At 34.5% G+C, this 144,179-nt stretch overlaps 2 non-coding genes and 1 pseudogene across 2 annotated transcripts; all 3 read left to right on the forward strand.

Moving 5' to 3' along the window:
- The first annotated feature begins 14,095 nt into the window (after positions 1-14,095).
- On the forward strand, positions 14,096-100,375 carry LOC132680381 (protein max pseudogene; annotated as a pseudogene).
- LOC132682655 (U12 minor spliceosomal RNA) lies at positions 18,638-18,787 on the forward strand. Its single transcript, XR_009611807.2, has one exon. It is a non-coding gene; the product is annotated as a U12 minor spliceosomal RNA (small nuclear RNA).
- LOC132682524 (U6 spliceosomal RNA) lies at positions 39,689-39,795 on the forward strand. The gene has a single exon (XR_009611711.1). It is a non-coding gene; the product is annotated as a U6 spliceosomal RNA (small nuclear RNA).
- Positions 100,376-144,179: the final 43,804 nt, after the last annotated feature.

Below are 144,179 nucleotides of genomic sequence, written 5' to 3' on the forward strand. Positions count from 1 at the left end.
ATTCTAGTTTATAGTTACTTTTCACTAAATGTATTGATTTTATACCATTTCTTATCAATTTAATTCAGAAATCATTTATGTGGCATCAGGATTTCTTTTCTATTTACTACCTCAAAAACCATGATTTTGCAGCTGGACTTTAAACATGTATCTTCTCTTTTTCTGGTGTCCGAACTGACCCGTTAGAAGTGGCTCTGCCTATATTAAAATCACAGTGTATTTTACTTTTAGCTTGGAACAAAGTCTTGAGTAAAGGTTTTAATCTTACTAAATATACCAATCAGCTATTTCCATGTAAGAGCTTCTACTTGGGGAAATAAAAATACAACTTGTCTACATAAATTCAACATTTGAGTATATATTATCCTAAACTATCCAGTAGATTGTGAATCTACTTCACTGAATGGAGACATCAAAAATTAGGTAGTCATCAGATTAGTTAGCTCAGTGATTCTCAATTTTAGTGGAACATCACATGCATGGTAATTGACTTAATTTTGAAGCATTTCACTCCATTACTGTTATGGTAATTCATGAGATTGTGGATTTTGTTTTGTTTTGTTCATGTCTTATCTCCAGCACAGAGAATAGCAGCTGGCACACAGGTGTTCAGTAAACAAAGTCTTTAAAGTAAAGTCTTATTAGGTAAATGCAAGGTTGGTAATTTGTTTACATATTTTTGTACAAATTTTTAAAATTCAGAGTAAGATTTTTTTTAATTATTATGAAGAGTTATGATGTGTCATACCTAAAATTTTAAGGCAGAACTAGAGATAGCCCAAGAAAAAGTACAAGCCTGGGATAGAAATTGAGAACAAGGAAATAGTGTTGGCAATACTCAGATTCCAGGAAAAGGGCAGAACAGTATCATTTTAGTCTTAGCAATTTAGAGCTATAGCTTCTCCCTTTGAAGACATAACCTGATAACATAGTAAAAAAAAAAAAAAAAAAAAAAAAAAAAACAAAACTTCCACTGGATATATTATCCTCCTTCTAATTCAGTGTTGACCAAAGGGAGGTATCATTATGGGTGACATGTGAGACAGTATTATGGATGACATTGCCAGAACAGACTCTTGTGGCTTACTGTTAATTTCAGGTGGGGTCTTCCAGCCTGCACAAAAGAAGAAAAACCTTTATGGAACTGGTTTCATCTCTGGGTTCCACAAATTTATAAAGGTCTCTAAGTGATATAGGAACCAAGAATTTCTTGCATTTACTTTTATGGTTATCCACTATGGACAGTTAACGGGAATAACTGTCTATTCTGCTTCTTAAACCAAGGAAAGACATATTTTAAAGGTTGCGTCAACTTATACCATAATAAAAAAAAAAACAAAAAACAGAAACCCAAACTGTTTAACATATATAACAAGAATAACATTATTATTGCATTTTTACTTTTTTGTTCTTTGGAGAGCAATTAAATTCTTCTCAGGAAAATGGAAACTATGTGAGGTATTTAAACAGGGAGCTTAATTTAGATAATTGGTTGAAGAGTATTGATTATAAGACCAGAAAAAGCAAATAGGAACATTACTATAACATAGCAATCACAAATTCTGGAAGCAGCTAAAACCCATGTGGTTAGATGAACAAGGTTTGGGGATTATCCAAATTTAAGAGACATGGGGGAAGAGCACCTGGGAGCTTACTCAGGTCTGTAAGAAGAGGCCAGTGACCAGTTATGTCCAGCACCCCAGGAACTGAGACAAGAATAATGACAAAGCTAGAGATTTAGGCCTCTAGGAAGAGACTGCCATTAAGCTGGTGCAGGTGGTTGAAGATTAAAACCAACTGCTTTTTCTGAGAATGAAGTCCTGTTGATGAAAGCAAAGCCAAATGGAAACAAGGAAACAGGAAGAAGTAAGTATCTTCATTCCACTTCTGACTGTAAGTCAACCTCCAGTATCCCTCATTGGAAGAATCTAATAGGAAGCCAGCTAATTCAAAGAAAATTAGATTAGAGTTACAGCAACAACACAACATCACAAAACAGACTGTAGATGAATGAATTTGGGGCTTAAAGACACTAGCTTAATAACTGGTACAACGTTGGAAACATACACCTAGCATTTTCTTCTACTTGTCTTGGGAACAAGCCTAAAAAAAGGAGAACAAAATAACCCCATTTGCAAAGAAATAACAAGTAAACAAATAACCACATAGATGGAAAGTTTTCCCAAATCTGTGATTTCAGTAGAAAAGGAGAGATTTTGATTTTATTTGAAGTTCCCGGAAATACTGACAAGGTAAGATGAAGGATGACCAAAACATTTATTTGCAACATTGGCAAATTCCCTAGAACTGAAAAAATAGGCATGGAGGAATTGAATGAGGAAATTACTCAGACCACGTTTACATTAATCAAAACAACCAGGTGTCTAGAAGAGTAGTGTGAGTGATGAGGTGAGACTTGAATCATGAATACTGCTGTACATCTGCCTCTATCTATCGAGGGGAGTAGTAAATACTTAACAAAAACAAACAAACAAAAAACACATGCTCTCCCTGGGAATGAGGATATGGTCTTGCCCTTATGGATTGGATACAAATGGATCCCTCTTGGAAAAGGTTCACCTGATTCAGATGAGCAACCAAAAAGGAACCAGCACAGGATATTTACCAAAAATGGGGGGGGGGACAGAAGAGAAATGCATGGAACATGAATATTTTCATAAGAAAAAGTGATTTCATTAAACAAACAGAACTTGTGATCACTTATATTAATATGAAGATAAAATAAGATTTGAAGCAATATAATTTATAAAAAGGTCATCAAGCAAAGATATAGGACTCAGAAAGTTCAGGAAAAAAGGAGAGGAAAAAAATAATACTGTTTTAGAAATGCAGGTATATTTGAAGTTCCTGGATAAAATCAAATGGCTGAAAATGAAGTAAGAGATTTAGATGATAGACAACAGAAAAGAAGAGAGCAAAATAAAATAGAAATGCATGAGGTCAAAAGTATTAGACTGGGGTGCCTCGGTGACTCAGTTGGTTAAGTGTTGAGCCATGGATTTTGGCTCAGGTCATTATCTCACGGTTCATCAGATGGAGCCCCTCATCAGGATCTGTGCTGAGTGTGGAGCCTGTTTGGGATTCTCTTTCTCCCTCTCTACTGAATACAGTCAAAATTCCAAAATGCACATCATTGGTTTGTCAAAAGAAGCTAAACTAATTGAGCAGAAGTTAATGAATGTAATTCCAATATTTTTTGTAATTCCAATGTAATTCCAACTAGAAATATTTCCAAAAGAAAAAGATGATTTAGATTCACAGATTGAAAAGGCATACTATGGCCTGAGTAAATTAAGCTCAGATGGTCAGTACTAGCATACATACGCACAAAGTTACTTATTTTCAAAGAATTCTGCTTGTTTGGTTAAAAAGACAAGAAAATCACGTTACATAAGAGTAAAAGAACAAGATGGCTTATGTTATTTTAGAGCAACATTCAATGATACAATATAGTGGAGCAATTCCAAGTAAATATCCAAAAAAGAAAGCATATGCCAAGTACTGTATGCCCAGTTATCTTTAGTTCTAATATAGTATCAACAAGTCTTTGTGAAAATACTAGAATTCAGAAATAGTTGTTACTATGAGCTCATCTCAAAGAATTTAAATCATCATTTTTATAACTTCCAAATAATTTGAGGTAGACATGGTTTGTATTTTATTCAAAAATTAAGGCTTAATGCGGGTTATAATTTCTTATCTAGCTAGGTTAGAAGAGGAAGGGGAAATATAAATTAGTAAACTGTTTACATCTTACAGATGAGGGTCATAGATAAATGGATACATAAAATAAAGGGATTTTAAATATACTTAATAATAAAATATTTAAATATTAAAGTAATATCATCTTAAATAGCATGGAGGGGCAGATGGAGAGGAAAGGTGAGGGACAGTAACTTTCATTTTTGTCATTAGAAAGGATTCAGGGGCACCTGGGTGGCTCAGCCGATTAAGTGTCAGACTCTTGATTTCAGCTTGGGTCATGATCTCACAGTGAGTGAGTTCCAGCCTCACATCAGGCTCTGCGCTGACAGCACAGATCCAGCTTGAGATTCTTTCTCTCTTTCCCCCTCTGTCTCCCTCTCTCTCTCTCTCTCTGCCCTTCGCCTGCTTGTGCTCACTCTCTCTTAAAATAAATAAACATTTAATTAAAAAAAGAGAAAGGATTCCATAAATACTGCAAAAAGCAATATAGGAGTCAGGTGTGTGAAGTTATGGCTGTACTTATAAATACAAGAAATAATTACAAACATTCAACTTAGGAGAATATATATGCATGCATGTACTTATAGGAAAACACACTAGTAAAATTTTCTGGGCCATGAAAATATAAAGACATGTGACAGGCCAAAGAACACAGGTAGATGACCTATTAATAAATGCAAATAGGGGGCGCCTGGGTGGCTCAGTTGGTTGAGCGACCAACTTTGGCTCAGGTCATGCATGACCTCACAGTTGTGAGTTCGAGCCCCACGTTGGGCTCTGTGCTGACAGCTCAGAGCCTGGAGCCTGCTTCTGATTCTGTGTCTCCCTCTCTCTCTGCTGCTCCCCCACTCATGCTCTGTCTCTGTCTCAGAAATAAATAAATAAACATTAAAAAAAATTAAAAAAATATATGCAAATAGATTTTAAAATCAGTAAAAGAAAAATTCATCTTAGATAATACTATTCCTACCATACTAAACTACAATAATAAACTTCTATGGTCCTAAAAATGTGACACCTACTGTTTTAAGTGCTATACTTCATCTGATCCTCATTTAAAAAAAAAAAAAAAAAAAAGAATCAGGTGACCAAACAAAAACCAAGCAAAGAAAAACATTTGATGAGGTGTTATGTTACTTCTGTTTTTACAGATGAAGACTGAAGCACAGTGAGGTTACGTGAAAATTGCACAGTCATGTAGCAAATGAGTGGCAGAGAAGAGGCAAATAGGCAGCACCGAGGCAGCATATAAAAGTCTTTCTTTCTATAAATTCCAAAGTCTTTTGTTTTTATTTTTAATATTAGAATGCATTAATTCAACTTTTGTCAGTGTTCAGTTTTGTAATTTTACATTAAACACGGATATTTGCATGTACATGAACTTAATATATTACTTTCTGTGTCCACCTTATGGATACCATGGTTTTAATGCAATTACACTGAATTTTTAAGATTTCTAATATATTTTGGATATACAAAGTTGTTTTAACAAAGTAATCTTCTAATACTAGAGATTATGGAAATAAAATTGTGCAAGCTTGAGTTTGATCTAAATCAAAACATATTTTGGAAATATGTGATAATAATATATTTATAATAGAGTACATTTTCTTAACCAATAAGCTACATTATCTTTCATAACATAAAATCCCAATCTGGCCTTTGTGCATGTCACACCTATAAGCAATTCATTTTTTTTTAATAAATTAAAAAAACATACTATGTTTTATGGGATACATGCAGGGAAAATAATGCTAGAAGTCATGATCTTACTCAATTGAAGACAAGACTGAGTTTAGAAAAGAAATTACATGAGATAAAGAATTATACATTAATGTACTTATTTAAATGCTGATTTTCATTAATTGTGTTCACCAGTTTTAAATGTAGCGGCTATTAAGTTGTATAAACTTATGATGAAATCATTACATTGAAGACAAAGGGAAGTGCTGGCCACATCAGGGTGGGTGCAGATGTACTGCAGGTATCTCTGTGACCCAGAGATGCTCACCCTTTCATGTTGTGAAGCATCCTGGTCCCGCTAGGCTTCTGAGGCCCGGCCAGGGCCCGGCATTGCCCCTCCTTTCCCCAGGAACATAAGAGCCTGGGCTTAGGAAAAAATTCTCTATTTGTGAACTTACTTCCTGACTAATATTATTTGTAACCCCCAAATCAATATATGCTGTGCAGTCTCAGATATGCACATCAGAGCAGTAACATTTTGAGTCCCCTGACACTTTCCCAGCTGACATCCAATTAGGCAACACTCTGCCTTCTTTCAACTCATAGTGTAAACAAATGTCCTTTTTTGAAGTCTATTTAGTGCCATGCTTTTCACATTTTTTAGCTGGTGATTTTGCCGTTTAGAATGTTCCCAAGCATCGTTTTCAAATACTATCTAGGGCTTATAAACTGAAGAAGGCTACCATGTGCCTTATGGAGAAAATGAGCGTATTAGATAAACATCATTCAGGTATGAGTTTTAGTGCTGTTGGCAGTGAGTTCAATGTCGATGAATCAACAGTATATTAAATAAGATGTTCTAAAACAGAAGCAAATGTATAACAATAGTATATATTGATCAACTGAAAAAATGTTGTGACCAGAGGTTTACAAGAACCTGACCCTATATCTCCCTTAAGAGTAACTGCTAAGTATTCATCAGCATAGTGGACTTTATAGAACAAAACTACCACAGATAACAAGAATCAATTGTATATCAATGGGGCAGAATAGAGACCAGAAATAGTCATTATTTTCACAGTCAATTGATTTTTTTTAATTTTTTTAGTTAATGTATTTATTTTGGGAGAGAGAGAGAGAAGGAGAACATGAGCAGGGGAGGGGCAGATAGAGAGAGACAGAATCTCTCTGCTATTCATGCAGAGCCTAAAAAGGGCTCAATTTCATGAACCTTCTGTCCAATATTCACATCATGTTATATAAAAAGGAAAGTCACTGAACTTACCATTGCTGCTCCCCCTCGGTTATACATTACATTATCAATGTTCTTTATTACATTTCTGACCTAATTCATCTACCCAGGCAAAAAAAAAAAAAAAAAAAAAAAAAAGAAAGAAAGAAAGAAAAAATATATATATACCATCTATTAGATAAAACATAAATATCAGGAACAAATATTGGCCTTTTCCTCTTCCTTTATGAGGAAAATTCATCCTCCGACCTTAAATATACACTGATCACTCCCAGATTTGTATCTCTAGTCTGACACTTTCTATGAGCTATCGACTCATATTGAACTGACTTTTTGACACCTAGAATAGCAGGTGTCTCAAATTTTGCATATGAAAACAAAATCTTACTTTCTGAGCACTCCTGCAAAACCCACTTCTCACACAGGATTCCCCATTCTAATAAAGCACACCATTTACCCAGTCTTCAGTGGCAAAATATAGGAGTCATGGTGAATCCCTTGCTTTGCCTATACCTCACATGAAATCCATCTTCAAGGCCTACTGGCTCAAGTTTCAAAATCAGAATCAAACAACTTATCACTAAATCTACCACTATTTCCTTAGACCAAGCCAGCTACTATCTTCTTTAGCAGAGACCATAGCAGTACTCTGGCTCCCATACCCCGAAACTTGCCAACACCCACCAAACCCAAAGACATTTCATTCTTTGGCAGAAGGTGATGTAACCTTTGTAAAATATAAATCATATTTTATCCTTTCTGTGCTCAATACCATCAGGTGATCAACAAGACCTTACATAATCTACTCTCTGCTTAGTGTTCTGATTTACTTTTTTCCAACTCCTGACCCAGCTCATTCCTCAAAAACACACAGGTTTTATAACTGCAACTTAACTATGCCATTGTAAATTCCATCTGGACATTTTTGCATAGCTCTTTTTCACTTTATTACAGTTTTTGTTGAAATGTCATCTCCTCAGAAAAAATACTCTCTGTGTACTCTATCTGAAACAACTCCTCTCAAGCTTAATTTTTTAAACACTCTTATCAAAAATAAAATTATATGATTTGCTTTATTTGCTTTATGGTGTATTTCATGCTCTCAATCTAGATTGTAGATCCAAGGCGAATCCCTTCACCCCCTAAGCTTTCCTGGATATCTAGTGTTAGAGCAGAGCCTTGTTTAGGAGAAGGTCAGTAACTGAACTTTCTTATTACTTTGGTCCAATCTGACCCCAGTAATGTATATTTCTTCAGATATTTTTTGATTATATTATATTTCTTGTCTATATAGAAAATCACTGGGATAACTTTTACACAATTACCTATTATAGAAGTTAATAAAAAAAATCATCAAAAGACAAACCCTGTAAGAAACTCAATTATTTAAAAATACTTCTACAAGATTTCAAACCATATTATATTAATGCCAATATAAACAATGGAGTACTGTTTCCTACACATATTAAAAAATAAAAATTCACTAGAAAACATGTTAAAATTGAATCTAAAATGAAGGTTAAATAGATACTAAAAGCAAGGGTTTTGGAAACCCTAGCTCTAACATTTGTCTTCTTCAGAGTCTAGAGAACATTTTCCCTCAAATAAATGTTAATAATAGTTTGCTTTAAATATATTTCCATATGCTTTTTTCATAAATAGTCTTCATGGGGCACCTGTGTGGCTCAGGTGGTTAAGTGTCCCATTCTTGATTTCAGCTCAGGTCATGATCTCATGGTTCGTGTGTTCAAGCCCCACATCAGGCTCTGTGCTGACAGCATGGAGCCTGCTTGGGATTCTCTCTCTCCCTTTCTCTCTGCCCCTCCCTTGCTCACCCTATCTCTTTCTCAAAAATAAAAAGAATGAAACATTAAAAAAATATTCTTCATATATGAGAACTAGCATGCATTTATTTATTTATCTTTATACAAGGAGGGTATGTACAAATAACACATACTCTTTTCACTATTTCTTTTTAAATATCCACATTTTTCAGATTCTTCATATCCTGAGTATTGATCCACCTTACTCTTCGAAGGAAATAAATTTATGTACTATCTTGGCTAATTTTATTAGGATATTACAGATTATGTTTAGAAAGTGTTTGCCTATTCCTAACAATAAAGGTATATATGCCTATGTTTTCTTCTAACACTTTTGCAGTTTCATTTTTAACTTCTGAATTATTATCCACCTTGAATTTTACATTGTGTAAGTAATGAAGTGGGCATCTGTCTATATTTTTTGTTTGTATGTCTATCATGAGCCAGAAGGCTGAACCTCATGTATTAAAACAACTCATTCCCTTCTCCTCCCCAATTTGAAGTGGGACCAGACATTCACCTACCAAATCCATGTAGGTATTGGGATTTATCTCATGACTCTGTGTTCTATTTCAATGATCTTGCTGTAAAATCACAGGGTGATAGAAAATGCTTTAAGGTTTAACTGCATTTCTGACACAAGGAAATCCAAATCTCTATTAACTTTTCTTCTACAAAATTGTTCTTAGATTGTTTTTACATGTTTATTTTTTGATATATTCCTTAGAATACACTTTGTCTAGTTTAAAAATGTAGTTTCAAGTTAATTTAGGGAGAGACTATAGCTTCATAAAACCATCACTGTTGTCAAGTTTTAATTTATTATAATCAACAAAGCTAAACACTGCTCTATAAATACACTCAAAACTATATGTTTAGTAGTTGCAACAGAAAGACCCTGAACTGCAGTAAGCATTTAACTATGTGAATAAAAATCTCTGGTAAATAAATATACCTGAATACCTGAATGCTTACATAAGCATACCATGGATGTCATCCAAAAGTTTTTTTTACACATTCTCTAAGATGTTTCTTCTCAAACTGATTAGTATCAACTTCTAGATTTTTGAAATATCAGTGTTAAGTCAATACTTGATTTAAGATGTACAACATCAAGCACTAATGGACTATTTTCCTTAGTACTGTCATCTTTAGTTTTGTAAGTATTCATATTTCATGAATCATTTTCATATTCAGTATTGCATTCAATTTTAAAAGTATTCTTCTGATATTCTTACAGCAGGAATCACTATTTCTATCTTTAGGCAAAATACTGAGGTTCATAGATTTCAAATGTCTTGCTCAAAGGCAAAAGCTAATAGTAGCTAAAGTGGAATATTACTCTAGCCTTTAGATTCCTGGTTCAATATATTTATGAACTAAATACAATATTCAGTATTATATCACATATTTTAAAGTCTGCACCTCAAAACAATTTTCATTATACTCAATTGCTCTCGGGGTGTGTGTGTGTGTGTGTGTGTTTTGGCTTGGTTTGGGAGATACTTGCTTGTTGGTAAGAAAACAAGAAAAATCTGTATTAGTGAGGAAATATGACCTTGAAAAAGTCAAGAAACCAAAATACTATTTATGGTGATATATCCTCAAATTTCATTGGTTCTCTTTAATCCATCAATAAGGTCCACTTTTCTTTTTAGTCTAGGGGAGGGGTCTAAGAAGTTTTCTTCCACTTAAGCTTAAAAGTTATAAGCACTATAAGAATAAAAGACTTCCCCATCCCAGAGGAAACAGAATAAGATAAATAAAGTGTGTTTGCCCAATAACAGAAATTGGAAGAGGGAGGGGGGCTGAGCGAGCTGTGTTTTTAACCTGTGAATTTCACTACAATATCCATGTGTCCTGTGATTCCTCTTTTAAGAATTCTCCATCCCTTCAAAATGTTTGCTGAACAGTTTACCCAAACTTAAGAACTTTCATTTGCCTTGTGGAGGGAGAATTCTGGGAATTTTCTGGTAACCATCCTTTGGGAGGAATAAAGACAGTAAAAGTAATTATCCTTGAAATCTACTACAACAAATCACAGAAAATTGTCTCAGTGAGTTTATGAAGAAATGGAATGTTATTTAGGGCAGCTCTAGAGAAAGGATAACTTGCCACCTCAAAAGCAAGGACCCATTTCTCCCTTCCTAATCAAATTTCTTTTTGATTTGGACTTTCTTGGTCATATAGTCTTAGTTATTCCTATTCTCTGCCAATAGTGCATGAATTTAGTGTGGCCTTGGCATCTTTTTCTTTATGGATTCTACCATAAACAGCATTATTTAAGGAAGAAGGAGAGGAAAGAGTGAGAGTATTGGAGCAAAAACTGTCCCAGATAAGGTTAAGCAGGCAGTGAGGACTTTCTTCAAGATTACTGCAATTGGGAAAGAGACTAGACCTCAGACTGAGCTCAACTCGACCGAGAGAGAGAGAAAAAAAAAAGGATTAGGGAATTTGTAAGAACTGGGATGGTAGTAATCATAGGCTACCCTGTTGGCCAAATGGCCTTACTCATAGGGTAAGTAAACTTTCTTCCATTTTCATAGTGGAAGGTAATTTTATAAATTGCAGCAGGGTCAAGACAGAGTGAAGCTCCTATCTCCCCACAGAAGGTGAGAGACTGGGGCCCGTCTTTGATAATTAGATTTCAAAGGGATGGTTCCTGATACTTCAGAAAGACATTCCTGGGTTAAACCTTACAAGGACCTTTTGAAAGATTTACAACTCAAAGAGGAAGAGAAAAAAATTACAATTAACCAGTTTTCTAAAGCAAATGTTCTAAGAAAAGGGAGGTCTGGGGTCTAAAGTCTAGAGTCTAAAGAAGCCTCTAAAATTTAATCAGTCAAAAGGCATAATCTCTAATGGAGGTAACTCTTTCTACTTGTGTTAGTTTTTTGATAATTTTTTAAAACTTTGGTTTGGAGCAAAAGTATAATTTCCCTACCTTGATTCATGAAACTTATTTTATGTACTATTCTTTCCTTCATTTTTTGTACTATTATCTTCTTAATCTAACACATATGTAAGAATTATATTTATTTTCCTCTGAATATAAGATTATAAACATGGAATCTCATGGTGGAAAAGGTAAAGAAGTTTTCAATTAGGAGATAGCATATAGCAATATGAGAGGCTTGTGCATTTTGAACACTGGAAATGCAAATGCTGAAACCTGTTGCTTCATTATTTCTAGTTCGTATCTGCCTATATCTCTTGGCATCTGTGCCACTCCTGAGATTGCATTGGTTAGTAACTGACTAATTGTACCTGTCATTATTAAGTAGAGATTTTATATTAACCCCTGTATAGAATGCTGGACTTTTCTGTGTCTAGGTTAACTAAAAATGATAGCTTTGGAATCAAGTCAGAAAGCCTAGTCCAATCTACACTAAGCATTATTGCTGTTAGTGTAAGCACTTACTTATTTGGAAGGGATTATGGTTTAGGCAGCCTTTCAGAATAGTAGTTAATTATCTCAAATGCAGTTTAAAGAGAAGGATATTCAACACCTACTGAGAAGAATGAAATTTCTTGAAATAAAGCACTAATCCTGGCAGCTAAAAATACAAGAGTGCAGAAGGGAAAGTAGTTGTGGAGTCTCCAAGAAAAAGCAGAAAGTAAGACATAGGGATAGAGAGGGATATATATTCAACTTGTGACCACTGGTGTTAAGTGGCCTAGAAGATTTACATTCTTCCAGAATATATTTCTAATACTATCACTCTTATATGTTAGTAAAACAACCAGCCTGAAAAAAAAAAAAAAAAAACAAACTATTATGCCATCACTAAGATATATTGATTATTTGGCTTATTGGCCTGACTCCTAAAGTATCAAACATATAAGAGAATTTATATTATATGAACATCTATACATGTCCAGCTTAGCTGGAATATAAATATATGTCCCAAGTATGAGCATTGTATGCCTATAATTCAGGAGTTATATCAGGGCTATGTATAGAAATGACCTGGATAATATTACCACTTACATACAGCTGAGTGCCATTCCTAGTCTATATAAGAATTTTCCAGTGGAGTCCATATTTTCAAAAAGCTCCTTAGGCTATGATAATTCATCCTTCTTATTAAGAATGACTAGTTTAAGGGGCGCCTGGGTGGCTTGGTCGGTTAAGCGTCCGACTTCGGCTCAGGTCATGATCTCGCAGTCTGTGAGTTCTAGCCCCGCGTCGGGCTCTGTGCTGACCGCTCAGAGCCTGGACCCTGTTTCGGATTCTGTGTCTCCCTCTCTCTCTGCCCCTCCCCTGCTCATGCTCTGTCTCTCTCTGTCTCAAAAATGAATAAATGTTAAAAAAAAAAATTTAAAGAATGACTAGTTTAAGTTGGTATTGTACATAAATGCTGAAGTATGAATTTGCCAAAGAGACATTATTCAGAGTACTATGGCAAGAAACGATATGAAAGTCTTTTCCTCCCTATATATTCCTCATTATTTATGCACTGTATATTGACACAAGATATATTTATCCAAAATGTCATCAAGTTATCATAAGAACATATCAACATTCAAAAAATCTCCCCCAAGAGGTTGCTGGGAAGATGGCAGAGTAGGAGGATTCTAAGCTCATCTCTTCCCACAGACACATCTAGATAAGAGCCACATCAGCGCACCCAGAAAATGACCCAAAGAATGTCAGAACAGATTTTCCATACTTGATCAAAGAGAGGAGGCCACATCAAAAAAGGGTAGGAGGGGCAGAGAAAGCAGTCAGAAATCAAACTCCTATTGAGACTAACCACAGGGGAGGGACACCACAAGCACAGAGAAGGGAGAGAAGCAGACCCCACACCAGGCACACCAGACACCCCAGGGACCCCAGGCATAGGAAACCTACACCAGGAAGGCAAATCCCTATAACATATGGCTTTGAAAACCAGTGGGCTTAACTTTGTGAGTTCTTCAAGGGTTTTGCTTACCCTTGTGTACTTTAAAAATCAGTAGGGTCAGTTCTAGGAGAGCCAGAGGTTGACAGGAAACTGAGTGCCCCCTGTTTGTTATGTGAGACCACATAAAAAACAACCCCACAGAGATATAGTATAGAAGCAGCAGTATGAAAGTCACCTGGGGTAAACATGAAGATTCATGCTGGAAGGGTAGGGATCTTTAAAAGACATCTCCAAGAACAACCAAGATATCTGGTTTCTCTGGAGGCCCCACCCACCAATGAAAGCTTCTCAGGGACAATGCAGAGAGCAGCCGGCACATCAGTGGAACTGCAGCCCCAGAAAATGGGCCGAGGGCAAACATCTGGTCTGGCTGCTGAGACCACCTAATTAGAAGAACAGAGCTGTCCCAAACTGGCCCCTTGCCAATACAGGGACCAAACCCTTGCCATAACAGGCAAAGTGTGTCATGGTAGATGACTAAACTGAAGGTAAATTAGACTAAGTTAAAATAGTAGGTGTATGCAACCAAATAGGAGATAGCCCTGTAGTGCCAGGTTCTGGTGTAAAGGAGACAGTGTGCTACAAGACACTACAGGACCTCTTTTTTTCATAAGGCGACTACCTTCAAATTAGGAGATGTAAATTACTTTTCTAATACATAGAAAACAAACACAGAGTTAGACAAAATAAGAAGCTAGCCGAATATGTCCCAAATGAATGATCAGAACAAAAACACAGCAAAAGAGCTAAATGAAATGGAGATAAACAGTATGCCTGATAGAGGATTCAAAGTAATCATCATAAAAATACTTAATGAACTTGATAAAAGAAAGGAGGATTCCAGTTAGACGTTCAACAAAGAGATAGAGAACATAAAAAAGAACAAATCAGGGGCATCTGGGAGTCAGTCAGTTGGGCGTCCAACTTCAGCTTGAGTCATGATCTCATGACCTGAGCTCATAGGTTTGAGCCCTGCATCAGGCTCTGTGCTGACAGCTCATAGTCTGGATCCTGCTTATGATTCTATGTCTTCCTCTCTCTCTGCCCCTCTCCTGCTTGTGCTCTGTCTCAAAAATAAATAAATACTAAAAAAAAGAACAAATCAGATATGAAGAACTCAATAACTGAAATTAAAAATATACTAGAGGGAATCAATGGTAGATTTGAGGAAGTAGAAAGATTAGCAAACTGGAAGACAGAATGACCAAGCTGACCAGCAAAAAGAAAAAAGAATAACAAAAAATGAGAATAGGTTAAGGGAGCTCAGCAACACCATCAAGTGTAATAACATTCATATTATAGGGATTCCAAAAAATGAAGAAAGAGAAAAGAAGGCAGAAATCTTATTTGAAGAATAGCTAAAAACTTCCCTAATCTAGGGGAAAAAACAGACATCCAGATCCAGGAGACATTAAGAGCCACCCCCCACTGCCCCTTGCCGCCCAAATAAACCCAAAGAGGTCCACACCAAGATACATAATGATTAAAATGACAAAAAAATAGAGATAAAGAGAGAATTTTAAAAAGCAACAAGAAAAAAGAAGACAGTTACATACAAGGGAAACTCCATAAGGCTACAGCTAATTTTTCAGCAGAAACTTTTCAGGCCAGAATGTAGAGACATGATATATTCAAAGCGCTGAAAGGGAAAAAGCTACAGTTAGAAATACTCTACCCAACAAGACTATTATTCACCTTAGAAGAAGAGATAGTTTTCCAGACAAACACAAGTTGTAGGAGTTCATCACCACAAAACCAGACTTACAAGAAATGTTAAAGGGAATACTTTGAGGGGAAAGGAAAGACCATAGTCAGGAGAAAGAAAATTATGAAAGGAAAATATTTATAGGTAAATATAAAGATAATAAAAACACTAGATTAATCATTTATAAAACCAGTATAGAGGTTAAGGCACAAAAGCAGTAAAATCAACTATATGTATAAAAGTCAAGGCATTCACAAAAGGATGTAAAGTATAGTATCATATACATAAAGAAGGGAGGGGTGATAAATTAGTGCTTTTAGAATGGATACAAACTTAAGTGACCATCAACTTAATACAGACTGCTATTTGAATAAGATGTTATATATGCGCCTAATGGTAACCACAAAAAATCTCTTCCACACCAACTTGGAATCATAAATTAAATTGAAACTGTTGTATTTTCTTTAAAGAAATAAATGTAGAAATTGCTAATCAAGATCTGAATGAATGTCATTATAAATCAATCACAGCTCTTCACAAGAATTTTGTAATGCACTCCATAATGGATTACCTAGGAAAACATATTTAACAATAATTATACAAAACCATCCATTTACTTAAATGTGGAAGAATTTTAAACTGGATTTCATTTTTTTAAGTCCAGAGATAGCTATATATTCATTTAAATTAGGTACCTAAAGATTTATGTCCCTATGTTAAACAAACTCCAAAGTAACAAACCAAAAAAATTAGTAACATAAAAAATTCATGCATTCACTTATCAATGAATTTATTAAGCACTTAGTAAAACTTTACTTTTAAGAGTTCATACTTTGCTAAAGGAAACAGTCATATTGTCAAATTATAACATCATACGATTTATATTGTAAAGTAGATGAGGTCTGTAAGTATAAAAACAATAGATATTTATCATAGGAGTTTTGTGATTAAAAAAACTTTTTACATATACTTTTGGCTGAAAAAATAATATAAGACTCCTGCAAAGAATGAAATGTATTTTATTTCTTATTAGAAAAAAAGAAAAATTATATATAATTTAAAAAATACAGAATGCATATTAACTTATATTAAGTTATATTAATTATAATTTGTATTTAAATAATTGATACATTTAGTTGAAAAAATTGATACAGCTAAAATTTAGTTAATAGCATTTATTTTGAAAATATGGTACCATTAAATCACTTACAGTAATTCTAACAAGGATAATACATTCATAGTGCAAAATTACTAATATTTTTTTTAATGTTGATTTATTTATTTCGAGAGAGACAGTGCAAGTGGGGGAGGAGAAGAGAGAGAGGGAAGAGAGAGAATCCAAGCAGGCTCTGCACCATCAGCATACAGTCCAATGTGGAACTCAAACCCACAAGCTGCAAGATTGTGACCTGAGCCAAACTTAAGAGTCAGACGCTTAAGTGACTGAGCCACACAGGTACCCCAGTGCAAAATTACTATTCTAAGAATTTAAGTTTCAAAATGCAATACAGGTTGCCACATAACTATTTAGGCTGGTTTTGCAGCAGCAGGTGGAGATTTTAAAAGGAATGATGCTCAGTTGACTCTGATTCAAAGAATTATCAGAATTTCATATCCTAAAACACAATAGTTCTGAAATGTTTTTAGTCGTAGAATATGTTTTGAATAATCTCCAGTCATCTATTTTCCTGAATACTTATCAATTTGTTTTTCATTCTGTGAACATTAGTGACTCTCAAATGAACATATGTGGGATATTCAATGTCATTCATTTCAACTCTCCTTGTTTCTTTTCCTGGGGCTAAATCTGCATAAAGAGCTCAAAGGATTGTCCATTAGAAATATATGTTTTATGGAAAAAAGTATGTTTTACATTCAAAAAATGAAAATACCCACAAAAAAAATTTTAAATGTATATAATGGATTTTTTAGTGTTGGTACTCAAAAACAGGTCATATAATACTGATGATACTGCAATTTGAAGGATGTCTCAAATTACTTACATAAATTTCTATTTAAATAGAAGTATCAGGCCACAGTCCTCAAAATCAATTACGACATAAAAAGTACCCTTGAAATATGTAAATAAAGAGGTTCCATTTTCTAAAAGGACAAGGAAGGTAAAATTCAAAGAAAAAACATCTACCTATTTCAGACACATGTGCTAGCTAGAGTAGTCTCAAGAAAAGAGACAATAATGAGATGGAAATGAAGGTTCTACAGGCAGCAAAATTAACACAGCTTGGAAATTAAAGATAACATAGTTGAAAATTTCAGACTTGGCATTGTCAATATTGAGCTTAATAGTGAGCATTATAAACACACTCATACATGTTAAGTGCTTTTAAAAATTAAAGTTTATTCAAAGTCTTTCAAGGTTAAACAAAAATATTTCATTATCAGTGAAAAGGTCCCTAAGATAAATGCCAATGGCTCAAATCCAATCAAGATGAAAAAGAGAAATTAAATAGTTACAGAGAAATCAGAGTCTGAAGAAAAACTCGGAAAACTTAGCTGATGCTCTTAGTCAGTAGCATTTATTTAGGCCTCTGACACCACAGGTCTGGATTCTTTCATTAGTTTTCTAAAAGAGCTCTCAGGCTCTTTTCTCTTGACTCTTTTCTGTGACTCTTTTTTCTTTCTCTGACTCTAATTTATCTTCCACACTATCTCTGGATTAATCTCCCTTAGGTCCTTTCATTATGTTAGTGTTCAAAAGCTCTACAACAACTCCCAATTCCTTCCTAAACAGATTTAACGGCTCCTGTTTTTTTTTTTTTTCTTCTCCAGATTCCCTGCAATTTTTCTGCCTCCCACTTAGACAAGCCTATTTTCCACTAACCCCAACCACAGAACTTTCTCTAGAGTTGGTATCATCATTTATTTGCACTATGCATTGAACTATCATCCAAGCATTGCTCAACTTGCTTCCTTCCTGAAATACCATCCTCTTTCTTCACCAGCTGAAACCCTTTCTACCCCCCTCCTTAAACTTCAGCTTAGGTCCTGATTTATCAACACTTTGCATGTTTATTATTTACTTTGCCCTCTACTGATTAATCCCAACTCTAAATTCTTATAGAGGTATTGTTTGTTGTATGAAAATTACAATGTGGGTGTCTATTATTTTGTGTATTTCATTAACTTTCAGAGGCATGCAATCTTAAGACATCCATAAGATAGTAAGCTATTTGGAGGCTTGGATCACATCTTAAATTTTTATATTACAGGATGGATGCTGAATGGATAGAAAGGAATTCTGCCTCATTTCATTAAAAAAAAAAAAAAGAGTCGGGGCGCCTGAGTGGCTCAGTTGGTTAAGTGTCCGACTTCGCTCAGGTCATGATCTCACTGTTCGTGAGTTCGTGCCCTGCATTGGGCTCTGTGCTGACAGCTTGGAGCCTGGAGCCTACTTTGGATTCTGTGTCTCCCTCTCTCTCTGTCCCTCCCCCTCTCACACTCTGTCTCTCTCTTTCAAACATAAATAAACATTAAAAAAATAAAAAAATGATTCAAGGAGTCATATTAAAATATGTATTGTAGGCCTTAAACTTATGAGTAAAGAAACTTATGATTCAGGGTGATGCCCAAATCCTCACTGCTAATGTAAGATGAATTTTTGAGCTGGTAGAGGTTTTCCCTAAGGCGACCCACCTACATTTCGGGATTCCTGGGAATCGCAATCTGCCCATCCCCCTTTAACACTGAAAGAGCAGACTGGCGTGGAGGTAATAAACAAGGTTGAGCAGGTGCTTGTTTCCTATAAGTAGTAAATTGGATTAGCCCCAAGGGTTAAAAAAATACATGTTATATAAAAATGGATGCAGGGAAGAGGGAGATACAGGCTTCCAGTTCTAGAATTAGTATGTCAGGGGAATAAAAGGCACCGCATAAGGAATACAGTCAATGACATTGTAATAGTTATATAATGGGACAGATGGTAGGTATACTTGGGATGAACGTAAGATATAAACTTGTCAAATCACTAAGTTGTACACCTGAAACTAATGTAACATTGTGTCAACTATTCTCAAATTTTTAAAAATTTGGGTGGCTGGGTGGTTCAGTCGGTTAAGCGTGGAGCTTTTGATTTTGACTCAGGTCATGATCTCACAGTTTCCTGAGTTTGAGTCCCACATCATGCTCTGCACACTGACTGGGGGAGCCTGCTTGGGATTCTCTCTTTCTCTCTGCCTCTTTCTCTGTGCCTCTCTCTCCTTTTTTTTTCTCTCTCTCTCTCAAAATAAACTTTAAAAAAATAAAAAAATAAAAACCCTATGTATAAGTACAATGAAAAACAAAATAAAAATAAGTGAAGGGATTGAGTATAAAGGCAACATATTAATTTCCTAGGGCTACGATAACAAAGTACCACAAAGTGGGTAGCTTAAAACAACAGAAATTTATGCTTTCATAGTTTTGAAGTCAAGATATCAACAGGAGCATGCTCCCTCTAAGTATAAAATCCCTCTGTGCTTCTTCCTAGTTCCTGGTGGAAGCTATCAATTTTTGGCATTCCTCAGCTTATAGCTGCATCATGCCAATCTCTGCCTCCGTTGTACATGGCACACTCCCTATGTATCTGCATCTACGCTTTGTCTTCCCTCTTTGCAAAAAAGCACTAGTCATATTGGATTATGGGCCCACTCTACTTTAGTATGACTTCATCTTAACTAATTACACATGCAACAACCCTTTATCCAGATAAGGTCACATTCTGAGGTACTCCTGTTTAGAGCTTGAACATATGTTTTTGGAGGACACAAATTGACCCATATGAAGCAGTTAAAACTACGATTCAAATTAACTCTGAATTTAATGCATAGAATATATGCTGAGAAGTTCAGCCTGCTTGCAAGAAATAGGCAACATATTTACCTCTAAAAATAATGAGAAAACATGATCAATCACTTCATCCAGAATTTGTAAGAGTTAAGCCAACAAATTATAAAGGGAAACACAGAAATTGTGCATTGATCCTGAAGGAAATTTATCCTAAGAGAGTTGATGAAATAGAATAGTGGGTGATTTAGAAAACAATATTACCAATAAAATTATACATGATATACATGACTTTTTTATAAGAGCTTAATTAGATTTGCTTTTTCAAATTTATACAGTTCAGTAAAATTAACCATGGGAAGAATGGGAGTAATACTTTTGGGTAATATGACAGCATCAATGTATGTAGTTTCTGATGCTATACTTTAATCAAGGAATATTCCTTGATTCTAGAATATCTATTATAAATTAGAATGTCAAAAATATTTTTGTAAATTTTAAAACTTTCCTTAATTTTAACCTTGAAGTTTTTGAGTATTTGATCTGAGATACTTCTTTTGTTATGTTATTCTTAGAAGATATCACATATTGTGTGTGAATTCTAGGAATTTCCTCTGTAATCTAAATTTGCATATCCAACTTCTTACTTGAAAACACCACTGAGATATGTCACCAAAGCCTGATGTTGACTATGTCCCTAAGGATATATGCCAATATTCTTATTTCCCACAGTACAGATATTTTTTGTTCTCCCATACATTTCCTGAACTTTCCTTGACCTGCTCCATAAGGGATGAGGGACAAGAGGGTAGCTATCCAGAAAACTATATTTGCCAATCTTCCTGTATTAATGAGACTTAGTTTAGGTATATTTCTATTTTTTTCCTGACTTCTACTTTTTATTAACATCTTAGCTATGAGTTATATATTTTTCCTATTAAATGTCATACAGTGTTTTCTCCTTGTAGCTGTTTTGAATATTACCATTTGGTCTTTAGTTTTTAACAATTTGATTATAATACACCTAGGTATGTTTCTCCCTGTATTTATCCCACTTCAATTCAGTGGCAATGTCTTCCAAATGCTATGGGAAATTATCAGCCATTATTTTTTCAAGTATAGAATATATCTCAACTCTCTGTCTTCTCCCGCTGGGACTTTTTTTTTGACAAATTTCCACATGTACTTTATGCTTTGTTTTATTTTGTTATGTTTGCCTTCTTTGTTTTTCTTTATTTCAGTTTACATATCCTTTCTAATAATGTATTTCTGAGTTCAATATATAGCCTATCCTGTGTTGGTCTGCTTTTAATCACCTCCATGAGATCCAGTGATTTTTCTTTATATAAATACATAAACATTTTACCAATATTTTCCATCCCTTTATTCACATTATTTTTCTTTTCTGTCTTTTCTATAACATAGGTATCAAGAGTATGTTAAAGTCCTTACTAATTACAATATATGTATCATCTCTGGGCCTGCTCTTACAATAGACTATTGTATTTCTTTACTGTTTATTACTTGTTGCTGGTTATTCATATGATTAGTAATTTTATATCTCATATATTGAAGGTGATACACTGTAAAGATGTGGATTATCTTGACTTCTAATTCCCCTAAGCATTTCTTTTACTCTTAGAGCATGTATCTTAATTCTAGGACGTGGTCCATATATCTAGACCAGGGCCTTTCTGGTTTCTTAACTCAAAGTCCTGGCCGCTCACCATGGTATTTCTAACTGAGTCTGGCCACAGATAGTTTTATTGATCTAGGTATCTACTCAAATCTCTCCTGATTCCTTGTGGTTATTCTCTGCTACACATCCTGGAGTTTTACTCCTTGAGTGCATAGCTAAACACTAAACCAAAGACACGAATAATTTTATATACTTTCTCGTGGCCCATTCTCTGCCATGCCTTTCTTTTTAAATCTTTGCTCCTGAAACCCAAGCCACCACAGCAGCAATGAACTATAATTTTGTTTTTACCACACAGCGATACCACTACCTCCTTTTTGAATTCAACTTACCTGCACTGTGATTTGAGAAGTTCTATCTAGTGCAATATGACAAAAAAAGAAAATAAAAGGCATATAGATTGGGACAGAAGAAATAAACTTCGTTTACAGATGTTGTGGTTATCTGTGTAGAAAATCTGAAAGAATCAACAAAAATTCCTGAAACTAATTAAGTTATTATAGCAAAGTTACAGGATACAAGTTTAATATACAAAAGTCAATCCATATCTTCTGCTTAATATTGCTATGAACCTAAGTTGCTCTTACAAGTAAAGATCATTTAAAATAAATATGCTGTTACTGGAATAGCAAAGTATTTAAGTCTTCTTGAACCTCTTAACAAAACAGACATAACAATAAATGCAGTAAAGTACTAAATATGTAAATTAATAGAACACTGAAAGCATTTTAACCCCAAGAAGTGAAGTGGTATCCTCACAAACCACAAAATTCCACTGAGCTGTGCCTAACTACAACATGTATATAATTAACTGTGTGAGAGGAAGGAGAAAGACAAAGATATATAATAGCCCTGATGCTAGTAAACTACCAACAACAATTCATTCAGAAAGCAAGAGAAGACTCTGGAAGAGAAGTCAGGTGAAGGTATCTGAGAAAATCATCAGGAGAGGAGACTTTCTGTTTCCACTGTAAGGATGAGTTTAGGAGACTTCAGGAATGTTAGACTATGCTGAGGATATAGAGGTGTCATGAATGCTTGAAACCAACCAAATGAAGAAGTTTCCTTCAAGGACAAAACCTATGCAAAAGAGAAACTGATGGGAATAAAACACACGTTAAGCAGGAGAAAGATACTATGGGACAAAAAGAAAAAGAGTTGGGGCACTCAGTGTGGAAAAGAAAGAGAGAAAGGAAATATTCTGATGATGGTAAAAAAAAAAAAAAAAAAAAAAAAAAAAAAAAAAAAAAGGAAGAGAGGAGAGAGTTCTCAAAGTACCTGAACTAACTTTGTGATGCTTCACAGTAAAGCCTGAAGCCATGAAGCTATGAAAGCTACCTTAGAATATCCCCCTATCTGGAAAGATATTTTTTAAAATTCAAGAAAATTTATTTCATATAAATATTCATAACACAATAGAATTGTAGTTAATTCCATATCAACTCATTCTAGGTCAAAAAAATATGAGCCAAATAAAGATCTTTAAGATACTGAAGATATACCAAAAGAACATGCCCTCCTAAAAAAGATTTTAAACAGTGAAGCTTAGTATTTCAAAATAAACCAAATATAATTAAAATATGAAAAAAATCATAAGAACTAGAAAAAAAAGAGAAAAATAAAATTACAAAAATAAGAGAGGTTGAAAATAAGACCTCACTGAGTTCTAGAATGATTTAGAAATAAATTTAAAATAATTTCATAAATAAAAGCAAAGCTAAGTAGACAATGGAAATGAACAGGTATCATACATGATACAGTAAAAGGAATAGACAATGAAAAGTAGAATAGTAAATTTTAAAATCAAGCAAAAATTAATAGAGGCATAAAATGAGGAGGAAGTAGTAGAAAAAGTGGAGAAAGTACACACACACACACACACACACACACACACACACTCCAAGTGAAAACAAAAGAACAAAGAATACATATTAAAAACCATAATATCATATAACTTTTCTGAAATAAATTAAGAATTACATCTTCATATTGAAAGAGAATATTATTTCTCAGAGAAAAGTTTTCACAAGCAGCCAAAACCAATACATATTATGGTAAAAGTATTTGATTTAAGCTCCAAATGCTTTCAGAAGGCAATTGCTTTAAGTGACTGTAAAGATAATCCAAGTACTAAACTATTTGAAAACATAAACAAAGGAACAAAAAACCCTTTAAATTCTTTTTTAAGGTAAATGTTATATTGATTATAAAACCTGATAAAAATTGCTCCAAAAATGAAATCTACAAACCAACCATACATGTGAATATTAACAAAAATATTTGATTTATAAATTTAATATTATTGCCATAAAAAAACAGATCTTTTTTTCCCCTTGAGATAGAAAATTATAAGGTTCATCTGAAAGGACAAACAAAAATAGAGAAAGCACAGAAACCATGAGAAGGATATTCTAGTTCACTCTAGATGAGATGTATTTTATGTCCTGTATGTATAAGAGAATAAGGCATTAGAAAATGAATGGACTAAGATAGAAAATCTGGAAATAGATAAATCTGCAAATAAAAATTTAGTATATCACAAACATAGCATTAGAAATCAATGAGAAAAATATTCTTTATAATTAGTGTTGGAATAGTGGCATAGCAATATGAAGAAAAAGCAAAATTATCTCCACATAGTATTAAAAGAAATATATTTAAATTCACCTACAAACTTGAAAGTAGAGAAAATAGTGTTAACTATGATTCACAAAACATAATCAATAAAGGATAAAATTAATAATTTTAGTTTGTTACTTGTCCAAAAAGTTATGACAAATAAACATTATAATCAATAAATAACAAATGACAAAACAGTGAAATATATTTGCAATGAAAAATGTTTAAAGGCCATTGGATCTATTCATTAGTAGGACTTTAAGCTACAGTAATTTGGAATATAGACCAAGTCAGATATTCAGATATATCCTAAAGATAAAAACAAATTCAAGTTGTTGCTCAGTAGCATGCATATACTAAACTCATAATGGCAAAGAGAAGATTAGCATGGACCTGTGAAATACTAACATGTAAATTCATGAAGCATTCCATATTTTTCTATACACTTTAAAGTGGCTAAAATGGTAACCTCATATTATGTATATTTTACCATAATAAAAATAAATAAACGGAAAAAGAGATATGAAATAATAAATGAAGCAAACTTTTAATTAAAATCATGTAGAAGGTAAAACAATAGTGCAAGACATTTTAAATGTTTTTCATAAGCTTAATTTTCGTAAAAATATTGGCATTGGGATCATTCTGAGTTTGTGTTGATACTAAAAAAAAAAAAAACAAGAAAAAGCTAGTTGGTTAGATCAATCTCAATAAGAATAAGAATGAAAACTAGACATAATATCACTTGATGTGATACAATAGGAAGCTTACAACTCCTGCTGTGAAGTATTATTAAAAAAATAGAACAAATTTGATCAGCCTTCTAAATGTAACTACTTTTTTTATTACAGGAAATAAAAAAAGTATGCAGACCACCTTAACTGATACAAAGGGAGGCAATGAGCAAATCCAGAATGTCCCAAGTTATAGAGGATCAATTTCCTTGGTTTCTGTATCAAATAATTTATAAGGGAAAAGAAGGAGGGGAAGCTTATAAGTCAAAAATAATTTAAACTATATCAATGAAACATATCATATGTATTTTGTTTCCTGATTCAAACAAACCGTAAATTTAAAATACTATGAAATATTGAAATAAATGTGAATATTTTGTTTTTATAACATTAAAGAATTATACTTAATTACTTCAGAAAAGATATAAAAACTGGAATTAGGATTTTTAAAGTATCTTTTGATACATATTGGAGGATCTATGGATGAAATAAAGTGATATCTAGGATTTAACTGAAAAAAATAACTAAGATGGGGTGTGGATGGAGAATAGGTATAGACTTAGAGAAACATATATTGACTACATTGAAACTGGATATTGGATCAATAGAGGTTTATTATTTTACTTTTCCTTTTGTATATTTATACTTTTCCATAATTTTTTAAGGTAGTACTCACATTAAAATCACAAACAAAATAATAATGGAGGAGGAAAAATTATCATCTCAAGTGATTTATAAGCTGTGAATGAGAAGAAATCATAAAAAATAATCTAAGCTTATGCATACTTTATCTTTTAAAATACCTATTTATTTGCTTCAACTCATTCTCCAATATTCTCATACTTTTTTATTTTAAATGTATATGACTAGACATATAGAAAATTACTAATCAGAAAAATGTTGGTCAAATCCTTTTGTGAGAAAGTAAGCATTTCTTGGTTTTATTTATTTATTTTTAACATCAACTAATCTTAAGGATTAGGCATGAAATGCCAGGTACTTTTTAAAGTACATTTGCTATTTACTCTCCACTAGGGAGAAATGTGACCTCATTCCATGTTCTGAATAACACAACTGTGCCCTAGTGATTAGTGCATCAGGTCTGATGGGAGAAAAACACAAGGCTCTGCATTTTTAACAAACTGCTCAGCCTTAAACTGATTATCAAAGGATTTAAAGGCAAATCATTTTTTAAAAGTCAATTGATTACACATGATTGGGTAATAAATAAAACAAATTCTATATTTATGTTACTGATGTAGAAGTAACAGTCTGCTGACAATGTATATATTTTACATTCTATTCAGGTATAATAAACAGCTAAAAGTTTCCTTCCTTTTAAGCTTGCAGTTCCATATATTGGGGGACTACTGTCATTTTAACTGCTACAGTGTCAGGCTTTGAAATACTCGCATAACCACACAAAGCTCCCTTATACCTGTACGCAATCAATTCCCACTCCCACCCTTGCTTCTAATCACTGATCTGCCAGAAGCAAACTGATTTTGCCTTTTCTAGAATTTCATATAAATGTCACACAAAGCCAAAGAATATGCAGTCTTCAGTGAGTGGCTTCTTTTATATAGCTCCTGACTATCAATACTGGAACAGTTTGCTGCATCGTTGCAGAGTGACTTGATATAGTAGACATAGCACTGAAGAACAGGGCAGAAGGCCTCAATCCTGTTTCTGCCACTCCAATCTGTGAACTAGGATATATATTGTAACTTGTCTTCTCCAGCAGTGGTAGGTTAAGGAGAATATACTATTTCTCCTCCTCAAGGCTGTTGTGTGGGGCTAACTAGAGAGAATGGATACAGTGCTTTCTAAAGTACACCACACACACGCAAACACACACACACAAACACACACAAACACACACACACACTAAATAATATAAATAAATAAAGCACAACACACATGATCAATTCAGCAGAAAAGGCTATCAGAAATAAGAGAAATGATAGTTTCAAAAAGTATTTCATGAAAGATGAATAAATGTATATTAAAATATAAATTTTAAATATTCTGCTTTTTCACTATGGAGATGGTAATAAAATGGAGGAAGACAATAAATTGTATGAAGTTCAAATAAAATAAGAAACAAAATCTAAAATTAGAATTATAAGAAGGAACAATGTTCTATCAAAGTCTAACAAAGTCCATCTAAATAAAAACAGATAGCTAGCTTTACAAATATACTTCATTCTCGGGGCACCTGGTGGTTCAGTCGGTTGAGCATGTGACTTCAGTTCTGGTCATGATCTCACGGTTCGTGAGTTCGAGCCCTGCGTCGGGCTCTGTGCTGACAGCTCAGAGCTTAGAGCCTATTTCGGATTCTGTGTCTCCCTCTCTCTCTCTCTGCCCCTCCTCCACTCATGCTCTGTCTCTCTCTCAAAAATAAACAAACATTAAAAAAAAGAGAAATATACTTCATTCTTTTAATTTTAATCACTATCTAGAATTTACATAGGACAAATTATTTGACAAATTTATAGTTATAAAATAGGACATATAACACTTGTCTTCAAGTTTCTTCTACTTTCCCTGTCAACAAGGAAAACAGGCAAATAAAAACGGCTTTTAAATAAAATTTAAGGACAAATAAAGAACTCTTCCAGCAAAATAAGACCATAAACATTATATGAAGGTTGACATTTTTAACTTAATGAGAAAAAACAGTAGTGTTTTTTTCTATTAGTTTTATTTGTTTATTTTACCTGATGTCAAGAAAGAAGGTAAGATATTTACTGTCCCTACATCTACATCACTATGATGGATCTCCTTTCCTGATCCATCTTTGAAGCCTAAATTTTCCCTCTGCCTCCCTACACCCTACAGAAAAGGGAGCAACATAACTGCAGTGCTACAGGCTTGAAAATTTCTGACACAAAGAGGAAACTGAGGAAAATTTATGATTTTCAAGATGTAAAAGACCATGACACTTGGAAAGGAGTAAAGAATAGATTATATGAAAAGATAGTTGGTTTGGGTAGGTTGAATTCTGCCAGTTGAAGGGAAATCCAATTGGAATACTTGAAAGATCTAGTCAGTGTGGGAATTTCAGAAGGACTAAAAAGACAAAACACTTGATTTTTTGGCTTTCTGTCCTTGTAAGTTAGAAAAATTATACAGACCTGAAATAAAGACTTAAGTGGAAGGTTTCCAAGCATTTATATGCTTTTATCCAGTAAAGAAAAGGGAGAATCCTCAATCCATGCCTATAAAATGTCAGATCTCAATCAGACGTGTGAAGGATTTTCATTAATCATGGTTGTAGGATAAAAAAAGTTGATCCATTAAATTCATTTGGCTAATTAAAAAATAAGATTCATTTCCTCTTATTTTGGTCACTCTTTTCAAGAAAAAAGACAAATGTAAGAAAGTTAAATACATTTCAAATTACTGTTTAGTATAATGAGTATAGAAGTATGCAGCATACTGAACAACAGCTTTATTAGTAATGCAGAAGAAAGAGTAATCACTGAAGGCTGGAACACTGAAACATTTCAGGCAGAAGGAATTAATGTATATGACAGCAGAGTTGGACATTTAAATTAAGAAACTGAAAAAAATGAAAACTCAGAAAAATTATATAATGTGCTCAAATTTAATAGCAGGATCACAGAATGAAAGCCAAATTCTCTGATTCTATGAGTATGCTACTTGTTCTAAAAAATTAGAGCTCCTAAAATAATGGACACTTCTTTATTTATTTGTTCAATAATATTTATTACATGCCTATGATATGCTAAATTCTGTTCTAGCCAGTGCAGATAAGCAATAAGGGAAACAAAGCAGTGAACAAATAAAGTCCCTCCTTCTGTGGAGTTTGCATACTAAAGTGAGTTGAAAGACAGAACATAAATAAATATATGGTATATTGTCATATAATGCTATGAGAAAATTAAAAAGGGTAAGCAGGTAAAACAGGAAAGAATTATAATTTTAATCATGATGCCTAAGGAATGTCCTTTTGGGGAACTAACATTTAAGGATTAATATAAATGAGATATTTCAGGTACAGAAACCTGGGATTACAAAGGCTTCAAGGTGGGAATATGTGAAGCATGATATATAACCAGTAAAGATATCAGTGTAGCTAGAGTAGGATTAGCCAGAGAAAGTAATAAGATTTGTTGAAGTCTGAACATTTTATGAATTTGTAGTACAAAAATGATTAAAAATGTTCTTATTGTTTGAACAGTGCTACTTACTTACAGATTAGTACATAGGAAGCACTGCATAGCACTACATAGTAAATAACACTTGATACAAAAGTAACAAGTTTTCTTTCATAGTAAAAACCTAATAAACCTCTTTGAGATAGTCGTTGTCATGCTAGGCTTCACATATTGTAGAATTATTTACAGAATACAATAGATTCTTATTTCTTACAGTTCAGTTTTGTCATCATACCCAGGGTATATAACAGAACCTAAAAAATATTATTGATGTTTTAAGTTTACAATTGACTCTTAAACTCACTTTATTGAGTGAGTTGAACTCACTTTATTGTAGGAATACAGTATATAATATATATGTGGATTTTCAACTGCACAAGAGGGTGGCACCTCTATCCCCTGAATTGTTCAAGGGTCAACTATATATTGCAAGTACATCGTTGAGTTAATGAATCATATATGAATGACTATATCAGTTAGCTGTTTTTTGCTAAATATTTGCTAAACCATTCTAAAATTTATTGGCATCAGCCAATAAGTTAATAACATAATGAAAAGAAAATGTTAAAAACACAAATGAACAAAACTCACTCAAGAAGAAATAAAGAGTGCAATTAGTCCTATATCTATTAAGACACTGTGTTTATAGTTAACTTTCCAAAAAGGGGAAAAAATATTCATATGGATTTATTAATGAGTTATATAAAAGATTAATGGAAGAAATTATAATTCTAAAAACAAATAAAACAAAACAAAAATCCAGAAAATAGAAAAGAGCATACCTCCTAACTCTTTTTAATGAGGCCAGCATTGCAATGATACCAAAACAGATAATGATATTGTAAGAAAAGAAAATTACAAAATATTATTCCTCATGAACATGGAAAAAAATTCTTAATTTTTTTAAAATTTTTATTTACTTTTGAGAGAGAGAGAGAGAGAGGGAGAGGGAGAGGGAGAGAGAGAGAGAGAGAGAGAGAGAGAGAGAGAGAGAGAGACATGAGCAGGGGAGGTGCACAGAGAGGGAGACACAGAATCCGAAGCAGCCTCCAGGCTCTGAGCTGTCAGCAAGAGCCCAATGCAGGGCTTGAACTCACAGACCACGAGATCATGACCTGAGCTGACATCAGACACCCAACTGACTGAGCCACCCAGGCGCCCCAAAAAATTATTTATAAATATTGGCAAACTAAGCCTAGCATATATAAGTAGAATGGAATATTATAAGTAAGTGACATCTATCCTGGGAACGGGAGGGTATTTCCAGATGAGATTAGCATTGAAATCAGTAGACAGAGTAAAGCAGATTGACCTCAGCAATGTGGGAGGGAATCATCAAATCCACTGACAAACTTCATAGAACAAAAAGGTGATCGGAGGGAAGATTTAGTTTTTATGATGAACTAACTGCTGAACTAGAATATGAGTCCTCTCCTGCCCTGTGGCTAGGAATTATAACATTAGCTTCCCTGGTTCTCAGGCTTTCAGACTCAGATTGAACTGCACAACTAGTTTTCCTGTTTATAGACAGCAGACTGTGGGACATCTCAGCTTCCATAATTTTGTAGCCATTGAGCCAATTTCTTATAGTAAATCAATATCTATCTTTATTACTATCTATCTCTATCTCCTACTAGTTCAGTTTCTCTGAAGAAGCCTGACTACTACAGTAATTCATTTATACCAATATTTTAAAACAGAAAAAAAAATCTGTTCAAAAGATACCTGAATAACATTTGACAAATTTCAATATCTGTTTATGACAAAATTTCTTCACAACCTATTAATATAAGCTAAATTTTTCAACCTTATAAAAGATATCTGTTAACTAGAATTAACATCACATCTTATTGCTAAAGACTAAATGGCTCCATTCTGTGATTAGGACCAAAATAAGAATTGCTACTTATACCATTTCTATTCTACAACATGCAAGTTAGTGCAGTAAGACAAGAAAAAGAAATATAAGACATATAGATTTGAAAGTAAGAAATAAAACTGTCTTTATTCTTAGAGGCCATGATTGTCTATAGAGAAAATGTGGAAGAAGATATTAAAATAAGTGAGTTTAGCTAGTTACAGGGGGGAAAAAAGCCAGCATGTTAAAATCAATTATCTTTAAACATAGCAGCAATAAACAATTAGATAAGAAATCTTATAAAGATACCATTTACAATACCAGTAAAAATATAACAGAAGAATAAATCTCAAAAAGAAAACACATGGGTATACTTTGTATAATAAACAAACATACCACATTGTTGATAAATATCAAAGAAGAGCTAAGTAAATGGAGAGATATCTCATGTTCATTAATTGGAAGACTTAAAATTGTCAAAATGCAAATTTTTCCCAAATTGATCTACAAACTGAACACAATCTCAGAGAAATCTATGAGGCTACTTTTTAAAAATTTTTTAACGTTTATTTATTTTTGAGACAGAGAGAGACAGAGCATGAATGGGGGAGGGTCAGAGAGAGGGAGACACAAAATCTGAAACAGGCTCTAGGCTCTGAGCTGTCAGCACAGAGCCCGACATGGGGCTCAAACTCACGGACCACGAAATCATGACCTGAGCCAAAGTCGGCCCCTTAACTGACTGAGCTACCCAGGTGCCCCGAGGCTACTTTTAATCTACAAGCTGAGCTAAACTTTATATGGAAAAGCAAGAAATCAAAAGTTGCCAAAACTATTTTGAAAAATGAAAACAAAGTTGTAAGCCTCACACTACCAGATTTGAAGATTTTCTATAAAGCTACAGTAATCATATAGTATGGTATTAGGAAAATGCTAGTCAAATATCAATGGGACACAATGAAAGGTACAGAAATAGACCCACATGCATATAAACAAATTGTTTTGACAAAGTGAGCACTGTTATTCAATAGAGAAGTACTTTGAAACAATTATACATTCTTGTGCAAGGAAAATAACAATGTAAATATAAAAGTAAAAGCTAAAATTGAAAACTTCTACCTAGAAGAAAACAGGAGAAAATCTGATATTGATTTTTTAGATAGAACATATACAAAACCTGTTTTTTGCAAAACATCATTTTTGTTCTTTCTTTTTCTTTTTTCTTTCTTCTTCTTCTTCTTCTTTTTTATTTTATTGCATTTTTTTTATTTTTTTATTTTTATTTTTTTTTTGATTACAAATGGATGATAGAAATAGTCTATATTCTTTGGGATGGCAGAAATAGTAGATATCATTGTGGTAGTGTTTATTTAAGTTGGTCAAAATGCACATACCTGTACACCTAAAACAGGTGAGGTTTATTTTTTGCTATTATACCTCAACATGAGTTGGGGAGGGGAGAAAGGAGAGAGAACCTTAAACAGGCTTTACACTGAGCACAGAGCCTGACAAGGGGCTCAGTCCCACAACACTGCGAACATGACCTGAGGCAAAACCGAGAGTCAGGCACTCAACTGAATGAGGCACCTAGGTACCCCAAAACAACATTTTAAAAGAAAAGAGAAGAAAAGCAATAGTGTCAGAAAATAATGTTTGCAAAACACATTTAATAAAGTCCTGGTAACCAGAATACACAAAGAAATTTGAAAAATCACTAATAAGAAACAAAATAATAAAAGTGGGTAAAATACATGAAAAGATAATTGACTACAGAAGAGATTTGGATTACAATAAACACATGTAAAGATGCTCACTATCATCAGTCATTAGGCACATGCAAATTAAAACCACAGTGAGATACCACATATCTAATCAAATGCTGAAAAGAAGAAGGAGAAGAAGAAAAAGAAAGAATGAAGCAAGTAATGAAAGACTTGACAAAAACAAGTCCTGGCAAGTGGACAAAGCTATAAATTCATATGCTAGATACAAAAGAAATTAAGATGTAGATCTATACAAATGCCTGTACACAAATGTTTATGGTCCTTTTATTCACAATTTTCAAAACCTGGAAATAACACAAAAAGTCATCAACTACCTAATGGATAAACACATCACTGTATATCTACACTACACTCAGCATAAAAAAGGAATGTGTGTAATTCATGCATGACATGAATGAGTCCCAAAAGGAGTATCCTGAATGAACTCAGGAACAGACTCAAAAGGAAATATGTCTTATGACTCCATTTATAAGACATTTAAATTTTTTTATGTTATTTACTTATTTTGAGAGACACGGAAACAGTGTGAGCAGAGGAGGGACAAAGAGAGAAGGAGAGAGAGAAAATTCCAAGTAGTCTCCACACTGTCAGTGCAGAGCACAATGTGGGACTTAAACTCATGAAACTGTGAGATCATGACCTGAGCCAAAACTGAGTTGGATACTTAACTGACTGAACCACCCAGGTGCCCCTATAAGACATTTCAGGAAAGGTCAAACTATGGGGACAGAAATTAGATCACCATTTACCAAGGACTAAAGCAGTGGTGGTGGTGGGTTATTTGATTACAAATGGATGATAGAAATAGTCTATATTCTTTGGGATGGCAGAAATAGTAGATATCATTGTGGTAGTGTTTATTTAAGTTGGTCAAAATGCACATACCTGTACACCTAAAACAGGTGAGGTTTATTTTTTGCTATTATACCTCAATAAACCTGAAAAATTACATAATTGCTTTAAGACCATAATATTTAATTATTTCTCCTGTTCCTACCTGTTTTCTGGAATGTACTGTTTGAATTTACTGGATTAGGTTGATCTTGGCTGGACCATCTAATATGTCTGAGGACAGGCTGGTGGAGCCTACAGAACTGACTGGTCTGATGAACTTGCTTAGTATGGCTCTTCATGTATTTTCTCTCTTGTAGAAATATGTTCCACATGATATCCTCAGAGTTTCCAGAGAAAGTGGAAACGTCTTGAATATCTTGAGGTTTAGACTTGGACCTAGTACACCATCAGTACTGCTCCATTTTAGGGCCCACAGTAAATTTTAAGGTTGAGTACAAATTCAAGGGTGGTGATATCCTCTACCTCTTTATTAGAAATTGAATAATTTTTACTCTCTACCACAATAAGTGGATAAATAGGTCATTAAGGTAAATTCTATCACACAAACTTTTTTTAATATTTTAGTTTATTTATTTATTTTGAGAGAGAGGGAGAGAGAGAGAGAGAGAGAGAGAGAGAGAAACACAAATGGGGAATGGACAGAGAGAAAGGGAGAGAGAGAGAATCCCAAGCAGGCTCTGCATCGTCAGCACAAAGCCTGATGTGGGGCTTAGACCTACAGACGCTGAGATCATGACCTGAGCCAAAGTCAGATGCTTAACTGACTGAACCACCCAGGCACCCTTCCCTTCCTTCACTCAGACTTTTAATGTTTCCTATAATTTTCTTCATATAAGAATATTTTTAAATCCACAGTCTTGACAAGCTATAATTAAATGCTGCATAATAAACCCTAGAACTTTGATTATGTAGTAAATTTAATGAGAATCATAACTTGTACAATTTAGTTCAAATTAAAAGCTTTGACAAATTGCATTTTTGGAGAATTCAAGACAAATAAGACTTTTGTACAAAATACATTATTATTAATAAATTGGGTTAGCAGAGATCTTTCAAAGGGAAGAAGAGGGAAAATCAGATAATAACTAAATTTTAATAAAAGTAAGCTTTTTTTTATGAAAGACAGTGAGCCTAGAGTATATAGAATAGCATTTATATTAATATATATATTAATAAAGTCATTACATATTCTGACACATATAATTTGTGTGACTTTGTAAAATTCATAAAATGGTTACTTTTAAATTAGATAACGTATATGGGACAAAATAAAATCACGAGGGGCACATGGACGGCTCAGTTCATTAACAGTCCAACTCTTGGTTTCAGGTCCAGTCATGATCTCACAGTTCATGAGATCAAGCCCTGTGAGGGACAGCATGGAGTTTGTTTGGGATTCTCTCTCTTCCTCTTTCTATCTCCCTTTCCCACTCACAGACACATTGTTTCTCTCAAAATAAATAAACTTTAAAAAAAGTCCAAATTCTTAAAAAAAATACAATCACATGCTTCTATAGTGCTCACTAAAAGCAAAACCTATCCTAAATAATTTGCACATATTATGTAAATTTAATCCTTATAATATTACTTGAGGTATGTATAATCCGTATTTTACATATGAAAAAAATGGGAAGCTCAGGGAAATTATTAGCACTTTAAGGTAACAATTGCTATAAGAGTCAGGATTTTACTTGAGGCAAACTATGCCAGATTAAAAACTTATTTTAACAGAGTCTGAGACGAAGGTTTGTTTTGGATTGTTTTGAGATGTTGAGGGGTGAGACACAAAGCACTGCGGAACATAAAAGGAGGAAAGCCAATATTGTGCATTATTGGGTTAGTTACCTATATAGATGCCCCATGTTGATATGGCAGTACCTTCTGATCTGCCTTCCCCTTGGACAAAAAAAGAAGGCATTTTATGCATTGTTTTCCTGTTCTCGTTGGTCAAGGATGGTGCCAAGGGTGTTAATGCCCCTGAAGTTTGAGTGGCTCATGAATGAGTCCCAGTAATTAGCTACAGACTTCACAAATTGCAGAGGTACATGAACTAGGCCCTAGAGAAGACAAAGTAAGATTGCATTTAAGCAAAACTAGTCTTTGCTAATCTAGTTGACTTTACAGGGGCTGAGGTAGACAATAGGGTCTGGAAGTGGGGCATAGGCAGAAACAAGTATCTATATTTACATTTAGAATATAAAAAGGTGATCTAAAATGGTAGCTATCCTGCCAATATATTTCCACAAAATTCATTTTAAAAAAGAGCTATGATAAAAATATGTGTTGAATGCAAAAATCATATTGATTATTAAATGTAAATAAAGGTATATAGTTACTTTCTCAGTCTTTTCTGAATCTCTTATTCAATATGCAAATGATTTGGAGCTAAAATTAATCATGAAATATATTACCTTCCTTATGAGAACTATAAATCAAAGAGAAGTGACTCCTTCTTATCAGAAAGAAATGAAAAAAAAATATGTATTACCTTCAGGCTAAGTGGTTCCATTCTAGAAATATAGTAGGCCATATCTTATCTCCAGTTAGAGATAAGAAGTATTTTAATATCCAAAGGCTTATATTGTTTATTAGTTTCCAAAATTCATATTGATAACGATTATCATTAAATAAAAGAAAATTTGATGCTTCCTCCTCTTCTATATAGAAGGAGGACCTTTAGAGGACAAGGTATAGAGACTAATGAGACACACACACAGGGAAACTCCTTCACCCAGTATCCAGAGATGTATTTGATGTAGTAGAAATATACTCTATCAAAGAAAAGAATTCAGACTTCATGTCCTTTAGTTTGCACTAAGGTGTTCTGAGGAACAGACCTGAACAGACCTTAGCAATAGCAAAGGTTTACAATCTTCTTTAATAACTCAAACTAGTTCCAGAGTAGATTAAAAGTGCCTTCAACCACAAGGGACATAAAAATTTCCCTGGGTGCAAACAGCCTGCTTTAGAAAAGGCAGGATTCTTTTAACTGTAGTTTAGCTTACTCTCAAGCAAATCTAGTGAATCTTAGAATAAGAATATAATATCATGCTTTTTTCCTAGTCCAAACGAGTCTCTAGAAGGTTAGTATCCATGCTTCAAAAATGCTATCTTTCTGCTTAATATTGCCCGGAAAATAACAGATAGAAGAAATTGAAAAATATCAAAAAGATAAGCCATTTCAGGAAAACCACTTTTGTTTTAAAAAGGACAACTAACAATATATGAGGATGGTTTCATTAAATATATCAATAACAAGCTAAAAGCCCCAGCTATGGTCCTTGTACTGCATGCCAAAAGGCATTCAGAAGTAGCAAATGACATAATGTCTTTAATATTAGTGTAATCTGGACTTGGTCCTAGCTACATTCATTTGGGAAAATGTTCAACATACATTCCACATCTTTTTCTCCCCCACCCCAATTATCTTCCTATATTGTTCATTCAAAGAGGATATATTCCTTTGAAAATTAGTTTCCAACAATAAAATATTCTTTGCATTTTTCAAATGTCACACGGAGAAACCTACTACAAAAGAAAAAAAAGGCCTTAGAAGTTGGCTGTTTTGTCTCCAAATTAAGCCTCTGTTAGAACCATCGCTCCAAGTGTATGTCATTAACAATAAATGGAATTGATAATAAGGCCCTGTTGCGTAATGAGGTTCCTGCTTAGGGTTTATTAGCTTTTCAATAGATTTGTTTTCTATTTAGATTCAATTTTGAAATTTTCTGCTTTAAATAGCACAACTTTACCAATAAATAGTGAGTTTAGATTTTTAAATGCAAATTACGTATCTTTAATTGTAGTAAACGAATTCATGGAAATGCCATAATTTTACGATTGCTTAAAAAGTTATATTTGAAAAAACATTTTTAATGAAAAATTTTTATCCTTTAAAAGGTAGAGAGAATAGTATAATATACCCCTGTGTAGCTATCATCCAGGTGCAAAACTGGCCAAGTCATACACAATCTTTTAAAACCAATAATCCACTAACTTCTATATTATATTGAAACAAAATATATTATCCATAAATATTATAGCCTATTTAAATGTAATCTCTTTCAAGACTTTTTAAAATCCTAACAGAATTCATAGAATTTTTCAGAAATATAGAAGGGCATATACATAATTTAATGACTAGGGGAGGGTTTATGATGGCACTACAGGAAGACTTGGAATTTACCTCTTCCATGAAACACCAAATGTAAACCTACATATAGAGCAATTCATACTGAAGAAGAACTGAGGACTTACTGAACATCATCTGTACCCCAAAAGATAGAGAACCATGTGGGAACAGCAAGATATAGAGACAGGGTAATCACAGGAACCCGAGCTCCAGAGAAGGTAACTGAATTGATGGGAGAAACACTACTGAGGGACTAGAAGCTGAATCCCCTGCCCTGGGACATAGGGAAAAAGAAAAAAAAAAGCTATGATTTTAAAAAGGCAACTAGAATTTAAAGGAACCAGCCCTTGACTGTCTGCAGTCCTGGAGAATGCTCTATGTGGTCAGAGGGGCTTGTGAGCCACATTATTTATGCTCCCCTTGGACACCTAGGATAATTTCTGGTAGAGAGCAAAATATTAAAATATTAAAATACAACAATTTCAGAATCATAAACAAGAGTTTCATTTCATGTATCACTAATACAACATATCAAACTACCTACATAATCAAAGAAAATCATATTTGGTTGGTTATCCAACAGAATTCACAGATGTAAGTTACTTTGACAAGGAGGAGAGATCATATTCATATAACAATTTCTGCTCAAGATGTCATATCAAAGCTACATGACAAGACTTCCTTCTTCATTCTAGTACACAAATACTGCATTAAATATATTGGAGATGGGCATACAATTTGAGTTTAGGCACCTATTATAGGAGTGAACTTAAGGCAGTCATATCTGTTCTTGATAAAGAACAGATTGATAAATAACAAATTTCGATAACTAACAGATTGTTTACATATCAGAGAGCATGGACAAAAGAGAGATATGGACATAGGAACGGACATCAAAATAGGACATCATATGGACATCAAAACTAGGAACAAAACTTTGTGCCTACTGGCATGGACACAAACTGGGCACTGCCAAAAGCAAGCTACCAGTCCCAAATCTTGACTGGAATTTAAAAAAAGTAATTTTTTAAAAGCATTAAAGGATATTAGAAAACTAGGCATTATACATACAGAAGTACCAGGCCTCAAATCAAATCAATCATACAGAAAATTAAACTCAAACTGAGAAACTAATATAAATCTGGTCTTTAACCAGTCCACATGACCCTGGCTAAAACAAACTCAAAATATTGTACAAGGACAACTTATTTCGCTTAACCTAAGACACAGGTATAACTGAGATTTTCACAGAGGAAAACACCTATTGATTTGACATCCAAAGGCAAAATTCACAAAACACAGGAGAATCCACTAATATGAGATAATACAAACAAGAGAATAGCTGAATATTTAAAGATGATGAGGACTTAATGATAAAAACTTGTAAAGAAAAAGAGGGCACCTCAGTGGCTCAGTCAGTTAAGCATGTTACTTTGGCTCAGGTCATGATCCCACAGTTTGTGAGTTCGTGAGTCCCTCATGGGGTGAACTTGAGCCCCACTTCTGGTGAACACAAGCCCCGCTTTGGGTGAGCCTTACATCGCTCTCTTTTTCTCTTTCTTTCTCTTTCTCTCTCTCCTTCTCTCTCCAACCTTGCTCACTTGCGCCCATTCTCTCTCTCTCTCAATTAAAAAAGTGTAAAGAAAAAAATACAATCTTTAAAATAACAAAGATACTTTAAAGGAAATGGCAAGAATAAAACAAAAACAGTACACTTGAAAATGTGGCCTTTAAAGAAAACACTAGATAGACTGGAAGGATGACCAGACGGATTTACCAAACTGGAAGATAAAGTTACAAAAAAAAAAAAATTAGAACATGCCATAGGAAGAAAAATGGTGATAACTTAGACATTTAAAAAATTAGGATTACGGAGACTTGAGACTATCACTTCCAACTATGATGAAGTACCTGGGCCTCTTACAAATAAAGAATGAGAAAATAGGTGCTCGCTTTGGCAGCATATATAATAATATTGGAATGATACAGAGAAGATTAGCGTGTCCCCAGCCCAAGGATGACATACAAATCCTTGAAGTGTTCCATTAAAAAAAAAAAAGAAAAAAAAAGAATGAGAAAATAGGTCAAAATATATGAAATATGTGTTTTCAAACACTGGAACAAAGACAGCACGGGACTGTGATTCCTAAGAGAAGGAGGATAACTGGAGTATTACAATCTGTCCAGCTTTCTTCTGGAAGCACCTTCCATATTGTTATGCAGGAAGAACTAGACAATAAGAAACAGACAATAGCAGCCTTTCAGTGTTCAGTCAGACATATAAAGGGGGCTGGAATTTGAGGAGCGAAGTACAAGATAGTAGATGGCTAACCCCAAGAGTTCCATAAATTTTCATAAAACTTCCTTTGACTCTGTCATTAAACATTAAGCATGAAATGGCTAGAATAAAACTCTTAGGGTCTAGGTAGAGAACCAGTACTGGGTTTGGTGGGGAGAGAGTGGTACTGAATAATTCCTAAATGATCACATGTTGGGATAAGAGACATTTAAATTCTGATCATGCAGAGTGCAAAGAAATTCCTAAATACCTGGGGCATTCAAGAGAGACCTCTGAAGGTTTATAACTTAATCCACAAATAAATAAACTGCTACTCAAAACAAAATTCAAGAGTCTTCAAAGAATAAAAAAGAAAAAATAAAACTCAAAAATAAAACTTACAATGTCCAATACCCAACCAAAAACTTATTAAGTACACAAGGAAGTAGAAAAATAGACTCATAATCCAGAGAATAATCAGTTAATAAAAACTGATGCAGATAACAGAAATGATGAAACATGAACTAGGCATTAAAATAGCTATAAATATGCTCAAGGAAACTAAAAAAAAAACAACACAAACATGATGAGAGAAATAGAATATAAATAAAAGAATCAAAACTTGAGAAATAAGACCCAATACCCAATAAATCTGAAATAAAAATTTAACTGGTTAAGGGTTCTTGTTAACAACCCTTTAACTGGTTAAGGGTTCTTGTTATGCAGATGTTTTACATCTGCATAAAAAAATTACTCAAACTTAGTGGTCTAAAATTACCCCAAAATCTTTTCTTATTTCCCAGTTTCTGTGCATCAAGAATTCAGAAAGGGCTCGATTCACAGTTCTGGTTGAGATAATTCATGAGGTCATAACCAGATAGTGGCTGGTAATAAAATAGGAGCAGGTAGGTTGGAGGTTTGCAGAAGCAATTGAGGAATGGCTGACATCTCATTCTTTGGAGGTAGTCCTAGTATCTCTCCATGTAGTCTCCCTGTCTGAACTAGACTGGGTGTCCTTACAACATGGAAGCCTTTTGAAACACTGGATAGTGTATAAAGCAGCTTAGGATTCCAACACAATTGTTCCAGTGTGCAAGGCCAAAGTTGCACCGCTGTGATTACCAAACCTAGAAAGACACATGTAATCATTTCCATCATTGCCTCCAGTCTTCTCAGACTCAAGGGCAGGGGATATAAGATATAAATCCCACCACTTGAAGGGAAGAATGTCAAAGTCATGATATAAGAAGTGAGATATTTATGACCATCTTTAAAATATATAATCTGCCAATCTTTCTTTTCATCATGACATCATTTCACATGAAAATATAGTCACCATCACCTATCCTAAGACTTCTAAATCTTCTCTCATTACAGAATCAGTATGACGTTTGATGTCTCCATAGCTAAATCATGTTCCAGTTCATATGAGCACCCTCAGATGCAATTCCTTGGATATAATTCCCTAGACATCATTTCTCTCAACCTGAACTAAAGAGATAACATATATGCCTTCCACCACTACCTCCAAAATTCAATGGGAAGGAGACAGGAATAGGAAAACCATATATTCCCCATCCATACACAGAAGGAGAAAAGAACACATAGGAGACACCTGTCCATAGCAATTCTGAAATCCAGCTGGAAATATGTGCCAGTTCCTTTATATGTTATTCTCAATGACTCTTGGTTATGCATTTTTGGCTATTTATTTTGCCCCATGAATTATTTTTTTTCATAGTGTTTTCAACTGTGTAGTTTTCTCAGCTTGCTTTCTTTCTATAGTAATTTGAAGATCCAAGGGCTTCTTTTCACTTTTCACTTTATCACTCTGTCACTTTCAATCATGTTGGCCTAATCCTTTTTAAAACTTTGTGGGTTTCCCATGTTTTGATGTACAATGCACACTATTAGAAAATGGCACATATACAAGTATATTCAAATATGCTGTTCTCTACTTGGGGCTCTCAGAAAGTCTGCTGTAGGATAACTGACACTTGGAGTGTTAAAAATACCTGTTGTACAACACAAGGGATCGTTAAAGCATTCTTAAATCATTTGTCTATTTCAAAACGATTTATAAGACATTATTTTAAATCTTCATGAGGACTTAGTAAAGGATCTTAGAGGCATGAACTGTACTTAAAGATTTCCCCTGAAGCATTTATTAATGCAAGAATGTTTTGTATTTATGTTGTTGTCACTGGTACTGTCGTTTTTCTAGCTAGACAGATAGGGATTGAGAAAGTTTTATTTTCAAATACAGAAGATAATGGCTCTCTTTTATCTAAAAGTTTATTTATTCTGTAGTTCATCTCTTTCCTCTTGAATTTTACCATACGGAATGAGAAGAAGCTAGGTAGAATTTTTCACATTCTGCCTGGAAGTCTGTTTAACCAAATCAAGCTTCCATGCACTTTCTAATTTCTACATTTACTGCAGTTGACAGTGTTGTCAAATTTCCACTACTACACACTTACATCGACTCCAGTATTTTCTCTGTATTCCTTTAAGCTCTCCCTGAAAATCTTCTTCAGGTACATTAGGTGTCCACTAACACTCTCCTTGAGATCCTTTATTCTTTCATTTTGAGTCTCACAGGGCCACTCCTGGCTTTTCCTTCTTCTCAACCCCAGAACTTATGCCAAAATTTTTAGGTATTGGTAAGACAGCATTCCACTTCCAGGCATAACTTTTTGGTTCTGCTTAGCTATTAGTATGTAAAAAAAACATCTCAAAACTCAGTCACTCAAAACAATGATATTTTATTATCTTTCACAATTTCTCTGAATCAATAATTCAGAAAGATCTTGGATAGACATTTTTGTCTCAGTCATTCATTTGGTTGCAATAAGATGGTTTATGAAACAAAACAGTGTGGAGGAAGCGAAGTAGCTGAGGGAATGCCTGGCCCTCACTCTACCTTTCTGTAGTCCTCTCTACTTGTGCTCAGTATTGTACTATAACATGGAAATAAATGAAATATAAGTCCTTTGGAAAGTGCGTGGTATTTATTTGCAGACAACATGATTATATAGAAAATTTAATGAATCTACCAAAAAAAAAAAAAAAGTAAAAATTCAAGTTTGGGAAATTATATTATTGAGATATCAGTTCTCCCCAAACTTATCTATATAGATTTAATACAATCTATGAAAATCCTAGGAGGCATGTTTTAGAGATTGCCAAGCTACTGCTAAAGTTTATGTGGAAAAAGTGAAAAAAAAAATAGGTAATAGCCTAAACAAATTCAACAAAGTTGGAGGTCTTATATCACCTGATTACCAAAGCTTAATATAAAGTTATAAAACCATAAGATATAATGTAGAAAAATAGAACAGAAGACATAGTAAAAAAGCAGACATAATCAATTAATTTTCAACACACATGTCAAAATAATTTATGGGTATAAGATAGTTTTTCAACAAATGGTACAGTAACATTTGTACCATTTGTGGATGCCTATGCACAAAAGTGAAATGGAACATATATGCCACTGTAAAATAATAAAATTTCCTTGAAAAAAGGCTTAGGAGAAAATATTCATAAATACACCAAGATATCTTAGATAGGAAACAAAGTACACTGGCTGTAGTTAAAAAAAAAACACCTAGAATATAGAAATAATATTACTAAACAAAAGAACAGATTTAATCCAACAACACATAAAATGGACAAAGAATTATGTCTAGCAGGGATTCATCCCAAGAATGAAAGTTTGGTTTAATGTTCAAATTCTATCAATTAGTTCTCTATATTAATAAGATAAAGCAACACAAATCATATCTCAAACAATGCAGGGAAAAACAAGATTTACAGCATTTCAACACTTATTGATTAAAAAAAAGATCAAGAAACCGGAATTGAAGAAAACTTTCTCATTATGAACGGGGGAATATAAACATATATTTAATGGTTAAAGACTGAATGCTTTCTTGTCAAGATTTGGAATAAGTCAGTAAGGAATAGAAATGACCTCAAACTCACTGACAATGCATCCCTGATCAAGACTGCTATGCCTGATTTAGCGTCTTGCTTAGAGAAGAGTAATGTGCACTTGGGTACCAGGTATTCAGTGCTCTGGTGAATGTATTCTTTTCTAACCTTATCACAAAACAAAAATAGTATTCATTCAAACAGAATGACAAAATACATACATTTGTAGTTTTGCCCAGACCTATGTTAATTCTCATGCCCTTTGTCATAATATAATACAAAAAGACCTGGGCCATCTAGACATACCAGAGGACAACATATTGATCCATCTATCTGACCATGTTCATGCTGATTGGATAGGATAAGCAAGAAGAGAAAGGAAAATATACATACATAAAATGTGAACCATAATTTTCTTTTTTTAATTAAAAATTTTTTAATGTGTATTTATTTTTGAGAGAGAGAGAGACAGAGCATGAGCAGGGGAGGGGCAGAGAGAAAGGGAGACAGAACCTGAAGCAGGGTTCAGGTTCTGAGCTGTCAGCACAAAACCAGCCCAATGCGGGGCTTGAACCCACAAACCCACAAACCACGAGATCGTGACCTAAGCTGAAGTAGGATGCTTAGCAGACTGAGCCACCCAGGCTCCCAATAATTTTCATAGCAGGTGTATTTACAGTAGTTAAGAACTGTGAACCAAAATTTATATCTATACCAAAATGGGTAAAAATATAAATATTCAATGTAGTAATTCTCAGCAATAAAAAGGAATAAACTACTGATGCACACAACATGAGTGAATCTCAAAAAAACTAAGGCCAGGGAGCCTGGGTGGCTCAGTCAGTTAAGCATCCAATTCTTGATTTCAGCTCAGATCATGATCTCATCTTCCTGAGATGGAGCCCAGGGGCCTTCGACTCTGCACTGGGTGTGGAGCCTGCTTGAGATTCTACCTCTCCCCTTCCCTCTGCCCCTCCCTTGCTGCTCTGTCTCTGTCTCTGTCTCTCTCTTTCTCTCTCAAAACAAAACAAAAACACAAACTAATGCAAATTGAAAGAAGCCAGACTGAAAAGAGTGCATAGTATATTATCCAATTTATATGATGTTCTACAACAAGCGAAGCTACTTGACGGTAAATGAAACTAGAAGGGCACTTGCCTGGGGATGGTGGGTATAAATTGACTAGGAAGTGACATAAGGGATCTTGCTAGTGAAAATGCTCTACACCTACACAGATGTTTGGGGTATATTAGTGTATGGAATTGGGAAAACTCACAAAACTTTACATTTAACATATGTACCTTTTACTTTATGCAAATTACACATACCTCACTAAAAAGTGTCATTACTAAGTGTTATCTTCAAGAATAATATGTCAAGTGCAGTATAAATATGAATTTCTGAAAAGTGAGATACAAATTATATAATAATTCATTCTTCTTCCTTCATGTAGCATATGAGAATATTGACTTTTTAAAATAAACTATTAAAAATGAATAATTCCTTTGAAAATAAATACAATATAAAACAAGTTACCTTAACAATATTGCAATACTTTAATTGTTGTCTATTGTTAAGTAATTATCTTGCCAAAATGCAAATTTTCATAGTTCTTTTTCAGTGTTCCTGGAGGCTCCCCTTCACTTTAAATGTCTAATTGAGGTAATAAAGAAGACAGTATTTTTTGATGCAATTTGCAGAGGCATTCCAATAAAATCCACAAGCACTCACAATCAATACGGTTAAAGGCTAATTTATGAGTTCTCAATTGTTTCTATACAAACATTGCTGCTCCTCCCCTCTGATTTAAAACAAATTCATGCCAAACATTGTGAGCAAGAGAAAATAGTTATTAGGGCTTCCTTCTTCTCTCTGTTTTTAATGAAATATTGAGGAATTCCAAAGAATGTCCTTATTCCTTTGGTATATGTTCATTCTCTGAAAGTCTGCTTCTCCTCCCTTTATTAGGTTGCCATTTTGACAAACTTTCCTCATTTACTCCCTCTTACTCAGAGCTGCATTCATACTTTTCTCTTAATTTACTTGGTACTTAGGAAAATAAGGAAATGTTTGTATTGTAAAGGAAAAACTGTTTTGAAATCATCCACTAGAGTGGAAGCTGCAAGATACTTAACATCTAACAAATGTCCAAATATAAACAGAAAGAAGAGTAGATTTCAAAATGGCATTTCCATCACTCTTGTTTAAATCATTTATCCTGGCAGTGCTGACTACATCTTGCTGAATGGCATATGATAGACATTTTAGATACACTGGGAGGCTGACAAAACATTTAAGAAGAATATTTAGCTACTCCATCATTCTTAGTAAAATAGACATTATATTGTCCATATGAAAACTTAATGGATTTTTAAAAATCTTTCCATCAGAATAATAATACAAAAAATTGCACTCTGTTTATCAAAAGATTTAAGTTTAAAATCTGGATAATTTCTTTTAAAAATACCTTGGGGTAGGGGCACCTGAGTGGGTCACTTGGTTAAGCCTCCAACTCTTGATTTCAGCTCAGGTCATGATCTCAGGGTTTGTGGGTTTGAGCCTTACATTGCACTTTTGCATTGAGAGTGAGGAGTCTGCTTGGGATTCTCCCTCTCTCTCTCTCTCTCTCTCTCTCTCTCTCTGTCCTTTTCCCTCTGCCCCTTCCACACACTCTCTCTCACTTTCTTTCTAAATAAACAAATAAATACATAAATAAACTTTAAAAAATAGGATAGACAGTTTCATTATTTTATGCTCACTTACTTTGCTTTTGAAGTGCAGATGTTACATCAGCTTGGTGAAACAGAACAAAATATATAATTCAAGAGCCAGAAAAGATGCTAGCTCAGCACAGCATGGAGTTTCACCTAAATGTCCACAGGAATGTTTGTCAAAAGTTAAGTCTGCATTTCTTTGTAATTAAAAGAGGATGTTTAATTGAGTAATTTAATCCCTTGGGTTAGTCTGCATTATCCAAAAACAAAAACAAAAAACAAAGGAAATTTGGAATTATTGTGACAATATCTTTAGCAATTATATAGAAAATACATATAAAAATATAACTTCTTAAACTTACACATTATTGGGTACAAAATACATAAAATCTTTAGAAAGTGTGTATTCTGTGTGCACAGTGATCTCATGAATGTTACTTAGTCCATTGCAGTGAAACCTCTATGTAGAGAGGTATATAAACTAATGAGTTGCATATCAGCTACTCAACATTAATTTGATTAAATGACTATAATGGAGAACTAACAGAAAAAATATACTGTTAATGGTAGCCATAAAAATGATAGGTTTACAATTCTGTAGAATTTATGAGTATGCTCTCTATGCAATGTGAAAGAGAGGGCATGAACCCAAATAGCATATATAACTAGGAGACAGGAACTCTGCCAAGTGTATACAATCTTTCAGGATGCTTCTTGTTTATCCACTCACAAGATAAGAAAATCCTTTTTTGTTTGGTTGGGTTTTGGTTTTTGTTGTTGTTTTTTTAAAGAGAGAGAGAGAGCAAGTGTGAGCAGGGGAGGGGGAGAGAGAAGAGAGAGAGAAGGAGAGAAAGAGTCTTAAGCAGGCTCCACACTCAGCATGTAGCCCAACACAGGGCTCAATCTCAGGACCATGAGATCATGACCAGAACCGAAATGAAGAGTCAGATGCTTGTCCTGACTGAGCCATCCAGGTGCCCCAAGATAAGCAAATGATGAGTTAAGTATACACATTGCAGCAGTACTATGCAATGGCAGTGATTAAGAATCACATTGTAGTTTATATAAGAAAATAACAATTTCAAACTCAAGATAAATCATAAAATAGAGCAAGCAGAGTTACTATAGTCCTATAGAAAAGGGTGTAATTAAATGAGGCTGAGGGGAATGAACAAGCCTTCACGGAAATGTTAGTGATATCCACCTAAGTTGTTATTACTAACAAAAGGATACATAAAATCATAAGATACATAGACCATAAGATCACATAATAGTAAATATCATAAATCATAAAGTATTAGAAGATCATTATGTCAATCAATTCATCAATTGATAAACTGAGCATTTATTATGAACATATATGCTTCTTACTCTGGAAGGTGTGCAGGGTAATGTTATAAAAGCAGTTTAGCAGTAATCACTATGCTGAGGAAGACAGGACAAAAAACATGTTCAAAAAACATTTTTAAAGTAGTATTAAAATTTTTTTCAACCCCAACTGAAGCCCATTCTGCAAGTGCTACCAACCACACAACAGAATGATAATGTAGTATACACATTATTTGGCAAGTGAGTTAAACTCCGTTAAACCCAAATATCTGCATCTATTTGTGAATAAATCTGTTTTTTTTCCTCTAAAAAAATTTGGCATACAGTCAACACATTTAGACCTAGAAGGAATACATGGTTCTTTAAAGAGAAAAGAAGAATAGAGAAGACAATGACTGCCCATTTATAGCAAGCAAAACTAGTTTTATCTGTATGCTAACAGTTTATAATGTTGAAATAAATGAAATAACTAGCACTGAATAAATTTAGTAAAGAAAATAGTCATTTGGTGTGATCTTTTGAGAAATTTTGTAGAAATATCAAAAAGAAGCCACACTGGTTAGCTTTGGAAAAGAGCAATAGAGAGCCCTTCTTACTAGGGAAAAAAATTGCAAATTTGTTGAATTGGATGAAACGTCCCAGAAAGATAATAAGAAATATGCTATTTTTGCTGAAATAGAGAATACAAAGTATAGAAACAATGGGAAGAGATGAGTAAATAGAAGTGAAGAATACAGACACAGAAAGGCAATCTCTAATTGAAATAAAATTAAGATATCGGGGTGCCTGGTGGCTCAGTTGGTTAAGTGTCTGACTCTTGTTTTTGGCTCGCGTCACGATCTTATGGTTCATGGGATCAAGCCTCACGTTGGCATTGACACCATGGATCCTGATTGGGATTCTCTCTCTCCCCCTCTCTTGCCCCTCCCCCTTTGCCCCTCCTCTGCTTTCAATCTCTCTCAAAATAAATAAATAAACTTTAAAATTAAGATATCATAAGCTTCTGTGAAGTTACACCACCCCAAAATTTTAAGTCCAACGTTTGAAACATCATTCACAGATACAACACATATCTTGGAATGTATCTAGCCAACTTGATATTCACCCCAAATTGGGAGGAGAATAGGCAATTCTATGTTTAAGTGTTGAATATTTTTCTCTTTTAATAAATAATGAAAGGACCACTAGAGAAGAGTCTAGCAATTTTGAAATATCCCTGCAAAGTTTGTATGTAATTACTAATTTATTCCACCATCACCACACACTATGCATTTAACTACCTCACATTAATACTGCATTTATACATAGCAATCTTACAATGTTACCTCCCTCCTTCCTTCCCCAAATAGTGAAAATATGAATCAATAAAATGGTTTCTTTCAGGGAAGGACATCTTCTTTTGACATAAACAGATATGTGCTATTTGGTTATGATAAAGGGGCCTCTGTGAAAAACATGAAGGAACTAAGAATAGACTAATTGTTCATCATAATATAGAATCACAAATTGGATAACACAGTGCAAAATAACAAAGGAAGAAGTCCAGCAATGCGGTGAAGACTGAAATCCAAGTAGAAAACATGCCAAATTCCCTCATGATCACAGGATCAAAGGATAATTATTTGAGGAATATCTACCACTCAGTATACATTGTTTTGTTGATATGCTTGCTTTCTTCTGTTCCTTTTAATTACTCCAAATGATTCCATAAATGAAAGTACCAGAGATTAGTATCTAACTAAGAGTAAGAAAGGAACAACAGAGGTAAAGGACTATAAACAGACTGGGAAATGGACATTCAGTTGAAAGACAACAACAGAGAGATAATTAAACATAAGGGCAAAGGATGCTATTTTCCTTCGAAAATGGATTAATTTTCTATTACTGTATAACAATTTACCAAATTCAGCAATTTAAAACAACACAAATGTATTCTTTCACAATTTCTATGTATCAACAATCTAGCACAAACTTGTTGCTCTGCTTGTGGTTTCACAAGCCTAAAATCAATGTGTAGCCAGGGCCACTATCTCATTTGAGAGTTAGGGTCCTCTTCAGAGCTCATTCAGGTCATTGACAGAGCTCAACTCCTGGAGGTTATAAAACTGATGTCACTCCTTTTTTTGCTGGTTATTCACTGGGGGACATTCTCAACTTCTAAAGACTGCCTCTTATTACTTTGAATCTCTGAATTTCTCATGTGACATCCATACCCATATTTAAATAGCTTATGTAATTGAGTTAGGCACCCAGGGAACCTCCTTTACTTAAAGTCAGCAGTGTCATATAACATAAGCTAGGCAAAAGTGTGAAATCCCATCATTTTCATTGGTCTGGCCCACATTAAAGAACATGGGATTATACAGGACTTGTACAAAAGGGAGTGAAATTTTGGAGGGACATCTTAGAATTCTCCTACCACAGATGTTCAACTCCACCTTTTGCTTCAGTCTTAATATTTAGACAATCCCCAAGAAGTTGAAAGATGATATTTTCCTTGTAGAAGTAAAGAAATGTATTTAATTTTTCAATTACAGGATTTCCATGATGATTCAATTTTTTTTTGGCTATTTCTATTTTTAACATAATTGCGACTAACTCTAATTTGAGATTTACTTTCAAAGAAAATACTTTATATGTACCATAGTTTTAAAAACACAGAATTTTGGAAGAAAGGTTTACCTAACTTTTTTTGTAATTAAGGTTTCTCCAGATAATGCAGGTATGAAAGAATAAATATCTTCAATTTTCTACGAAGTCAAAGAACAATGAACTTATGATAAAGAACTGATGTTGTGGAAGCACCCCAGTCCTAGAAGACATGCTCAAGAACAGAAGTAAACTATTTTTGTAAACAGCCCATAGTAAATATTTTAGATTTGGAAGGTTAAGAGGCAAAATCACGAACAGTAAAATAAGGACTTTTAGAAAAAGAAAGGCAAGCTTCCACACATATTTTTATGGATGAAACTCAAAATTTTATTTGTAAATACTGAAATTTAAATCCCATATAATTTTTATGTGCCATATATTTTATTTATTTATTTTTGCTTTTTAGCAACTAAAAAAGTAAAATCCATCTGTAGCACATGGGCTATACAAAAACAGACAGCAGGCCAAATTTAGTTTGTGAGCCACAATTGGTTGAACACTTCTCTAGAGTTCTTATAGAAGTCACCCTTGGTCCTATTAATAGCTAAACCTTATTTTTTTTCCCTTACTTTCCAAAGAATCTCTCTGTATATATGTGTACACACACACACACACACACACACACACACACACTATTAGACTAATTTTATTTTTTGTTTCTATTTATAATTTAACTCATAAATTCTCCTACTTAATTCCATAGTCATGATTATATACAATTTCATATGACTAGAAATAGATAAAATAAATCCCTATATTTTTGGGTAAGCTATATCCCTGAATGATTTTTTATTTTGGTTCCTATAAGACTCAGTTCTAGGGGCACCTGGGTGGCTCAGTCGGTTAAGTGTCCGACGTGGGTTCAAGCCCCGCAAGGGGCTCTGTGCTGACAGCTCAGAGCCTGGAGCCTGTTTCGGATTCTGTGTCTCCCTCTCTCTCTGCCCCTCCCCCACTCGCACTCTGTCTCTCTCTGTCTCAAAATAAATAAACATTAAAAAAAAAATTTTAAAAAGACTCAGTTCTATTATCTTTTACAAATAAATTTGTTTCACTATGTGACATTAACAATGGCATCTAAAATTTATGGTGTTATTACCTTGTGTCTTTTACAGTGAATGCATAAAAAATTTTTAATGAGAACAATTGTGTTTTGTTCATTTTTCTTAGTACTAGTTCTTGGGCTTTTAACAGAAATGTTCCATGGTTTACAGACACACACAAAAAAAGATGGCTGAAATTTGCATTGTGCATTTGAGATTAGTAGAGAAAATACGTGCTAACGTAGTCCTTGATAGTCTAATTAACCCATAACACTTCAATCATTTTTTGTGCTCTTAAAACTTTTTCACAAGATTATTTATTCACAAATGGTTGCCTCTTGTACAGAAAGGGTATTTTTAAAGGTAAGATTCAGTAATGATTTCAAGAGATTAAATTATGGTCTATTCGCTTTGAACCCATGAGTAGTTAAATACCTTTCTTGGAAAGTAAACACCAATGTTTAATGGAAGCTAGGATATTAAAAACAGATTAAAATCAGATTTATATTTTTTATATCTTACAAAGCAATATTTATGATTTTTTTTTGACAAAGTGGTACCTCATAAATACTTTTTAAATAGCATTTTATAGGTTTCCAGAAACCTTCTTAAGAAAATGTTTTAACCTTGTGGCCCTAGAAAAGTTTTCAAGCTTGAAAATGCCTTACTGTTCTTTCATTTTCCAGGGCAGAACTTAGGTTTTTTGTTTGTTTGTTTGTTTGTTTGTTTTTGTAAATTTCAGCTGAATGGAATAAAGAGATTTCTGAAAGATAAGGAAAGATAACCAAAGCAAAATTCAGCTGTTATCACCTCAGCCTTGGGGCAGAACTACAGGACTTTCAAAAGATTGAATCTCAAGAATGAAACAGGTCAGGAACATCCTTGATTTTGACAAATCCAGAGCAGCACCTCAAGAATAGTACTGAAAGAGGAAATGAGCGAGTGTGGAGGTAACAAGCCAACATTGAGGAAAAATAAAATGACTGATTCTGGCATTTAGAGAAATCTTTTGGGTATGAATACATAAAATCTCTTCTAAGTTAAAACAATTATTAAAGGACCTATGTAGTAACTTGTGTCTTACAGAGTTGTCATAAAAGGAAAAAATGGAACAGATACTGGGATGGAAATCAAGGTAATACAGCACCTTATTTCTATAGTTTCAAAACAGTAAGTCTAAGGTAGATGGCTTCTGTTAAATAATTACCAGTTACCTGGAATATCTTGACTGAATGGACTTTCAAGGGTCTAACTAGCTAAAGGAATGTTGGATAAAATGTTAGGCTCTATGATAACAATCTCACTTTCTGGCTCAAACCAAGTAACTGAGTTGTATGAGGAGAAATAATTGCCATAAATTTCCTATATATTGAAAAATTTGAAAGAACCCAAAGCTTTTGTCCTGATCTGTTCCTTCAGTTAAAAGGTTCTTTTTTTTCTTAAGTTTGAAAAACAGCCACGGTACTTAAAATATTGGCTGAAGCGATGACCTCATGAGATTTTGTAATTTCAATTTTTTACCAAATCTGCTTTATTAAAGCACTTTCATTATTAAAAATTATTTGAAAACCTCCCACTTGGTTTTACAGTAAACCACTGAGACTTAAAAAAGTATTTGTAAAAGATTTTAAATAAATAATTGAGTAGTTTAACAATATTATGTAGAAAGCTAGAAACCAAAAATAAAAGTGCAACAACACTAAAAATTATCTAGTAAAAATGTCCACTAAGCTTCTCCATGTGCATGATAGTTTATATTATAAACTGATTTTTTTTCTCCTAATGGTTGAAAAATGTAGGTTATCAATTACCTGTGGTTCTTTCAAAACAGTATTACATATTTATATAATTAAACAAATGCTCACATCCCCATTTCTAATAGAAGACGAAAGTATTTAATCTTACCATTTTATTTTAGTGTAGCAAGCTATTAAATTTCCTAATTGTTCTTATTCACAATATTATCTGGTATGCTAAACAGAAACATTAGATTAGACATCCTCAAATTATAGCCTGAGGGCCAAATCCAGTTGTGCTTTGTTTCTGTAAATAAAGTTTTATTGAACAGAGTAATACCTTTTTCTTCCTTTCTTTTATTTTCTTTTTCTTTTTTTTTAACCAAACTCTATAGTTGCTTCCCCCCTACCATGGCAGATTTACATAGCTATTATAGGGACTATATGGCCCATGAAGGTCTAAAATACGTAATATTCGGCCCTTTACAGAAGAAGTTTGCTGATTTTTGGCTGTTCCTAATCATCATCAAAGCTATTCCTAAACAAATATGCCCAGTAGTTCAAATGTTGATAACTGGAAAACAAATAGAAACAAAAAAGACATTTAAAGAAAACTTTTTTTCATGTGATGTTCAAAGATTGCCTAACCAAAAAGAACATTTTGTAGCACCTCATAACATTAACAAACTGCTGTCCTAGGTACAATAAGCAGCTGATTTATTGAAAGTGACTTGTATAGTCAATACCTGGAATGAAACAGCTAGTTTCATCTTGTCCAATTTTTACATTACTCTTCATTTTCCCTGAGAACTACAGAGCCGAGACACTTTCAGTGAGGCACTTCCTGTAAAATGATCAGTTGTATCTGTCACCAGGAAGAAATGCATTTTCCGTGCTTTACTACAGCCATCTGCATCCTTCATTTTCTTTTAATTCAGTCACTGGAGCCCTAATGATCGCAGTCATTTCAGGAGATGCCATCAATTATAGCAGGGAGCTCATTCAGAAGTGAAAGATGAGTTCCATTCTCTGTTACTTAGAGGTCAGTGATCATTCCCCAACCTCTTCCCAGTGAACAAATAGTACAGTAACTTTCACAGGCTCCCTTCATTTTTCTCAAGTCTGCTGCTTTACGACTTTTGTAGACCTTGGTTATAATAACTTCATATGTTTGACTCTGGCAGCCTTAAGACAAGCCTGACCCAATCATTTTCTTGCATCCATCATCATAAATTCAAACATATATAATTCTGACTCCCATAAGAGATGTTTAAAAGAATAGGTATTATTAAGATGGCATTTTAAAACTTCTAAAACAAATACAATTGTTAAAATTTACATCAAAAGGATTTTAAAATAGTAATCATTTTCATCTGCAAACTTTCTATTGTTTTCTATAAATATAATCATATTGAAAGATGCAACACAGATTACACATTTGTGTAAGAATTAGCACAGGATTTGATATACTACCCTTACATGCTCTTTCTAAAACCATCTTAAATTTTTTTTAATTTTATTTTTTATTTATTTTGAGAGAGATAGACAGCAAGTGGGGAGGGGCAGAGAGATAGGGGGAGAGAAAGAATCCCAAGCAGACGCCATTCTGTCAGTGCAGAGGCTGATACAGGGCTTGAGCTCACGGACCATGAGATTATGACCTGAGCCGAAACTAAGGGCCGGACGCTTAACCGACTGAGCCACCCAGGTATCCCTATAACTATTTTAATAATTAGGATTAAAATTCAATTTTCAATATTTTGTTTGATAACAAAAGGTTGGATGGCTAATTCATCCACATAAAAGCTTTAACACAAATGTTTATATCAATTTTATATATAAACACTAAAAAGTAGAAGCAATCAAGATATTTATCAATAGGTAAATGGAAAAAATGTAATACATCTTTGCAAAGAATATTATTCAACAATTTTTTTAAATGAGTAATTAAGCCATGAAAAGACATGGAGAAATCTTAAACGTATGTTCCTAAGTGAAAGAGTCAGTGAGAAAAGGCCACACAACGTATCATGCCAATTACATGACATTATGGGAAAGGCAAAACTAAGAGGATGGTAAAACAATCAGTAGTTGTCAAGGGATCAAGGAGAGGGATAGCAAATTGAATAGAGATAGATGATTGCATAGGTGAAGCACAGGGGATTTTTAGGGTTGTGAAATTATTCTAGATGGCACTGCTTTGGCGAATATTTCTATTTCTAACAAAGAAAAGGTAATCTTTTCAATAAGTGGAGCTGAAATGTATTCACATACAAAAAAAATGAATCTAGACACAGACCTTACACCCTTCAAAAAATTAATTCAGAATGGATCACAGGCATACAAGTAAAACACAAAACTATAAAACTCTTAAGAGATAACATGAGAGAAAACCCAGATAACCTTGGGTCTGATGATGACTTTTTAGATACAACACCAAAGGCATAATCTATGTGAGAAATAATATATGAGCTAGACTTCATTAAAACTAAAAACTGATGCTTTGCCAAAAACATTGTTAAAAGAATGAGAAGACAACCTACAGAGTGGGAGACAATGTTTTCAGAAGACACATATGATAAAGGACTGTTATCCAAAAAATACAAAGAACTCTTAGAACTCAACAAGAAAGTGAACAATCCAGTTAAAAAAGAGGCAAAGACCTTAACAGACACCTCACCTAAAGAAGATATATGTATGGCAAATAAGAATATGAGAAGGTGCTCCACATCATATGTCATTGGTGAAATGCACATTAAAACAAAAGATACCACTACACACTATTAGAATGGCCAAAATACAGAACAATGACAACACTAAATGCTGGTGAAGATGTGGAACAATAGGAACTCCCATTCATTGCTTGTAGGAATGTGAAATGTTACAGCACTTTGGAGGGAACCCTGGAAGTTTCTTATAAAACTAAACATACTCTGGGACACCTGGGTGGCTCAGTTGGTTAAGCATTCAACTTTGGCTCAGGTCATTATTTCATGGTTCATGGGATTTTCTCTCTCCCCTCTCTCTCTGTCCCTCCCACACTGGGAGCGCATTCTCTCTCTCAAAATAAATAAATAAATATTAAAAAATATATAGGTGAAAAAAATTAAGATAAAGCATCGTAAAATCAACCATAGAATGTTGAGTACATCATGATATATTGCTAAATCAGTTATATTACTAACTTGGTAATAACTGAAGACTTTAAGATACTTATGGAGAAAAAGAATCCACAATTTTTCATCTGATTTAGTAAAATTTGTAAATAAGGTAATTATTTTATTAATTTAATTGTCTTGGTTTGTTTTTAACTAATCTCTTCATATTCTTCTCCTATCTCTTCCAGCGATTTCAAAATTAATATTAGCTCTATAAATGAATCACAACCTATCTCTAAAGCATAACTGCTGTCTATATTAATTTTCACAAATTCTCAATGATAAGTTAAAAGAATAATTCTGGAAAATCAAACACCATACCCTCATAACAGAATAGCAGATCTCTCTTAGTAGTAAACCCTCCAAATTACAGAAAGTCTATTTTCCTCAAAAAAAAAAAAAAAAAAAAAGGAGCTCTAATCACACTCTTAACTTAGTAAGTTACTAATATCATCCTTCCTTAGTTTTAGGTACAAATAGTATAGAAATGGCTTTCATTTTAGAAGAGAAAAATATAACCTTTGGCTATATGAATTTATTCTCTCTGAATGTTGTTACATTCACCATTGGTGGTAATTTTTCATAACCTTTTAGATTAATAATTTATTTGATATCATTAGTTAATAATTTACTGCAAAATGTCCTACATTCTATAGAAATATATAGGGATAATAAGAACTATAAAAATAGTGACTGTGTCTTAGGATTGGGTTAAAAAAACAAATTTTATTTTTGGTTTAGACAATGAGTCCCCAGATATTCAGCTATTTCCAGAGTGATTGCTAGAAAAGAAACAAATTGGGTTAGAACTCCAGCTAACTAAGTACTATATTCAGCACTTACACAATATAGGCTACATTCATAATAAATGGCTTTAATTTAAATGTGATTTCTAAGAAGAATAATCTCACTACTCTGACCATATATATGTTAGTTCCTTAGGATAATAATTACTTCTAAGAATTAAAAACCTTGAACCTGCTGGCATAAACTTTACTGCCAGCACAATACAAGATGAAACATTAAAATTCAGCAAAGTCAGAGGTATATAAAAGATTATCACTCTCTCAATCTCTCTCCCTTCCCCTCCATTCCTCTCCCCACCCCCCCCCCCAGCCCCCCTGTCACCACTAAAGTTAACCATTGGTTAATATGAAGGTTGGGAAACAAAATTAGATATTTTGGGACATACATTTATATTCTCATTAACTCTTTAAAAAATACTAATTGTCAACTAGAACATAGGAAATATGCAAGTGTCTAACTACTGCATCCTCCCCTCAGAGAGATGATGGTCCAAAAAGGAAGATGATAATACTTATAAATAAGTCCTATATGAGACCTAAAGTAATCTAAGCCCCCAGAAGAGTAGTATTCATAAAAGGGGTGATTCAGAAGACTAAGGGAGTTCATCTAGCTGATAGGATTAGAGAAGGCCACACTGAACAGATGATGCTTCAATGAGTTTTCTAAGGTTTGTTAAGTTAATTAAACTACTAAGCTATTGGACTAGGGCAGTCCTGATGCTGTGATGGCCTATGGAAGGAAACCAAAATCTAAGACTGTATGTTAATGTTTGAAGGTTACAAAATTGAAACTTAAAGACAGTCAGTCATAGTCAACTAGGCTGTAAACTACAGTCAACAGTCAACTACAGTGGTTAGGTAGAACATCCTAACCACTTCTGGTTTGGTGCTTTTGGATTCAAATTAATTTTTGCTCAAATAACTTTTAATTTTTTAAATCCCTCAGTTAATCTTTAACAGTTTAGATATGATTTACAAGACAATTCTGGGGGCGCATGGATGGCTAAGTCAGTTGAGTGGCCAACTCTTGATTTTGGCTCAGATCATGATCCCAGGGTCATGAGATCAAGTCCCGAGTTGGGTTTCATGCTGAGCGTGAAGGCTGCTTGAGATTCTCTCTCTCCCTCTGCCCCTCCCCTCCACTCACACACACACTCTCTCTCTAAAGGAAAAAAAAGGGAAAATAAAAGAAAACTCTGAAGAACAAGAAGGAAACTCTAGACAATGATTTCCTCCTGAGTATAGAACTATGGCAGGTACTTGGGGCACATATGGGAAATACTAAATAATTTAGAGTATATAGAAAATGTATACAATAATATATACATGATATATACATAATATATAAATAAATAATATATAAAAATAACAATAATTTGGAGTATATAGAAAATAATGAATAAAGTTAGAAAAGCAACTCATAGTCCTCTTTTCAGCATTTATTTTATTTATTTGGAGAGAAAGAAAGAGCCCACGTGCAAGCAGGGCAGGGGAAGAGAGAGAGGGAGACAGAATCTCAAGCAGGCTCGACACTGTCAGCGCAGAGCCTGACACAGGGTTCCTTCCTACAGTGAGATCATGACTTGAGCCAAAATCAAGAATCCTACACTTAACCAACTGAGCTACTACCCAGGGGCTCCCGTAGTCTTATTTAGTTACACACATTGGCTATATCATCAAAACAAAACAAGTTTTAATAGAAAAATATAGAGGTATTTTCCTCATTTCTTATAATTTTTGTTGTTGCTGTTTTCTTGCTTCCTTGAGTGATTCCATAAACTGTTATCTCAAATCCTTGGAAACACAGGATTATTACAGAGGCTAAAAAGTATATGGTTTACTTAATGAGAAGAGAAATATAAAAATAAAGTATTTGATGGCAAAATGGCTTTACATTATAAACTCATACATACTTCCTGTTAGCCTATAATTCTTTAAAAATAAAAAACAAAGTTAAGGGCATCTGGGTGGCTCAGTTAAGTGTCCAACTCTTGATTTTGGCTCAGGTCATAATCTTGTGGTGGTGAGATTGAGCTCTGCATTGGGCTCTTCACTGAATGTCTCTCTCTCCCTTTCTCTCAGTCCCTTCCTTGCTCACACATACTCTCTTTCCCAAAACAAATAAATACACATTTTTTAAAACAATAAAAAAAATAAAAAAATTAAACTCCAGAGATATGTATACTTAAGGATTAGGGTCTTAGCCTATATATTTCTAAATAAGAGATCTATAGGTTCTAATGCTCCATCATTATTAAATGCCTGTAGAGAACATTATGCCATTTTAGGGCATCATTAGAATCCTCTGTACTTTGTCTCCTGGCCATGCTGCTTTTATGTAGGTATTTATTTATTTGTTTGTTTCTATATAGAAGGTGTCTACAGGTAGTAATATAGAGAGGAAAGTAGGCTATAGAACTTTCCTGAGAGTGTACTTTTAAAGCAACCTTGGATTTTATGTCTATTGTATGTTTATTTTGGGTAGCCAGGATAGCCATAGGGTTCAATAGGGAATTAAAGCCCACTCAAGTTACCACTTGGGGCCGCCACCATTCATTCATTCAACACATATGTACTTAACGCTAACTGGGATTCAGGGACTATGATAGTATTAAACATAGAGTAACAAATGAGAGAGATAAAGTCTATGACCTCAAGGAGACTTGAAATATGTGGGGAAGAGAGAAAATTCAACAAAAATTGCACTTTTAAATGCAAATAGATGGTATAGTATGAAGGAATGAAAAATATAACATTGGTATGTAGATCCAGAAATATTTTATGAGTCCCAGACCCAAGAGAATTATGTCCACTGCATAGTACTATCATTCTTTTTCCAACTGAATCAAAATTATGAATCTCTAGAGTCGGAAAGTTACCTGAAGTCCAGAAGAATTACTGGTTAGTATGCAGGAGAGAATTTTATATCATCTTAACTTTTAATAATCTGTGAGCTTTCACCTGGAAATTGCTTATCATTCCAGAGTATGTATCAATGACTGGCAATCATAACTGGATACAAGTAAACACTTCTTTACTATCTTAACTATATACAGGAAAATATGTTGAAATGATTGCCAATAGAAATGATAATAATAAGGTGTGTCAAATTGTAAAATAATACTATCATAAGAGTTAATTATATTTATAATATATAGTATAATATATATAACTATATGTTATGGGTAATAATATAAATTATATATAATATATAAATATATATTTCAATATCTATATTATACACAATATATCTGTGTATACAGAGTAACGACAATATAACTATATGTTTGCATGGTATTGTAATATGTATAAAGTTTTTTACACATATCATTGCATAATTAATTTTCATAAAGTTTTATGACATAAGCAAGACAGGAAAGATGAAGTGTTCATGTGGTGAATTAAATGGCTTTCATTTCTTTTCTTCTTTTTTCATCTTTCTATTTATTTGTCCAAGTTTACTATGGCTATTGAGTAGCCGTCACAGTCCTTGAATCCCTGACCAAGATAGTGTGTCCACTGACCCAAAATGATAACATTATTCATTGGTTAAATTGGTGTAATAAGATTATAGACTTAAAACTAAGGGTGACATTGAATCAGAGTATTCATTGTAGGAGTTGGCTGAGGGGGCCGCTATTGCACATTTGGTGTTTTAACAGGACAGTAAGTTTTACAGATGAAGAACAGGCAGAACCAGAGATCAATCCCTCCATTTAAGTTCTTACACTAAGCACAGGTAACCTGTTTTCAGATTTGAAGAGAAGGAGGAATCCTCACTGGAAAATGTAGCAGCTAGTTAAAGAGGCTGGAGCACCCGGGCTCTAAGAAGCAAGAGGTGGGTGTTGTAATTCAAATTGCATGCTAATTCTCATTGATCAGCCTATTTAAATGGTAATGAGGCACAGATAGTGTTTCTGGCCCAAGTGCTAGAAACTCCAAGCAGAGGATATCTGCCAGCAAGAAAAAAATACTGCTGCTTGCTTGAAAAGCTGTGGTTGCTTTAGGGGCTTGTGATTGTAAAAGGGAATTACCTTCCAGTCCTTTGACCTGTGGGGAAGGAGATCCTATCAAGAATTTTCAGGACTGCAGCAACACCCAGCTGCTACCATTCTTCTACTGTCACCTTCAGCTTTCTGGGGCTATATTCTCCTGTAATGAGAAAGAAGAACAGATATAGCTACAGTTGCCACTTGTGGGGAGAAGACAGATGACCAACATCACAAATCATCCTTAGCTGAGTACAGAGGACGCCTGATTGCTTGTCATGTTCTGCAAAAATCTTAATTATGCCATATGGATGTAAAGTATTGATTCAAGCAACAGAGCAAAATTAAAATGCAATTGTTTGGAGAATGAAATGCTCTTGAATAAAGGAGGTTATGGTTCAATAGGGAAGGAAAGATATAAATGCACTTAATACATGGTAGCAAGTGATGCTTACCTTAAGAAAAATATTAAAAGTGCTAGCTACATCAAAAGAGGTAGAAATGCTTTAGGCTGGAGAATAAGGGAGCACTTAATGGAAGCAGCATTTAAAATAGGTGTTCATTGGGGCGCCTGGGTGGCTCAGTCGGTTAAGCGTCCGACTTCGGCTCAGGTCACGATCTCACAGTCCGTGAGTTCCAGCCCCGCGTCGGGCTCTGGGCTGACTGCTCAGAGCCTGGAGCCTGTTTCAGATTCTGTGTCTCCCTCTCTCTCTGACCCTCCCCCGTTCATGCTCTGTCTCTCTCTGTCTCAAAAATAAATAAATGTTAAAAAAAAAAAAATTAAAAAAAATAAAATAAAATAAAATAGGTGTTCATTACATGTTAACTAACTAGAATTTAAATAAAAACTTAAAAAAACAAAATAGGTGTTAAAATAGAATTTGGGAGTTGAGAAACAGTGAAGAAGGCATGGAGGGCATTTCACGTACAACACAGTAGGGATCATTTTAGGAAAAGCGTCTCAGATACTATTGCTCCAGGAAATAAATACTGCCTACTGTACAGGGTGCCCCTGAAACACTTAGAGAAATTTTAAAAATTCTCATCCAATAGCTGTTCATTTAACTTTAGAATTAATGATGAAAGCAAAGATTGTAAGATGTGTATGTATATGTATGTATGCATACATGTGCAATGTTTTTTAAAGTTTTGCTTGGAATTTCAGAATTTTATTGTTGTTTGTATTCATTTAATATCATTCTTAGTACTCCTGTTTGGTTCCTAGGGAAGAACTAAGCCTTTTTTTTCTTTCCTTTTTTCTTTCTTTAATGTGCATTATCAGGAAGTGGACCAGGCATTTTACCTACATTTAACACATACGAAGCCCAGCTAAGTAATCATATTAAAGAATTTTTTTTGTTCCAAACCTGAGAAAAGGCAAATATCATATTAACAATCAATTTTGAAAAAAGTATATCTGAGTGATTTTCTGGAAGGTAATTTGGGGCCAACTTCATTGTTAGATGTGTTGGAGAGAAACTTCCAAAATGTTAGAGTATAACCTAGACAGCTATCATGCTTATAACCAGCCGACTACCTCAAACCAGATGGTTAAATTGGCAAGATACTTTAACCAGTCTAATTACTACCCTAATAATCTTTAGCAAGGTCTTTCCTTCTTATACGTATGTTAACAATGTAATCTAGTTACTTTTTCTCCCTATAAAATACTCTATCAAATGTAAATATTTGAATGGCATTCCCAGAAGCATATTTCCCAAGGAAATTTATAAAACTTTGGATGCATACTCAAATATATTCTGCCTAAGAAGTTGCTTTAACATTTTCAAAGAAATAATAGAAAGTAAAACCCACATAATGTCTCTCTGTGGTTAGTTTTGCATACACACACACACACAAATTTTTTTTAAAGGTATTTTCACTAAGCACAACACAATCCCCTAATAGTGTCTTTTGGCTATTGATATCAATCTTTATAATTTCTGTTTTATCATAACTACGCCGAAGTCTCCTCAATTCCAATATAGAAAGAAATACCCTCTCTCTGGAATGTAGCTGATGAGGCTTTCTATTATCTCACCTGTCAGCTACCTGGCTCTGCTTTTTTAATGTGCATCAATTTATCCCCTCTTGCTTCTTCCAATTTTCCTGTTTGACAATAACCTGGAATCTTCACAATAATGGAGCATCCAGGAGCTGATTAACAAGTAGGAACTCTTTCTCCTTGAATACTCATATGATAAATAGTGTTAGTTCTCTAACATTTGTCTGCTTTGATCTTTTTAGTCCTTTGCCAAGAGGAACATAAAGTGTAATTTTCAAAAAAATAACATTGTAATTGTCATGTGAATACAACATGAACATGTGTATAAGGTTTTATTCAACTCATTAGTAAGAAACCAAGTAAGCAATTAAAAAAGTTCAAAGAACTTTTAAGAAACTGGTTATTTATGGGTGATTTAATAAAGGAATGCTAGTATATAATTGTTGGGTTAAATACAAAACTGCTTAATATCCTACATTTGGGGTTGTCTTTTCTGCCAAAATAAACTATTTGTATCTTTCCCAGACAAAATTCTACATGTTAAACTCTACTTCTACACAGTTGAAAAGTAGCCTAGTCGATATAAAATAAATCAAAGGTTTAACTCAGAGGCATGCTGAAAGAACACCGAGTAATATCTTCTACCTATTTCCAAGCTTCAGACAGTATTTCTAACACAGTCCTTCCTATTCACAGATACATCCTTTTTTTTTTTTTTAATGTTTATTTATTTTTGAACTAGAGAGAGCACGAGTGGGGAAAGGACAGAGAAAATGAGACAGAAGATCAAAGCAGGCTCTGAGCTGACAGCAGAGAGCCCAATGTGGGGCTCAAACCCACAAACCACAAGATCATGACCTGAGCCAAAGTCTGATGCTTAACTGACTGACCCACCCAGGCACCCCCAGACATCTCCTATTCTCATTCATCTACTGAGTTAGAGGTTTCCTTTCTGAACCATGGTGGTGCTATGATGGTTTGATTAACTATTTCTATCAGTTTCTCCTCAGAATTGTGGGAATTGAGAATTGTCAAGATGACTGGTATGGCAGCATTATTTTAATCTCATCCAGTCCCAGGTTCTCTGCCCTTTGTAATCTCAGAAAAAAATCAGCTTTTTTTCTGACAGTCTGACACTTAATATTTTGGTTTATATGAACTGAAATTATTATAGGACCACCTTTTTCTTCCTCTTGATCTGAGAAACACAGGTACTGTATATATGATTAATTACAAAAATCTCATTTGTGAGAAACTATGTCATACTAAAAGCAAATGAAGAGTTAAAACTCCACAAATATAATTTAGTTATATTAAATTAATTGTATTTTGGAGGATGGGTGATGGGAGGTGATGGAAGAAAGCAAATCTGTGACTGGGGGAAGGAAATCTACTAATCCTCTCTCACTAGTATCCTGCTCATTGCAATCCTATTTTAAGAGACTTAAGAATACCCGTTTCACTTTTTTTACCCCCAATATACCCTGACATCTTTGCTGAGCTGAATTATTTATTGTCACTTACTAATTGCAGTCATGAGGTTTCATTTCCCCCCCTAACTTTGGTTAGCTACAAAAAAGAATTAGAATTCAAGGACACTCATGGTTCCTGATAGATTATAATAATGTTAGCTAAATTGTTGCAATAGATCCCTCCAGAGACATGGTCCAGCCATTTCTGACTCTCAAAGCTGAGTTATTTTGTTTCATATTAGATGGCATAAGTGTATATTCAGTAGCAATCATATGCACTCACTGAATCCTTATAACAACTTTTTAAAGTGTTTCCTATTATTATCTACTTTCTAAAGAGATGGAAACTGAAGGTCAAGGAAGTTAAGTAGATTGTCCAATATCACTATCTATGGGAGAATTAAGATTCAAATTTGGGTTTGTCTGCATAGAATAGATAGAGAAGAAAGTTTGTGTTCTGTAACATTCCATTGCCTTATATCTTGAATGGTTTTAAATATTTTAAATATTATATAAAATTGATTATAAAACAAGGTAACAATTCCTGTTTAATATAGGTGAGATCTATAAAATGAACAAAATCATAGGTACAAATTTTATTCCCTAAGCTACTAAATATAATGATAATATATCTGCCAATTTTAAAACTACGGAAAAACCAAATGCATATAATAAATCTATAAATACTCAAGCTGACCTGATTTTATATATTTTTCCTGAAAGGTAACTTCCAATTTTAATTTTTCATGTCTCTCAGTAATTTGATAACATTTTATACTATAATACAAATGTCTTTTATTTAAAAAGAACCTAAATTTTTATTTTTCCATTCTAGGAACAAATCTTTGAGTATTTAGTGCATAGTTGTTAACTATTTCCTAATATTAAAGATACTTTGTTCTTGTTGATACAACTGGTTTGGTTTTGACTTACTTTTTCCAATTCAGAAAAATGCTTTCAAATTTATGATATATATTAGTGATATGATATTCATCTAAACATTATTACCTACTGGCAAAAATACAGGCCTACAGGGTCCAGGTAATTTACAACTGTAGAATAGTGAGATATTCTTAGCCCATATCTACTTTGACGAAAATAAGGTACTGGATTAGATGATCTTGCCACTTGCTTCTAGTTCTAAGATATAATGCTAACCATTTATAACCATTCACATATTGAGTGTAATCCACAGGAAGTGACATTTACCACTTTTGGCCTGTAGTACATGGTTGCCAGTATTTGAATACCCTATCACAATAAGAATTTTTTTTTTATAGTCTTAACCTCAACTCTACATACATTATGCTATATGATTATAATTGTATAACATTATTATATGAAAACATATTTTTGTTGCTTATGTAAATAGACATTCAATTGAATATATACTATATTAAGAGCTATCAACAGTTTGTACTGTAATGGAAAAAAAATAGGGAGATTAAAAGAAGGCATAGGAGAATATTCTCATTCCAAACCTTGGAGATGGATATAGAAAATTTGGTGTGTGCAGACATGTATGCCAACATGTATGCATGATACCTCTTTCTTATATATGCCACTGATACCATACTTATTTTATATTGTGCATTTTATTTATCTGGTGTATTTATTTATACTTATTTTATATGGTTTATATTCCATTATTTGGCTGTTGTTGATATTGCTGCTGTAAACACTGGGGTGCATGTTCCCCTTCAGATCAACATTTTTTGTATCCTTTGGATAAATTCCTAGTGATGCAACTGCTGGGTCGTAGGGTAGTTCTATTTTTAATTTTTTGAGGAACCTCCACACTGTTTTCCAGAGTGGCTGTACCAATTTGCAAAGAACAAAAAGTTAAGCCACTTGAGTATTTCGCCAGATTTTTTCTTGACCCTAATTAAAAATGCGAACTTGAAATTATTCAATGCTAGTTCATTTTACAACTGTAGAGATTAATACCCTCGTGTGTTACTGTGTGTGTGTGTGTGTCTGTGTGTGTATGTTTTTGTTTTTTAGTTTAGTTGTTTTCTGCTGTGTTTCAGAATGGAGTTAAACAAGAATAGTTTTGTATTAGTAAACAACCATATTATTGGTGGACTGTGAATTCCTTGCCTCTTTTTCTTTTTTTTTAAAGTATTTATATATTTATTTATTTTGAGAGAGATAGCGCAAGTAGGGGAGGGCAGAGAAAGAGGGAGATGAAAAGGGGGAAAGAGAGAATCCCAAGCAGGCTTCACATCACCAGCACAGAGCCCAGTGTGGGGGCTCCAACCCATGAAGCCATGAGATCATGACCTGAGCTGAAACCAAGAGTTGGAAACTTAACCAAATGAACCACCCAGATGCCCTCCTTGCCTTTTTCTTATTGGTATCCAACACTTTTATTTTCTGTTAACAAGCTTAGGATACTCTCTGGGAGTGGGGGTGAGGAGAGGATCTGAACAACCCAAAGCAAAGGGCAATTTCACTTCAAAGTGTTTAGAAAATGATAGAATGTGAGATCCCAATCAGAACTTCTGCACACTTCTGCTGCTTTGGGAATCACTGGTGATATTCATTCAACTTTTTTGTAATTTATATGTTGTAATATTGTCAAACTTACTTTTCTCCAAGAAACTAAAAGGCCTACTTCTTGTGCCATGTACATTAATTCTTACTGTCCCCCTTAAGATGAAGATCAAGTAAACTTACGGTGTTATAGAAAAAAAATTCTTTTCATCTATAATATTAGTTATTGGTTCATATAACATACAAGTGACTCTCAAAACAGATAGTAAAAACCACCATCGACAATGACAAAACAGTACTGTGTATTTTAATAGTTTATTTTGAAAGTAATTTCTAATATAAAAGTTAGATGATGATATATATGTCTCTCTCAAAAATAAATTAAAAAAACTGAAATAGTTGAAGAAAGTTCCACTTTATTTTTATTTTTCACTACATAACACAGATGTTACACAGATTCTGGTTTAAGTGAAGCAGTGTTTTTATTAGGAATAGATAATTTCCCAGATATAAGATTGTCCCCCCAAATGTAATCATATGAGTTTTAAACTATGATTATAAATCCTCTGATGCTCTTCCTATAGAATATGCCCTTGTTCTGAATCTGGGTGAGCTTGTGACTGTATCAACCAAGAGATTATAATGGAAGAATACCATGAGAATTTCAATACTGCACTTCAAAAGGCCTTGCAATTTCTCATTTGTTTGTTAATATACTTGCCCTTGGTATCCAGATCCACCATCTAAGAAGTCTGAATTTTTAAGACCACCATGCTAAAGTCTACTGTAGGCAGTTAAGTCAGTAGCACCAGCTGAGACAAGCCCTCCAGCTACATCCCTGCAAACACACCAGACATGTGACTGAGGCCATCATGTACCCTCCAGACTAGCCTACCTGCCAGCTGAGCACCACCAAGTGACTCCTGTTGACACCACGTAGAACAGAAGACTCACTCATCAAGTCCAGCCAGAATTCCTGTCCCACAAATAAGGGAGCTATATTAGTAAGATCATTGTTTTAACTCATTTATCTTCTGAAGTAATCTGTTACATATCAATAAATAATTGGGACACATGTCAAACATGATTTCAGATGATTGCCTATTCTGTCTCCTCAGAGTCAAAAATCCAGAATATACATTCTCTATGAAATGATCACATGAAAATCCAAAAATATTAATAATTAATTAACAATTAACCATAAAAACCACAATAATATGTACTGGTACTTATTGAGTGATTTTGCCAAGCACGGGGCTACACATTATAAATGAATAATTGATGTGGGAGCCAAATTACCTAGGTTACATGTATTGCACACATTAACAAAATCTGGGTATGATATTAAATACAGAAAGTCGAGGGCTGATAGAAAGTAGGGTATTTGTAAGAGTACTCAAGAGTGCAAGACTGAAGTCCTGATTTGTTTAGGGATTTCCGCAATGAGTAATGATGATATCCAGTTTATGTAATACAATCATGTTATCAACTATGAAGGCCCACTGTGAAATATTCTTTAAGATTAAATAACCACACAACTGACACTGTGGAAAGCTGTGTTTGACTATAAAATATGATTACTCTATAGAAAAATGTTTTTTCAGCATTACAAGGAGAAATATAGAGGCATAAAAATCTTTTAGGAATCAGTATGTAATGCATTTTTTTGAAGAAATATGTAAATAGGTTCCTACAAAATGTTTTCTGTGCACTTTGGAGTTGATATGTGAAAACTAATATCATTTGGATTAAAAATATTTCACTAACTCACTTAAAGCTAAGGTGGAATATTTTGCAATAAAGAAAATTACTTAAGCTTTGATCACTTATGTAGTGTTTAAACTCCTTATACATGGGTGAAATATTATACCACCTGTGCCATTACTAAATACTGTTCTTTTTTTTTTTATTTCAAAAGTTCAACTACTGTACTAGGCATCAGAAATTTAAACATAAATGCAACCTTCAAGGATCTCATAGACTAGTTAGAAAGATGGGGATTTTTAAAAAACTTTTTTTAATGTTTATTTTTGACAGAGAGAGAGAGAGACAGAGACACAGCATGAGTGGGGGAGGGGCAGAGAGAGGGAGACACAGAATCCGAAGCAGGCTCCAGGCTCCAGGCTCTGAGCTGTCAGCACAGAGCCTGACACCGGGCTCGAACCCACAAGCTGTGAGATCATGACCTGAGCCGAAGTCAGACACTCAACCAACTGAGCCACCCAGGCATCCCGAAAGATGGGGATTTTAAAACAAGTTATACAGTCTAATAAAATAGTAAGCACATTAAAACAATACACGGGTTGCACAGAGTAGATGACTGAATTTGCTGGGGTGGGCAAAAAAAAGGTGATTATGGATAATCTACTTATTAGTTTTCCATTGCTTCTGTAACAAATTATCACAAACTTAGTGATTTAAAATAATACAAATTTATAGGTCAAAAGTCTGGTTGGCCTGGCTGGTTTCTCTGCTCCTGGTTTAATAAGACTGAAATCAAGATAACAGATGACTGGACTCCCATCAGGAGTCTCATGGAAGAATTTGTTTCCATGCTCACTTCAGAATGTTAGCAGAATCCAGTTCATTGAAGTTGCACAACTGAAGCCCTTGCTTCTCTAGAGGCCTCTGTCTGATTCTTGCACAGAACATTTTCTGCTTTAAAAGGGTCATATGATTAGATTAATCCCATCCAGATAATCCAGGATCACCTCTCTATTTTATAGTTCATAACATCAATTATATCTGCAAATTCCTTTGCCATGTAAAACAACATGGTCACTAGATTCAGGGATTAAAGTATGAACATCTTTGAGAGACCATTCTGCTTGGCACAGTTCATAAATGTAGTTGGTTTTGTTTTTTTCTTTTTAGAAAGAAAGATCAAGTTAAATCTAGAAGCAGAAAATGAGGATATCTACGTTGAGAGTGAACTATCTAGTAAAAAGACCTAAAACATAATTCATGATAATAATATGAGAAACTAATCTGAAAAAGAACTGTGTTCAGGCAGGAAGACAAATGTTATACACTTTATTATGTGAAAAGAAATGAAAATAGCACTAATACATATAGATCATGTTATCTTGAGCCTAACATAGCTTCGGCTTGGTGGCATGGCCTCATATACATGTTCCTTTCATAACCTACTAATGAAAGAGACAAACAATAACAAAGACAAAACAGCATCAACAAAAAAGACTCTCCCTAATTCTCCAATTATTGTCCAATGTTTGCACCATGCCAAATATAGCATACATATGTAATGCTGGAAGAACAGCAATTCCTGGGGGAAAGGACTCTGAAGTCAGTAGCTCATTGAGATGTGAGATGTTAATGTTAAGGTGGCATTATACATAGAAGCTGGTGGGTCCTAAGGAACTTTGGTGAAATATGCATGCTGATTTGTGTTTTCAACGCATCCCCTCCTCCTCATGTGGGAATATTAAGGGATATTCAATCTTATACAAAAGTATAGAGTGTATATGTGTATACATACAGTGAGTTGGAGGAATAGATAATCACAATCAAGGTTATGGGTGTAGGGATGGAAAAAGACTGGTTTGTCATCAGAGAGGAACTTTGAAGCTGGCTCCTCAGGAAATCGTACCCATCAAGTTTTACCAAGTGAATGTGTAAAGAAAAAGTACAGACTTCTATTTATGGAAAGAATATGTCAAGGGAATAAAAGGTAAAGCACAGGGAATATAGTCAGTGGTATTGTAATAGCATTGTGTGGTGAAAGATGGTGACTACACTTGTGATAAGCATAGATAACATATAGAGATGCTGAATCATTATGTTGAATACCTTAAACTAATGTAACATTGGGTGTCAACTCTACTTAAACTAAAAACAAACAAACAAACAAACAAACAAAGAAAACAAGTTATAAAGTCTAATAAAATAAGTTCACTTGAAAAAAGTTCATTTGATATAATTTAAAAGTGTATTTATTAAAGTACTAGTCCAGAAAGACTATGACTACTAGAGAGTTAATTTTGGATAACATCTCAGTTTCATGCTTATTGGAAGAAATATTAGTTCAGGTCCTCAAAGATACAGATGCCAAAATGAAAACAGAAGTACAAGAGATTTATTGGAGGAAATGCTTATGAGCGGAAAAAAGGAGGAAGCTGGCAAAGGCAGGAAGACCTGTCAGAACATAGCAGATTATGACCACTGCGATAGTGAAAGGGAATGAAAAAGTTAGATAGGAAGGATCTCAGATTGCAGCAATTCCTTAAGAAAGTTTTGGACAGGTTGATGGGGAGTCCTTAAACCAACATCATCTGTCAGAGGAGTCCTGAATTTTGCAGAAATTGGTCTTAGTATTGTCTTGTGTTCATTTGTTGGCTGGGAGTAACCAGTGAAAAGCATGGCCTGTGCATGAATGTGGTGATGGATTCAGAGCACAGTAGCTTCAGCTGTCCATCACTTACGGTATCTTAATAGAATAGCAGGTATCTTAATAGAATATTTTTATGCCTGCCACAGTCCACTTGTACTGCAAATATCTATTTCTGAATTCAGCTTTAGGGAGCACATCGTGCTTGGTTTCCATGGGCTCACTTGCTGAGAGGAAAATAGAGAAGGTTACTGGAGTGATCTGTAACCTTCTGTCAAGGTGATAGCTAATGGTGAAAATTGTGGCCTTGACACCAACTGCAGCAATAGGTTCTTCCTCCTTTGGGCCTTCTTAAAAGTTGGCAGCTGTCCATGTCATCTGATGTACAGTCCAGGGAAGCACTCCAAGGTATGGAGTATGTTGCCCCAGATCCCAATGATGCCTACCAGGTATTGTGCTTCCTTCTTCGTGGTAAAGGATGCATGATGCATCAACCTTCCCTTTACTTTGGGGTGGTTTATGACACACTCCTGAATACTAGAGCTTGGAAACTTCATCGAGTGGCTAATTCCTAAATCTTTGCAGAGTTTACTTTTCATCATATGTAACACATATGTCTTACCAAGGCTGCTAATGAACTATCCTCTTCCTCACTCTGTGCAATCAATAGGATGTCATTTATATAAAGAATCAGAGTCATATTCCGTGGGATTCTCAGGCAGTTCGGTTCAGACTATAACAGAGGTTATGACAGAGAGAGAGCATTCAAGTATTCCTGAAGTAAAAATTTAAATGAATACTTCTTACTTTTATACTATATGAATGTGAACTGTTTCTGACTTTCTTTTATTATCAGAATGGAAGGGCACCCATTCTCCAAATCAACAGCTATACACTATGTACTTGATACCTTATTAACCTGTCCCAAAAATGATGCTTCATCCAGCAAGGCAGCCATAACCAGAGCTGTTATGTCTGTTATGTCTGTAGCTCTATAGTCTGTAGCAGTCTATACTCATTCTCTAAATCTGAGTTTCTGCAGACGCAGACTAGTGAATTAAATGGAGACTAAAAAAAAGAAAAAAAGAATGACCTCTACAACCTTTAGATTTTTAATGGTAGTAAGAATCTCTCACATACCTCTGAGAAAGAGATTTCATTTATTGTTTACTATGTTACCTGGAAGAAGGATGGGGTTTTAAGAAGCTACAACTTGGCTTTCCCCAAGTTTCCTAGTTCTTGATCCACAAACCAAGAACCCAATATGAGTATTACTCTAACTGCCAAATGAAGTCTAACTTTACATTTAGAGACTGAGGAAACAATCATTGGTTAGATCTACGGACAGAGTGGTCCCACCATGAGTTAGTTAGACATTAACCATTACATTTAATCATCACTCCCTTTATTTCCTGTCATGCGTAAGCTTCTACTCTCACAGAGGGGCCTGGGTAATGCTTTGGGTCTTCAGTTATCAATATCACCTCACACTCAAACTCTGTATTCAATGGTCTTCAAATGTGTATTAATTCCCCGTTCTTAAATGTACAGTGATATGAGGGGGAATCTCACAGCCTATAATGTTCTGTCCTGTTGCATGGTCCTTCCTCCTAGGGAACTGACCACCTCTTTAGTCAGTATCTTCCATACCTAAAAATTAGCACAGGTCTGGACACTGAAGTTTTATTGAGGTGACTCTCCAAACCCCTGTGTCTCCATTCTTATTTTTTAGGGGAAAAAGTTACAGACGTCAACAAGCACACTTGTTGCCTATGCATCTATTTTGTCCTAGGGGCTCATTGCTCTATTAATCATCTCCACAACTCCATTTGGGTGAAGCTCCGTTGGCTGTCTATTTGACCTTGACAATCTTTGTAGTATAAATGCCCCCCATCTTCTGGATTTCAAGCACTGACACCTAGATTCTATTATTTTGGAGTAACATCACCCCATATATATTATAATGCCCAGCTCTGAGATAACTTTTCCTACTGTCAGCCCTCTTCTATAGAGGAGAGCCACCAAACCTCTTAGTGGTCCTGTGCTCCTCTAAGCAGCACATGCTGATGGCTTTGATGAACCATGTGATCGATCTCTGGGTCCTCCTGTAAAGCACAACTATATGATAGGTCTTCTTACCTCACATAACATATCCATTCCAACATGACCATTGCCTCAGCTTCTTTATTCCTTTCTCTACTTTTTTCCAGGGAAACTCAGGCATTCTATTTTACTTAATATTTTAGCCACAGTTTTTCTGGATTTCTAAAGGCAACCCTAGCATCTCCCCATTGCTGGGGGTCCTTATCAAGGTGTTAAAAACTCAAGTTTGGTTCAAACTCCCCGTTATCAATGAATTCTTGCTTTTGTGGTCTTGTATTTCAACCTTCTGATCAAGTACTCTCAAAATCCAAGCACAGTGGTACATCCTCACTCTTGTATATACATCCTCTTAATTTTTGTAGTTCATTAGTGTACTGTACCTCTTTTCCTTGGTAGGCTTAGCAGGTCCTTACTTAGGGTATGGTGGGATCTAACTCTAGTTATCAGCCTAGCAGTCAGAAGGAGTGGGATTGTCTGTTGAGGGTAGCACGTGTTGCCTTGTGGGAAAGAGGACTGTGCAGTGTCTTAGAGCAGAGAGGAAAAACTAGATCTTACTGGGAATGGATGGGCTCTGCCAATCTGTAGAGTCATTATCTACATGGACATCCTTCCAGATGTCCCTAACCCATGTTTCAGGGCCCCAGAGAAAGACTTTGATCTTAGCACAGCAGATCTACCTTAAAGGGGTTTTCAGATGTCTTAGGAGTTTTGCAACTATAATGATCAAATCTTCAGTTTGCTGCTGTATTTGTTCTTCTATTCCGGGAGATAAGTCTCCTTTTAAGTTACCAAAGAGACCATCTCAAGCTCATATTTAGCCATTAACTATGTGTTTACATCCCTCAGTTTCTCATTATCCCTTTGGAGGGCATCAATATAATGTAGAAGCCTACTGCCTTTTTTGATGCATCCCCTTATATTCATATTTTTTTAAATGCCTGAATCATTTCACTTAAAAAGGCATTTCCTTCCACAGGGACATAGTTCTGGTGGTGAAATCATTATCAATTAGCTTACTGTCTTGTACCAGAGAGTCTCTATACCTTACCTACCACTTAGGACAGCATCTTTTTCACTTGTGAGGTAATGACTAATTCTGTCTTCAATACCAATCTTGCCGTGTGTGTGAGTGTGTGTGTGTGTGTGTGTGTGTGTGTGTGTGTGTGTGTGTGTTTTGGGCCACTTTCAGTAAAATCTGTGTTAGTTAGATCCTCAGAGAAAAGATGCTAAGACAGGATTATTTGTGCAAGACGTTTATTGGGGAAACACATGTAAGGAAGAAAGGGGAAGGAGTCAGAGAAAGCATGATGAAGGTCTGACTTCTGGGAAGGAGAGTAGGAAAGAAGTAGCACTGGGTAGGAAAAGTTTCAGACTGTAGCCTACCTCTAAGGAAGATCTGGTCACAGCAACAGAAAATCCATGAACTAAAGCCAAGTGTCAGGGGCACCTGGGTGGCTCAGTCGGTTGAGTGTCCGGCTTCGGCTCAGGTCATGATCTCATGGTTTGTGAATTTGAGCCCCGCGTCAGGCCCTGTGCTGACAGCTCAGAGCTGGAGCCTGTTTTGGATTCTGTGTCTCCTTCTCTCTCTGTTCCTCCCCAGCTCTGTCTCTCTCTGTCTCTCTCTCTCAAAAATAAATAAACATTAAACAAAATTAAAAAAAAAATAAATAAATAAAGCCAAGTGTCAGAGGAGTCCTAGATTTTGCAGGAATCAACCAACCATTGTACTCATGCCAGGAGTGGCCCATGAGAAGCATGGCCTTATAATAAGCATTGTGGTAGAAATAGCAGGGCCACTCATCAATGCTGCCTTTGGCAAGAGCTCTATCTGGTATATTATCATGGCGTCCATAGAAAATATGAAAATTTATGCTGTGTTTTCAGAAGCTGTATTAGATGAAATGTGGGGTGGGACACTGCTAAAGTTAAGGGCCAACATTTGCAATATGTGGACATGTGAAGCTGGGTTATGACTTGGAAAGTAAAAAGAATAGCAAGTATTGCTGGAAAGTAACTTTTTAAAAAATGTTTATTTATTTTTGAGAGAGAAAGAGATAGAGCACAAGAAGGGGAGGGGCACACAGAGAGGGAGACACAGAATATGAAGCAGGCTCCAGGCTCTGCACTGTCAGAACAGAGCCTGAATTACGGCTTGAACCCATGGACCATGAGGTCATGATCTGAGCCTAAGTCAGATGCTTAACTGACTGAGCCACCCAGGGACCCTTGAAAGTAACTTTTGATGGGGGTGCAAGGTATAGGAGAAAAAGCCAGAAGCTTGGATGAGGCCAAGTCATCACAGAGAATGGAAATATAATGTGAAATAAGCACTTGAGCAAACCTATACCCAAAACTTGCTTCTGGAGCAAAATCTCATACAAGCTGCCTTGTCACGTTCATCAATAAATTATCTTTAACTAAACTGTCATAGGTGTTTAAATCATCAGGCTTCCAGTACTCATATAGCTTTTAAACTGAACAGAGTTGTCTAGCTCAGAGAGTTAGAAAAACTGAAACTTAATGGTATACACCCTGTTGTCCAAGATATGTGTCATGGCACTGGGGTATTTTAATATGGAAGGAGGAATGGTGCACAAAACTGCCATTCATTTACCAAAAGAACTATGCTTGCTCAGAAAGTGTGATTTTTTTCTTTCCTCACTGGAAGGAAAATATTGGGCTAATTATGGATTATTATATCACTTATTAAAGTTATTTCTATAGAAAATTAACTTCAGTTTAGGTTTTTTTATTTATTCCTTTTTATATTAACCCTAAGGCTTTCAAATATGTAAATTTCAGAGTCATGTTCATAGAACATATAGATGACTGACCATCAGAATGACTTCAGATAGATTCTTATAGGATACAGGAGTTTTTGAGTGAAAAAAAATGGGGGAGCGTATCACTTGGTGCCACAAGTTTAGCTGTCACATCAATGCTCCTGGGATTTGGCTCACTGTGGGTACATCATAATGAGGTATAATTTAGGTTTTTCAATGTCAAAATAAGATTTTCAAACCTTCCTGATACTAACACATTTATAGAGTACTTTTTTCCACCTTTACAAAGATAACTGTTATATAGTATTTCACAATGTACTCTTTTAGCAATACTCAGTGGATTTGCTAAGATGGCATGTGCTACTTATGACAAAGTCATAAGTCTTTTATACCAGCATTATCACTTCAAAATAAATATAAACTTCTCTTGCTCATGACTGGTAGAAAAAGACTGACTATAAAATATCACATGACAGACATTACGTCATTTAATTTCCAACAGTTTACCACCAAGGTAGATGTAAATATTATGTATCAAATATTCTAATTTCTTTTTCCATGGTACTCCTCACTGTGGGAAGGCTATATATCCCCACCCTACTGAAATCAGTCTTGCTATCAGACTTGGTGTGTATCAGTTCCAAGCAGAATATTTTTCAATGCCAGATGTTGGTTTGAAATATCTCTGTCCTATGAAACACTAATTGGCAATGTTCCAGAAGGCAACTTCTTCATTAGACTGAGTCCCAGAGTACAAATGTTGTGAAACAGGTTCTCAATTAGCATAGGGCATGAAGAAGAAATATCTAGAGAGAGGATTTAGCTCATATTCAAATTCAAATTTCCTTTAAAAAATTACGTATTTTCAGCATGGGTATAATCACCAAACAAATTCTCCTACTTTTTTTTTTTTTTGGTAAAAAATGACCAAAAAGTATTGCTTAAGATTCCATTTTGATAGAACTGGACCAATGCAATGAAAGTATATCTTGACTATAATGGATTTTACCTCAACATAATGGGAAGTGCTTCTAAATCCAATTCACACTTCAGACTCTAAAATAATAGCTCTGTTGCAGTTATTTGCAACACATGGGTAGCTGACAAGTATTGGTTTTGACAAAGGATTTACATTTACTCCAGCAGTGTTTAAAGAATCTGAGAGCACAACCCTATCAGAACTGTCATAGTTATACCTTATCACCTTCCAGAAAAAAATGCTAGTCCAAAAGGATGGTAATGACTACTAAGGATACCCTGAATGTGATGGTTTGAGAAAATTGCTAACAAGGTTTCTTGTTGCTGAACATGTTATCTCATATTCAAAACCACAAGTGGATTGTACTAATTAATGTGTTGCTGTCTCAAAAATTGTCAGAATGACCTTCACCAGACTTTAGGAGAAAAGAGTATTTCTTTGTTTATTGATTTTTCTGTAGCAACACTGTTGGTTTGTATTTCTTTGGTCTTGAGATGAAATCCTAGAGTGAACCTCGAAATCCTAGGTTCACAAACAGTACGTTAATAATCATGGTCCATACTATAAACAAGTTGGAGCTGCCTTCCCATGCTGCTCATCCCAAAAGTTCTAGCAGAGAAATAAAATACTCAGATATATAGTAGTGCATCAAATTGCATAAGCAATATTTCTCCATAGGGAAAGAAATTTGCAAAATCACTCTTATTGTGAGAGCCTAGAATATTTGTTGGCAAAATAAATGCTTAACAAGTGGTTTTCAAATAAAGAAAATGAATTAGTATTTTGGAGGAATAATTTTACTTCTTTCTCAAGATGGGCATCTTTTCCCACTGCATGCAGACTATTAAGTAATGAGAACGCCACTTCCTCAACAAGAAAGACCTACAGACCAAACTAACAATCATTGGAAGCAGTGATATGAAAACAGATTCCTTCTGGTTAAGATGAATTATAGGTCCGAGTCTCGCTAGAGGTCGACTGTAAGTTAGACGTAAAGATGGCATATTAGGGTATAAACTAAGGTTGCTATATAAAAGAACCTAAATACAATGGCCTAAATAAAATACAAGTCTATTTGCCTCTCAAAAAAAGAAAATAGATTGCTTCATATTTCAATTGTAAAGATATTAGCACTGTATAATTTTTCCCTCAACAGAAAGTCCATTAGCAGTTACTCCTTTAATACCATCTACTGATTATTCATATTACCTTCTGGATGCTCCTCAGTACCATAAATTGAAGAATGCGGTAACATTTCCCTGGCCACAGTAATTGTCAGGGTATAAGCAGCTGTATTTTCTCACCTAAATATTTGACACAGAGACAAAGTCACCCAAGTGAATTCACTTATTAATTAAAATATTCCTGAAAGTGTATTTGTGCGATCCTTTCTGAGAGTTGCTGTGGTTCAATACTGGTTATTTGGATATTTCAGTTTCCTTTAATTGAATGTGAGACTTCAATAAAAGCAAACTAGCTTCATTTTGAAAGCAAAATGTTACCTTTCATTAGAGCCTTGCTTTTTTTCTTATCTTTACTCTTAAAAAATTATTTATATATTCATTTTTCTTGTATCACTACTTAAAACATGGACTGTACTCACCCTTACTATATAAAAGGGAGAGCTTAGAATTAGTAACCTTTAGATGCATTTTTAAATGACCTCTGTCTTTTCTAATACTGAACTCTCACATGAGATCTTTCTGTAAATGAATGACAAGTTAAGCTTACCGATTTAGTCGTAAATTCAGACAAAGTAATTCTTCCATAAATTTCATTATTCTGTGGCACCAAACCAATAAATACAGCCCATACAAGACGTTTTAAGTCACTTTCTAAAAACTAGACTTTTCAACTCTATGGCTTTAAAATTGATGGCCTCAATTCTCCACTTGCCTTGTAACCCTGATGGAGCTGATACAAGCATGATGCTCCTTGAAAGTAGAAGTGCTATGCTTAAATTAAGCCCCGTGATGGTGCAGAACAAGTCATATATTTAGGTGAAACTGTTTCTCGGGTGAATAAGATATCTTGACATGTCAATGGAATATGAAACTCAATTTCACAAGATTTTTCTAGTGCCAAAAGAGATTTAAGTAGAGCTATCATTTTTAGTCTTAACAGAAAGGATAAGTCTTCCTCTATAGACCTCTACATTCCTTGCCTCTAAAATTTAATTTTATCAATTCCTCATAAAGGCTATCATTCTTTAAGCCTTCATGAAACCAAAATTACATTTCATTGTTGGTCCATTTTCTGTTTTCACTTTTAGAAACTTCTTATCATTTCCAATTGTTCCATTGTTCCTCCCTCCACTCCACTTAAGAATATCTGTATTAGCCAGACAGTTTTCACAAAGCTGTATTCACTAGTAGAGTGGATGAAAACTTTCTTTAAACTATATTATCTTAAGAAAGATAATAAATAATTATACAATCGGGGAAATATTTAAGAGCACGGTCAGATGAGTTAAAATTATGACCATTTCCCCCAAAGCGGCATCAAAACACAAAAGGGCCCTAAAACCTGAGAAAGAGAGAGAGCGCAGCCAAAAAGCAGTGAAAAATGTCCTCAATTGGAAATCTGAGTTTATTCAGAAATAAAAAATTTTAAATGAATTATTTTTATTGTAACTATTATGGAATCATTGTTTTATTCTAGAATCATTATTTATTTCCTAAATGTCAGTGTTTTCATGAGGTATCAGATGATACTTCAAATTTTTAAGTAACTTTTATTCCTAATCTTCTGCAATAACTCTTAAGTATGGTTAGCTCTCATTCTTCCACTCATAACACCCAGACATTCGCTCAGTTCCCCAAACCAAACCTCAGATGTTCTCTACATATTTTTAATCAGAACAGGAATCAAACACACTTTCCCCAAAAGTGTTCACTAATGAACTTGCTGGCAATCAAATAAACATGTATGCCAGCTATTACATATTCTTTAAGTAGGAACAAACTAACTAAATGTTACTTGAAGGAAGTACTTTTAAAAGTCTACAATCAATAGAAAATGTACATATCCAATAGAAAAGAGTAGGAAAAAAAAAGAGGAGTCCATTTATAAATCAGCAGATATTAAAGAACGTCACATCACCTTAGAGCTCTATCTAACATTTTGGGCAAGTAGGTTTGGGGCTAATTCCATGCCACTGTGCATCACTGCATTTTATTTTCTCTTTCATTCCTTTGGAAAATGAGTTCTTACAGATTCACAAAAATTTAATTATGGGATGTGAATACTGATAATGTGATAATGACAAAGAATAATAGGGGTTCAAGGGAAATGAAGGCGAGAAAACTTGATGGAGGTGATTCCAGTGGTTGTGTAGGTAAGCATCAGGTAGCAGAGCTGGTACCCCTTCCTACAGTTAAGTTAAAATTTGCTCTCTCATTGCCTTAGATTCTGTTGCCCGTTCCATACTGTGTTTATGCAGGAAGGATATGAGAGAGAAGAAGAAAACATTGAATACTATTCCTCTGGAATCCCATGACTTTTCATTGCTGCTTTTGCATCGTATCACCAAAGCCAGCACTTCCTTTAGGTAAGACTGTCAGGATATCCTTCAGCAGATGACATCTGTGGTTCAGTTTAATATTCAAACTTCACTACTATTTGTGACACATGTTGAAAAAATAGAGCAATACAGAAGAAGATTAGGTTGACTGCACTATTTATTTACACCCTAGTTTCCAGAGAATATGTTTCACAGCAGATCTGAGGTCTACTTCACCCATTTCTCCCCAGGGAGCTTTTGATGTGCTGCATTTGGTTGCGTGTCATTGGTTACAGTGTAGGTCCAGGAACGTCCTCTGGAAATGTATGTTGTGTAAACACAGTGCAGTGCAATTTTGTCGTGCAGTGTTCCCAACTATTGTATGGTTTAGACAGGATAATTGTAAAGGCTTGTTTCCCCCGTTAACATTTTAAACTCCAATCAGAGTCTAGTTCCGTTCTGTTGGAAGGCTGAGCACACAGAGAAACAGATTTCATGATGACAGTGAATATTGTCTTCATGATGAGAAATGATATAATCAAATTACTACTATCAATTTACTGCTCATAGGGACTATGAACCCTTATGTTACCTTCTGATTATCTATTTCGTTTATATATGCTTTCATTTTTATATCATTCCTCAATAGATTATTATGTCATAAGGCTCAGGTACATTTTATGGATTATCTTTATAGCATCTAAAATGTTCAGCTTCCAAGGATAATGTCATATATCTCACGATGTGTATTTGTAAAGGTATAATGCTAAAGGCATATGCTAACACATTGGCCACTACGTATGCTCACACAAACTGCTTCCCCCTCATGCTTTTTCCTGTCTCAGTTATTTATGGCTAGTTCAGCACATCTTTAGTTCTACCATCTGCTTAGTAACCCAGTTACATAGCTCAGATTATTTTAATTAGACTTGTCATAGGTGATTCACTAGTTGTTTCAACAGTCAAAAAGTAATTCCTGAGCTAGACTATAACAGATTTTGCCAACTTTGACCTTCCATGACTGTTGCTTTTTTTTTCTGCTTCTTTTTAAAATAGAACATGTTTCTCCATTACAGATAAAGATGAGCCTACTTTCATTCTTGGCAATATAGTATTCTGTCCTTTGGGTTGGATTATAATCATTATGTTATAAACTGTGCGAAATGACTAATGCTAAATAGCTCTTCCCTGCCAACAATTTACAGCGGAGGATATGCTGAATACAAACTGAAGCGTGTAGGCTTTTCCACAAAAAATGTGCAAACTCAACAGGAACTGCATTCAAATGTAAACCACAGGAGAGCTATAATCTTTACTTTAAATTTATGTGCACTACTTCTTATTTAAAATCAACTAATTAACATGGCCATGCTTAAAAATAAAAGCAGATATTATTGTTGGATAGATCTCTGAGTTACTACTTATATTAGTGGAATTAATATGGAGTAGGAAGAGAAAAGGGGTGAGGGTACAACTAAAAATTAGAGGACTTAAACTAGATTATGCCATCAGTTGCAACAGGAGCTGTGTAAGATGGCAATATTTTGAACTCTGGTATCTTTTTTTTTCTTTTTTTTTTGAGGTAAAATCCACAGAACATAAAATTAACCCTTTTAAAGTACACAATACAGTGGCATTTAGTAATTCACAATGTTGCACCATCATCCCTGTCTCATTCTAAAACATTGTAGTATCCACAATGGAGTCCCCATACCTTTTAAAGCAAGGGTAAAGGATAAAACATGCTTATCTCCCAAAAGCTCCGTGCAACCATGAATCTGTCTTGTGCCTCTTTGAATTTGCCTATTCTGAATACTTCACATAAACGGAATCAGAGTATATGTAATATTTTGTGTCTGGCTTTTTTCATTTAGCATAATGCTTTCAAGGGTCATCTTTATCCACATTGTAATGTGCATGAGTACTTTATTCCATTTGTATGGCTGAATAATATTCCATTGTATAGATATACCTCATTTTGCTTATCCATTCATCTGTTAAGGGACATTTGTTTCTACCTTTTGGCTATGAACATATATGTATAAATACTGCTCTGAATACCTGTTTCCAGATATTTTGTGTATATTCCTAGGACTGGAATTAATGGTTTATATGGTAATTCTATGTTTAACCTTTTGAGGAATCACAATACTTCATTTATTTAAAATTCATTTATAAAACTTGCATTGTAATTCACAAATCACTTTCTCAATTATCTCAATTATTATAAAGATCAAAAGGCAGATACAGTTATCCATATCTTATAAAAACTAAGTCTTAAGTCCTAATTAATTTAAGTAATATACACAGTATTATTTAAAACTTTCAACATGATTATTTCTGAAGCTGACTCCAACTCTATAATTCTGTTACTTTAAAATTCTAGGTGATTCATAAGATATATCTGGCAGTTCTCCTTTTCAATGTGCAGAGTAACATCTCCAACTTGTCTAGTCATGGCACTGTTAGCCCATCTCTTATTGCTTTTTCTTATAATTTGGAAAAGAAAGAAAAGAGCAACTTATGTCGTGAGTCACCAGTGACAGTCTAGCTCACCTTTGGAGGAGAGCTTTTCACTTTGTGAATTTTATTGACTCTTGCCATCCTTTATAAAATTTGTTTAATCTCAACCTATAAATTATGATCTGAAGTTATGATTAAATCAGATGACAGGAGAAAGGAAGGAGGTGGGCAGGCTTAGATTATCCAAATGATAAGAACTAGAAATGGATTAAATCAATGGAAAACTAAAATGTTTAAGCCTTGCTTTTAAGCAAGCTACATTTACACTTTTGAGTATTAAAAAGGCACAAAAATGTGTGGCATGAAAACATGGCTAAATGGAAAATGTGAAGGGACACAGGGCAGATAATTCCTATAGCTGGCATGGTTTCTGTGTTTCTCTTTTTAACTCAAGTTATTTTCTGCTCTAACTGGATTTTTGGTCCATCTCCCTGCTAAACACTTCACATTTCAGTTCCCCTCTGAGCCTTTAGGGGAGATTGAAAGTAGCAGTTAAAGTTGGTTATGCCCAATAGTCAAGGCAAATTTTGTTTACAAGATGCTCCCTGTTACAGTGTTTGCATTGTCTAAATAACAGGTAATAAAATCTATCAGCTGGAAACCTCCCCTTGTTGTAAATGAACAGACTATTTTAATCAGAACCTACTGCTGAACAGCCTTTCAAGGGCAATCCAGTTTTAATATTAAGAAAGCTATCTGAAACCTTCAGATATAACAAATCTGTATTTATTGAATTGGTGGTCATGCACTCAGAACTCTGCTAGGCTCTATAATGGATAAAAAAAAAAAATTAAGTCCATGTTTCTGGGAATTTAAAATCTATTTGTGGTGACAAGCTAACCCCCATTTTTTAAATGGGTAAATATCATTTTATGGTTTTGAGTTTAAATGTAATAAGATCAAAGTTAGAGGAAATCATTTGAGCCTAGACACTGAAATACAGTTTCGATGGAGAACCAGATCTTGAATTGAGCCTCAAAAATTTTTGAAAATGTGAAATCATCAAGAAGATGACAGAGGAGATGGTAAAGACAATGTGGATAACAGAGAAAGAGATGGCTGGGATTCATGTGACTTAACAATTAGAAATAAAAATGTTCGGGAACGTAGGAAACAAGTGTACTGAAGGCTTTGCAAGCTATACAGAGTAGTTTAACTCACTGAGGAAGTCAATGTAGCTTAATGAACTTAGAACAAAACGAGGTTGATTTTGCATATGCTGGTTATGAACACAGTTCAAAACCGTTCAGAGAGATAACCAGGAAGCACAGAGATTATAACTTGCTGTAATCTAAGGGTGAAGAGATGGGAATCTAAATGACCCAGTGGAAATGAAATGGGAAAAAAAGGGGAAGGAAAGACACGGTTGACATTTAATAGGAGTGATATTCCCCTTAGCTCTTTTCTATTCTTGACCTCATTAACTGGTTTGTATGAGGACACATATTTCCATAGCAGAGATGAGGAAACTGAGAGGTTTTATGATCTGCAGAAGTTGGATAAAGATGAGATTTTTACCTTGATCTATTTGACTCCAAATTATATGCTATTTCCTTCTGGGACACTGAAAGTTGCTTTTCTTTCTATAGCTTCCAGGAAGGATAAAACATAAAATGAGTCTTGCATACTGATGATTCCAGTGTTTGTCATTACTCAGGAAAGTACCAACTGTTATGTGTGTGGATCACAAACCATAGCCATAATTCAATTAACACAGTTATATATTTACTTTGAAGTTGATAATGGCATTCCAGGTGATTCTACTTTCCCTCTTCACATGGTGCCATGTCCCCAAACCATGTCCCCAAAAGCCATGTCTTGCTTTTGTTGCCTTAGAGATAGTGGCCCCATTTTTTCACCAAGTTGAATGTGTATCGATGCTCACAGCACCCTCAGCTCCTCTCGTGAGTTTCACACCCCTTCCCTGCTCAACTTCAAATGTTTTCAGTTAGTTTTCAAAATCCAAAGATCTTATGCAAAATCTTCTCTGGTTTTGATAGAACAAGTTTTTTTTTTTTCATTTTTTTGGTATCTCTACCAAGTCTTTCGTGTCTATCAAGTCACCTCTCCTCCATGTTGATATCTCTTCTTCCCATTCAGTCTTCTAAAAATGTCTCCTCCAAGTCAGCCTGTCCTCTGCATATTATTGCACTACAGTTTTTTAACAGTGTTAGTGACTTGTTAAAGGCCTCTGTTCTTAGAATATCCATATACATTTGGTTTTTCTTTTTACAACTTAAAATCTTTGAGGGAAAGACAGTATGCAAATGTCAAATGCTTTATGTAGTAATTTGAGATTAAATGAGAAAAAAAAAGCCTCTAACAGCACTGGAAAAAAAAAAAACCCACACATTTAACGAGCACAAGCAATTTCAGTTTTCTTTAATTTTTGTCTCTTTGAGATCTTTTCTCCTCATATTAAACTATTCTGATAGACTCTGGCAATGAGAAGAAAAGAAAGATGTTAACTGCTATAGCCAATAGAATCTGCCCATTGTGGAAATGATTTTTGCTTTCAAGAATCAATACCAAAAATGTTCTTGTGAAAACCCTATGTTTTAGCTGTCACAAAGATGGTTTTTCTCCATTTTGCATTCTGTTCAGATTTTTTTCAGTGCTGTTCTAGTTGAAAGCTTGATAGTCTAATAGAGTTGCTTGTCATATAAAATGTGAGTATACAACTAGAGAAAAACTAATTTTTGTGGAAAATCATCCTGTAAAGGTATACATTACTTAAATGAATATAGACATACTATAATAAATTATGCCTTTTTATTGGAGCTTTAAATAATATCCAATATATTTTGAAGTTCAGAGTTCATTATCTATAATATTATCACTACTTTCTTTCAGGTTATAATAACATTGGAATATATTACAGTCACAGAATCTCAAGATCCAGAGGCCAATTAAAGTAGAGATATAAAAGAATTTTTTCATAATAGAATTTCAGTGTAATCTTGTGAGACACCTTTAGTCAGAGTGATGCCATTTGAGAATCCTTATTAACTTCACAAAAATTATATAAAAATAAATGAATCATGCCAAATAGAAATGAATAGAAGATTTATATAAATTATTTTGGGCATTATTGCTGTTTTTAGGAATTAAGAGCACTCTTAGTCATTTTCCCCATTGTACAGCCTACCTATATCCTTCCAGCCAAAAAGCTTTGTGCACACTATTTCTTCCATGAGAAATGTTTTTAGTTTGACTTAATATTGCTTCAGGTATCTGCTACTTCCTCCTCAGAGATGCTCTCACTCATTCTCCAGATCAATTATTATTTGTCAATAGATTTGTGCTCTGCTAGACTATTAAGCCTATGAGGACCAAGAGCAAGTCAACTTTCAGTGCCATATCTAACACAAAGTACATCAGCAATAAATATTTGGTAGTGAATTTAGGATATAACCAGCATATAAGCAGCAGCAGCATCATTATTCTCACCACCAGCAGCATTATTTGACTTCATCTCGTCTTTATAAGTATTCATGAATAAAAGGCTGTGGATATCAATGCCCCATTTTTACCAATTTACATTAAGAATGGAGATCTTTTTGTATTTGGCATTTGAAGAGGGCCAAAGGAGGTATCTTCATAGGTACATTTCCCATGACCACCTTAATGTTTATAACTTTTATAAGCACAATAAAACACGTTCTTTTTTTAAAGACAGCTCAAGTATAGAATATTGAATCTTTTAGGGGACACTGTTTCTAGATTGTCTGATCAATTTAATTTGTTTTATTATATTTTCCCATAAAACGAGCCTGCATTTATCCCTTCCCAGTATATATCTGTCTTTCTCATTAGAATATGAGACCAGTGGGGTGCCTGGCTGGAACAGTCAGTGCATATGACTCCTGATCTCAAGGTCCTGAGTTCAAGCCCCACGTTGGGCATAGAGCTTACTTTTAAAAAAAAAAAAAAAGATTATGAGACCAGTGAGATTTTGAACCCATGTCTGTCATTTTTACCAGGGCTTACCATTAGCCTTAAAAAAAGCAGGGCCTCAAAAACCAGGGAAACAATGAGTAGCTTTTATTTCATACAAACAGAGATAATGGAGTCAAACAGACCTGCTGGGAAAATTCTTTAAATATACAGAGGATGCCATTTAGATCAGTCATCAGGCAGACATGCCTGCAAGAGGAAAGGCCAACAATATATTGAAGTGATTTTATGATAGAAGAAATGGCATTAGGTTGCTCTTGAAACCCTACCAAAAGTTGAAAGACTTTGTGCCCTGAGGGTCCAGGAGCCTCCTTAGTGCAGGTTCAATGTAGAGTAGATTATTCATTTGTTCTATCATTCAGCAACTCTGTACTGACCATCTATCATTTGTCAGGTGTGATTCTAGTTGTGGGATACAACTAATCATTACTGCTGTTAATATAGCTTGATCAAATATTCAATGCACAAGTCACTAAATACTATGAATTACAGTCATAAGCAACCCACTTACCTTCCAAAAAAGGTGTCGATGATGTTATGGCTTGAATTCCTCATTTAGCTTGCCTTGCCCTGTTCCATTGAAGAGGACATGAAAACTACATGTTGAGGGTCAAGATGTTCCTCTTATCTAGCTCTCCATTCCCAGAGCCAAATGCAAAGTTTGGCATACTTAGGGAACTCAGTAAATGGGACTTCACAAGAAATGAATTTGTTTAAACCAGCTCAGTTTATTTGGGTGACTTTGAAGAAATCACATCACTCTTTAGCCTCAGTTTCTCTACCTAACAAGCGGGAAGATGTCTATTCCATAGTGGTTTTATTTCTTTTGAGGGATAAATAAATAAGATAATGGAAATCACTTAGTATAATTCTTGGAGTATAGTAAATACACAGAAATAATTAACTATTATTTTATTAGAAATAATTTTATTACTACTTTCATAATTATTAATAGTTTTTATGTCAAAGGATGATTTTGAAGATGAAATTAAACTTTGAAAGTGATTCTTTTTTAACTCTAAATAATGATTGATTAGCCTGAGGCAGGCTGACTCATGAATCACTATTTAAGAACCCTTTCCTTGAAAAATGTTGTTGGTAGTCTAAAGGATATCATTCAATTAAATTCTTCCCATGAAATCTAAAACATCACTAGTAGTGAGTGAGGCCACTGAGCAGGCTCATTAATTCTATCAGATGACTAAGGAACCATCTGGTGCCTGCCACCCATAATTGACATGGCAGCAAAAACAATCCACCATGATGATGGCCTCACAGTAGTTTCCAAGTTGATACATATTGTCTAATTTTAACTTGTATAGTAAAAATTAATCTCACCTTTTATCAATGTGCTTTTACAATTGGAAAAAAACAAAACAAAACAAAACAAAACCAAAGATGGACCAGTGACAGCACATGGCAATTTTTATCATTTGTAAAGAAAAGAGAAGTAATGTTGGCTACATGTTATTTGTAAGTACTTATAGACCCTTTGTGTAAAAATTTGTCAGGATGGAGGCTGATTCAACAACAATTTAATAAAATGTACAAAAATAGTAGTAACTACATTTTATATACTACTTAATGTGTGCCAGGCACACTATAAATCATTTAAACTGTATTATATTGTTTAACTATTTGGATAACATTAGTCACCACAAATTATCATCTTCATTTCACAGATAAGGAAACTAAGAACTGGGTGGGGTGGGGGGGGAATTCCTTAAGATCAAATACATAGTTAGTAAATAGCAGATAGGATATCAAAAATCAAAACAAAAAACAGGTATCAGTGATGTTCAAATCTCAGATCTTAATTATGACCCTGCATTAGCTCAAAATAATAGCTCTACCTAAATATATGTTATTAAAAGACTTTTTATAAGTAATCATTGAGATTTCTACTTTTTTAAAGGAACAATGTTCCTAAAAATCCTGAGTTATTAACCTGCATAACAGCTATATAATCAAAAAAATCCTCTTTAATTTGTGACTTCACTGATTTGTCAGATTTATCTGGTTTTCAATGTATTTCAGTCTTTTATTGTCAAACTTTCTAACAAGATCAAACTCATGAAAACAACACGACAGTTCTGACAGGCATCTGTTTACTTCTCAGTTTGTTTCTTTGTTCTGATTCACTGGTCTGAAGAATTCCGGATTTAAGTAGCAAAGAGGGCAAATGTGAACAGCACACTAAACTCTCCATCTTATTGGAACTCTTAACATTACATACTCTCAGTGGCACTTTCTAGTTGTAAATTAAATTATTCCAGAATAATTGTCTTTAAGACTCATAATGGGGGAGAAGGATTGTTACTGCATGTTGACTACACACAAGAGTTGATGAGCAATCAATGAGTGATCATCAGTGCACGATACTATCTCATTCAACAGTCCAGTGAAATACAGGAAAAAAAAGAAAACAAACACAAAGATAACTCATGGAGAAAAGAGATCAATATCAATTATGAAAAATTATGCATAAATAAAAATATTGCCTTTTACCAATTCAGAAGCTTCTGAAAGGTAATTTTCACCATCACTATTTTTTTTTTTTACATATTCCCAACACAGTGATACACTTTGATTAAAACAGTAAAAATAACTGGATTTAATGTTAAATGATTTTCACTCGACTTTTATGAAGAAAACATGTCATCAGTATTGACTGGTACCATGAATCTTATATAAAGAATGTTGGTGAGCTGTTCTAGAATTAGAGCCCATCCACCATCACTTGCATTTCCTATAACTAAGTGGGTTCTATGTCATGGAAGCTGATGCTTAGAAAGATTAAGACTCAATTTATTTTACTCGACTATATTTATGGAAATTAAAAGCTGGATAAGTCTTCGGAAATTCTCCTTCTATGTATAGACCAGAAAACTGAGGTTCTATAAGGTGAGATGGCTTGCTTAAGTTAATCAAGGCAATACCTCTTCTAAATTCAGGTATTCTACTTCCCATTTCCCAAACAGTGACCCATAAAATATGACCATAACAAGTGCTCTGAAAAGGAAGAATTCTAAGGAAATAAAATAATGGTAAGTATATCAATTAATGACTTCCATTTGAAATTACCATGTACTATATATATATATATATATATATTATATATATAATATATATATATGATATATATATTAACTATATATAATATATATATATCAACTATATATATAATATATATTGACTATACTAGATATATGTACTATATATAATATATATATTAACTATACATATAATATATATATTAACTATATATATAATATATATTAACTATAATATGTATAGTTAATACATTAACTATATATAATATATATTAACTATATATAATATATATTAACTATATATAATATATATATTAACTATATAGATTATTGATTTTTAATAGATAAGCTGTTCCCATAGTGTAAATATCAAAAAAATATACAAAATCATATAACCAAAAACATTTCCCTTTTATTCTTACTCTATCTGCTTAGTTACTGACTTTCCCCTCCATGTCTGACCTCAGGTGGTACTGCCATTAGGTTCTTAGATATTCTCCCAGAATGCTTTTATATAAAAGCAAATGTGAATAACTATTTTTTAAATGTTTATTTATTTTCGAGAAAGAGAGAGACAGAGTGTGAGCAGGGGGTGGGGGACAGAGAGAGAGGGAGACACAAAATCTGAAGCAGGCTACAGAACTGTCAGCACAGAGCACAATGTGGGGCTCGAACCAAAGAACTATGAGATCGTGACTTCAGCCAAAGTCAGACACTCAACTGATTGAGCCACCCAGGCTCATGAATAGTTTTTTTTTATTACAACCCTTTTAGACAATCGGTGGCACATACTTCAGGTATTTCCTTTTTTCATTAAACTATATGTATGGCAGATTATTCTATATCAGGATACAGAGCTTCCTCATTCTTTTGTATAGCTATGTTACTTTTTCTATCACGGACGTACTGGGCAATTATGGTATTTCCAAGCTTTTGCTAGTACATACAATGGACAATAAATAGCTTTGTACACATCACCATTTCGTACATGTGTATGTATAGAATAAACGTGTAGAAGTAGAATATCTGGGTTAAATGTATGTGCACTGGTAATTAGTAAAACACAGAAGTTGTACTAATAATGTGTGAAAGTATCAGTCTTTCCACAGGTACAGAATTGACACAACTTAGAATCTTCTAATCATGTCATTTTTAAAAAAAGGCATTCGAGCATTGTTCCAATATGTTTTTCTCTTATTAGAGTTAAGTTTAAGCAACTTGCCATATGTTTAAGATCATTTTTCTTTCCTTTTCTGTAAACTTACTAGTCAAAGGTTCCACTATTTCCGATTATTTTGTTATAAATTTGTAGGCATTCTTTATATATTAGAGAGAATGGTACTTTGTATTTGATAGTAAATGAAAATATTTTCACAGTTTGTTATTATGTTTTGAATTTGTTTGAACATCTTTGTTATATAAACTTATAAAATGTGGTGATACTTATCATTTTTAAATGGATGTGGGATTTAGAAACATAGAAAGATCTTCCTTATTAGATTAAATCTTTGATCTATTTGTAATTTGCCTTAGCCTATAGTGTGAGTCATATATTAATCTTGATTTTTTTCTGTCCAGCTGTCTGTCCATTTGTCAAAGCACAATATAATAAATAGGTCATCTTTTACTACTGATCTGAGATGCCATGTCAAATCATATGCTAAATTAACTTATGTGACTGAATTTATTTGTGGTCTTTATTTTGTTTCATTGGCCCCTGTAAGCTTATGTGTCAGTACTACACTTATTTATTAGAAACTTATACGAAACATTGAAAAAAGAAATTGAGGAAGACAGCAATAAATAGAAATATATCCATGCTCATGGATTAAAAGAATTAATATTGTCAAAATGTCCATATTACCCAAAGTGACCTACAGATTTGATGCAATCCCTGTTAATATTATAATGGGATTTTTTTTTCATGAAAATAGGATAAACAATCTTAAAATTCATAAGAAATAGTGAAAGACACAAAACAGTCCAACAATGCTGAGCCAAAAGAACAAGCTGGAGGCATCATGTTACCTGGTTTCAAAATATGCTATAAATCTATAACAATCAAAACAGCATGTGCCTGACATAAAAAGAAATACATATACCAATGGAACACAATAGCTCAGAAATAAATCCATGCATTTACAGTTAATTGATCTTTGACTAAGTTTCCAAGAATATGCAATGAGTAAAGGACAGTTTCTTCAATAAATGGTGGTGGGAAAACTGGATATCTATATGCAGAAGACTGAAATTGCACTCTTTTTTCACACTGTACACACAAATCTAGTCAAAATGGATTAAAGACTTAAATATAAGACCAGAAACTGAAAAGATGATGGAAGAAAATATAGGAAAAAGTTTCTTGACATTCATTTAGGCAATGATGTTTTTAATATGACTCTAAAAGCACAGAAACAGAAGCAAAAACAGACAAATGGGATTGTACCAAATTAAAAGGCTTTTGCACAACAAACAAAAACAACCAAGTGAAGAGACAATCTACAAAACAGGAGAAAATATTTGCAAACCATACACCTGACAAGGGATTAATATCCAAGATATATAAAGGAACTCAACCCAAGAGCAAACAAACAAACCAATTAAAAAACAGGCAAAGAGGGGCGCCTGGGTGGCTCAGTTAGTTAAGCATCCAACTTTGGCTCAGGTCATAATTACACAGTTCACGAATTGGAGCCCTGCGACGGGCTCTGTGGTGACAGCTCAGGACCTCGAGCCTGCTTCAGATTCTGTGTCTCCCTTTCTCTCTGCCCCTCCCCCACTCATGTTCTGTCTCTCACTCTCTCAAAAATAAACATTAAAAAATTTAAAAGTAAATAACTAAAAATAAAAACAGGCAAAGGACCTTAATAGACATTTTTCAAAAGAATATAGACAGATGTCCAACAGTTATATGAAAAAATTACTCAAAGTCATTAATCATCTGGAAATGCAAATCAAAACAATGAGATACCACCTCACATCTGTTAGAATAAAAAAGATAAGAAATAACAAGTGTTGGTGAGGATATGAAGAGAGAGGGAACCTTTGTACACTGTTGGGAATATAAACTTGCACAGTCATTATGGACAGGTATAGAGATCCCTCAAAAAATTAAAAATAGAACTGTATGATCCAGCAATCCCACTTCTGGGTACATATCCAAAAGAAGGGAAATCATCTCCTCAAAGATTTATCTGCACTCCATGTTCATCACAACATTATTCACAATAACCAAGATATGAAATCAACCTACTTGTTTATTGACCAGTGAATGGATAAAGAACATATGGCATATTTATGCAATGGAATATGTTCAGCCATAAAAAAGAAAGACGTCCTGTTTGTGACCATAGCAATGAACCTGGAGGACATTATGCCAAATGGAATGAGCCAAGCACACAAAGTCAAACACTGTATCATTTCACTTATACATAAATCTGAAAAAGTCAAACTCAGAAGCAGAAAGTGGAATGGTGATTGCTAGGAGCTGGGGGTGGAGGAAATGAGAAAATGTTGGTCAAATAATATAAACTTTCCGTTATACAGGGTGAACACATTTTGAAGAGGTAAAGTACAGCACGGTAACTATAGTTAATAACACTGTACTATATAACTGAAACTTGTTAAGAGAGTAAATTTTAATTGTTCTTACCACACACCAAAAATGATAACCGTTTGAGATGATGGATATGTTAAGTAGCTTGATGGTGGTAACTATTTTACAATGTACACATATATCACAATATCAGGTTATACACTGTGAATATATGTAACTTTTATTTGCCAATTATATCTCAATAAAACTAGGGGGAAAAAGTAAAAAAGAAAGTAAAAAAAAAAGGGGGGGGGACTTAGGTCCCTGAAAAAGTGAGATTGCACACATTGTTTTCCCCTTATTATTTTTAATTTTTTAGAATTTTCCTAACTATTTTAGTTCTTTTTCCACATAAATTTTAGAATTAGTTCATTTAGTAAAAAAATTAAATAAAATAATAATAATAGTAATAAATAGCCTAAATAGCCTACCGGTGTCTGGTATTTTCATTGGTACTGTATTACCTTATGAATAAACTTAAAAATAACTGTATTTTATTTTTTTAATGTTTATTTATTTTTGAGAGAGAGAGAGAGCGTGAACAGGAAAGGGGCAGAGAGAGAGGGAGACACAGAATTGGAAGCAGGCTCCAGGCTCTGAATTGATAGCACAAACCCGATGCAGGGCTCGAACTCATGAGCTGTGAGATCATGACCTGAGCTGAAGTTGGATGCTTAACTGACTGAGCCACCCAGGCACCCTTACAAAAATAACTGTATTTATTTTAATGTGTCATTCTAGTCAAGAATATATCTTTCCTTCCTTTCAAGACTTCGTGTTGGCAATGATTGTTTAAAAGTTTGTTTCCTAGAAATCCTGTGCATTTCATATTGTGCACATTCCTAGAAACAGCTATTATGTTGGTATTTTGAACGAGATAATTTATTCCAGTATATTGTATATGAAAATTATTAATTTATATATATTGATTTGGCACATCTATGTCCTATAATATTGCTTTATATTTGTGTTAGGTTTTTAGTTAATTCTCTTGGGTTTTCCAGGTATACAATTGTGCCACCTTCAAATTTAATAGATTTGTCCACTACTTTATTTTTTCTTCTAAGTTTTTTAAATTGTATTGACTAGTACCTAAATATTTAATAATAGCAATAAAAGTGGTCACTTGTCATTCTTTTTTTTTTTTTTTTTACGGTAATAGACATGTCTCCAAATGATTCCCCATCAAGCATGATGGTGGATTTGGGGCTGAGATTGATATATTTTATAGAGTGAAAGAAATACCTATAGAACCATGTTATGCTTATTGTTTTTATCCAAAATGTTGTTAAATTCTCAGTTACTATAGAAATGATATGTGATTTTTCTTATAAATTTTGGTAAATTATGTTAATATTGAAACATTCTTCATTTCTTGGGAAAAATAACACTCAAGACAACTACATTTTTAAGAAGCTGTCAGTTTCTGTATATTAATATTACATTAATAATTTTCACACAACTGTACATAAAGTTGCTCTATAATTTTCTTTTTTGATATAGTTATCAGATATTTGTATCCAGGTTATACTTATTTTTACAGGATTTAGAAATATTTCTTCTTTGTGATAGTTTAACTGTGTTTTGAGTAAGCTTTCAGTTCATACAGAAATTAAATTTGCTACAATACTGTATCTTTTTTGTTTTCTAATTAATAGATGTTTACTGTAACTTAATTGGCAATCAGAATGCTTGAGCTTTTCAAAGTTCAAACCTATTGTAAAAGCATGGAATTTATCTTTCTAAGTGATATTATGAGCATATTCATATGAACCAATCCCCTTTTACACATACTGTTAATTACTAAAGAAGGGGATGGGAGAAAAATATGGATTCACTTCCTATTCATCATGATAGACAACAAAAGAAGAGAGAATTCAATAAAGGAATGATAACATAAAAGAAAATAGCTCTGAACTTCACCCCTTAAAACACTGAGTAGATATTTTTATTAAGTTGTTCTATCAATGTGTTGAAAGTTAATTTATCATTAAAAACATCTGAGGTTTTTTTCCTTCAGATTTTAACCAATCAGAGCACATATATGTTCCCTGCAATTTGGGAAAACAGTGAATTATTCCCTTACTTCTTGTGAGAAAATGATGCCATTTGTCACAGGCTGGCTAGCTGCTTTCACTGGGCATTTGGATCAGTCTTCCCTCTATGGTTTGGCCAATGAAGAAATATTTCCTGGTGACACATTTCAGAGACAGCTGGTATGGAATCTTCTTAACAGAACAAGATGAGAGAAGCTGCAAACCATAGTCCATTTCTCTTTAGGCTTCCTGCATCTGAGGGAATTGTGTGGCCTCAATTTCAAGTAAGTTTGAAGATGTGAGTGTTAACTCATTGTGTAGAAATTTTAATTTCTGGGTTGACATTCTATTTTACACATGAATGATCAAAATTTTGGAAACTGCACAAATTATAATCCAAAAAAAGGGGAAGCACTAGTTTCAATTAGCAAATTTAGAGGGAAACTGAGTTTTATGACATTGAAAGGGACAGAGGATTATATGATTATACCCATGGATCCCAAATGCTCAATTTTATGCTTACAATGTCTGAAATCTTGCATAATTTTATCTATTTATTAGAAGCTAGACATTCAAAAACAAAACAGACAATCACTTTGTTTCATACATATGTTATTGGTTTTTTTTATGTCACTGACAGGAATTTTTTCTTACATTAAAAAAGACCATTGCAGTCTGGATTGTCTATTTTCATTCAAGATTTCTTCTAATTAAGAATTTTTTTTCTTGCATCAGAAACAAGACACCTTGGGGCACCTGGATGGCTCAGTCAGTTAAGTGCCCAACTCTTTTTTTTTTAACATTTTTATTTATTTTCGAGAGACAGAGAGAGACAGAACACAAGCAGGGAAGAAGCAGAGAGAGGAAGACACAGAATCAGAAGCAGGCTCCAGGCTCTGAGCTGTCAGCACAGAGCTCAATGTGGGGTTCGAATTCACAAACCACAAGATCATGACCTGAGCTGAAGATGGACGCTTACCCGACCGAGCCACCCAGGCATCCCTAAGTGTCCAATTCTTGATCTTAGCTCAGGTCATGACTCATGGTTTGTGAATTCGAACCCCACATTGGGCTCTGTGCTCATGGCATAGAGGCTGCTTAAGATTCTCTCTCCCTCTCTCTCTCTGCCCCTCCTCTGCGTATGCTCTCTCTCAAAATAAATAAACTTAAAAAAAAAAGAAACAAGGCTCCTATGAAAAGAAAAAAAATCACTCAAGAAAAAAAAATAATAAAGCTCTTTAAAATAATTACATCCCATTTCCATTTGGAAATCCAAAAGGCAGATGTCATCCTTTACATTGACAGATGCCACGGAATGCACTAATCCACACAGGCTTCTCTTTCTACAACATATACAACAAAGTGTTTCAAAACACAGTTTGTTTCAGACAAACTCTTTAATATAAATATATATGTCTGACATCTGTGTTTTACAGGTAGTCCTTCTACAAGCAATTGACTCTAATATTTTCCTAGACAACAATCCTAAATTGCCGAAATATTGGAAGATACTATTGAATAGTGTTTTCTTACCCTGGCAGTAGATTGATTTTTTGAACAAGGTGTGGCAAATTCTAATTTGGGGGCTACAAGGGATTATTGATATCCTATACATATTTAACTTCCTCAAATACAATGTTTAACAAAAAAAGGGATGAAAATAACCATATACTTTATAGGATGTAATGCTTATAAATCAGAATATACCTTAGCTATTTAAAAGCATTCTTTGGTATTGATGAATGAAAATCTCTGCTCTGTATTATTTTATGGAGCTGCTGCTCACCATGCAAGTATCCAAGAATGAGAAAACATATCTAACCCATTGTGTCTTATAGCAAGGAAAAGAGTGACCATTTTGCATGGGGTGGAGAATAGGATAACTCAGCTAGTATAGTCACAAATACCAAACACTTAGATTTTAGCAGGCAACTGATACCAATGAAAATATTATTGTTACAATGCACAGCAAAACACCTATACTGAAAATTTTGTTCATTCGGATTTAGATGGAGCTGTTTCCCAACTTATTTCATTAAAAAAAATCAATAGTTTTGTTGAATCTAACACGGGATAGAGTAGGATATATGGGATTATAGATGAGAGTTTTGAATATTTCAAAACAATGAAGCAAGCAATACTCTTATACATGTTGGCACAGGGTAACCAGTTCCACATATTTGTAAAGCCCTCTCAACATTACTTGTCATCATTTTGATGGACATATTATCTGACTTAGAAAAATGTACTCAGAATATATACTTTAGATGCAATCACATATATTCATGAAAAAAGTAAGCTTAAGAATATCATTGTCTGCATTTTTATAAGAACAAAAGATTAGAAAACCCTAGATGTAGTTTAGTAAAGCTGAATAAATTATGGTAATTGATAAAAGAGAATACTATCATGTAGCCACAGGGAGTAGGGGGAAGAGACAGCTCACTACGCAGTGATACAGGAAAAACTTTAAGATGTGTCATTAAACCAAAATAAGGAGGAGAAAACTGAATTTAATTTAGCACCATTTGTATGAAAATGACAAAATGAGATTGGTATAGACATATTCCTAAGTAAGTTTAGTATAACCTATTTCTTCAAGGAATCCCAAAGAGCTGTTCTCTGGTCAGAGTAACTCAGAGACTGTGAAAGTAGCTGGGAATTAAGGGAGGGACAAGACACAAGAAAGTGTGTGGAACACATTCTGGAGGCAACTTCCTTTCTAGTGAGAACTGAGATGGTGGTTCTGGGCAAACAGCCACAGAAGAGTCTTTAGTCAAGTATCTAGTTTTTGTTTACATCAGCTTTAAACAGGCATATATTATAAACATTGGGGTACACGTGCTCCTATGCATCAGTACTCCTGTATATCCTTGGGTAAATTCCTAGCAGAGCTATTGCTGGGTCATAGGGTAGATCTATTTTGAAATTTTTGAAGAACATCCACACTGTTTTCCAGAGTGGTGGGAGGGAGGGGAGGGTGGGTGATGGGTATTGAGGAGGGCACCTGTTGGGATGAGCACTGGGTGTTGTATGGAAACCAATTTGACAATAAATTTCATATTTAAAAAAAATAAAAATGAAATAAAATAAACAGGCATATATTCAGACTGATTCCTTCTCTTTCAGCAGAGATCTCCTTGAAGTATAAATCTGAACTTTCAGCTATCTTTCATATTAAGGAGAAAAAAAGAAAACTGTCCAAACACAGGTTTTCTTCAACCGTGTTCTTTATCTATGTTCCTTGCAATCTTGTCTTATCTCAATTTGACAGGACACACATCTGGTACCTAGCTGTGGTGCTTATTCACCAAGAGAAGCTAAGAAGAGAATTGGTTTATGGTTGGCACTGACATTTGACCCATCCTAAGGGCTCAACATGACAATTAAAGTTAATGTTCTCTGATTAGTCTTTTGTCTCCTCCCAGTAGACCAGATTTAAAGAAAATTAGTTTCTCAAGGGTGATGCAACAAACATTAGGGTAACTATGATAAATGCAATTATCTAATGTTATTGAATTTGTCACTAGCTTAAGGAGGTGGTTCTAACCCATGTTATGTGTGTTTAGTGAAAGAGTGAGTGAGGAGCAAATGAGTGTGTGTGGGGGGGGGGGGGGGTACGGTGCTTGGCTTGTTGTCCTTGTTGGCTGCTCCCTGGGCCAGGGGAACTGAGCCACAACCATGACATTGAGGTGGAGAGCAAAAAAGAGCAACTGAGGTTTCAATCTGCCTATGACAAACAGGCTCTTCATAACACACTGGAATGAAAACATAGGAACCACATCAAAGATGGCTTTCACGGGTTGTGGGACTTGGTCCTGTCACTCCAAGGACAGCAGGCACTCTGGGCCAAAATCCCAGACAAAGCCACAGAGTATATCCAGCATACGCAAAGGAAAAACCACACACACCAGCAGGATACTGATGACCTCGAGTGGCAGAACGCTCTTTTGGAGCCAGCAAGTCCTTGCGTTGGAAGAGGCGAGGTCGAATGTCCAAATTCAGACCAACTACCCCTGCTCAGACAACCATCTGTACACCAATGCCAAGGGCAGCACTACTCATACCTTTGATAGACGCTCAGACTCCAGCTCGATGTCAGAGTCCAAAGCAGGAAGAAGTATCAGAGGGAGGCCAGTTAAGCTCCGCCAGACAGGCCAGCAATACAAACTGTCTCCTCCAGCATCTCACCCTACTTTCTTTCAGTTTATGCTTAGAATCTTCAGAACTGTATTAGAGACTCTTTTTTTCCTCTTACTCCCTTTTTATTTTTAAGTTACTTTTTACATAGAAGCTCTTAGGCAACAGCTCTCCTTCTCCTTCCCCATTTCCACCTTATTGATTTATTTGTTTTTTAACATTTCCCTTCAGGGATTCCCTGTCCACACTAGGAATTTTTAAGCCCAAACAACGCAACTTGGCAGCTTTTTTTCTCTGTGGAGGACACATGGCCACCTGGACCTCTGAGCACATAGTGCCGTGACTATGGATACAAGCTCCTCCAGCCCTCCAGGGCACCGGCCCAGGGGAATCCTGCCTCTCTGTCTTTCCTCCCAGGCCATTCTCAGCTCTGTTTGATAGACTTTGTGAATCTGTGGACTGCTCTACTTCAAGAAGATGACCACTTTTGGGTGCCTGGGTGGCTTAGACAGTTAAGTGTCTAACTTTGGTTCAGGTCATGATGTCAGAGTTCGTGAGTTTGAGTCCCATGACTGGCTCCGTGGTGACAGCTCAGAGCCTGGAACCTATTTCAGATTCAGTGTCTCCCTCTCTCTCTGCCCCTCCCTGACTCACACTCTGTCTCTCTCTCAAAAATAAATAAACATTAAAAAAATTAAAAGACAAAAAAGAAGAAGATGATCAGTTTGGAGTGATCAGCATTAAACCCCCTTCTTTTAATGATTTTTTTTTTCCTAAAAAGCTATTCATCGCTGGTATTGAAAGACCAGACCCTTGAAGAAGTTTGCAGTATAAGAACAAATGGGGACAGATTTGCAGCACAGAGACTTTGGCTTGTCTCACTCCTGCTTCTCTCAGCTACCTTAGGGAGGGCCACACGTCACATGTAGTATATGTGGGGGACAGCTGGCAGCGGTAAAGTGGAAGCCACGTGGGGTAGAGGGGCGCAGTAGTGGATGGGACAAGGAGGGAGGATCGGGTCAGGTAGAAGTTTTGTACTGACAGCCACTGATGATGTTTTGGTATTTATCTCCTGCTACTGACTGGTATTTGAATCTGAGTGAACTGTCCCTATTTCTGATAATGTAGGTATTGCTAAGTGACAGATTCATAAAGTAATGATCAAATCTTAAAAAAAGAATTTGTTACTAAGCATTGGTTCCATGGATAAGAGCCATTACTGGAAAGCCCCTCTTTTTCAACAGTTGTTTCCTTGCTACACAAAAGTCATTGCATGACTGATCGAAACTTTGAAGAGGTTATTTGCTTCTAATTAGAGGTGGATGGATAGTCTGAATTCTTAGTAGTTCACTCATCAGTATTTTCTTCATTTTCTCCATGGAAAGAACACAAATCGTTTCATTGGCCAGTTTTCTGTTGATCTCCTACACAGTTCTTCTTTGATCTATATCATCCTTATGTTTTTCTAAATCTTGGGAATGACTAAATGGAATGCTTGTTGGATTGGATGCACTGAATTTACCACTAGCATTAAGGATGAAATGCTTATGTTTAGCATACATGTCTTGGCCTATTTTTGTAGGTTTTGGTTCTAATGACAGTTCAACTTTCAGATATTTCATACTGTTACTTTGGTCTGCTAGTTTATATGGTACTGCTGATGTTCTCTCTATTCACTGCTAGTGGTAAGGATGGAGAAAAGATTTCCCCAGTGATGGCCACTTGGTGTATGTTGGTGGAGGAGTGTAGTCTCTGGTTTTCACAGATGAAGATACTTCCCTGGCAGGACACTTGTTATGGCAGGACCACTCCTGTCTTTTGGAAATGGAGACTGATTCCCAGACTACTTGTTGCCTTGTGATGTGATCTCCCTAGAGGTCCTTCCACCCTATACTACTTCTTCCCCATCAGCTTCCCTGATTTCTCTAGACCACGTAAACAAGTCTCAGGTCCAGGGCCAGTGAGGAAAGTGTGTCATTATTGGTGAAACTCCAGATCAATCTCCTTTGCTGGTTCTACCAGGTTTAATCTGGTGTGTTAGGCACAGCTCCCATTCAGTCTAGGAAAGGAATGGGCATACTAGGAATGTTTTCTGTTCCTGGTTTGGGTGTTGTGAAATGACTTGTCTTCTCTTGATAGGAGGATGTAAGACAGCTTGGCACTCTGTTCCTCTAATCCTGGGACTCCAAAGCAGTTTGCTTTCTGGCTAGCAACTTTCAGAGATCTCCTTTGGTTGTCTCTTTCAATATTTCCAGGGTTTTTAGTTATATTTAGCAGTGAGGATAAGGGAGAAATGGGTCTCTGTCATATTGTCCTGCAACTGAGGTTTCAATAAATGTTAAGGCCAACAATGAGTTTCATGGTTTCTTTCTACAGATGCTCCTGAGATTCCTCCCTTGAAATATAATTGCATGGAGCACTAAAAAGAAATTTCCAAAGATATTGGATATTATAGTATTATTGACATTCCTTGTCTATAAAAGGCCATATTCTAGAAAAGTCTAGAAAATTCAAGGTAATAGCCTGGTGAAGGTAAAGAGAGAGAAGTGTGGAACCCCCTCTCTGATTACCATCAAGGGAATGGCTACTGGGTTTCTTAACTCCCATAAATTAAAATCTACCTGTTTATTCGAACTCTTGAGATAGTTTTTTAATCCAGTGAATAGTATTTCCCTAACTATTTACATTACTGTAGTAAAGATAGGTAGAGGCTATTTATATTGGTAATCATACTTAGGTGATCTTTTAACTTTTATCTTTTAATCCTTTAAAAATCATAAATTATTTCCTTAAAATTTTTTTAATGTTTATTCATTTTTTTGAGAGAGTGTTAAGTGGGGGAGGGGTAGAGAGAGAGGGAAACACAGAATATGAAGCAGACTCCAGGCTCTGAGCTGTCAGCACAGAGCCCAACACTGGGCTCCAACCCACGAACCATGAGATCATGACCCGAGCCGATGTCAAACACTTAACCAACTGAGCCACCCAGGAGCTCCATAAATTATTCCTTAATATTTAACTCAAGTTCTCAGTCCCTTAATGAAAGAATCATTCTCCTATCAAGACATTTTTCAATCAAATAGAATAGTCAATTAATTACTAAAAGTGTTAATTTTATCAGGAGCCCTGTTCACAGATCTCAAAGGAAGTTATTCAGTATAAAAATGGGTGAAAGGTAAGCTTTGTTTCAAAATGTTTATCTTTGAGGCAGTGGAAAACATTTTACTATTTTGCAAATGAGCCAGGTTTTTTGTTTGTTTGTTTATGTGTTTCTTTTTTCATAGTCAGCTTTTTATCCTGTCATTTTTATCTACTTCAAGCAGAAGGTGCTGGTATTGTTTCACATAACACACCAGAAAGTTTAAGATAAATGTGATAGATGCAGAGGAGGCTGACATACATAGTTTCTAAAAGAAGAAACTATAAAGAGACTGGCTTCTTTGTGGAGTTCCTGAAATAACAAAAGATACTAAGGGTAATAATAAAAAATACTGCAAACGTGTCAAGAAAATTTTAGTACCTTTTTACACCTGAAACTAGACTACTATAAAACCGAACTTAGGAAACACCAATATTAAAAAAGAATTTTTAAAGTAGCCCTGTAAAATCGTTTAAATCAATTTTGGAAAATTTCAAATTATCTTCATAATTAAATAAGTCAATGCCTACATAGTCTATATTTTCCTTTAACTTCCCTATTTCTAGACAGCTTTAACCTGGCATGTTCCATCATCATGACTAATTCTGTTCAAATGCCGAGCTCACAAGGCTCCAGAAAAGGAGAAGTGAATTCATATTTAATGATCATCTACTATGTACCAGAGAGTGAACTCACCACTTTATTTCTCCTCCTCTTTTATTATTGTTCACATTTTACAGATGATAGCAATGAATGTCAGAGAAGTTAAATAATTACTCTTTGACTTCACAACTAAAATTAGGTAATTTCAGATGAAAATCTAATTTTGCCTATATCCATGATCATGCTTTTTCCATTAAAGCATAGTACTTTCCATTATATTTAATCCCCAAATTACACCATTTACTTTCTTGGTTCTCAAAATTATTTTCTGGCCCCACTGACTATTAAAAAATAAACAATTAAGTATGTGTAGAATTTCCCTTTTTATAAGGATTATGTATTAATGATAGAGTATAAGATTACTACATAGTTGTTCTCCATTTAATTGTTCACTTAATGAACATTTATTAAACACTTTTTATTTTTTTAATGTTTATTTTGAGACAGAGAATGTGTGTGCATGAGGGGGGAAGGGGCAGAGAGAAAGAGAGGGAAAGGGAGAGAGGGAATCCAAGCAGGCTCTGCACTGGCAGCGCAAGGCCAACACGGGGCTCGAACTGATGAGCTGCAAGATCATGACCTGAGTGCAAATCGAGAAGGGGGACACTTAACTAACTGAGCCACCTAGGCACCCCTATTAAATCCCCTTTAAATCACGGAGTCCATGTTGGGGATATAGTAGGAAATACATATTAGCTCCATCCTACCATATTTCATTATGTACTATCAAAGGTAAATTTATCAACAAATAATGCTATTATTGAAAAAAATGCTCTAATTAAGAGATATAAAAAATATTATTTGAGCACCAAGAAAAGACAAAATAATTATTAATTCTCAGTATATAGAGAAGATGTCATGGAGAAGGTGACATATGGGTTGAGCTTTGAAAGATGAGTGTGCATAGAACATAGGGAAAGGGTGATCCAGGCAGATGGGGAAACACAAGCAAAGTCACCAAAAACTATATTACATGATGTATTCCAGGCAGAGCAAGTGACTTACTGCTCCCAGGGCTGGAAAAGCACAAGAGAATGTGAAAGAGGAGACCCTAGGGAGACAAGTCATGAACAGATTATAAAGGGTATCCTGTATCTGATGAATTATGATGACTTTAGATGAAAATGTTGAAGGATTTTAAGCAGAAGAATATTATCATAATTAATATTAATATTAATAATTAATATTATCATAATATTATCATATTTCCCTACTCTTATGCATAGTAGCTCACATCCTAAGTGTTATGATATTTATATCATCACATTGCAATATTTTTGTTCTTACAAAGAGTTAGCGAATGTTTTCTTCACAGAGTGAATTAGTGAGGTGGTAAGGTTATCCCTTAAAGTCCTCTCTTATACACTCAGATGTGATTTCTTGTGTAGGAGAAAAAGAGATCAGAGTTAACTAGTTGTTGCACATGACTAGCAGCATATCTTATAAAATCAACATCTACTATTTGGAATCCTGAACAATATGTCACATATGTACATCACCGTAACACTACTGTGAAGAAAAACAAACAAACAGAAAAACAATACAGTGAATAGTGAAGATGTGAAACAGTAAATCAAAGAGGACTAAAGATTTTCATTAATAAATATGGTTTCCTATTGTCTGTTTATTTGTGCCCCAGTTGTGAAGTTGTTCTCCCTCGCCGAGGCAACAAGTGGAGCCAGTTCTTCAGAACTGGAGCAGGAAACAAAGTTGTCAAGTCCTTAGTTATTGCCACGGGCATAGCAAGTACCATTTGACACTAGCATTGTGGAGCTACTTGGCAGTCACTCAAGCCCACGGAATGTCCAGTCTCCATCTGAAGATTTACCTTGAATACCTTACATTGCCTATGTCCAGAATATGTATAAATTGTGCTTCCAATTACTTCACTGTTAGACAATCCTCTCTACTGTCAGTGGTCAACCACTCAGGATCGGAGATATTCATTGCTCAGTTCCCCCATTTGACCACTTCAGATGAACTGTGTGCCACTCTCTACCATGCCTTCATTCTGGAAATAAAAATAGGATCTTGGACTACTATCAGTGAACTCATGATGTGAGAAGTGTCGCTTGGACCTGTCTGAGGTCATGCTAGACAAAATAGATTCAAAATCTTTTACTGAGCCCAAAGTGAAACACCTCCTTATCACCATTCCTCCAAAACTCTACATTTAATTAAAATGACTTTTTATATGATAGGGAGATCCTTTTTGCCTCTGAGCTTTCAGTTCCACAGCATGCATACAACTGCTTTGTCTGTCACGGCCTGGATCCATTTTACAGCAGAGAGAATGAACCATAGTGGTACTTGAAGGGGTATTTTCCTCTAATTTTACATCCATGTATATTTTGTTAGAATTTTTACAAGTAAATAGATAGTAGTTATCAGGTAAAACTTTGGAGAGAAACTGCAAAGTTCACTGGATCAATTAGAGAAATCAATTTTATGATACAGTAAGTGATTGGCTGGTTATGGCATACTGATCTCTGGAAAGTTTCTTTAAAAAATGTGAAAGTTATCTACATTAGCACTGTTTTAATGATCCTATGAAAATAAAGGTATTCATTTTGGAGCAATGAGGTGGAATTAACTTCTAATGGGTAAGACCTTTTGTACCTTGGTAAACAGAACTACATCATGGATGATTCAACTTGAGAGGGACCAAGGTGATCACATGGGGCAGGCTTCAGCTCATAGGAGTAACCACTGAGGTAGAAAGGACAGTGAAATGCTGAGAAGCATGAACTATGAAACCAGACTATGAGAATATTTTTATTTTTTTCCAAACTAAATATGTGTATAGTACTGAACAAGTGACTTAATACTCAATTTCTTTTCTTTATAATGGGGATTATTAATAATGGTGTATAATTATTAAATCAATTTTGGGGTTGCCAGACAAAATATAGGATACCAAATTACATTTGAATTCAGATAAACAACAAATAATTTAAGTATGTCTCAGATATTGCATGGGATGGGCAAATTACTCTACACCCAGGAACTTTTCTTGACCAGTGATCTGTATGAACCAAGGAAGAATAGAGACATTTTCATATCAAACAGACTAATTATATTAATTAGTCTCTTTAACAGACTAATTAACAGATTAATTAGATAAAAGTGATACAAACCAACACATACTCAAAAATAAGTGTTTCAAATTCTGGAAATGACCACTGGTTTATCTACTTTTCAAAGGTTACTATCTGAGATAATTCATGCCATAGTGTTCACTCTGCATTTGTTAGTGTGAGTAAATAAAACTTGATTACATTAAATGGCTTTCAGAAGCATTTATATCCTATTTTTTTCATTTTAGAAGGTTATTCTCAATGGTAATAGTTCAGCCCTTCCAACATTATTTCATCTAGTAGATCATTTATATAGAGCTAGTATTATGTTGAAATAGTATTTCCTGTGTGGGCTTTAAAGGGCAATCTAGCATGTAATCTTACATAGCAAAAAATTATGAGTGAGGATAACATATGTCAAAATACCTAGGATTGGAAAAGTGTAAGTAGAAACAATGGTAAAAAAAATGTTGAGGGGATGGATAGAGAGAGAGGTGTATGCTCTATCTTCCACAGCCCCCCAACCTTCTAATGGCCATGAAAAAATGGCCTGTGCACATCAAAAAGAAGACTGACTTTCCCAGGAAAACACTGCTCTGTTTGGTCTCACTGTGGCCTGAATGAAAGTTCTGGGAAATCTTGTATCTGGGGAAAGACATGGGATTCCCTGCTTATGAGTCAAGGTCATGAAACTGACTCACATATGTTGGGGTGAGGGTAAAGCTATGCTGTTTTATTTAACTTGATTGATTTAGTTACTCAAAGTGCCCTGAATTAGGCAACAAAATACTAAATTTTGTGCAGTGGCTAGAGCATAACAAGTGGTCATTATATATTAAGTCATGAAGCGGAAACTCATGGAAAACATTGTCCTATTAAATTATATTTGTATAATATTTCATCTAATACTTATTAAACATGAATCATATTCTATACTCTTGGCTTTGTTTTTGTAGATGTTATTTCTCATAACCAAAATAATCCTTTTAATAAATACTGTTTCTCTTATTTCCTGATGAGAAAATCAAGAATTGGTAATATAACTAACCAGGCCAATATCAACCACTTGGTAAAGAATCAGCAAAGGCAGATTCAAACTCAGGACTGGCCCACTTGAAAGCCCATTGCTTTCCACACAACCACCCAGTGTTAACCTTATTTTGGCAAAATGTTTTCAGTTTTCAAAATTTGCTTTAAGAAACCAACATTTGGGGCGCCTGGGTGGCTCAGTCGGTTAAGCGTCCGACTTCAGCTCAGGTCACGATCTCGCGGTCCGTGAGTTGCAGCCCCGCGTCGGGCTCTGGGCTGATGGCTCAGAGCCTGGAGCCTGCTTCCGATTCTGTGTCTCCCTCTCTCTCTGCCCCTCCCCCATTCATGCTCTGTCTCTCTCTGTCTCAAAAAATAAATAAAGGTTAAAAAAAATTAAAAAAAAAAAAAAGAAACCAACATTTGACTCAGAGAGAAGGAAGACTTTAATAAAAGGCAAAACCATAACCCATGGATTTTCAATTACATGGACATATTACTTCCCATGATGTGGGATGTCTTACAGTGTGGATTAGCCTCATAGAAACCCAATGGAAAGATGAAATAATGGCTAATTAACTATTTCAATAACTTATTATATAGAATCAAGCAACTAAGTTACACATTAAATACACAATACCTAAGTACCACAAATTTCATACTAATAGTCATACTGACTATTGTGCATTTCTAAATAAAATCTAGCTACATATATAAAAATAGGAAGAAAAAAGCAAGTGTTTTTATTGGACCACTTATTTGAGGAAGTCCTGGAATTTATATGTAAAAGTTGCTAGTAATTTTTTTTGCCCTTTTTACAAGTTTAATGATTAAAAAAAAACTAGTAATTTTGTTATAATACCAAATATGTGGTTGTTTATTTTAGCAACACTGATAATCTAAATTCATCAACTTAGATTTCTGCATTTATCATTATCATTCATACAATGAATATACAATTTTAATTAGAATTCAAAATATTTAAAGGATAATGCCATCAAATAAATTTAGAGATAGACATATATGAGACTATTTCTGGAGAAACTACTGACAAAATCTTTAAATAATAATAGCAAATGGCCAGTTTTACTGATAACTACTTTTCTATAAAGTTGACTATTTTATTATCCTCAAATAAGGGAATAAGTGTTGTGGTGCAGGTACAATCTTATCTCACTCAACTCTAAAATTGCACAGAATACGGATAATAAAAGATTTGTTATAGGCTAGGAGATACTAATGTGATTTGGTTAATTTACTGATATCAGTTTACTTATATAAGTCTCATATATGAGGAGGGTAAATCTGATACAATATTTGTTCTCCTTTCAAACTGAAATTATTTTTAAAACTACAACTTGGTTTCACCAATGACTGATAAAGATGATCATATCCTAGTCTTTAAAAGGTTTTACTCAATGAGACTTTCTGCAGACACCAATTTGACACTTTAGCATTGCAAGAATACCTGGGCATTTACTGTTAAACCAATAAATTCAGTCCTTCATCGTTGTCACAGCTACCTTATTACTTCAAATCTGGGAGTATGAAATCTGACTGTCTCTTCCTGGGAAATTTTTCCACTGAAAGGTGCATCGGTATAAAAGAAGGCATGGCCGCAATTTTCCAAGGGGGTTAGCTTTATTTCTTCAAAACTAGAAAGAGAGATTCCATGGAGGAAATGTTAACAAGCAAAACAAAGAGGTTATACATATGGTCACAAATCAATAATCCTTCACAACAAAAGGAACAAGCATGAAACATCAAATACGCACACAAGGAATAAAGCATTTGTATTTAAAGATGAAATATATACCAATCTTACTATTTTCACAAAATTTCTGTCCACTAATAGAATAGAGCACATAGACCTTTAAGTGGCTGTCCCCATCCAACTGAGCTGGTGTATGCAGTAGGAGAGCATTCCATTAGTTTCTCTCCAGTACTTAATCTACCATGTGCTTTCCTGATTCATTTTCCCTGTAACTTTAAGTAATTTTAACTTTAAGGGAGTTGTAGGAAATGATTTAGGGAATGGAACAGAATATCTCTGTCCTTCATTTCATTGTTAACATTATACTTGACATATGTCAATGAGAAAAAAGAGCTCAGAGCCTATTTAGCTACGAATAATTCCACTACTGAGGAATTGAAATTATCTGACTCCTTTTCTTCCCTTTTCTTTTCATTCTCTAAACCTTTGGTATTTTTGGAAAATTTTCTTTAAGAATGAATCTACCTGAATAAGCTAGAAGCTGGAAACAACTTAAGCTATAAAATGGTCTTTATGCACTTGATGCCATCTTATTATTTCTTCCAAAAACTAAACACTATTACTGCTATTCCTTTTTTGTGTAGCAGTTCAATGACAAAATGAGATAACAGTGTTTAAATATATGGGAGAATAATTATTTATATTTTTATTAATACTTTTTAAAACTTTCATTCTGGGGGTGCCAGGCTGGCTCAGTCAGAGGAGCATGTGACTCTTGATCTTGGGGTCATGAGTTTGAGCCCACATTGGGTGTAGAGATTACTTCAATAAACAAACTTTAAAAAATAAATGAACCAACAAAACTTTTATTCTGTTTGTAATTGTCAAAATTTAATAAGGTTTGCATGTAAAATAACTCAAGTGATTTGGACACATTTATTTTGTGAACTCAGTTTAGCCTAATGGTGCCCTGGCCTAAGCCCTGATCTAAACATCCTTCCATGAGTGTAAGAAATTATTGGAGATTAGTGAGCATTCATACTTCCTGTTATAACCAGCCTCTGTGCATCTCCATAAGCACTTAAGAGATCTCACCTTTTGGATGCCTGGGTGGTTCAGTCAGTTGAGCTTCTGACTTCGGCTCAGGTAATGATCTCGTGTTCCTGGGTTCAAGCCCCGCATTGGGCTCTGTGCTGACAGCTCAGAGCCTGGAGGCTGCTTTAGATTCTGTGTCCCTCCCTCTGTGCTCCTCCCCTGCTCGCACTCTGTCTCTCCCTGTCTCTCAAAAAGTAAAATGAAATGTTTAAAAAATTTAAAAAAAAAAGAGAGAGATCTCTTATCTTTACCCTTTTCCTTCTTGTCCTGTCACCATAGAAATAAAAAAGAAGTGGGTGTCAGTGGTGCTGTTTCTATAGAGACAGGGGGCACTGAACAGACTCCCTGGCTTTGCCCTTTGTCTCATGTTGTAAATTATTGGAGAATCAAATGGATATGCCTTCTACTGAGTGTTCTTTTACATAAAATTTCACAAAATTTTTTTGTTTATTTTATATTCTATACTTTTAATTCTAAAACATTGCTAGATTTTGTTTTGTTTTAATGAGAGGTCACCTGTGGAATTCAATGTTCTTCAGTGTGTTCTGCATTAATTTCAAAAAAGATGTATTTTTCTGAATGTATAAAGAAACTCTGAAAATATGATGAACTAATAATAAGACGTGTTGACAACAGTTTCCATTTGAGCAAATCCCTTTATTCAGTTGCCACTTGCAACTACTTGCTGCCATATAACTTGCCCCAATAAGCTAACATCTGGGTTTTGTTTTCCTAGAAGTTATGTTTCAGCAGCAAGCAGCACAGTTAGGACTCTTGTCAGTGTGACTGGGTTCACAGATCTCACTCAGGTACAAAGCACAACTTGGCCTACACTTGGGAGGGATAACTTTAGGCCACAGATGTATCCATTGGTAAGTGAGAAAGAAGGCAAAAATAACTACATATACCTAACTGCTATTTATGTCCAAGGTTCAGTATGTATTCACTCTTCCCTTCATCCTTCTACTTATATATGTATATGTGTGTATACATATATAGATATAGATACATATATAGATATAGATACAGATATAGATAGACGCAGTTGACGTTTGAATAACATGTATTGGAACTGCATAGGTTCCTTATACATGGACTTTTTGCCAATACAGTACAACATTACAGTACTATAAACATATTTTCTCTTGCTTATGATTTTCTTTTCCCTAGAAATTAATACATAATTTGCATATGATAATTGAGTGCTCATGTTATCAGTAAGGCTTCAGTCAACAGTAGGATGTTAGTAGTTAAGTTCTTGGGGAGTCAAAAGTTATACAGACTTTTGACCATGGTGGGGGAGGTTGGCACCACTAACTTTCATGTTGGTCAAGAGTCAACTGTATAATATAAATATATACATTACAGATTTCTTAAACCCTATGGAGTAGGAATTCTTGAGCTGATTTATACATATTTAAGGCTCAAAGGGATTGAGAACATGTCCAACAAACACAGTTAATAAATGATAGTGCTAACACATGTTCATTTATTTATTCATTATTCAATATTTATTGATCATTTATTATGTGTCACTCTACTTTACATTTGGAATGCACCAATGAATGAAACAGACAAGATCTCTGTCCTCACGGAGCATACATTCTTGCAGAGGGACAGCGTAATAAGCAACAAACATAATAAATAAGTCGTAAAGTATATTGGAAGGAGATAAGTACAATGTGAACAAAGAAAGAGCAGAGTAAAAGGGGCCTGGGTCTAAGGATGTAGGAGAGCAAGGAGCAGAGCGAAATAGGAAGTCAAGACGCTACTCACAGAGATTGAGATGTGAGCCCACGTTCAAGTGGGGAGACCTGACTGGCTCCAGAGTCCATATACTTTCTTTCATTACAGCTACTTCCCTAATAGGCATTGGTCTGTTCCTAGTCAAAGTCTGATATTCTTCACCTGAGGTCAAATTGATTCTAATAGGTAATGAAACAATTTAGACTTGTAGATTTATTGATACTTTTTCAATTGAATGCTTAAAAACTATTGGGGAATGAAAACTTAATCTCTAAACGTTACAGAGACATAGCAGGATTGACTAAACTTTCTCAAATTCTGACATCAAAAATTGACTGTGACAACATAATCTTGAAAAATTATAGTTTCTCCTTGGAAATTTTGGGAAGGATACACTCTTCCTGAAGGCATTATGGAGCCAGATCCCCATAAACTCACTGCTTTTACGTTCCCATTGTGTTTTGGGCTTTCTTTGCATAGTGACAATTTAGTTCTACCTTAGTGCTTCTCTCTACCCTCACACCTCTCCAAGTTGAGTGCTATTCTGTATTCTTATAGCACTGTGTGTGTTTTATTTTTCTTGGCACTAGGTATGCTGTGACTGAAATTGTGTATACTTGTCTCTCTTCTTCTTGTCTCAGATTGTGGGCTACTTAAAATTTAGGGCCCATACTCAAATTATTTATGATATATAACGTATCGATGCCAGTATTAGTACACAATAAATGCTATGTAACACTTGCTTATAAAAATGTAAAATGAAATTTAAAGAGGAGAGAATGAGAATTTATCCAAAGGGTAACACTTGACCTAGATTTTTATATTATTCACAGCAATTCTTTTATGCTGACACTCCTAGCCTTATTCAGATATTCTTTTCATGTCTGGTCAATCCTACAGTGAAGGTTTCATTATAATGTCCCTAGTGTTGTAATTTTATAGCTCATGTGTATACAATGGCATACTATTGATTTGTCCATAATTGCTGAAGGAAACAACACTTTAGTAAAGGTTAAGATATAATTGAAAAGACATTAATGACAAAATCACTTCCATTTACCTCTGAATATATTGTGTATGAAAGCTAGGCATTCAGATTTTTGATTCACACTGTAGGAGAAGTAAACCAATTTTTTACAGTACTATAATTGTGGAAGTACTATTCCTTTTTTTTTTTTCGCCCCTCTACATCTTAAATATACATATTGTTTTGTATTATTGCAAGTAACAGGAGTTAAAAATTTGAACTAAGCACAATATCCATTTTCAGAGAAAAAATTTCATATAGTAATCACAGACTTAAGCTAAATGATCCTTTTAATTTATACTTTAACAGAAGTCATCTAATCTGATGTGATGGGAACTTGTGTAGTTGCTCCAATAATTAAAAAATTTAAAAAAAATTAAAAAAAAACTAACATCAATTAAATCAAGAAATATTTTTTTAAAAATTACACAATAACTATACATTAAATAAAAAAGATAAAAGAACAATTATTATCTATTTTTTTTTTACTAAGGATAGAGGCATAGAAGCTTATAGGAAAGTACCTCCTAGAAGTCAGAATTCCAGGCAGAATAGATAGATCTGCCAATGTGTTTTTATATCAAAGAGATTTCTATCACATGTCAGTAAATCATAGAGCAGAGACAAGAGACTGTTATATATTAATGACTAACTACCTTTTAAAACTAATTTTGAATTTGTAACCATATTATTTCTGGCATGAAATGTTTCAACCTGATGTGCTGTAGCCAAGGAATACGCTTACTGGCACAACATTAAGAAGACAACTATAGTTTTGCCCAATGGATGGTACATTTTTGGCTCAGACTTCTTCTGAAATGTACTTTCCCCACAATTTTCCTGATAATTACAGCAGAGAGACTGAGCAAGAGGAAAAAAAAAATAAAACACTGCCATACAATACCCAGAGATAGCAAAATTCTGTAGCACATACTGTTGACTGTATTGGACACAGAGGATCTGTACAACTTCTGGGAAATTAAGAATAGAAACAGAAAAATATAACAATAGATTTCTTTTCTTTTTTTTTTACTTGAAGTGTGAACCTTTTGCAACCGTGAACCTACTTTTCTGCAAAGCAAAAAGCCACTTCCAGATAAAACAAAGCATGCCCAAAACAGCAGGCAACACAGAAAATAATAAACGAAACCTATACCAGAAGAGGAATTTAGACGAAACAAGAACAAAAACAATTTTCTTAAAATAAAAACAATCAACTAGCTACATATTTCTCTATTCCCCGGGAATAGGAAAGTTACTTAGTGGAACAATCGAAGGTTAACAGTGGAACCCTATTGCACTATACTTGTAGTTCCCCAGCACACATTTTTATGTTGAAGTTTATGGCTTATAAACCATGTGTAATTCTCATTATTTAAAATGGGTTTGGTTACTTTCAATTAATCCTCTTGTAGCTGTACAAAGCCTTAAGCTAGACAAGTTTCACTGATCACAAATAAGGTTCCCATCAGCACTCCAATATCCAGAATGATGCCTACAGGGACTTGAGGTTAAGGAAAGGTTTTGGGAAAGAAGCATTCCACAAAGCTATCAAAATATTACTGGGAAACATATTTTCTAATGACTTCTATTTATTTTCTTATAGGATACCTCATACAAAGTCAAGCTTTACCAATAAATAAACTTTAGTTTCCTTATCTATAAAATGGGTAGAGTAATAGACACTCCAATACATGACTGAAGGTTCTATTGTCTTTAGTAATTTTTCTGAACAAAAGTATCTGAATTTGGATAATAAATTATATGGTAACTCTATGATTATGAGAAAAAAAATACCTTGCAAATGGCTTTAGTTTTCAAATTTCTCCTTTCCAGGGGAATTAAATAAATACATACTGGTTAATTTCCCTTTTCTATATTGAAACGTTGCCAAGATCCAAACACGAAGGACATTTCCTTACATATGTGTTCAATAGTGTTTAAATGTGTAATAGGACTTCATATGAGCACAAGATGAACTCTAACATCACTAACCTACAAGAAGCTCTGTTCCGTAATAGGTATTTGTCACTGTCATTTGACAGGCAAGGTTTCCACAACTACTAAGAGAAACAATACTTAACATGTCTGATCTCTTCTATGCAAACTGTACTACAAATATTTTTGACTATATTCACAACAGCAATAGTAGATAGAGTTATATAGCACTTGTCTTGAGGATAAATTGCTTCAATTATGTTATTCTCAGAAACAATAAGAGTCACTCTGATGATATTAGGCAGTTACAAAAAACAACATCATTTTCACTCTTCAGATGATTTCACCAATCATAGAGGACTTCTCACAATGCAATTTTACAAATGTAGTCCTAAGGACTTAATGTTTTTCTCTTTGTAGACTATCTGGTCACTTTTGTTTGTACATCATTTAAGAGATACATGTCCTACAATGAGATGTATATCTTAGCCTTTCTCCCAAAAGAAACTGCATGTGTATAGAGCAATTTTTTATACTAATATTTAGAATGGGTTAGTGTTCTCTAACTTGTTCTATACCCAAAAAACATTCTGTGGAAATTTTTATCTTAAATGTTTCCTGCAAAAATGCTAAACATCAACATAGGCCACTATATACATATGCATATACATATACATATACATATACATATACATATACATATACATATACATATATATATATATTCTTCTTTGTTTCATCAAAACCAGAAGTGTAGGTTTTAAAAAGCAGACAAGAGAAACCGCCAGAGGATTAGCAGAATGGAGTCTCCGGAGCCAAGCGCAGACAAGAGGCCCACGGAAGAGGAAAGGATTGTCACGAGATCTTCAATGTGATGAACAGAAAAAATATGCAGCCGAGAATCCTTTATCCAGCAAGTCTGTCATTTAGAATAGAAGAAGAGATAAAGGTCTTCCCAAACAAACAAAAACTGAAGGAATTTGTCACCACTAACCAGCCCCACAAGAGATCCTAAGGGGGATCCTGTGAGACAAAGTACCAGAGACATCACTACAAGCATAAAACATACAGACATCACAATGACTCTAAACCCATATCTACCTATAATAACACTGAATGTAAATGGATTAAATGCGCCAACCAAAAAACATAGGGTATCAGAATGGATAAAAAAACAAGACCCATCTATTTGCTGTCTACAAGAGACTCATTTTAGACCTGAGGACACCTTTAGATTGAGAGTGAGGGGATGGAGAACTATTTATCATGCTACTGGAAGTCAAAAGAAAGCTGGAGTAGCCATACTTACATCAGACAAACTAGACTTTAAATTAAAGGCTGTAACAAGAGATGAAGAAGGGCATTATATAATAATTACAGGTCTATCCATCAGGAAGAGCTAACAGTTATAAATGTCTATGCGCTGAATACGGGAGCCCCCAAATATTTAAAACAATTACTCACAAACATAAGCAACCTTATTGATAAGAATGTGGTAATTGCAGGGGACTTTAACACTCCACTTACAGAAATGGATAGATCATCTAGACACACGGTCAATAAAGAAACAAGGGCCCTGAATGATACATTGGATCAGATGGACTTGATAGATATCTTTAGAACTCTGCATCCCAAAGCAACAGAATATACTTTCTTCTCGAGTGCACATGGAACATTCTCCAAGATAGATCATATACTGGGTCACAAAACAGCCCTTCATAAGTATACAAGAAATACAATAAAATGAAATTATACCATGCATACTTTCAGACTACAATGCTATGAAGCTTGAAATCAACCACAGGAAAAAGTCTGGAAAACCTCCAAAAGCATGGAGGTTAAAGAACACCCTACTAAAGAATGAGTGGGTCAATCAGGCAACAAGAGAAGAAATTAAAAAATATATGGAAACAAACGAAAATGAAAATACAACAATCCAAACGCTTTGGGATGCAGCGAAGGCAGTCCTGAGAGGAAAATACATTGCAATCCAGGCCTATCTCAAGAAACAAGAAAAATCCCAAATACAAAATCTAACAGTACACCTAAAGGAAATAGAAGCAGAACAGCAAAGGCAGCCTAAACCCAACAGAAGAAGAGAAATAATAAAGATCAGAGCAGAAATAAACAATATAGAATCTAAAAAAACTGTAGAGCAGATCAATGAAACCAAGAGTTGGTTTTTTGAAAAAATAAACAAAATTGATAAACCTCTAGCCAGGCTTCTCAAAAAGAAAAGGGAGATGACCCAAATAGATAAAATCATGAATGAAAATGGAATTATTACAACCAATCCCTCAGAGATACAAACAATTATCAGGGAATACTATGAAAAATTATATACCAACAAATTGGACAACCTGGAAGAAATGGACAAATTCCTAAACACCCACACTCTTCCAAAACTCAATCAGGAGGAAATGGAAAGCTTGAACAGACCCACAACCAGCGAAGAAATTGAATCGGTTATCAAAAATCTCCCAACAAATAAGAGTCCAGGACCAGATGGCTTCCCAGGGGAGTTCTACCAGACGTTTAAAGAAGAAATAATACCTATCCTTCTCAAGCTATTCCAAGAAATAGAAAGGGAAGGAAAATTTCCAGACTCATTCTATGAAGCCAGTATTACTTTGATTCCTAAACCAGACAGAGACCCAGTAAAAAAAGAGAACTACAGGCCAATATCCCTGATCAATATGGATGCAAAAATTCTCAATAAGATACTAGCAAATCGAATTCAACAGCATATAAAAAGAATTATTCACCATGATCAAGAGGGATTCATTCCTGGGATGCAGGGCTGGTTCAACATTCACAAACCAATCAACGTAATACATCACATTAATAAAAGAAAGGATAAGAACCATATGATCCTGTCAATCGATGCAGAAAAGGCCTTTGACAAAATTCAGCATGCTTTCTTAATAAAAACCCTTGAGAAAGTCGGGATAGAAGGAACATACTTAAACATCATAAAAGCCATTTATGAAAAGCCCACAGCTAACATCATCCTCAATGGGGAAAAACTGAGAGCTTTTTCCCTGAGATCAGGAACACGACAGGGATGCCCACTCTCACCGCTGTTGTTTAACATAGTGCTGGAAGTTCTAGCATCAGCAATCAGACAACAAAAGGAAATGAAAGGCATCAAAATTGGCAAAGATGAAGTCAAGCTTTCGCTTTTTGCAGATGACATGATACTATACATGGAAAATCCGATAGACTCCACCAAAAGTCTGCTAGAACTGATAAATGAATTCAGCAAAGTTGCAGGATACAAAATCAATGTACACAAATCAGTTGCATTCTTAGACACTAACAATGAAGCAACAGAAAGACAAATAAAGAAACTGATCCCATTCACAATTGCACCAAGAAGCATAAAATACCTAGGAATAAATCTAACCAAAGATGTAAAAGATCTGTATGCTGAAAACTATAGAAAGCTTAGGAAGGTAATTGAAGAAGATATAAAGAAACGGAAAGACATTCCCTGCTCATGGATTGGAAGAATAAATATTGTCAAAATGTCAATACTACCCAAAGCTATCTACACATTCAATGCAATCCCAATCAAAATTGCACCAGCATTCTTCTCAAAACTAGAACAAGCAATCCTAAAATTCATATGGAACCACAAAAGGCCCTGAATAGCCAAAGTAATTTTGAAGAAGAAGACCAAAGCAGGAGGCATCACAATCCCAGACTTTAGCCTCTACTACAAAGCTGTCATCATCAAGACAGCATGGTATTGGCACAAAAACAGACACATAGACCAATGGAATAGAATAGAAACCCCAGAAATGGACCCACAAACGTATGGCCAACTCATCTTTGACAAAGCAGGAAAGAACATCCAATGGAAAAAGGACAGTCTCTTTAACAAATGGTGCTGGGAGAACTGGACAGCAACATGCAGAAGGTTGAAACTAGACCACTTTCTCACGCCATTCACAAAAATAAACTCAAAATGGATAAAGGACCTGAATGTGAGACAGGAAACCATCAAAACCCTAGAGGAGAAAGCAGGAAAAGACCTCTCTGACCTCAGCCGTAGCAATCTCTTACTCAACACATCCCCAAAGGCAAGGGAATTAAAAGCAAAAATGAATTACTGGGACCTCATGAAGATAAAAAGCTTCTGCACAGCAAAGGAAATAACCAACAAAACTAAAAGGCAACCAACGGAATGGGAAAAGATATTTGCAAATGACATATCGGACAAAGGGCTAGTATCCAACATCTATAAAGAGCTCACCAAACTCCACACCCGAAAAACAAATAACCCAGTGAAGAAATGGGCAGAAAGCATGAATAGACACTTCTCTAAAGAGGACATCCGGATGGCCAACAGGCACATGAAAAGATGCTCAACGTCGCTCCTCATCAGGGAAATACAAATCAAAACCACACTCAGATACCACCTCACGCCAGTCAGAGTGGCCAAAATGAAGAAATCAGGAGACTATAGATGCTGGAGAGGATGTGGAGAAATGGGAACCCTCTTGCACTGTTGGTGGGAATGCAAATTGGTGCAGCCGCTCTGGAAAACAGTGTGGAGGTTCCTCAGAAAATTAAAAATAGACCTACCCTATGGCCCAGAAATAGCACTGCTGGGAATTTACCCAAGGGATACAGGAGTACTGATGCATAGGGGCACTTTTACCCCAATGTTTATAGCAGCACTCTCAACAATAGCCAAATTATGGAAAGAGCCTAAATGTCCATCAACTGATGAATGGATATACTACATGGCAATGAGAAAGAACGAAATATGGCCCTTTGTAGCAACGTGGATGGAACTGGAGAGTGTGATACTAAGTGAAATAAGCCATACAGAGAAGGACAGATACCATACGTTTTCACTCTTATGTGGATCCTGAGAAACTTAACAGAAACCCATGGGGGAGGGGAAGGAAAAAAAATAAAAAGAGGTTAGATTGGGAGAGAGCCAAAGCATAAGAGACTCTTAAAAACTGAGAACAAACTGAGGGTTGATGGGTGGTGGGAGGGAGGGGAGGGTGGGTGATGGGTACTGAGGAGGGCACCTTTTGGGATGAGCACTGGGTGTTGTATGGAAACCAATTTGACAGTAAATTTCATATATTGAAGAAAAAAAAAGTAGATAAATTGCAAGTGTTTTCAATGGATTAGGTGACCAGTCTGCAGCACTATACTGAACTGAAGCACCATAATATGCTGAATGAGTTTTGTGCAGTGAATATACATTTGTGGTGTGATATATGTGCTATAAATGTTCATTCATTTTAATTTTTTAATGTTTATTTATTTTGTAGAGAGAGAGAGAGACAGAGCAAGAGATGGGGAGGGGCAGAGGGAGAGAGAGGGAGACACAGAATCCAAAGCAGGTTACAGGCTCTGAGCTGTCAGCACAAAGCCCAACATGGGGCTCGAACCCACAATCTGTGAGATCATGACCTGAGCCAAAGATGGACACTCAACCAACTGATCCACTCAGGCGCCCCATGGAACTATCTACTGTCTTAATCTTAATGCTCTACTGGAGGAAGAAACGACCTTAGCTTGAAAATAGCTAGGCCTGCAGGATCCTGTGAGCCTTCTTTAGCAAATGAAAATCTTTTCGGAAACTTCCCTTTGCCTTTACCTCCCCCAAATACCAAGTATATAATTAGTCTCTCCTCATAATCTCAGGCCAGCTCTGAGGGGAACCATGGGTCCCCATGGTTTAATAAAATCACCTTTTTTGCACAAAAGATATCTTAAGAATTCTTTCTTGGCCTTCGGTCCCACAAGCCCACCACCATTCCCAAACTGCATCAGTTTGACCACAAATTCTTTAACTAAAATTATCTATGTGATTTGCATTAATCACTTATGTTCAGTTTAGAAAGAATCCATTTTTATTTTCTCTCCACCAACCAAGATGACATTAATGTTCCCTTTAGCTTGAACTAAACTTTATATAGGTTTCTTCCTGACCCTAGGCCCTGACCTTCCTTTTCTTAGACGATTTACCTTAGTAACTTGTAAATTCTTTCCCTGCCCCTTTGAAATGTAATCTCAAAAATCTTTTTTAAAGCTTCTTGCCAGTGTTGAGTAAGTGCAGTTAGCAAACACAGGAGGCCTACCTTCCCCTACCATAGCTCTTAAAAATTCTGCAGTCTTTTTTTCAGTAGAGTTGAGCTCAGATTATGTTCTAGCCTCTCTCCCTCTTGTAATATTCTTGAATAAAGTCTTCTTTCTTTAATTTTACTATCCAGGTTAATGTAGTTCACATAATAATTCTCATTATGACAAATATAGGTTCTTATTTATCTTTTAAGTTTTCAGTAAGCTAGCCACCTCACTGTGCCTATCCCAAAGCAGACCTTCAGAAATCATTTGTTGAGAGGATGACTAAGAACTTCTAGGTCTGGCCAATTTTATAATGTAATGACCAAGGTGAAGTATGTTAAAGGAATTCCTCAAGTGTGTTCAATTAATAGCATTATTTAGGACCAGTTACTCTTTGGCCTGAAATGGAGATTTTTAATTAAATAGAAGACCAATTTTGCAACAGGTATATTTATAATTTAATACAAATTGAGAAGTGTTTGATGAATTTGATTCCATGACTAAACATTTTATACACTGAATTAAAAATGAAGTGTCTCGGGGTGCCGGGGTGGCTCAGTCTGTTACGCTTCTGGCTTCAGGTCAGATCATGAACTCACTGTTCCTGGGTTCCAGCCCCATGTTGGGATCTGTGCTGATAGCTCAGAGCCTGGAGCCTGCTTTGGATTCTGTGTTTCCCTCTCGCTCCCTGCCCACCCCCCACTCGTGTTCTGTCCCTCTGTCTCCCCAAAACAAGTAAATGTTAAAATACATATATATATAAAAGTTTCTCAATTCCTTGCTGTTCATTCTTATGATTTCCAGTCAGTACAATGTTTATGCTTTATCTGGTGTGGTATTTGCTTTCATCTGAGGACTGTTAAGGGCGCCTGTCCGTTTCTCTTCATAAGCACTTAATTTGAAAACAAATCATTAGACTACACCACCTTGAGCAGGTTGAAAACAAAGCACTTCTGTGCATGCACTCAATAGACTTTCGGCTCAGAACATAAAGGTAGATCTCAGTAGCTGTGTTGTAAAAGCCTTTTTTTCAGTAGTTTCTTTGAGTTCAACTCTTTACCATAGAATAAATCCATTTGGGATACTTTGCAACAAATGGAGTCAAGAGGAGGGTTTAGTTTAGACAGTCCAAAGCAAAGACAGGATTCCTTTTATTCCAATGCAACAAGACCTCCATAATCCTCTTGAAGACAATTTCTGTAAATATGCCTATTTCCTCATAGTAGCATTGCTTTACTTCTATATTTATTTGATTGCAATTTAATAAATAAGATCGTGATTATTTCTGGCTCTTAAGTTTCTCTGATTGGGCTGTAACCGTTTTACCTCATGTTGAGAAATAATTGACTCCAAAAGTGAAACAAAAGAGAAAATGCTTTTTACGTTAAACATTCACTCAGTAAACATTTTCTGAAGAGAGAGGAGAAGTCACTGAAATACTTTCAATTACCTTTTTTAAAGTAGATATTTTGGTGAGAACTTATGTCATCATTTTTATTTGCTATCATTTTATGGTAGTATTATAATTTAATGTCTTTAAAACTTGAATGAATCTTCATTTACACTGACAGATACCGGTGTAGTTGGGAAAAATGCCTTTTCAACAAAGGCAGCATTCTCCTTTGAGAATCTTATTGTTTGAGGAACACACTTTACTGGACACAGTGCTTATACAAGATACAATTCTATGTTCCTTTCTGAAAAGCAGAGTTTGAGTCAGATTAGGGGAATGAATCTGCATAATATGTAGAAGTATTTCAACTCCCTAGTTGAAGATTATTATGATGTCAAATGATTTTTCCTCCTCAGACTGGACTTCCTCACATGCAAAAGATGTATGTGCTATAGAAAAACTTGCTAATAAAGAACATTTGTGGAAAGCTATGGAGGCTGCTTCTAGAGCAATGATATACTATTATTTTTACCTTTTTTTCTTGCTGGCCCTTCAGGTAAAGCTTTCTTCAACACCATATTCTGACATTTAGGGAAATAAACAAGGAGCTCTGTTTACAATTGGGGTGAGCAGTTTAAAGAAACCGACAGCATGCTATTTGAGGTCAGTGTGGCTAGAGTTCAAGGTGCTAAGCCAGATCAGGATAGCTTTGAACAGGAAATTATTCCATGGAGATTTATGAAACACACAGGGAGAAGACTGCACTTCCAACATTGGTGCAAGGAGAGCTTGTGGACACTAGTAAATGGCTACTGGATGGAGTGGTAATCCTGACTGAAAGCCAGAAAGAACAAGAGAACATGGAAGATGATAGAATTTTTAAAAAGTGTGTTTGTGTGTAAAAATATTAATTAAAAGTGCTTTCATTTTGTCCTCAACTTATGTAAGGCAAGTGGTATCATAATCACCTATTTGTCAACCATAATTTACGAAAACTGAAACATTAACAGAGAAAGGTAGAAGGGGGGGGGGAGCGGGAATCACAAGTAATAGGGGTCTGCATGAAAACCAATAATCCAGGAATCTAAAAATTCAAAGAGCTAAAAATTCCATCCCTGAAAAGAGGAGAATTCATTAACTCTAGACAATGTCATAAACTTGTCGTAGATTGTTCATGACAATTGATCTCAACTAATCCTCCTCACATGATTTAGCAAGGTTTAAAGACTAACCTGTCTTTCAGTCAGAAGATTCTGACTGATCTTTTGGTTGGATTTTGTCTGTTGAGGATACTGAAAAGTCCACAGATATGATAAATCCTTGATACTGGTCAATGCAACCCTGTACCCACTTATTAATTATTCAAAGTTGTTTTGCAGTTAGGACTTTATGCAGAGAGGCAGGCATTCAATAAAGCTGTAAAAGTTTTGTCAATATAAATAAAGAATGTGTCCCAAAGTGTACTGGGATTCTATCCTAAGTCTTGGACAATTTTTCCTAATTAGATTATAGTGAGGGTAGCAGAATGAAGAGCCTATATTTAATTCAGCATATTTATATTCTAATTAACTCCCTTAAGATACTGATCTTTAAATGGTGTGATATTATGTGTTATCAACAAGAGGAGTCAAGATATCTTAATATTCTAGATATAGAATTTCTTAATCAGTACTGGTTTGGCACTAGAATAATACATATTTATTTTATCTAACTTTCCAAACTCGGATTTCATATAAATATAAGCTAGAATCATACCTTTGCTTTCATGTACGCTACAACGGTGTTGCTTTGAGATACCCTGTAGACAATGAGAGAAGAGTAAACGCTCATTATTATACAAATATTTATAATTGGCAGTAATAGTTTTCTGCATGTCAATAGGTACCTCTGAAGTACTTTAAAGGGGTTTTTTTTTTGTTTGTTTGTTTTTAATTTAGTTAACTGCGTTCCTTTTTATCTTTTGCAGACTATTTACGTGAATAGCAAGTTTTAACCAAAGGCACCTAACAAAAATATTTCTCAAAGAGGAAAGACAAAGGAATAAGACATTCTTAAATTATCTGTTTGGACTAGAATAATCAAATTCCTCTGTGATACTCTAGCCTACCTTTAAAAGATCATCAGTGGAGGATCTATATTTTCAAAAGATAATGCACTCTAGCATTACAAACTCTCATACTTGACTATCAACACAAATGGAATTATTACAAAAATGATGACTCTTGGATCCATGAAACATCTCTTTATTGACATATTAACAAAATATTTATTGAGCTTCTCCTGTCAGGTATTATATCCTTATTAACTCTCTATTTTAGTAGGAATATACAACAACAACAAAAAGCAAGTAAATAGGCACCTACATAAGATAAAAATGGTTGAGTCATAGAGAGAGGCAGAGGAGGGGTCAAGGGTTTCATTTGCTTTTCTTATTCCCAATGTGTTAAAAACCAAAATTTAAAGATCTTCTTGGGTTTATTCAAGGATTCATGAATTGGGCAGTTTTCTATAGAAGAGATATAAAGGAACTGCTGTAGCAGTGAAACACACACAGAGAGTCGGGACACCTAGGCTTTTCTTTCTAGGAAGCAGCTTTATTCGTGCCCACAAGGGCTTAGAGGGCTAAGACCCAAAAGGCTGAGCCCCGAGGGCAGTAGGGGGTTGTCTTTTGTACAATTTTTGCTCCTTTGTCTCCCATATATGGTAACATACAGTCTGAATGGGCAGTCTGTGTTACAGAGTCAAGAGGAAGATCGCGCATGCACACATAGCCAGATTGCCTTCCCTTGTCTTGAGGTTTTCACCACATTCCTTAGGGAGGGGCTCTAGCACACTATCAGGAGCTGTACAAAGTAAAAGACTTTTATAGCCAGGAGGGAGTGGAACAAGGAAGTTATACTAGTAAAAAAGCGGATTCAATGTGGCAAGGTCACTTTCCTGTAGGGGACTGCAGAGTCTATCAAGCAGATTACCTCACTACTGCTAACCAGGTGATTGGTTTATGATTCCATTTCTGAGAGGCCAAAACTATAATTAAGTTAAGGCTCAGTTTGGTGATGTGGGGCTTAACACAAGTGACTCCATCTTGGGCCTGTTATCTTTTCATCAGATGGGATGAGCTAGAAAAAAATTGAATTAATTAAACTTGGTGCCCAACCAGATATGTGGGCAACTTTTATTTCATCAACTGCTGCATACTTGAACAGAGTATAAATATCATATGATTTTCATTATACCATTCATCATGGTGGGGTCTCAGGGATCACATTCTCTCTCTGTTTCTTTGCATGTATCATTGTAAAATTATTAAGTGATTTAGGGCGTCACCAAATCACAAAGTAATACATAAAGTACTGTCTTTCTAATTATGTTTTATTGCTAAGTTCAACATTGGGAAATTGGATCAGTCTGGTAGGATGATTTGAAAGTAGAGATCTTGAGCTTGGGTCTGTTAGTTTCTAGTTACACAGCCTGGAACAATTCATTTCACCCCTTGTATCTCTTCTTAAAATGAAAAATGGTACAAATGCTTACTTTACTGATGTGATTTATTTGAAAGCACTGTATAAAAAGTAAAGTGATTAATAGATTTTAATTATGATTACTGTCAAATTTATATAATAGATATTACTTGGGTACCCTTTCTGAACTGAATATGAAAATAAATATTTCGGTACTGTGTAACATTTCATGGAGAAGCATATGGAGAGAATTTTTAAAGAAGAAATCAGTGCTATAGATTCAAAGACCTACAGAGTATTAGACTATTCATATTGTTTCTAGGATATTCTTTGGCATGCTTATAAAGGAGATAGAAGGAACTCACTTTTAAATACTTAAGGATATTGGCAATGTATAAAAGAGGTATTGGAAATAAAATCCTGTGTAAAGACTTTAAGATGAAAATACTGTCTTAGGTACTTTAAAATGCTAGGACATCTGAAAGACAAGGATAGACTGAATATATTAGCATGTTAACACTTTGTGGAGTATGAAAAAGTATTTAAATTTATTGATTGGTGGCAAATATCTGAAAATACGGGCAGGGCCTAATAGGCTAAAATACTGATCTTATTCAAGTTTAGTACAACTTGCAACTTAGAAACAAGTTGTGCAATACACAGAAAGCATGTATGTCATCTGAAATCAAAATGAATTATGTTTATTCTAATTTAATTCTTGACACAGTGTTTAAGTATAATAAATTGTTTGACAGCAAAAACAGACATTGCACAAGATTTTAATGAGCAGTGGAATTTAAAGAAGTTGCTATCCTCGTGTAAGTTTTGGCCGCAGTTCTTACAGAAATTAGAAAATCTAAATGGTCCAGAAAGAACCTAGATAACTTTTTTACTTTAAACAAAAGTAGGCAGTCATTCAGAAAAATAGTTGCTCATAGAACCACAGATGTAAGCTTCACACTTTGATTTCTCAGCAACTAGTGCTACAAATTAATTTAGGCTAGCTTAACAGGGTTTGTCATAGGACCTTATCTCTGAGAGTTGCATCATGTTTAAACAACCTAAACTTAGACTGATATGGGTAGATCCACAGAGCTGAAGAAGAAGAGCTGTGGAGCATGTATTGCGATCTGAGGGCAGATTTGGGAAATCCTAAATGAGTCAGAAATAGTGCCAGTAATAAAGTGAGCAGAGGGCCCAAGAAAATATAATAAATAAATTAGATAAAAACTCATGGGAAGAGCAATGGAAAGAACATTTTGTATCAAAGTCAGAAAAAAAAAAGAATTGTTACTTTTTGGGCTTTTGAGTAGCCAGTTCATGGCTGTCTAAATGCCATCACCCCAGGAGTTAATTTGCCAGAGAAATATGAACATAAACTTGTACCTGTGTCTCCATGCTTTGTGTCAAGTGACCCTGACCTTCCTTGTCACTACTGATTGGACCAGAAATTTGCAAAGGGCACAAAGTGAGACATTTAGAGGCTGGAGTTCAGAGGCTGGAGTTCAGAGGCTGGAGTCTGTGATGAACTTAAAGATTTACTAACTCCTAAGAGTTCATGAAAAAAAGTGCACGGATTTTAACATAAGCCATTTAAAAGTTTGGCTCAGGGGGCTGGTGGATTCTCTCAATGAAGTCATGATTTTGACCTCTACTAATGACAAACAAAACAGCAAATAAAATGAAAACTGTCAAGTAATAAATGCTCAACCATCTAAGAATGATAAGACTGTGTGTCTTATTATAAGACTGTGAGTCCTATTATAAACAATGACCGCAAAAGTTTTTTGCCAAAAAAGGATAATAAAAATAAAGAAATTAAGCTTTGATTTTTAACTCGAAAGCTTTGTGTAATGTTCCACGGTGTTTCCTTTAGTATGACAATATCCCACATAATTACAAATTCAAAAAGAAAATGAGGAGGTTTATAGAAAGAAAGGAAGAATAACAATTTAAGTATAATTGTTCTCTATTTAAAGGAGATTCAAGAAATCATCTTTAAATAAACATTTGACGATTTAACTGTGCATTTCCATAATCCTTGTTTTGTTTGGAATAAAGCATACATTTGATAAATCCCTATCTGTTAAATATATTAGCAAAAATGGTTGGGACAGTGTTTCATAATTTGGATCCATTGCTTACTACAATTCTGTGCCATGAACCAAAAATATCAAAAATTGTCATTCTATACAATTTGTTTTGCTAACTATATTAGGGGACCTATAGATCATTTTTAAGGGATGGTTAAGAAACCAATATATAAAAAGGAAAGACTATTTCACTGCATCTTAGAATTGGTCAATACACAGATATTATGGATAAAAATGCACACATGATCACATCCTGCTATCTGGTTTCCAGAGGACCCAAACAAATACAATAGTGTTTTGATTCTCCTAAGAAATAGACTTTGCTTTCAAATTTACTGCCTGAAATATCTATCACACACAGTGTCAGATTTGGGCTAAAATTCCCCATTTATTTTTCAAGAAATTTTCTATTAATTTTAAGTGTGTTTACTCAAAGCCTATAATTTTTAAAATTACTCACCACACATAGTAATTTATATACTTATAGATAAAACAGAAATAAGGTAAATAAGAAAAAAACTACAAGGAATTCTTAAACCTTGTTACAGAACTTCAGATGAACAAAAAAGACACAAATTACTTTTACAGATATATCACACTTTCCATAGCGCAAATCTGTTCCTGGGATGATTAGGAATACAGTCTCCCCTTTGGACTCTTAACAGCAACAGTGTGAAAAATCACCTATCTGAATGCTCATAATTTTTCACTGGGTCATTTCTTACTTGAGGGTCCTGGCAGTTCCTAAACTCACACAATATACAGCTATAGTTTCCATCACTTCTGTGACCAACCTTCACTAATACAGGTCATCTCAGGTTCAGTGTCTCTCCCTTCAGTCGAACAGCTACTTCATGTTTATTGCTGATCTATATACAAGCCTCCTGATCCAGCTTCCTCTCCACACTGTCCTGAAATCTTCAGCTTGCCCATTGTAAGACTTAGACTTACTAATTTTGCTATTATCTATTACCTGCCATCCACCTCCTCACTTCTCACTTATGTGGTTCCCTTGTATATATGGAATATATAAATATTCCTTATTTAGTGACTATTCAATGTTTAGTTAATTTTACTTTCTTGTTTTGGACACATAGATAACATATCACACAATGTTTAAGGGCATGAACCTTACAATTTAAATAAAAATCTGCACCTGAGATGTTTCTGTCACTCACTAGTTGTATGATATTGAAGGAATGTTTCTTCTGTAAGCCTTTGTTTCCTCTGAGGTAAAAATGAGAATGAAGTATTAAATTTTTCTTAAAGTCACGATGAGAATTAAATCCGATTATGGAAAGAACTGAACATGTGAGACAAGATAAGAATTTCAAAATGAAAAGAATTGCCATATATAATTGTAACACTTCTGTTATGGTTATACTGAAATAGGGTTTACTCCCATGACTACTAGTTTAATATTTTAATTTTTGTTTCAGTCAGGGTATGCTGAAGTTAGACTGCAGTAATGAATAAGTAACTTCAAAAAGCTCAAGGAATTAAAAACAATTAAAAATGATTAATTTTTTAGACATGTTCATGTCCATTTCAGGCAAGCTACAGAGCTCTGCTTTATGTCACTATGTTTTAAGTCTGGTCCTGATGCTGATACAATAGTCACTGTCTCGAATACACAGCTCACTACTGCACAAGGAAAATACAGTACACACTATGAGTACACAGAACTTCAAACTTACTTTTTAAAAATGGTATGTCTCACTTCTCCCATACCACTGGCAATGTAGCAAGTCACATTTAAAGGTAGCTGTCAAGTTCAATCCTATCATTCACCTAGGAAGAGAGAGAAAAGGAAATAGTTTATGAATAATAACAGTACCTACTACAGTTATTATGTTTCATTTCTCCCAGCAACTGCATTAAGAAACAGGTTTTAAGAACTCATGATTTATAAGGCATTGAAGATCACAAGGAGCACTCTTTTCTCAAGAAGGGAAACACTTTATTAGCTTTACTTTTGAAACATTCCTGAAGGAAAGCATTCATGCTACACAGTGAGATACGTATGATTCCCAAAGCCTTGTAGAATCAGCCCTTCCAGAAGAGAGTAAGAAGGTCTTGTTTCAGCTCACAATTTTATTCAAGAATCTCTTAGTCGTGGCTGTGAACTAGAGTCACTTGTGAAGTTCTATCTTGTTTTGTTTCATTCCGATATGTATATACTTAGGTAGGCTTCACAACAGAACTAATATATAAGAATATCAGGGATTGCACTGGGTTGTCAAGGTAAAAGTACTGCCTTATTCAAAGGTGTGAATCAATTCATTTTATTTTTAATTCATTCTTATAAGATTACTGGACATACACAAATGAAACATATGAATGAAAAATGAGACAATTTTCCTAAAATTATAAGTGCATCTCACATGTGTGCATGCACACATACACAAATAGGTACTCTCTCACATGTGTATAAAATACATGTAAACTTTAAGCTCTAATATAAATGTGTGTATATTTCTTTAGATATTCATAATATACTTTATGCTAATTGTAAAACCAGGAGAAGATGTAGAAAAGGGACTAGAATATTAGTTTTTAATCACCTTATTATAAAAGGCACATATTTTTCTATAATAGCATTTTGGAAACATTTACCATATGCCAATTGAGTGTGTTTTATGATTATGTTTTCATTGATTTTAAATAATTTTTATTATTCACATAATTTATGATGAATCAATCATGATCTAGAAAGGTCATGGCAGCACTTATAACCTTATTGTATGGTTAAAACAATAACCTTATTGTATGGTTTACAATTTTTTTTAAAGTGTATGCTTTCAAGCATTGTAACTGTCTTGTAAGTTTCAGGGCCCTTAGATTATCTCAACCAGTAATGATGCCTACTCACTCTTATGGGATTTAGGCAAAGACATATTTAGGTACATAGAGATCAGGATGAGTGATGGGCAAAATAATGTCTACATATTAGTAGTGGTCAAATAGGTAGCAGCCAAAGTATTAGACAGGATTTACTGATTAACACTAATAAAGTCAGAGATTGCTGTAAGCATCATGTGTAGTTTCAGTCAGGTAACTGTGTAACACCTCTAAGAGAATTAGTAAACTCTGAATACTTTATGTAAAGTCCAAAGAGGCATTCCTGAATCAGTATAGGCCAGCTTTAATTATAATTAGTAATAGGGATATACAACCTATATCAGGCACATTTGGCTTGAAAATCAAAGCATAAGAGTGGCAGTGCCATGTATTATAAACCTGCAAGTAAAACTAAAGACAATCTGAAATTTTACAGATATCACCAGAATTCAAAATAATCTTTCAAGGTATGCTTCTTCATAAAGTTAAAACATGAAGAAATTCAGTCTCACAGAAATTATTTAACTTTTATAGCTTTCAGCTGGTAAACAGAGGCCAAGATGTGATCTGCAAAGACAAATTTCTTTGCATAATTAACAATGTAACCAAATGATATTCACTTCTGATAAATACACGGCACAGTTCTTTTACAACTGTTCCTTTAAAGTTTACATACACAAAGAGGTGCTTCTTGGGCCACCTGTTTTAGAGTGGAGAGTAGAAGACAGGCAAGGGACAGTGAGTTGGTGAGTCTCCAGATCCATTTCAAAATGAATAGTTCAAGTTTTCTCTCTCACACATTAGGGTTCTCTGTTAACTTTTTTTTTTTAACAAGAAATAAGAAAAAGAAAATCACTGAAATCATGTATTACATCTTCATAAAGTCCAATGAGATATGTATTATTGCTACTACAATTTTATACATTATACACTTGAGGCCCATAGAGATTAGATATTTTGCTGCAGATCACAGATCTGGCAAAAATCAGACTACAGAACCAGTGGTCTTAAACATGGAATACTTAGAATATTCCTTGGCATAATATAAGTACTGCATAAACATTTTATTGCTGTCTTGTTATTCCTCAACTATGCCATACAGAGAATGTTTCCCACTTCAATGAAGACATGAAAGGTAAAAATGATTCCAGTTAAATTCTGTGAAGGGAATAACTACCCAAAATAGGTTGATTTGCCCTTACTATTCCAAAATGAGGATGAAGAGAACAAGACAGATTTCTTTCACAATTCACTGTAAAATAAGTTTTGTTATTTGTTAAAATAAAATATTTTAACTAAGCTAGAGCAAAATACAGAGAAATTAATAGATTAGAATGTATTAAATAAATTAAAAACTAAAATGAACACAATATATGTGCAGCCAAATCACACCAAAATTTTAAGGAACAATTAATTCACCTCTTGCAAAGTTCTTGGAAAAAATAAAAAAGGAGAATAGGCTACTCAGTTACTTCAGAATGTTGGTGTACCTTAATTTCAAAATCAACTGAATGAGTCTGTGTAGGTTATACGACACTTTGGTGTAAAAGAAAAAAAAAAAAAATCAAAGTGATTAGTTTACCTTCATGACCTGATCATGCTATATATCCATTAAAGATTAGCTAGAAATTCACTCCTAAGGATAGTATGAGACAAATCTATCAAACAAAGTATCTTACTAGTCTTTAGGAAAAGCAAAGATCATATTTACATAAGGAAACAGATTTATCTTAGAAAGATTCAAAGAACACAATGTCTTCTCTAAAGGTAAGGTAATACCTCAATAAGAATAATGTAAGTTAATTACACAGGTACACGAATGTCCATTACATAAGAAAAAAACAAAACAAAACAAAACAAAAACAAAATTAAAACTTTCAGATTACCTGTAGTGGAGAGGGTAGTAAGAATAGGTAGAGAGGGTAACAAAAATATATTTTCATGGATGTAGTTATTTTGCAACTAGCTTTAGTCAATTATATATGATTATGTTTCCATGTCCACCAATATTCATGTATGATTACTTTTCAATTACTAAATAGTATTTTATTTTATTGAAATAATAATACAGCTACACATGACTGATGAAACGTATTTCACTTTTTTTAGTAGAAACAATGCTATAACATGTTATTTTAGCTCTAGATTTGCATACATATTCAATGTTATCAAAAAGTAGCTTCTTAACTGTTAAAATAATACTAAAATGCATAAAGACAAGCAGTAAACTTCATTTATTGGCCACAGGCTGCACACTGGCTTGTGTCTGAATTCATGAAACTGCATTTGACCTTCCTGGTTCATGATAGTATGGATCTAGGTTCAGCTGTATCAATTCTGTCACAGTGCTATAGAAGGATGTACAGTTCTTACCTTCCACATAGTGGTTACATCTTTAAAAAATTGGAATATTTTGTCTAGGTATACAAGGATAATTTTAGCATAAAACTCATATCAAATAGTTAATCCCTTATCTCTTTACCTGTGGTATAACTAACTCTGTTTTAAATAGATCTGACTTTGGGCTAAATTTAAATGACTAGTACCTCCCAACCTTCTTCACTAATAAGGAAAGCTATCCTAAAACCATTAACTTATCAAGAGATATTGCTAAACTTTTTTTTATTCCTATTTTTTTCCTTGTGTTGTTTCATAATTCCTACATAGCCTTCATTTTTACTTGCCACCTGCTACCTGTCCTGCCCCCCCATAAGAATTACTAAATATAAAATGCACTGTTTCGAAAAGCCTGACTGTAAACTTCATAAACAACTTCAGAATATTTGACCTGACATCTAGTTGATGATGTGCTTTTTGAGCTAGAAAAAAAATTAAACTTGGCCCCTCCCTCTAGATTCTCTATACCCTATGACAGCTCCCCCACAGATACACAGCCCATACCCGGGCTTCAATTTTTTTGTGTGGTTATTCACATATAGAAAGATGACTGTTGCAAAGTTGTTAGGTTTTTTTTGGGGGGGGGCGTGTTTTTGTTTTTGCAAAGGACAAGAAAACTGGATAAAATTTAATATGTCAACAGTTTTTCTTTGGACGAGATAACAAGTAAAACAGGGAAACATGGCATAACGATTAGTTTTTGAAGATCAAACTTGCAACATGCACAATATAAGCAAGAAATTTATCATTCAGTTCAATTGTCACATCATCAATATAGAAAATCAGAATAAAGAAAACAACACTAGATACAGGTGAAGGTGAAAAGACATTTAGTACTTTCTTGTCCCAGGTCTTAAAATGTCATATTGTTTTTTTTTTTCATTTTCTGAGAGAGTACATATTATTGTGAGATAATTTTAGATCTGAATAGTTATAACCTCTTTGTTGCTATTAACTGTCATGTTACTCTGACTTGATGCAAGACATTTTAAAGACTTTCTGAAGGACATTTAAGGCAATGCATTTTCCTTAGTTTTCTATGAGCTTTTCACATTTTCACAAATGCTTTATGTCAGCTATTGAATTTTATGTTAATGTTTGCAAATTTCATTTTATTCTCCTTTATTTAGATGAAATTGGTTTAATAATTTCATTTACTTCTATGATGCAAATATGAGATTGTCTTATTTTGGAATACATCTGGTCAATTAGCTGCTATATGGATAACTAAGCCAACTTTATTTGATTTTAGATTTCTATGTAAATATATAATTGCTTGTCAGTGCCTTCAAATGACTCTCAGAAACTATTTTTGAACTTGATATATTTGTTGTCAAGCCTCTAACTGGCCCTTCACAAGATCTACTGTAATTGAACTATTATTGAATCTCATTATAGCATACATTTTCCCTTCAGGTATATAAGCTAATTCAAGTGTGGCTATGATCTCTCTCTCTCTCTCTCTCCTTTTCTTTTTTATTACTTAGTTCTGTACATGTGCCTTATCTCTAAGGTTCTTCTCTTTTATCCCCTCTACGGACATGAAAATAAAATGACTCTGTCCCAGTAACACACATATAACACATTTATTAGATAAATAAAATTTTAAAACAGCTTCTATAAACACAGTTATTTTAAATCATGTGAAAATGCATCTGTGCTTTTAGTTTATTTGAAAAACATTTGATAACATATTAATTAAATGTTGACTCAGTTGGCATTTGGTAACACTGTTATTTAAGAAAGGTAAACGTGCTCATCTTTCTTTTTATTTCCTTTCTCATCTGATTCCAAGTTCCTTCTTAGCTTTAAATTTTATATTTTTACTAATTTGAGAAATTCCCTCAACCTCAAGGCTTTGCAAAGAGTATCACTTTCATCACAAAAAATGCTAACTCCTCTATAATAGTTTTCTTATGCTTTGGATCCCAATTCCTTCTACCATTAGGACCTTATTAAATTATTTACACTGATTCCTGCATATTTCATTTCTCCTTTTCTACCAGTTCTTTGCTCAGATTATTATTATCCTCTAAAGAACAACAAATCATTTGCTCCTATGATTATGAAAAATTTTTCACCTTCCTGTCTCTGTAATAATTTCCCCTGGATGGTTCACATGCTTGGCTTCTTCTTCCAACCTCTGCTCTGATACCACATGCTTAGTAAGGACTTCCCAAATCACTCTGGGTACAGTATTCTTGCCTGCTGCTGATCCATTCTCTTTTTATCACAGTACCATTATGCTCTTTCATACTGTTATTTTCTTTATTTCTTACTATTCACTTTCTACATATACCAGTTATATATCTCATTATTTAATATCTTAAGACCAATTGTCCCAATATAATTAATATAATAAGACTAATAATCCCAACAGAAACAGGATGCATGAAAGGAAAGACTATATGAGGTCAATGACTACCTGTACCACACAGTCGGTTTTCCAGGTTATCTGTTGAATTCGTAAATAGTCCCATCCCCATTATATGAAGCATCAACTGCATTCAAATTGCTACCAACTTTCATAATGGCACTATCCACTCTCCAGAAAAAATATTTTGGTGAATGCGAAAATTTAAAAAACAAAGAAATTACCATTTAAAGTATATGGGAGCAAAAAAAAAAAAATAGTATGTGGAAGTTACCCTAAGAACAAACAATGAAAAAAAATAATGAAAGAATCTACTAAATCTCTATAAAATAGAGGGCCATGGCACTTGAGCCTTGACCATCCATCTCCCTCCTTGTCCCATACTCCTCTCAGAATGACAGAAGCTCTGTTCCAGACAGATGGAGACAAAACCTGGAGCTTCCTTTCCTCTTAGGTTCCAGTCAAGGAACACAGCATTTCATGAGAAAGTGTAGGCTGCCAGCATTTGTCATACCACCACCCTCTCCAAGTTTTAAGTTGCAAAAGTTAAAATACTTACCAGTGTAGCTATGAGATCACAGGCTCACTTCTTCCACCCAGCCCCCACTGAGAGTGCGAAGAACTTATCCCAGGAGCAACACGCCAAAAATACTGGGGGCCCAATTGCCCTTTCCCGGTCTTGCTTTTACAGCTGAAGTTCTGTATGTGTAGAGGCAAACTGAGAAGACCACAGGCTATCATCCCTATTTTATTTGCAATGAGAAGCAGGGTACTGACCCCTTACACAACTCTGCAACAGTAGTTTAGTTATTCTGACTAGGGGATGAGGTAATCTGCAAGAAGAAAAAGGTTGAGAGCTTTCTTTCCTGAAAGTAACTGACTTTACTTGAAACAGACTCTGAGGAGTTCGAGCCTAAATAGGTATGATTGAAAACAGCAGAGATTTTGATGGTAGGCAGTTAAGAGAAGGAGGCTTACAGCTCATTGATTAGAAGGAGCTAGATAATATGCCAGCTAGTTCAACAGAGTACACCAATGAAACAGAAGCTAAAAAGATCCTTTCTGGGATCAAAATAAACCTCAAAGACTGGCCTTATAAACTATCCTGCAAAGAATGCTAAATTTAGCTAGATTAGACTGTGAAGTAATTTACTCCCCAGGCTATTTTTGGAAACAACAGAGCAATCAGCCACAAATTAGTGGAGACTGAGTTTGGTATGACACCAAACAAGGCAAGCGCTTATCAGAAATCTGAGAGCAACAGTCCTGATAAAACCACTATCATTCTAGATGGTTGTGTAGACAGATATCCAAAGCTGAGCCTATTGAGAAAAATCAGAGGCTTCATACTTCCGAAGAAGTAGATATGATTCAAATAGTGTAGCCAAGTCATAAAATACAAAAACAAAAACAAAGGAAAAACACACACACATACACACAAAACACCACAACGAACAAGCCAGGGAGCATAAGAGGGAATCAGTATCCAGAGCTGCTTTAACTACAAAGAAAGTCTAGTTTTCACAAAAAATTACAGGACATACAAATAAACAGGAAAATGTGACCCTTATATGAGGAAAAAAAATACAAGCAATACAAACTGCCTGTGAGAGGGCCTAGATGTCAGATTTAACAAAGATTTCAGAGAAGCCATTATAAAAATGTTTAGTGTTCAAAAAAGTAAAGAAACGGTGGGATGGGCCAAGATGGTGGAGCAGCCTGAATTTTTTTTTGCCTCTCTCATCCCCTGAAATGCAGCTAGATCAAAAAACTAAAGAAACAATACATAAAGAAGTAAATGTAGCTATGTTAACTGTGCTTTGTCAAAGAGAGAACATCAATAATGAAACAAAAATTATAAAAATTAACAAACTGGAAATTTGGGGATTGAAAGATTCAATAATTGAGGTTAGAAAAAAAATTTCTAGGGAGGATCAAGAGAAGATGTGGATAGTCAGAAGAAAGAACCAGTAAAATCGAAGTCAGATTGACAGGGTATGCAATTTGAAGAATATCAAGAAAAAATATGAAGGAAATGCACATAACCTCAAAGAAATGTGGGGCAACATTAAAGCACAGGAACATATGCATGATTACAGTACTAAGAGGAGTGGGAGAACCAGAAAGTTCCAGAAAATAATGGCTGAGAACTTCACAATTTGATTAAAAACATTGATATACTCCAGTATGAAGCTCAACAAATTCCAAGTGGGATAAATACAGAGATCCACACCCAGACATATCACAGTAAGAATAAAACACAAAGACAATGAAAAATATTAAAGCAAGAGAAAAATGACTGTTTGCTTACAAAAATCCTAGTAAGAATAAAAGCTGACATCTTCATAGAAACCATGGAGGCCTGAAAGCAGTGAGATGGCATTCTAAGTATTGGGGGAAAAAAAAAAACTGTCAACAAAAATCTTTTTCCCCAGCTTTATGGAGATATAATTGACCTACAACATTTTGTAAGTATAAATGGTACAATGTGATAATATGATATACATATTATATATATTGTGAAATGTTTACTACAATATAACTAGTTAACCCATACATCACCTCACATAGTTACCATTCTATTGTGTATGTGAGGTAAGAATATTTAAGATTTACTCTTGACAACTTTCAAGTAAAATATACAGTACCATCAGCTATAATCACCATGCTTCATATGAAATCTCCAGAACTTATTCATCATATTACTGCAAGTTTGAGCTCTTTGACCAACACCTCCCCATTTCTCCCAACTTTTAGCCTCACTCAACCACTAATCTACTTTCTTTTTCTACTAATTCAGCTTTTTCAGATTTCACACACAAATGAGATCATACAGTATTTGCCTTTCCTTGTCTGACTTATTTCACTTAGCATAATACCTCAAGATTTCCTAAAGTTGTCACAAATTACAGGATTTTCTTCTTCTTTTTTTTATGGCTGAATGATATTCCAATATATTAGATATTTTATATGTAATTTTATATTAGTGTAGATCACCTTTTCTTTATTAATTCATCCACTGTGGGACACTTAAAGTTGTTTCTATTTCTTCATCCTTGTAAATATGCCACAATGAATAAGGGAGTGCAGATAGCTCTTATCTCTTCAAGATCCCATTATCATTGTCTGTGGATAAATATACCCAGAAAGGTGGTTGCTGGATCATGTGATAGTTCTATTTCTCATCTTTTTAGGAAGTTTCATAACATTTTCCCTAGTGGTTATTCCAATTTACATCACCACCAACAGTAGACAAGGGTTCTCTTTTCTCTACCTCCTCATCAACACACTATCTTAACAGTGCAGTATATAACTCCTTGTGTTTTTGATTTGCATTTCCCTGACGATTAGTGATCTTGAACATCTTTTTATGCACCTGTTGAGCGTTTCTAAGTCTTTGGAGAGTATCTATTCAGGTCCTTTGCCTATTTTTCAATTGATTAATAATTGTTCTTTGATATTGAGTTATATAAGTTCCTCATGTATTTTGGTTATTAACCCCCTTATTGGATATACAGTATAGAAATATTTACAAATACAGATACCTCCCATTCCACAGGCTGCTTTTTCATTTTGTTTCTTTTGCTATTCAGAAGTTATTTAATGTGATGTAGTCCCATTCGTTTATTTCTGCTTTTGTTCCTTGTGCCTTCAGTGTCAAAAAGGATATTATATCCAGAAAAACTGTCTTATTTTTTAAAGTTTATTTATTTATTTTGAGAGAGAGAGAGTGAGAGAGCGTGCATGTACAAGCCCACAGGCATGTGTGAGCAGGGTAAGGGCAGAGAGGGAGACAGAGAATCCCAAGCAGGGTCCACACTATCAGTGTGGAGCTGGACACAGGCTCCATCCCATGAACTTTGAGATCATGACCTGAGCTGAAATCAAGAGTCGGTTGCTTAACTAACTGAACCACCCACATGCCCCCACAAAACTGTCTTAAAAAATGAAGACTAAATTAGCTTTCCCAGAATATAGAGAAACTGGGTAAATTTACTGCTAGCATACCAACCTATGTTACAAGAAATACAAAGGAAATTCTTTAGACTAAAATCAAGTGAGGCCAGTCAGCAATTTAAATATGTGTATGCGTGGCGCCCTGGTGGCTCAGTGGGTTGAGCATCCAACTTTGACTCAGGTCATGACCTCACAGTTCGTTCCTTTGGGCTCTGTGCTGACAGCTCGGAGCCTGGAGCCTGCTTCGGATTCTGTGTCTCCCTCTCTCTCTCTCTGCCCCTCCCCCACTCATGTGCGTGCATGCGCGGTGCGTACTCTCTCTCAAAAATAAACATTGAACTTGTAAATATGTGTATTATCACATGTGTGCACATATGCACAAATACACAGTGTCAGTGAAGGTTTTTATACAATAAAAGAAAGTGTAGCATCAACATTTTTCCTTTTTTTCTTACCTATTTAAAAACAATTGCATATGTTTATGCATATATGTTTATGGATTGTTGGGCCTATAATACAGACAAATGCAATATATGTCATGATAAAAACACAAACGATGTGTGTGGGAACAAATATGTACTGGAGTATGGAAATGGCAGATGGTAATTTGAGTCAAGAAAAACAAATGAAGAGAACCAAAAATAGAAAGCAAAGGAGATTAATATATAATCACCATAATACATACTTGTTCTCCTTTCTGTTTTCAGTTTCTTTAACAGACATGAAATTACATAAAGTGATAATTATAATAATTTATTATTAGAGCTACATGTGTAGGTGTTTGTATGGATATAGAAGATAGAATGGAGCTAATTTGAAGGATTTGCTAACATCATATGTATCTTACTATAATAAGATAATTATATATTTGAAATAATTTCTCATATGAAGATATACATTGTAAGCCCAAGAGATATCAATAAGAAAGTAACTCAAAATATGTAGTGTAAATATCGTTAAAGGGACTAAAATTTTACTCTGTAAAATACTTACTTTACAAAAAAGAAAAAAGGAGGAAAAAGAAAGAGAAGAGGCATGAAACATACATAGAAGACAAAAAGTGAAATTAAATTATAAGAAGTGAACTAAATTATATCAATATAACGTTCAATGAAAATCGACAAAATTGATAAATCTTTTGATATGCAAACAAACCAAAAGAGAGGAGACTCAAATTACTAAAATAAGGATTTAAAAGAGTGGCCATTTCTGTTGCCTTTATAGAAATAAAAATAATTTTAAGGAAATAATATAAACAAATGAAGACCAAAAATTAGATAACTCATAGAAAATGCACAAATTCCTAGAAGACACAAACTACTGAAGAAACAGACAATCTGAGTAGACTTTTAAGAATTGTAGAGATTGAATTTTTAGTTAAAACTCCCACAAAGAAAAGCCCAGGCCCATATGGCTTCCCTGGTGAATTCTACCAACATTTAAAGAGGAACTGATAGGAGGACACCTTTTGGGACGAGCACTGGGTGTTGTATGGAAACCAATTTGACAATAAATTTCATATTAAAAAATAATAAATAAATAAAAATAAAATAAAAATAAAAAAAATAAAGAGGAACTGATGCCAATTATTCATAAACTCTTCCAAAATACAGAAGAGGAAGAAATGCTTCCCAACTTGTTTAGTGAGGCCAATAGTACACTGATACCCAAATAAGACAAAGACATCAAAAGAAAAGAAAATAACAAAACGTTATCTCATAATGCAGAACCAAAAATCTTTAATAAAATACTAGTAACCTAAATCCAACACCACATACAACCTAAGATATTTATTAAAACCTACAACTATTTATATTTAATGGTGAAAGAATTGTTTAGTGAGGCCAATAGTACACTGATACCCAAATAAGACAAAGACATCAAAAGAAAAGAAAATAACAAAACATTATCTCATAATGCAGAACCAAAAATCTTTAATAAAATACTAGTAACCTAAATCCAACACCACATACAACCTAAGATATTTATTAAAACCTACAACTATTTATATTTAATGGTGAAAGAATGAATCTTAAACCCCAAGAACAGAAGCAAAACTAAATGTCTGTTCTCACCACTTCTATTCATCATTGTATTAGAGATTCTTGCCCAGACAATAAGGTATGAAATGAAATAATATGTGTCCAGTCTGGAAAAGAAGTAAAACTATCTCCAGCTGCAGATGGTATGATCTTAAACAGAAAATTTTAAGTTTTCTATTAAAAAGCTGTTAGAATTAATAAATGAGTTCAGTAAGGTTGCAAGACGTAAGCTCAATATACAAAAATCATTTATATTTCTCTGAACCTGCAGCAAGCAATCTGAAAATGGTATCTACAATTCCCTTTGTAATAGCATAGAAAATAAAGTACTGAAGAATAAATTTAACCAAAAAAAGCAAAAATTATATGATTAAATCTACAAAATATTGTTGAAAGAAATTAAAGATATAAATATATGGAAAGATATCCCATCTTCGTGGACTAGAGGACTTAATTTTTTGAAGATGCCCATACTCCCGAACTGATCTTCAGATTTAACACAATCTCTATCAAAATCCCAGCTAGTTTCTTGGCAGAAGTTGACAAGCCCTTTAAATTTATATGGAAATCGAGAGCACCAAAATATCCAAACAATCTTGAAAAGAATGATATTGGAGGACTAGCTGTCCCAATTTTAAGACTTACTACAAAGCTATAGTAATTATGTTTGGTACTGGCATAAGAATAGATACATAAATCAACAGAATAGAAATAAGCCTTCACATTTATGGTCAGGTGACTTACAACAAGGGCATGAAAATAATTAAGTGGGGACATAATTGATGCTCCAACAAATGGTGCTAGGACACTGGATAGAAATGGGTCAAAGTCATAAAGTGAGAGTCCTGAAGCCATAAAACTCCTATAAGTATTTTTAGGGATAGACCTTTATGACTTTAGATCTGGTAAATCATTCTTAGATGAAACACAAGAAACAAGAGAAAAAAATTGATAAACTGTACCTCATCAAAATTTAAAATCTTGGGGTTCAAAGGACACCGATAAGAAAGTGAAAGGACAACCCACAGAATGGGAGATCATACATCTGATAAGGGACTTGTATCTAAAATATATAAAGAATACTTAATAACTCACTAATAAAAAGATAAATAACCCAATTTAAAATGGGCCAAGTAGCTAAATATACATTTCATCAAAGCAGGTATAAAAATGCCAATAAAGACCTCAAAGATAATGTCATTAGCCATAAGAAAAATGGAAATGAAAATTATCATGAGATAATACTTCATCCACTGGGATGACTATAATAAAAAAGACAAAAAATAAGTGTTGGCAGGATATGCCAAAATTGGAATTCTCAAACACTGTAGTGTAAATCAATAACACAGCTATTCTTGCGGGGGGTGGGGGGGAAGAAACTTTGGAAAAGTATGGCACTTCTTCCAAATGTTAAACAGAGAGCTACCATATGACACAGGAACTACACTGATAGGGCTATGTCCAAGAGAAATGAAAATATATACACACAAAAGATTCTTCACCAATGTTCATGGTAGAGTGTTCATGTTCGCTAACAAAACAAAACAAGTAACTCAAATGTGCATCAACTGATGAATAGATAAATAATTTGTGGTATATCCATACAATAGTATATTACTTAGGAATAAAAATCAATGAAGTACTGATATGTGCTACAACATGGATCAACCTTGAAAACATTACATCAAGTGAAAGAAATCACTCATAAAAGACCATATGTTGAGTGA

This window comes from Panthera onca, chromosome A1, assembly GCF_046562875.1.
Source record: "Panthera onca isolate mPanOnc1 chromosome A1, mPanOnc1 haplotype 2, whole genome shotgun sequence".
Lineage (NCBI taxonomy): Eukaryota > Metazoa > Chordata > Mammalia > Carnivora > Felidae > Panthera > Panthera onca.